This window comes from Diceros bicornis, chromosome 8 (genome assembly GCF_020826845.1).
Source record: "Diceros bicornis minor isolate mBicDic1 chromosome 8, mDicBic1.mat.cur, whole genome shotgun sequence".
Lineage (NCBI taxonomy): Eukaryota > Metazoa > Chordata > Mammalia > Perissodactyla > Rhinocerotidae > Diceros > Diceros bicornis.
This window is the reverse complement of record NC_080747.1, coordinates 85461209-85605387: the sequence shown is the minus strand read 5'-3', so window position 1 is coordinate 85605387 and position 144179 is coordinate 85461209. Positions and strand designations below refer to the sequence as shown.

Below are 144179 nucleotides of genomic sequence, written 5' to 3'. Positions count from 1 at the left end.
TCATGTTCACCACCCAAATACTAATTACCACCCATCACCACACACATGCGGAATTATCCCTTTCACCCTCCTCCCTCCCCGCTTCCCCTCTGGTAACCACCAATCCAATCTCTCTTTGTGTTTGTTTATTGTTGTTATTATCTACTACTTAATGAAGGAAATCATATGGTATTTGACCTCCTCCCTCTGACTTATTTCACTTTGCATAATACCCTCAATGTCCACCCATGTTGTCACAAATGGCTGGATTTCATCATTTCTTATGGCTGAGTAGTATTCCATTGTGTATATATACCACAGCTTCTTTATCCATTCGTCCCTTGATGGGCACTTACGTTGCTACCAAGTCTTGGCTATTGTGAATAATGCTGCAATGAACACATTCTTCTCAGGGAATTGAACCAGGAGCAGCGCAGACAGGAGCAGGGGCGGGGCCTGAAGGCCCAAGGCTTTGCAAGCGCGCCGGCTGTGGGGCCTCCACCCACTAAGGGGGACTGAGGGCTAGAGGTTGGGGGGGGCTCCTCCCATCCAGAGGCCGCTCCTCACCCCACCCCCACCTCCACCTGTGGTATTCGCATCCCTAGCGGGGCCCCAGGGGTTCTGGGAGGAGGTCGAGGCTCCTGGATTAATTCAGGGTGCGCACCGTCCTGTAGGACCCTGGCGCCCCGGCGCGCAGAGCCTGCCCAGAGGACACGTCAGCCCCGCCCCGCCAGGCTGCTCTGGGCAGAGCCGGGCCTCCACCCCCAAGCCGCCTGCCCCGAACCCTCGGGTCTCTGGGTGGGGACCCCACGCAGGCGGACGGTCCGAGGCCCCCCAGCCCCAGGAAAGCCGAGGGCGTGGGAGACCCGGGTGGGGACGCGGTCGGTGGGGAGTGGGGGTCCCCGCGGGAGGCGCCCACAGCCTTCGACCCTGCGCCGCCCCTCGCGTCGGCTGCTCCCCTGTAACCGCCCCTACCCGGGCAGGTCGCCCACCCTGCCCAGGAGCCCGCTCGCCCGCCTCGCGGACTCACCTGGCGCCGCCGCAACCGAAGGCTTCCCAGCGTCGCCACAGATGACGGTGTCCGGCTACAGCTGAAGCCAGGACCCAAGGAGGGCGGGTGCGAGGGGCGGGGCCGGCGTGCACGTGCTCGCGGGGCGGGGCCTGATGGGCACGTGGTCTGGGGGTGAGGCAGGGCCAGGGCCTGGAGCCGCCGCCGGGTGCGCGCGTGCTGGCGTGCTACGTGCACTCCTGACCCCGGGGGTGTGGCTGCCTAGCTAGTCTCCACCACCAACCACGTTTCCCACGTTGGAGGTGTGTCTGTTCCTTTGCATTTACCTTGCATTCTCTTGAGTCGTGGGCAATGCTCAGGCTTTCTCCTAGCTGTAGCTGCTTCTCATTGCCCCCAGCTCCCTCAACCATATATGTAGATAATATCTTTTCATCCTCAATGCCATTATTTCCTTTGAGAAACCTTGTACATCTCCTCGTTGACTCTTGATAGTGATATTTGTTTATGGTCAAATGCCACTTCTATTTAATCTGTCCTAGCACCTAGTGCAGTATTATCTGGTTGGCTCTGAGTTGGGGAAAAGCCTGATGTTTTAATTTTATTTTTCTTTTTAATTATCTGTATTTTATATCTCTTAGTCAACGGATTATGTAAGAAAATTAAAGATAGTTGTTGAGAACAATGCAAGTGAAAGTCATAAAGATGATTATCAAGTGTGCTTAATTAGTGGCAGAGCAAATAGTAATAGGAAATGAGAAAGCCATCAGGTTTGAATCTAACAGACCTGAGTCTGAAAATTATATCTACTATTTAACAGCTCTTTATGATATTTTTTATATGAGTTTCAGATTATTCATCTGTAAAACAGAGATAATAATATCTATCTTTTTGAGTTATTAGGACATTAGGTTATATAATACGTCAAGTAGAAACACAGCTCAGCAAATATATTGATTCACTTAAAAAGTATTTATTGATTTTTAACTAATAGGCAGGATACTAACTGTGTTGCAAAACTCTCAAGGAACTCGCAGGCTATTGTAGGTAAAATATCAATCTATCTCTGCTCCTTTCTGCACTTTCACTTCTAGCTTCATTCTTAGGAGGAGAATTTGATAATATAATTGTTCAGAGTCCAGACCATAGGCTAAATCGCTTACTTTTATTTCTCTTCATGTTGCTGAATCTGTAAGCTGAGTCTCCTCTCTCTCCTTCTGTCTCTCTGTCTTTTTCATCTTTTCATTTTCTTTCACTTTTCTTCATTTCTTCTGTCCCTCCCAACTTGACTTTACTGCTTGTCCTACCATGCGCATCCAGAAATCGTATGCATTGCTTCAAATTTGTATTCTACACAACAGCAGTAAAGGAATAAAATCAAGAAGTTTAGATCCAGGCTTAATGGGAAATGCCAACTCTTCTTTAGCTTGACTATATAAAAATTACGTTCTCCAATTTTTTCAGAGTTTTGTACTATGGCACTATGTATAGCTGAATTAATAATCCAGTATCTCTGATCCTCATTTTCTGTTGTTCCATGTAGGTATTGCTTTCTTTGTAATCTGACACAGGGCCGGTGTGATGGTAGAGTATGAATCGAGACATTTTTCTAGCCGAATAACTAACATTTCACCTCAACTCTAGTCCCCCATGGTTTGGACTGAAATTTGACTGTGTCAGTTCTATTAGGAGACTTTCCAAAGCTGTACAACATCATTTGGCTCTGCTGCTCTAACACCACAGTTGTGAATGCCAACTTTAGGAGCTGGTATAAAAGTAATAGAACTTAGTCCCAAAATTATTCTAATTTGAGATGAATTCAATTCTCAGTGAATTTGTGCACAAAGATTATATTTTGCAGTGGGTGTTTAAAGAAGTAGTAAGCTCATAACTATATTTTCAGAGAGCAGATTTCAGATAGTCGCCTTGAGCTCACATGCTCCATGCCTCAAAATGTGTCACCTCAAATAAGAAGGCTAATCTGGACAACAAAGTTTGCATAAATTACACTATTCATTAACATTTTTCTAAAATCAGTGGCCCAGAAATGGTTACCATGAAATTATTGTCCTCCGTTCTATGTATTGTTGAAGAAATGTTTGCAAGTTGTGAGGATAAAGCATGGAGGCATTTGGAGTTTTGTGAAGCTGAGTAAGCTGAATGGTAAGGTGAATGGAATTGAAACAAGTGTTCTGAGGAAGAAAGCTAGTCTTTAAGCCTGGCTGGATAATCACAAAGTGATGTAAGAAACAGATGAGCTGCCCAAATAACACTTCTAGTTATTTTAATTCTATTGTTACTAAAAAATAGCTTCCTGCCCTGACTGTTACTTGGGAGTCTAGCAAATTATTAATAATATGCTTCCTCTGCCTTATGAGGATAATGATTAATATTGTTTTGACTTAGCAATAAATCTTTACATTACAGCTTTTAGAGGACCCCACTGAAATTTGGCAATTAATGGGTGCTTGGTTACACTGAGAATGAGGAAGGTGGGAGAACTAGCATACTCATGACAATGCATAAGGTTCTCTGCACAACTTGTACACAAGACTAATCTCCAAATGCTGCTAACATACTGGCCTATTTGTGTATGAAAATAGAAAATGTCTCTCCTTTCTCTATATATAAGAAATAAACTCAGGTAGGGAAAATATTTATTAAATTTATACCTTAAAATAAGTGAAACACACACACACGTACTTTGAAATTCCTCCATACAATTATGTAACACATTGCCTTTTTGTGTGGCAACCATATACAGGCTTCCCTTCAAGCCTTTAGGAATTAGCTCACTGTTACTCACTACACCACAACTGTTCTCATAATTCTTTTTGGTATCAATACCCACATAAATGATTTTTATAATTTCTGTCCCTTTAACTCCCTGCTTGTGCCTACCATAGCCACTCATTACTATAGTCATCTTCAAGATTTTTTATTTCCAATATCTACTGCTTTCTAAAACTTTATTTTAAGCATTGTCTTTCAACAACCACCACCTCTCCAATAACTTTTTATATAACGTTTACGAACTATTCTTTGACCATACTATTCACTGTCCATCAACTAACTCCTGTTCTCAATTATAGGCAATAAAAATCCGTGGACACTATTACGAGGTAGATGCCTAAAGATACAAGTAATCATATTGTTCTTCCTTGTCCGTGTATTCTCTCACAGACATAGGTGGTTATTCTCTTCCTTGTTTTCTTCTGTGAAATCTAAAATTTCTTCTCTCTCTTTTTTTTTCTTTTGTGAGGAAGATCAGCCCTGAGCTAACATCCAAAGTGATTATTAATTGGATTACTATCTACCATGTTTGTTATTGTCTATTTTTGCCCTTGCTTTTGTTCCTATTTTTTCTTCCACTGTTTTTCTGCTGTTGTGGTTTTAATTGAGCATTTTATATGATTTCATTTTCTCCCCTCTTTTAATATTTCAGTTATACTTCTTCCTTTTACTTTTTTTAGTGGTTGCCTCAGAGTTTGTAAACGTACATTTACAACTAAAACAATTCCACTTTAAATAACACCACATCCCTTCACAGGTAGTGTTAGTACCTTGTAATAAAATAGTCTTAACTTCTCTATCCTGTCCCTTATATCATTTCTGTCATTCATTTCACTTATACATAAGCATATATATAACACACACATATATATGTACATATGATATACACATAAATATAATACGGTATACATTGTTGCTATTTATTTTGAACAAACTATTATCTATTAGATCAACTAAGAATAAGAAAAAAGTTTTTTTATTTTACCTTCACTTATTCCTCCTTTAATGCTCTTCCTTACTTTCTGTAGATCTGAGTTTCTGACCTATATTATTTTCCTTCTCTCTAAAGAACTTCTTTTAACATTTCTTGCAAGACAGATTTACTGGCAAAAAATTCCCTCAATTTTCGTTTGTCTGAGAACGTCTTTATTTCTCCTTCACTTTTGAAGGATAATTTTACAGGATACAGAATTCCACGTTAGTGTTTTTTTCCTCTCAACACTTCAAATATTTTACTCTACTCTCTTCTTGGTTGCATGGTTTCTGAGTACAAGTTGGATGTACTTATTCTTGTTCCTCCATAGGCAAGGTAATTTTTTTCTCTGACTTCTTTCAGGAATATTTCTTTGTCTTGATTTTCTGTAGTTGGAAAATGATATGCCTAGGTGTAGTTTTGGGGGTTGGGATTTATTATGCTTGGTGCTTTTTGAGCTTCCTGGATCTTTGGTTTGGTGTGTAACATTAATTTGGGGAAATTGTCACTTATTATTGTTTCAAATATTCCTTCTGTTTCTTTCTCTCTTTTTTGTCTTCCTGGTATTCCCATTACTCATATGCTAGACGTTTTGTAGTTGTCTCACTGTCCTTGGATATTCTGTTCTTTTTTTGTCTTGGTTCTCTTTGCTTTTCTGTTTTGGAGTTTCTCTTGAGATATCCTCAGGCTCAGAGATTCTTTCCTGAACCTTGCCCAGGCTATTAGTAAGTCCATCAAATGCATTCTTCTTTTCTGTTACAGTGTTTTTATCTCTAACATTTATTTTTTGTTCTTTCATAGGATTTCCACCTCTCTATTTTTAGATATTGCCCACCTCTTCTTGCGTGCTGTCTACTTTATCCGTTAGAGTCCATAGCATATTAATCATAGTCACTTTAAATTCCCAGTCTGATAATTCTAACATTCTTTCCATGTCTGGTTCTGATGCTTGCTCTATATATTCAAATTTTGTTTTTTCTTTTTGGTTTGCCTTGTAATTTTTTCTTCATAGCATGACATGATGTATCAGGTAAAATGAACTGCTATAAATAGGCCTCTTGTAATGTGGTAGACTGTGGGGAAAGGAAGCATTCTCTAGTCCTGTGATTTGGTGTCAGTCTTTTAGTAAGCCTATGCCTCTGGACTGTGAACTTCACAAGTGTTTGTGAGTTTTTTCTCCCCCCTTAGGTGGGAGAGGGTGGCTAGAGTTGGGCTGGAGTTGGGTATTTTCCTTTTCTCACATGGAAGGCTAGAGCTGACTGAAGTTGGGTGTGTTCCTTCCTTAGCTCAGTTAGGCTCTGATAATACTCCAGCAGGTTAGGCTCTGGTTAACTAGTTTCCCCCAAGGGCAGACCTTGTTAAGATGAACACAATGCTCTGTTATATTTTTTTTTTTTTTTTTTTTGTGAGGAGATCAGCCCTGTGCTAACATCCGCCAATCCTCCTCTTTTTTTGCTGAGGAAGATGGCCCTGGGCTAACATCTGTGCCCATCTTCCTCCACTTCTGTTATATTTTAAATGGTTTCTTTTCTCTTCCCCTGCTGGAAGCATGAGGGAATTTTTCTCTGATATTTACTATGAAAACCTGGTTGAGGTCCTGGACATAAAATAAATCTCACAAAATTTGGGGGCTCCTCTATGACTGGGTCCCCCTGGAGTAGTTTTTTTATTATTATTATTTTACTACAAAGCTTTGGCATTAGTAATTTTACGAAAAAATAAAATGCACTAAAAATAAATGCTGTCTGGCATGATTGGTAAATGATGGCCAAAAATAGGTTCTTTTTTCCTTCAAGGCAATCAGTCAGAAAGCAGTTCTTTTCTTCTTCAAAACCATTCTAGCTCACTAGCATTCACACTAAGCTGTGGCTCTGATGATCATGTAGCAGAGCGTGAGAGCACTGAGGAGGCCAAAACTGGCAATAATAAACCACTCTTTTGTTACTGCAATGTTGATCTCCCTCATTCTGAGAGTGAGCTCTGCATCCTGAGGAAGAGGCGAGATCCCCGAGTTAGAGAAGTTCGAAGCTGGAAGTGGCTCGAGGTCAAGGGAGTTGTCGCTGGTGAGGTCACCTATGGCTGATTTTCGGTTAACTGCTTGGGTTCTGGTGAGCCTTTCCATGTCAAATGCTACGTTATCAGTACATGGCAAATTTGGCACAATTCCTAGGGCCTTCAAAATATTAAGTTTGCACGTAGGACAGGTACAATGTTCACTAAGCCAGGGATCCACCAGGATTTGTGGAAAACACGCTTGCAGGGGAGAATCCTGACAACATCATTCTGCTTACAGCTCTCTATGCAGACTGCACAATGATCCAAGTCTGGGTCTGTTTCCTTATCGCCCTTTTTTACTGTTCTGGTTGTCAATTTGCTGATGGCTCTCTTTGCTGCATCTCCAAGACGACGCTGGTTCCTGTCGCGTGCATTTGTGTACCTGAGCTTCTGGATGAAGTAGAATATGAGCCATGCTGAAGAAATAATCATCAAAACAATAAAGGATATTGGTAACAAGACTAAAGAGCCTTGGCTGAAGTCTTTGGCGGCATTGGCGTTCCAACAGCTATTGTCATTTGTACAGAGATGTTTCTCTCCAGATAACTCAAAATATCCTTACCCCTCAACTCTGTAATCACGACAGCAGTAATATCTCCGGTGCCTGGATGAGTCCTGGTGACTGGCTCCTCTTTGGATTTATTATTGTAGATGACTACAGCAACCGCATTGTGGAAAGCAGCCCGTGACATTGTCTCTTTAAATGTGCAATTTCCCCTTGGCAGCAAAGCAATCCACTGTTTGACATTAGCAGGGACAGAGAACCGTGTTTGAGGATCACATCCCAGATGATCAGCACCTCCGTGGATGGGCAGCGGCGCCAGGACCTGGCCGCGGACCTCGGCCTTGGGCCAGTCGAGCCAGTAGCGCCAGCGGTTGATGCGGAACGAGAGCGGGGCGCCGCGGCCGGGCTCCTGCACCGTCCTGTCGATGAGCGCCGTGCAGCACTCCTGGCTCGTGCCGTCCGCGCGCCGGCCACAGGCTGCAGGTCAGCAGCGAGAGCGCGGGAGCCGGGCCGGGCCGCCTGCGCCGCGCTCCCCGTCCCTCCGGCCGCAGCCGCCGCTCGCTGCCCCGGCTGTAGGGCCAGCGCTGAGGGGCGGGGCGGGCGTCCCCCCGGAGTTTTTAACTCTCGGAGCGGTCCACACTGAGCCTCCGCGGTTGCTCAGCTACAGTTCAGGGTTTCCTACCCCAGCACTGGTTCCTCCAGCAGTTTCCGCTGGAGTCCACTCTGGTAAGCCGTGACCCCTGTATGCGCCTCTGTGTCTCCAGTCTTCAGGGCAGTGGTTTGCCCTGTGTTCTCACCTCTCTTAAGGATCCTAGGAGAGTTGATTTTTCAGTCCGTTGAGGTTTTTACTTGTTGTTAGTATGGAGTAGCAACTTCCACTCTCCTTATATGCAGAATAGAAACCAGAAGTCTTGTTCTGTTTTTTTTTTTTTTTTGTAAATGACCTTATGTGACACAAAAAGCATAAAATATTTACTACCTAGTCTTTTACAGAAATCAATTGCCTACATCTGCAGAGAATACCTATTCCTGTATTTATATGCTGTGAGCTAAAGATTAAAAATTTATATTTTCAAACCAGAATAATTCCGTATAATCCAGATTCACACCACTAACTCTCTTCTCAACGTTTTTACCTGGATAATAAACAATAGTCCCTAGGACTTAAAAAATAAAACAGTTCCTTTAATTTAGTCCAGAGAGATTAGCTATTTACAGACCCTGGAGGTATGAGCAGAAAGGGGACTCTGGAAGTTGCACTGTACTTAGTGATACAGGAGTCCTACCAAGCCAGTGTGGAGAGACCACACTGAACATCCCAAGGATTTTATTGACATGCCAGAAAGGCCACATATATGTGAAAAGCTACACTTTTCTAAGAGTAAGTGTTCCTCTAGACCCACTCTAATAAAATTCAAAAAAAAGCCTAGTGAATACTGTGGGAGATCAAGATTTGGCCACCCTGAAATCTATCTCTTTACCTTGGTTGTTTTCTCTGAGGACATTTGACCTCCCCCACTAACTGCCTAAAGAATTTGACATGGTAGCTCCTTCCTGGAACAGATCTATCATGACGGCTGTAAAGATAACGTAGGGTAAATGTTACAATAGGAAAGGCACCAACAAGCATCTCTTATCAGAAGTTCTGTCTCTCTGGCCACATTCTCTGGATGACCCTGAGAAGAGTTGCCAGACAATCATTTACGTTTATAAGGGAAATCTCCATTTGTAAAGGTATCTCCCTCTCTGTTTGGAGAAGAGAGGGGGATGAGCTCATTTTTAGTGACTTATCAATGTGGAAGGTGAGGCCTTGGGCTGCATAATAAACCTTACTCTTGTTTACTGTGCTTTAGTGGTAATCTCCTGTAACTGACTCCCCCCACCCCCAAAATCCTCCTTTGTCATTGGCTGAAAATGATATTTAAGACGAGAATTTCTGCTATTGTGTTGAGAAACGCAGTGTTCCTCCTTTCTCCCATGTATACATGTTATTAAACTTGGTATTATTTTCTCCTGCTAACCTGTCTTGTTGATTATTTGGCCAGCCAGAAGAACCTTAAGGGAAAGGGCAGAGAGAGATTCTCTCTCTTCCCCTGACAATACCAAAGAGATAAGCTCAAAAATTAATTGCCTGCCAGAACAAAGCTCGATGCTTTCAGGAGGAAGATAGCAAAATTTACACCTCAACAATGCAACATCCAGGATGATGTGTACAACAAAAAATTACTAAATGCATGAAGAATCAAGTAAATGTGACCCATTATGAAGAAAAAACATAGAAAATAAAGAAATGAAAGATCCAACTATGTTCACAAAGAATGCACTTCAAAAATCAAGATACATATGGGTTGAAAGTAACAAGACTAAAAAGATATACCATGCCAATAGTGGCATAAGAAATCTGGAGGGGCTTTATTAATACCAGACAGAATAGACTTCAAGAGAAGGACTGATGCCAGAAATAAAAAGAAGCTTTTATAATGCCAAATGTTCGTAATGATAAAGAGTTTAATTGATCAAAAAGAACTATTTGTTTATGAATATAATGCCAGAGCTACAAAATATGCAACTAAAACTTGACATGGATAAAGGGAGGAATAGCCAAAGCTACACTCAGAATTGCAAATTACAACACCTTTCTCTTAACAATTCATAGAAAATTTGAACAACATAGTAAAAGTGTATAAAATCTGAATAGGACTATCAACCAAATTGCTTTCTTAACATTTGTAGATAACTGCAACCAACAACTGAAGAATACATAGTCTTTGTAAATGCACATGGAGCACTAATCCACCATATGGTGGATTATATAATGCTTTAATAATTTTCAGAAATAAAAATCTTACAGAACGTATTCTGTAGCCAAATTAGAAATAAATTGGAAGTCAATATGAGAGATAAGAAATTAATATTTTTTGGAAAATAACTTGTAAATAGCACACAGATCAAATAAGGAAAAAAAGGGAAAACAAAATTTTGTAATCTCACTGATAGGGAAATATAAGACATCAAATTTATAAGATGCAGCTGATACAGCGCTTAAAGAGAGATTCATACCATGAAATTTTATATTGGAAAATAAATGAATGGTCTGAAATTCTACTTTTAAATGCTGTTTTTAAAAGGGCAAAATAGAATTTGCTGGGAAGATGGTGGCATAGGAGGACTCTGAGTTCACTTCCTCCCACAGACACAACAAATTTACAACTACTCTTGGAACAATTACTCCTGAGAGAGAACTGAAAACTGGATAAAAAGAATCCCCACAACAAGGGACAGTGCTGCCTGAAGTGGAAGAGGGGGAAATACCTGTCTGGAGAGAAAAAGGCCACGTTCCAGCCACGGTGCTTAATGGCTGGGAGCAAACCTAAAGTACGAAGTGTTCCCTGGAGGAGTGGGGAATCTAAGTGGGAGAGCATTGCCACAATAAGCAGCTTTTGGAGTCAGCACAACAGAGACGAGTGTCATAATATCTGGCTTTGCTGGCTATTAACAGCAACAGGGAATACCCAGAAAAGCTATCGAACATAAGGGAAAGAAAAGACTGCTCTTAAAGGGCCCACACACAAATTCACCCATTTCAGATAGCAACCTAAAATCACCAGAAAGAAAGGTGCACTGTCCTTTGGCAAAAAGAGACTCACTTGATAGGCTCTGGGTGCATCTTGACAAGAGGTGAGACCTCCCTAGACTGGGACCACCTCCCCAGGGAGTGAGACACTGGCAGCAGCCATTATTGTGACCTAGTACAGGTGTGCTGACACAGACACTGGCAGATGCCATTGGAGTTCTTCCCCTGGCCTGTTAGCACAGGATTCTGCCCCACCCACTAGAGCACCAATTTAATCCAGCTCCAACAGGGCAGGTAGCCCACCCTAGGGACTGGCCCCAAACAACAGCAAGCCCTCAGGCAACTTGTGGTCCCCCACAGGCAGGCTGTGTGGGACCTCTGCAGGGGGGGAGTGAGTCCACCTCTGAGGGGCAGGGTGTGTTCGAGGGGCAGGGTATGCACAAGGGGCTGGCCTGTGTCAATGGAGTGTGTGGGGCATCTGCAGCAGGGTGAGTGGGTCTGCTTCAGTGGGTCGGAGCATGTGCATGGGGCAGGACTGTATTGATGGGGGTGTGGTCCTGTGGGCAGTGGGACTTGTCAGCTGCTACAAACTCATGCTTCTCAAAAAGCCACATAGGGGATTGGCTCCACCTTCCAATGCCTGAAACAGTTGTGTGCTGCTATGCCTGGGCCTGGCCCCACACATCTGCACTGCTGAGAGAGCTGACAATAGCCTTGCAGGCTGGAGGCCTATAGCAATTTTAAGCCCCTGAGCCTAGCAACCAGCCGTGCTGGGGGACTATTGCCTCAGAAAAACTGCAAAAGGAATGTGTTATTAGACATTGCAGCCAACTGTGTTGAGGCTCCCCATGCCTGATAAAGTGACTAAAGGGTCTATAGCAGTCACATGCAGCTGAGCACTACAACCAGCCAGCCAGGGGGACAGCCTCCCTGGGAATGTTCAGCAAGAACAACCCTGCCACAACAGAAGGACACTTGTAGCCCACACAGGGGACACTCCTGGAACATTTGGAGCTGGTGATGAGAGGGAAGCACACTGCTGGACCTCATAAGGCATCTCTTACATAAAGCCAGCTCTCCAAGATTGGGAGATATAGCTGACCCACCTAATACATAGATATAAGCACAGAAAAAGAGGCAAAATGAGGAGACAAAGGAATATGTTCCAAATAAGGGAACAGAACAAATCCTCAGAAAAAGAACTAAATGAAATAGAGATAAACAATCTACCTGATAAAGAATACAAACTAATAGTCATATGGATGCTCACTGATCTTGGGAGAAGGCTGGAAGAATTCAGTGAGAAATTCAACAAAGAATTGGAAAATATAAAAAAGAATCCATGAGAAATGAAGAATACAATACAGGAAATGAAAAATTCACTAGAGGGAATCAATAGCAGAGTAGATAAGACAGAAGAACAGATCAGTGAGCTGCATGAAAGACTAGAGGAAATTCCCCAAACTGAAAAGATAAAAGAATTAGAAAGAGTGAAGAGAGTGTAAGGGACATCTGGGACAACATCAAGTGCACTAACATCCGTGTTATAGGTGTGCTAGAAGGAGAAGAGAGAGACAAAGGGGCAGAGAATCTATGCAAAGAAATAATAGCTGAAAACTTTCACAACCTAAGGACGGAAACAGACATCTAGATAAAGGAAGCATAGAGAGCACCAAATAAGATAAACCCAAAGAGGCCCACACCAAGACACATGATAATTGGGCCGGCCCCGTGGCTTAGCGGTTAAGTGCACGCGCTCTGCTACTGGCGGCCCAGGTTCAGATCCCAGACTTGCACCGACGCACTGCTTCTCCGGCCACGCTGAGGCCACGTCCCATGTACAGCAACTAGAAGGATGTGCAACTGTGACATACAACTATCTCCTGGGGCTTTGGGGGGGAAAAAAGGAGGATGATTGGCAATAGATGTTAGCTCAGAGTTGGTCTTCCTCAGCAAAAAGAGGAGGATTAGCATGGATGTTAGCTCAGGGCTGATCTTCCTCACAAAAAAAAAAAAGACACATTATAATTAAAATGTCCAGAATTAAAGATAAAGAGAGAATCCTAAAAGCTGCAAGAGAAAGGCAACAAGTTACATACAAAGGAAACCCCATAAGGCTATCAGCTGACTTCTCAGCAGAAACCTTACAGGCTAGAAAGGAGTGGCACAATATATTTAAAGTGCTGAAAGGAAAAAACTTATAGCCAAGAATACTCTACCCAGCAAAGTTATCATTCAGAATGGAAGGAGAGATAAAGAGTTTTCCAGACAAGCAAAAACTGAAGGATTTTACAGCAATAAACCAGTCTTACAAGAAATGCTATAGGGACTTATTTAAGTGGAAAAGACAAGACCACAAATAGGAATAAGAAAATTACCAAAAAAAAAAAAAAAGCAATAAAATCACTGATAAAGGCAAATATACAGTAAAGGTGGCAGAGCAACCACCTGTGAAGCTAATATGAAGGTCAAAAGACAAAAATATTAAAATTATCTATTTCCATGATAAGAGGGTAATGGATACACATGCACAAAAAAGATGTTAAATATGATATCAAAAACATAAAATGTGGGAGGAGAGGAGGAAAAGAGTAGAGCTTTTAGCAAGAGGTCAAACTTAAGAGACCATCAACTTAATATAGGTTGTGATATATGTAGGTTATTATATATGAACCTCATGGTGATCACAAACCAGAAACCTATAATAAATACGCAAAAAAATTAAGAGAAAGGAAACTAAACATAACACTAAAGAAAGCCATCAAACCACAAGGGAAGAGAGCAAGAAAAGAAGAAATGAACAGAGAAGAACTACTAAAACACCTAGAAAAAAATAACAAAAAGTAACACTTATCAATAGCTACTTTAAATGTCAATGGACTAAATGCTCCAATAAAAATACATAGGGTGGCTGATTGGATTAAAAAAACAAGACCCATATATATGCTGCATACAAGAGACATACTTCAGACCTAAAGACACTCACAAACTGAAAGTGAAGGGATGGAAAAAGATACTCCATTTAAATGACAATGAAAAGAAAGCTGGAGTAGCAATACTTACATCAGAGAAAATAGACTTTAAAATAAAAACCGTAACAAGAGACAAAGAAGGTCATTACATAATGATCAAGGGAACAATCCAACAAGAAGTTATAACACTTGTAAATATCTACGCACCCAATGTAGGTGCACCTAAATATATAAAGCAATTATTAACAGACATAAAAGGAGAAATAGACAGTAACACAATAATAGTAGGAGACTTTAACACTTCACTTACGCCAATAGATAGATCACCCAAACAGAAGACCAATAAGGAAACATTGGCCTTAAATGACACATTAGACCAGATGGTCTTAGTAGGTGTACACAGAATGTTCCATCCAAAAACCACAGAATACACATTCTTTTTGAATGCACATAGAACATTCTCCAGGATAGATCACATATTAGGCCACAAAACAAGTCTCAATAAATTTAAGAAGATTGAAATAATACCAAGTATCTTTTCTGACCATGATGGTATGAAACTAGAAATCAACTACAGGAGGAAAATTAGAAAAGCCACAAATATGTGGAGATTAAACAAAATGCTACTGAACAAAAATTGGGTCAGTGAAGAAATCAAAGGAGAAATAAAAAATACCTGGAGACAAATGAAAATGAAAACACGACAAGCCAAAATTTATGGGATACAGCAAAAGCAATTCTAAGAAGGAAGTTTGTAGGAAAACAGACCTACATCAACAAACAAGAAAAATTTCAAATAAACAATCTAACAATGCACCTAAAGGAACTGGAAAAAGAAGAACAAACAAAGCCCAAAATGAGTAGAAGGAAGGAAATAATAAAAATCAGAGCAGAAATAAATGAAATAGAGACTAAAAAAAGAAAAGAAAAAATTAATGAAACTAAAAGCTGGTTCTTTGAAAAGATAAACAAAATTGACAAACCTTTAGCTAAACTCACCAAGAAAAAAAGAGAGAAGCCTCAAACAAACTAAGAAATGAAAGAGGGGAAATTAAAACAGACACCTCAAAATACAAAAGATTATAAGAGAATACTATGAAAATCTATATGCCAACAAATTGGATAATCTGGAAGAAATGGATAAATTCTTAGAATCATACAACCTTCCAATACTAAATCAAGAAGAAACAGAGAATTTGAATAGACCAATCTCCAGTAAGGAGATTGAAACCGTAATCAAAAACCTCACAAAAAAATAAAAACCCAGGACCAGACGGCTTCCCTAGTAGATTCACCAGAATTCTACCAGATGGTCGAAGAATACTTAATACCTATCCTTCTCAAACTCTTCCAAAAAATTGAAGAGGAGGGGAAGCTTCCTAACTCACTCAACGAGGCCAACATTACCCTGATACCAAAAACAGACAAGGACAACACAAAAAAAGAAAATTACAAGCCAACATCACTGATGAACATCGATACAAAAATCCTCAACAAAATACTAACAAATTGAATACAGCACTACGTTAAAAAGATCATACACCATGATCAAGTGGGATTTATTCTTGTGGTTCAGGAATGGTTCAACATCCACAAGTTAATCAACGTGATACACCACATTAACAAAATGAAGAGAAATCACATGATCATCTCAATAGATGCAGAGAAACCATTTGACAAGATTCAGCATCCATTTATGATACAAACTCTGAATAAAATGAGTATAGAAGGAAAGTACCTCAAAATAATAAAGGCCATATATGACAAACCCACAGCTAATATTATACTCAATGGTGAAAAACTGAAAGCAGGAACAGGACAAGAATGCCCACTTTCGCCACTCTTATTTAACATAATATTGGGAGTCCTAGCCAGAGCAATCAGGCAAGAAAAAGAAATAAAAGGGATCCAAATTGGAAAGGAAGAAGTGAAACTGTCACTATTTGCAGGTGCCATGATTTTATATATAGAAAACCCTAAGGAATACACGAAAAAACTTTTAGAAATAATAAATGAATATGGTAAAGTTGCAGGATACAAAATCAACACACAAAAATCAGTTGCATTTCTATACATTAACAATGAAGTGGCAGAAAGAGAAATTAAGAATACAATCCCATTTACAATTGCAACAAAAAGGAATAAAATACCTAGGAATAAACTTAACCAAAGTGTTGAAAGACCTCTGTGCTAAAACTATAAAACATTGTTGAAAGAAATTGAAGAAGACACAAAGAAATGGAAAGATACTCCATGCTCTTGGATTGGAAGAATTAACATAATTAAGATGTCCATTCTTTCTAAATCAATATACATATTCAATACAATCCCTATCAAAGTTCCAGTGACATATTTCATGGAAATAGAACAAAGAATCCTAAAATTTATATGGAACAACAAAAGACCCTGAAAAGCAAAAGGAATCTTGAGAAAAAAGAACAAAGCTAGAGGTATCACACTTCCTGATTTCAAAATATACTACAAAGCTGTACTAATCAAAACAGCATGGTAGTGGCACAAAAACAGACACGCAGATCAATGGAACAGAATTGAGAGGCCAGAAATAAACCCACACATCTATGGACAGCTAATTTTTGACAAGGGAGCCAAGAACACACAACGGAGAAAGGAAAGTGTCTTTGATAAACGGTGTCGGGGAAACTGAACAGCCACATGCAAAAGAATGAAAGGAGACCATTATCTTACACCATACAAAAAAATTAACTCAAAATGGATTAAAGACTTGAATGTAAGACCTGAAACCATGAAACTTCTAGAAGAAAACATAGGCAGTATACTCTTTGACATCAGTCTTAGCAACATATTTTCAAGTACATGTCTGTCCAGGCAAGAGACACAATAGAAAAACTAAACAAATGGGACTACATCAAACTAAAAAGCTTCTGCACAGAAAAGGAAACCATCAACAAAATGAAAAGACAAAAAGACAACCTAACAATTGGGAGAAGATATTTGCAATCCATATATCTCATAAGTGGTTAATCTCCAAAATATATGAAGAACTCATACATCTCAACAACAAAAAAAAACTAACAACCAAATTAAAAAATGGGCAGAGGGTCTGAACCGACTTTTCTCCAAAGACGATATACAGATGGCCAACAGGCACATGAAAAGATGTTCAATATCACTAATCATTAGGGAAATGCAAATCAAAACTACAATGAGACATCACCCCCTCATGCCCGTCAGAATGGCTATAATAAACAAGACAAGAAATAACACGTGTTGGAGATGATGTGGAGAGAAGAGGACTCTCATACACTACTGGTGGGAATGCAAACTGGTGCAGCCACTATGGAAAACAGTATGGAAATTCCTCAAAAAATTAAGGCTAGAACTACCATACGATCCAGCTATTCTACTGCTGGGTATTTATCCAAAGATCATGAAAACACGAATGTGTAAAGATATATGCACCTCTATGTTCATTGTGGCATTATTCACAATAGCCTAGACTTGGAAACAACCTAAGTGCCCTAAGAGACAAATGGATAATGATGATGTGTTATATGTACACAATGAAATACTACTCAGCCATAAAAAAAAGATGAAATCTTGCCATTTGTGACAACATGGATAGACCTTGGGGATATTATGCTAAGTGAAATATGCCAGAGGGAGAAAGTCAAATACTATACGATCTCACTCATAAATGGAAGATAAAAACAACAACAACAAACACATAGATACAGAGATTAGATTGGTGGTTACCAGTGGGGAAAGGGGGAGGGAGGAAGGCAAAAAGGGTGACTAGGCACATGTGTGAGGTGATGGATTGTAATTAGTCTTTGGGTGGTGAACATGATGTACTCTACACAGAAATCGAAATATAATGATGTACCCCTGAAATTTATATAATGTTCTAAACCAATGTCACCTCAATAAAAAATTAAATAAATAAATAAAATAAAAGTATGAGAGTGTAAAGACATATATAGATGGATTTTTGTATTATAAGCTATATTGAAAAATTGGCAACAATCTAAATATCCATAAAGGAATGGCTGAATAAACTACAATGTAACCATACAATTGAATATTAGGCAGCCAATTAAAAAAAGACAGATCTACATATTGATTGTTAGTGTAAAAAGGAAATTGCACATCAATAGATACAGAATGATTACATTCTTGAAGATATAGATGTAGCTACTTCTCTATACAGATTTCTTGCTTATATTTAAGAAAAGGTCCTAAAAAAACTTAATTAAACTCACTTTAAGGAAGATGAAATTTGATGGGTGGGTGATAAGGAACATTCATTTGACAAGTTCAGATAATTTTTTTAGAGTAGTGGAATTTCAAATGACTCTTCTTTTGTTGTTTTCTAGCATTTTTCTGAAATAGAGAGAGAATAATTGCTGGAGCCAGGTCCTGGAGGAGCCTGGAGAGGAAGGAATCAAGGGCAAAAATGGAAGGATCCACTTCAACACGACAGACACCTGATTCTCTGGAAGTGCAGGAAAAGGGCAAGAATTGATGGGATATAGACCAGTTGGAGTGTAGGCTGTAGGGGTGTTAGAGCTGGATGGTGAGACAGCTTGCCTGATGTCCCCGGTTTCTCAATAAGGATGAGATGGGACCCAGGCTTGAGGACAGTGGTCAAGGTTTAGAATAGTCAATTAGGGAAAGAGGCAGGATGCTCACCAAGGACGAGGGAGGAAGAGTGGCCTCATGAAGTTTCTGTTATTGAGGCCTAGAAGTAGCAGCCTAACTGCAACGCAGGCTGGGAATGTGGTCTTGCTTGCTGGCCGGAAAGAGGAGAGTGGATTTTGGTGGACTGCCATCAGTCTCTGTGACACTGACTATCTTAGATTTTCTCTGTAACCTAGATTGCTTTTCCCATCCTCTCACACATCTATATTCTATTTGACACTCATCCATACTCAATTTTAACAAGTTTCTTTATTTATGAAGACATCATAGAATTATTGAAGCTGAAGAGAACCTTAGAAATATTATCATCCAATTTTCTCATTTTGTGGATGGGAAAATGGTGAATCAGAGAGATAAATGATTTTCTAGGGTAGCACAGCTTATAAATGGTGGAGTTGGACTGACCCAACCCAGTGCAGTTTCCCTGATGCCACTCATCTCTTCTATAACCATGATTAAAAGGAAAGGGGCACTATGTCTGTGATCATTACAGATAGTTGTTGCAAGATTAAAGACAAGACTTGTGCTTTGGAAATTAAACATTGTATCTATTAAACAGAAATTACTCCTGTTGAAGGGGATGGCATGATATAAATATATATTGCAATTAATTTTATATGAAATGCATAAAATAAGTGAGCACAGATAAGTAATTTGAATTCATATATATATTTGCAATACCAGGAGCGTCTCCGACTCCTAAAATTTGCACCACATTCAAGAACTGCAAAACTCTATCCAAGGCTATGCCATGCCTCGGGAAGGATTACAGTGCCCTCTGCAGCTTCAGCAGAAATAAACACAGTTTGGGAGGGGTGGGAAATAATGAAAAACTCAACATGGAAGTGCATGTAATTAACACACCTCAGAAATTCACTTTACCTTCTTGAATTGAATGAAGATATTTATGTAAAGATCACATTTTAAACAAAGTACACTACAGCATGTATAGCAGGTACCTATTTACGTAATAATATATGCAATATAGAAAAAGATACATATATGTGCATATCTACAGATTAACTTGAGGATAACACTCTAGGAAATGGCACAGTTGCCTTTGGAGAGACAAACTGGCACCCAGGGGATCAGATGTGGGAAGATCTATTTTTCCTTGTGCTTCTTATTATACTACTTAAATTTTTTATCACTTGCATGTATTAATCTTTCAGGTAAGAAAAAGGTTAATAAAAATTTTAATTACCATTTAGAACAATGGTATGCATACAAATTTTAAGCCTCCCTCTCCAGAAGTTCCATAACTTAAGTTCTTTAATCTGTTAAAAACAAGACAAGAGGCCCAAAATGGAATCGCTTATGCTAAGCACCATGTCACCAAACCAAGACTTAACTTACTAACGGTTTCAGCCCTTCCAGAAATGGAATCTTAAACCAATCAGGGATCACCTAATCAGCAGTAGTTTGGTAATCTGCCTGATAGACCCTTGCCATCCTCTAAAAGAAAGTAACTTTTCAATAACTAATTTGCTATTTTGTCTAGTATAACTTCCTTGTCCCCACTCCCTTCTGCCTGTAGAAGTCTTTCGTCGTGTACAGCTCCTTGGGGCTCCTGTCTGTCTGCTACATTGGATGCTGCCGAACTCAAATCTGTTCTTGCTCAAATAAACTCTTAAAAATTTTAATTATGCCTCAGTTTATCTTTCGACAGTTCTAGCGTTAGATGAGGGAACTGAGGGAGACCCCTGAAGGCCCCCAAGAGCAACGAGCAAACAGGCGGGTACCTCTTCAGTCCCTTGAGTTCACTGCTTTCTTGCTGCCTCTGGAGGTGGCTGTTAAGTCCCTCTGGGATCCTAGCTCTGAGGCTTTTGCATAATGAGTTTTCAAATTTTATTTGAGCATTTGTTTTTCCAGACTGGGTCTGAAAACTGCCTGGATTCATATTGGGTCTGACTTAAAAACTGGACTGGGTCTGGGGTTGGACCGGGTCTAACCTAAGCTGGACTGGGTCCAGTGTGAGGCCTTGGGTGAATAAAATTTTGTTTTAAGGCTGAGCAAGTAGGTTAACCTCACCAAAAATAATCTCAAATTACAGTCGCCACAGTGGAGCACTTTTAACCTAGCTAAGCTTATCCATTTAGGAGGTGCCCTAGAGAAAAAGGGGTCTCAGCCAAGCACTCACCATAAAGAGAAGAGGGAAAATTATTTTTGCTCCTCTACAGCGTCTGGTGACCAGGATGAGACCTGCTGGGATACCCTACTCACTCCAGAGCCTGCAGACAGGATCTGGGGAAACTGGCAGAAGCTGGCAAGGGGTGAGAATTCTTATCGAAGTCAGCTCTCCCAGATCTCTACATGTGGTGCCTGGTCAAGAGAGGAAGGTAAAATTTCACATTTTTCCTTCTCTTCCAAATTCAGATTGACAGGAAAAAACATCTGTAAGAATTAGATCTTTGAATTTTGACTCATGAATTTGTTTTCAGGTACCCATTGGTTGTTGATCTTTTCCCTCCTAGGGATGTCTATCGTCTTCTTGTCTCCTTTTGTGTCCTAAGAACTTGGCTTGGCAACCATCAGGTTGGGGGCCCCAAAAATAAGGCAAGACAGAAATGTTGGTTGCACCCCATTTGTGACTAGATATGGCTGGGCAGAAATATGGGTTGTACTCCAATTGGGGCTGGGGTCCTACCCACTGTTGCCAGCTCCCAGGGGAATTATTTAATTATTTCTTTCTTTTCATTCTCTTTGAGAGTGGCTCTGGATCTTGGGAGGGTAGTATCTTTTGTAACCTCTTTGGGGATGCCTCTTGTGTCCATGGAGTTGTTCAATACTGCCAGGAATATTTACTGTTTGACCTGGCTGAAATCTGACAAGATATTCAAAAGGATTTTTAAAGTAACTCTATGGTCAAAAGTTGGCTAAGTCAGAAGCTTATATTCAGAGCCTGATAGAAAAAAAATTTTTAGGCCTACTCCCCTAAGCAAGAATGAAGCTATATACCCAGAGGGAAAGAAAAACATTCTGAAAGTTTTGTGGAAGGATTTGCTAAAACATTCCAAAGACACACAGCTCTAACTCTAGAACAATAGGAATCTTTTGATTTCCATCTTAGTTGAAGATCTTCTCCCTGATATAGAGAAGCGAACTGAGGATAATGTGGTTGGTGGGTGGGGCAGCTCCTTGATATTATTCTGGTTGCAATTTAATTCTTTGAGAAATTAAAAACAATTATACTTGTCTTACAAATTGAGTCTTTACAAGAATGGGAGTGTGGGTCTAGACACAACTCAAAGCCCATCTATCCTTTTAACAATCCCAAAACCTCTCTATTCATCTCGAAAGGCTTGCAGATATTGTAAAGGATCTGGACTTAGAAAACAAAAGTCTTTCCAGGTGGAGCTTGCATTCCTTCCCTGTGCCTTTTGAGGTGTAAGTGCTCTACCTAGTCTTCTCCAGGAACCAAGATCATTCTTATCAGAAGGAAAAGAAAAGAAAAGGTTATTTTGAAAACTAGGCTTATGAAAAATCTTAAAAATCTCTTCCACAGATATTGGTAAAAAGCTTTAGCCATCTGAGCAGTTAACTTATTCCATCTGCCAGAAACACAACTTGAATGTAACTCTTCTTTTAAAAAATAGTGACTCTTGGGCCAGCCCCATGGCTTAGCGGTTAAGTGCTCGCTCTCTGCTGCTGGGGCCCGGGTTCTCATACCGGGCGCGCACCGATGCGCCACTTCTCCAGCCATGCTGAGGCCGCCTCCCACATACAGCAACTAGAAGGCTGTGCAACTATGACGTACAACTATCTACTGGGGCTTTGGGGGGAAAAAAAAAGGAGGAGGATTGGCAATAGATGTTAGCACAGAGCCAGTTTTCCTCAGCAAAAAGAGGAGGATTAGCATGGATGTTAGCTCAGGACTGATCTTCCTCACAAAAAAATAAATAAAATAAAAAATAGTGAATCTTGCATTACAATACCTGTGTCATGCCTAAAATTTTAAAATAAAAGCTATAAGATCTCTGTTTGCATCTGTTTGTGTGTTTATGTGCATCTATGTATGTGATGTTTTAAATGTGTAATTTTTTCCTACCTCCAGATGGTATTGCCAAAATTAATTTGTAAAGACCTCTATTTAATTGGCTTAAAGACAAACAGGAGTTTATATAAATCAGGTATACTCTCAAAAATATAGAAACTAACCCAAATTTTTTTCAAGTTCATATGATATAGAATAATCTCCAGTAAATAAAAGTTAGTTTAAGTTTTTTGCTTTAATTAAAACAGGCATGTCTTGTGAGTTATCAGCATTAAATATAAAACTTTTATTCTACCTAGGTTTACTAAAAGTCCAATAAGTTCATGTTACCTCTGTTACAGAACTTGTCAGCAAGAAAGATATCTTAAGATGATGATTAGCTGTTTAATATCTTGTGAAATTTTCATGACTAATCTAAACATAATTGTTAAGAACAAGTGAATTAAATAGATGTAAGTAAGATAAAAGTTTATAAGTGAAATTTTCAACAATAATTATGCTTTATGGTATATCTATTTAAAAATAGTTTCCAAAATCTTTTTGGTAACTTGAAAACCTTAAAGTTATACTGAAATAAGTTAAACAGTGGGTATTAATTGAATGTCTAGATCATTTACAAATAAAATAAAAAACTGAAACATTAATTACTGAACATAGGATTATCCACTTTTGGCTTCCCTTTACAGAAGAACTACAGATATTTGGGTCTATTAGCAATCTTGTTTTGTGCCATATTCAAAAAATTATTATGAGGAAGAATAGACTCCTAGAAATTATAAAATGTATTTGTATATTTGCCAATCCACAGCATGCTAGTGTAACAGGCCACAATTGCTCACTTCTTAGTTATCACTAGGAATAAAAGACTCTAAGGGTTAACAATTCTAACCAATATATGTAATTAAAACTATTTAGAAATAATACTGAAAGAAAACAATGTGTATGAAAAGTAAGTAAGGAAAGTAAAATGACTGATGGTTCCAGAATGAGAAAGAGGAAAAAGCATAGGACAAAATCTGAATGGATATCAAAAGTTGTAGGTTTGTGGAATAGGAATCTTGGGAAAGGAACTTTATGTGTTTGGAATGGATTTATTTAGGTTTTTAAACAATGAATTTTAATATCAAAACTACACTGGTGCAAAATGAGAATTTGATTTCTCTCTGTTAAAAGGACAAAAGTTTCTTAGACTATGGTCTGCTCTTGATAAGATATTGTGAAAGTTTCTTTTTTGTTTTTTGGGTTTATTTTACCTTTTGGGTAAATCTAACTGGAAAGCTGGAAAGCAAAGATTTTGCGTCTTACCAAAATGATATACTTTGCTTCACATTGTCTTTATTAGGTCTTTGATTACTTAAGAAAACCCAGTCCTCTCAATATTATGAAAGCTAAGTTTTGTTTACAACTATGTAACCTTCTGTATTAGCCTTTAAAATTTTCTATTGTCACTTTGGTTAAATGGGTAATGGGGTGTTATTTCATAATGGTCTGTGATCTTTTTTAGTCAAATCTTCAAATTTCTAGATGTTTTGACAACATCAAAATCTAAGTGGAATCTTTTTCAACTCAAAGTAACTTTGAGATTTCCCAGATGGCCCCTGGAAAATCTCAAAAGATCTGCCTTTCAGCTTGTAAAAGAGAGATGTTAAACTAATCAGGTTTATTTGGTATGTTAAATTACATGGGAAGCATTGTAAAATAAGTGATGATAAACCCTCTTAGATTATATTTGTATGGTGCGTGTTATTAATGTGTTCTAGAAATCATATGAAATTACTAAAAATCTGATATGTCCTTGTATAATGTTATCAATTGTAATTCCACTTATTGTCTTAAAATGTTGTATGTCACAGAAATAACCAAATTTCCTTGTCAATTCCATTATCATGAAATCTCACCAGATCTTTAACCATGGGGATTTTTAAATCTTTTGTCATTTACAGACAGTTATTATTTTACTCTGATGCTTTTGCAAAAGGAAGATTCATGGAAAGGACCCTACCTACCCTTGGCCCATGACAGTGCTGCCAAATTACAAGGTGTCAAAACTTGAGTGCATATTTCACAACTGAAGAAGGCTCCACCTGACATCTGGTGAAGATCTGTGCAAATGCTGGAGACTCCAAAATCAAATTGACCAGGAAGAGAAGTAGCCACCATCAAGGTAGACAGCTTCCTCCCAAGATGTCCTATCAAGAACATTTCTTTCCATTCCTCCTTCCCTCTCTGACCATCCTTTTCCTAATTCTTGCACCACGAATGTCTTTATTATTTTTGTTGTTGTTCACTTTTTGTCTTGCTCTGGCCTGGAAGAATAATGCCATTGTTCACATATCTCAGGCTATTGCAAAGGAGGATAATCCAACCTCCAAATGACTGTTGGATTTGCCACAGCAATGATGATCCTGCCCATCACAAATTTGTCCCTGATTCCCAATGCCTCCATTTCTCTGGACAATCTCACCCCTTCCCTATCATACCAGACTCCCTAAACCTGGGGGTCCATTTTCCTGCCTCCAGTTAACAACTCTAAATCCAGGGAACCTTGCATCTAGACTCTGTACAAAGAAAGGGACACAAGACAAAGGTAACCAGAATAAAACCGCCCATGTGGTCTACAGACCCTTAAATTTTACTGGCCTCCATGGCTGTAAACTTTCTAGTCCTGAGCCACAGACACAAATGGGAATTGCCAGAAGGCATTCATGATTTAAAGTTCCCTTCCTTCAGCGGATCCCTACTCCCCTGGCTAGGAGTAAGTGCAAATGAGGCTATGATCAGGAACCTCTCCTAAACTCTTGAAGATATTGCAATGCGATCTACATCGGATGCTGATTGATTCAAATGGATTTTTGCTCAAATAAACTCTTAAAATTTTTAATATGCCTCAGTTTATCTTTTAACAATCGTCTTTGCCTTCTCTGACCACTCAATTTATATTAAAACATAGCTTCCTTAACTCTCTCTGTATTATCTTATTAGATACAGCCTAGTATCTCCACAATTTAGTCATGAAAAAGTTGTCTATACTAGCTCACAGCTGATTAACCAAAACAAAACAAACAAAACAAAATCAAACTCATAGAAGCAGACAACAATTGGTGGTTATCAGAGGGGAAGGGGGTGGGAGGAGTGCAAAATGGATAAAGGGGGTCAATTATGTGGTGATGAATGGAAACTACACTTTTGGTGGTGAGCACACTGTAGTATGTACAGATGTGATTGTACACCTGAAATCTATACAATATTATAAACCAATGTTACCTCAATAAAAAAAAATAAGAGTGGTGAGAGTGGGCATCCTTGTCTTGTTCCTTTTCTTAGACAGGTATCTTTCAGTTTTTCACCATTGAGTATGATGTTAGCTGTGGGTTTGTCATATATGGTCTTTATTATGTTGAGGTACTTTCCTTCTATACCCATTTTATTCAGAGTTTTTATCATAAATGGATGCTGAATCTTGTCAAATGCTTTCTCTGCACCTGTTGAGATGATCAAAGATTTTTATCCTTTAATTTGTTAATGTGGTGTATCACATTGACTGATCTGCAGATGTTGAACCATCCCTGCATCCCTGGAATAAATCCCACTTGATCAAGTTGCATGATCTTTTAATTTATTGCATTCAGTTTGCTAATATTTTGGTAAGAATTTTTGCATTTATGTTCATCAGAGATATTGGCCTGTAATTTTCTTTTTCTTTCTTTCTTCCTTCCTTCCTTCCTTCCTTTCTTTCTTTTTGCTGAGGAAGATTCACCTAGAGCCTACATCTGTGCCAATCTTCCTCTATTTTGCACGTGGGTCACTGCCACAGCATGGCTGAGTAGTGGTGTAGGTCCACACCCAGGATCTGAACCCACAAACCCTAGGCCATCAAAGTGGAGAATGTGAACTTAACCACTACCCCACCAGGCCAGCCACAATGTAATTTTCTTTTTTTTGTGTTGTCCCTGTCTGGTTTTGGCATCAGGACAATGCTGGCCTCATAGAATGAGTTAGGAAGCTTCCCCTCCTCTTCAACTTTTGGAAGAGTTTGAGAAGGATGGGCATTAAATCTTCTATGAATGTTTGGTAGAATTCACCAGTGAAGCCATCTGGTCCTGGACTTTTACTTTTGGTGAACTTTTTTATTACTGTTTCAATCTCCTTACTAGTTTCCTGTCTACTCAGATTTTCTATTTTTTCATGGTTCAATCACAGAAGGTTGTATGATTCTAAGAATTTATCCGTTTCTTCTAGATTTTCTAATTTGTTGGTGTACAGCTGTTTGTCGTAGTCTCCTATGATCCTTTCTATTTCTGTGGTATCTATTATTACTTCTCTTTTATTTCTGTTTTCACATATTTGAGTCTTCTCTCTTTTTTTCTTAGTGAGTCTAGCTAAAGGTTTGTCAGTTTTCTTTATATTTTCAAAGAACCAGCCCTTATTTTCATTGCTCTTTTTTTTTTTTTTTTTTAGTCTCTATTTCATTTATTTCCCTGTGATTGTTATTATTTCTTTCCTTCTACTGATTTTGGACTTCCTTTGTTCTTTTTCTACTTCCTTTAGGTGTAGGGTTAGATTGATCATTTGAGATTTTCGTGTGTCTTGAGGTGGGCCTACATTGCTATGAACTTCCCTCTCAGTACTGCTTTTGCTGCATCCCATAGATTTGGTATGTCTTATTTTCATTTTCATTTGTCTCTCTGTATTTATTTCTCCTTTGATTTCTTCATTGACCTAATAGTTGTTCAGTAGGATGTTGTTTGATCTCCATGTATTTGTGATTTTTCCAATCTTCTTCTTGTAGTTGATTTCTAGTTTCATACTATTGTGGTTGGAAAAGCTTATGGCTTGGTATTATTTCAATCTTTTTAAATTTATTGAGACTTGTTTTGTGTCCCAACATATGCTTTATCCTTGAGAATGTTCCATGTACACTTGAGAAGAATGTGTATTCTGCTGCTTTTGGGTGAAATGTTCTGTATATATTCTTAAGTTCTTCTGGTTGAATGTGTCATTTAAGGCCACTGTTTCCAGACTCTCTGTCTGGATGACCCATTCATTGATGTTAGTGGGGTATTCAAATCCCCTACTGTTATTATATTGCTTTCAATCTCTCCCTTTCATTCTGCTAATAGTTGCTTTATATATTTTGGTGCTCCTAATTTGAGCACAAAAGTATTGATAAATGTTATATCTTCTTAAAGGATTGTCTCCTTTATCATTATAATATCCATCTTTCTCTCTTGTTACCTTTTCTAGCTTGAAGTCTATTTTGTCTGATAGAAGTATGGCTACAACTGCTTTGTTTTGGTTGCCATTTGCTTGGAATATCATCTTCCGTCTCTTCATTTTGAGCCTATGTTTGTCGGTAGAGCTGAGATGGGTCTCCTGGAGGCATCATATTGTTGGGCCTTATTTTTTAATCCATCCAGCCTCTCTTTGTCTTTTGATTGTGAGTTCAATCCATTTACATTTAGGGTGATTATTGTTACATGATGACTTACTATTGCCATTTTATCTTTTCTGTTCTGGCTATTCTATATTTCCATTGTTTCTTTTAGCTCGTGTTTCTGTCTACCATTTTAGTTTGGGTGTTTTCTGTGATGTATTTCTCAGTTTCCTCTTTTTTTTATGTTTCGTGTCTCTGCTCTAGATTTTTGTTTTGCATTTACCATGAGGTTGTATACAGTGTCTCATAGATAAAATAATCTTTATTTCTGCTGATAGCATCTTATCTTCATTTGCCTACATAGGTTCCACCCTTTTTCTCCTCCCCTTTTATGTTTTTGTTGTCTCAAATTATCCCTTTCTATGTTGTGAGTTCATTACCATATTGAAGTAGCTTTAGTTATTTTTAATGGTTTTTTTCTCCTTTAACTTTTTTGCTACAGTTAAGTGTTTAACCCCCTATTCTGTAATAGCTTTGCAATTTTCTGGTTCTGTCTATTTATCACCTTACTCAAAGTTTTGTATACCTTTGCCTTTTCAATTCTGGTAGAAGATCTTTCAACATTTCTTGTAAGGCAGGTCTAGTGGTGGTGAACTCCTTCAGTTTTCATTTGTCTGGGAAAGCCTTTATTTCTTCTTCCTATCTGAAGGATAATTTTGCTGGATAGAGTATTCATTGGCTGGAAGTTTTTATCTTTCAAGATTTTGAATATATCATTCCTTCTCTCCTAGCCTGTAGAGTTTTTGCTGAGAAATATGCTGATAGCCTATTGGGGGTTCCTTTGTAGGTTACTGTCTTTTCCCTGGGTGCCTTTAAAATTCTTCTTTTGTCCCTGTCTTCTGACAGTGTTAACATAATATGTCTTGGAGAAGGTCTTTTTGTGTTGAGATAATTAAGTGTTCTATTAGCTTCACATACCTGTATATCCAGTTCCTTCCCCAGGTTTGGGAAGTTTTCAGCTATTATTTCTATAAATAGGCTCTCTGCTCTCTTCTCTCTCTCTTCTCCTTCTGGGATACCTATTATTGTTATGTTGCTTTTTCTAACGGAATTGGATATTTCTCATAGAATTTCTTCATTTTTTTAAAATCTTAGTTCTCTCTCCTCTTCTACCTGCATCATTTCTAAGTTTCCATCTTTGAGTTTGCTAAGTTTCTCTTCCATATGGTCTGCTCTATTTCCAATGTTTCCTACTGTCTTATTCATCTCATTTTTTGAGTTCTTCTGCTCCAGAATTTCTGTTTGGTTCTTTTTTAGAATTTCAATCTCTTTGATGAAGTACTCCTTCTGTTTATTAATTTTATTGCTGAGCTCATTGAACTGTCTTTCTGAGCTTTCCTGTAGCTCATTGAGTTTCTTTATGATAGCTATTTAGAATTCTCTATTGGCTAGATTGCAATTTTCCATAACTTCACGTTTGGTTTCTGAAGAATTGTCATTTTCTTTTTGTAATAACATGTTCCCATAATTTTTCATGGTGCTTGATGAGTTGTTCCACTGCTGGTGCATCTGTAGTAGCAAATACCTTTCTTATTTAGGTAAAGCTTTGTTTACTTTGATTCTGAGCTGCTTCTGGTTGTATTTGAGAGCCAGTGCTTTCCACTCTCCACTGCCTCTGTCAGTGGTGTTCTTGGTGCCCTCATTGTGCTGCTTGTGACTCTGAGGTTGCTGGTGCCTTGCAGCTGCTGGTGTCACTGTAGTCTCAGTCCTCACCACTGAGGTCCCCAGGCTGGTGAGTCCCTCTGCTGCTTCCAGTGTCACCTGGGTCATGGGTTCCCCTACTGCAGTGGGAGGAGAGAGAGGGTGGGGCAGGAGCTGGGGTCATGGGCACCTCTGCCACATCCAAGGTTGTTTGGTCCAGAGGTGCTACTGCCACAGGTGAGGGGGCCAGGGTTGCAGGCACTGCTCTAGCTGGGGGGATTGGGGTCACAGGCTCTACTGCCATTGCTACCTGGCTCTTTGCAGCCTCAGGTGCTGCTGTGACTAGGGGGGCTGGAGTTGCTTGTGCTGCCTCTGCTGCTCTTCCTGGGTTTTCTGGGGGTGCTATCACCACCACTGCTGGGGGTTCTGAGCTTGCAGGCATCATCCTCACTTCCGAGCAGGCTCGGGTCACAGGTGCCACTACCATGCATATGTCTATTTTCTAAGTCAGTCCTCCCCTCCAAAGGAAACTGTGTTCCGTGTATCTTTCCCACATGACATCAATAAGTATTTATTGAATTATTGAATAAGCAATTCTTTAAATTGAATTTTTACCATACTCCAAGAATCTTTCGGGGCCGGCCCTGTGGCATAGCGGTTAAGTGCACGCACTCCACTGCTGGCGGCCCGGGTTCAGATCCCTGGCGTGCACCGATGCACCACTTGTCAGGCCATGCTGTGGCAGCGTCCCATATAAGGTAGAGGAAGATGCGCATAGATGTTAGCCCAGGGCCAGTCTTCCTCAGCAAAAAGAGGAAGGTTGGCATGGATGTTAGCTCAGAGCTGATCCTCCTCACAAAAAAAAAAAAAATCTTTCTAGGTGCAGGGAATAAGGAGTAAACAAAAACTATGTCTCTAACTTCACTGAGATGACACTCTAGTGGGAGGAGATAGATAATATACACACAAATTAATACACAGATATTATGTCTGAAAGTCATAATATTTTAAAAGGAGAGTAAAGAAACAGAGGTAGCAGGCAAGAGAGTTGCTATTTTATACAGAGTTCTGAGAAGGTGACATCTGAGTAGATCCCAGAATTGAATGGAAGAAGAAAAACATGGATAGCTTAGGTAAGGGCCTAACAGGCAAAGAACAGCCAGTGCAAAGACTTTAATTAAGAGGGAGTCTGTGAGACCAGCCCCGATGGCCTAGTCATTAAATATCAGCGCACTCTGCTTCAGGAGCCCGGGTTCATTTCCCAGGCATGGAACAACACCACTCGTCTGTCAGTGGCTGAGGCTCACATAAATAAAGAGGAAGATTGACTATAGATGTTAGCTTGGGGCGAATCTTCCTCAGCAAAAAAAAAAAAAAAAAAATAGAGACAGACAGAGAGCATGTCTAATATTCAAGAAACTGCCCAGAGGCCAGTGTGGCTCAAATGGAGAGAGCAAAAGGTAGAGTAGGGGTAAGGCCAGAGGGTAACAAGAGGCAGGGTCCTGTAAAGCTGGGGAGACAGTGAGACTGTGGGTTTATTCTGAGAAGAATCGAGATGAGTGGCCATGGGGGTCTTGAGAGAGGATTAACGTGACCTAACTTACATTGTTAAAGGATCGCTCAAATTGCTGTGTTGAGAATAGACTGGTAGTAGGTGTGGGCAAAGGTAGAAACATAGAGATGAGTTCAGTGAGAGATGATGCTGTTTTGGATCAGATGAACAGCAGAATTTGTGATAACTGGTCATATTCTAGAATATTCTCAAGGTAGCTCCAACAGAATTCTCAGGCACATTGAATGTCACCTTTGAGAGAAAGAAGTCAAGCACCAGGACTCCATCGTTTGTGGCCTAGGTAACTGGAAGAGTGGACTTGCCATCAACTGAGATGTGGAAAACTGTGGATTGAGCAGGTTTTGACGGGAAGATGAATTTGGTATCAGATATTTTAAGTTTGCAGTATCTATTAGATATCCAAAATGGGAGAAACTAAGATATGTGTTTGCTGATGAGAATGGCTTAATTAATCTGGGGAAATGTCAATGCAAGACAGAGAAGAGTACGCAGGAAGGGGTAGGATCCGGTGCACAGGTGGGGAGATTGTCAGAGTGGAAGATGGTTGTTCATCTCATTACAAACTGGAAGACGAAGGAAATGGGCACAGACAAGGAGGTGGGTAAACACGTTGACAGGAGTCAGTGCCAAGTTTCTTCAGCTGCTTCTACTTTCATAGTGAAATAGAAAGGAAAATCTTGTTTGAAGGAATTAGTGAATCCCTTTTTACTCCCTTTCTTAAAATCTTGCATAGGCTTCTCTTCACTATTAGAATAACATCCAAACATTTCATCATAGCCCAGAAGGCCCCACAGAACCTGGCCCCACCTACCTCTCTCCATTGCCCAAAATGCTTTAGCTGCAGCAGCCTTCCTTCTGTGCCTCAGACACGTGGCAAACATATGAGCCTTGGGTTCTTTGACTTACTTGTCCCTCTGTCTGGTAAGCCCACTCTCCTAACTCCCAAGTCTGGCTAATTCTTATCATATAGGTCTCACCTCAAAGTGCCCCTCTCTCAGCCTTTCTTGAACACCCCATCTAAAGTGGCGCCTCCTCTCATTGTAAGTTATTTTACTTACATGTTTATTCTGTATTGTCTGCCTCTTCCCACAAGAATGTGTTTCATAAGAAACTAGCACCCCCACCCCCACCTTATCACTCTCTCCTCTGATCTGGCTTTACTCCCCTTCTCACCACCACCTAATAGCAGTAGAGATAGAGACAGAGATAGAGATAGAGATAGGAATAGAGAGAGAGATTTGTGCACTATCCATCCCCTCATAGCTCTATGAGAGCAGCTGCTTTTCTATTCCAGTCATTGCGTGCCTCCTGAGCCTAAAACCACATCTGGCACATGGTAGGTGCTCAGTGAATACTTCTTGATGAACACAATTGGAAAATTAAATGAAAAAATGCATGTAGAGCATATAACAGAGGGCCTAGCACATAGTAAATCTTCAGTAAATGTTAGCTGCTATGATGACAACATAGACGACCATGGCAACAACCATGAGCACAGCAGTGGAAGGCTGACCCTCCTCTGTGCTCGTGAACCAATCCCTTTTGTGTTGTCAGAGACTTTCTTTCATTAATTACATGTCCCTTCTTCCTCTCCACAAGCTCCTCCCCTACAGCTAAATATGTGCGATGTTTGCCTACTATTTTTAAAACATCAGTTAAAACACATTTTTCTTAACTCCATATTTTATTAGATACAGCCAAGTATTTTCAGAGTTTAGCCACAAAAACCGTAGTCTATACTAGCTCACAGCTTATTAACCAAAACACACCTTGAACGAGCAAACTCATCTCATTTATTGTTTTTTTTCTATTAACTAGTTTCTTTAAGTTGAATGAAACTACTTATTTGCATGGTTAAAAAATTGACGATTATAAAATAGCATACAGCAGTCCCCCCTTATCTGTGAGGGATATGTTCCAATACCCCTAGTGGATGCCTGAAATCGCGGATAGTACCAAACCCTATATATGCTATGATTTTTCCTATACCTACAAACGTACGATAAAGTTTAATTTACAAATTAGGCAAGGAAGAGATTAACAACAATAATTAATAATAAAATAGAACAATTATAACAATATACTGTAATAAAAGTTACTATTGATCTCAGCCACCTCAGCATATGATTTTTTTTCTTTTCTTACTAAGTAAAAAACTTTCACTTTTTCACTTAAAGGAAGCACTTTATGGCTTCTCTTTGGCATATCCGAATTGTCAGCATCACTGCTCTTGTGCTTTTTTGCTGTTATTAAGTACAATAAGGGTGACTTGAACACCAGCACTGCAATACCAACAGTCGATCTGATAACCGAGATTGCTAATGTGACTAATAGGCGGTAGTGGATACAGTGTGGATCCGCTGGACAAAGGAATGATTCACGTCCAGGCCAGGACAGAGCAGGACGGCTCGAGATTTCATCACGACACTCAGAGTGGCATACAATTTAAAACTCATGAATTATTTTCCATTTAATATTTTCAGTTTGCTGGTGACCTCAGGTAACTGAGATCACAGAAAGCAAAACCACAGAAAAGGGGGGACTACTGTACAATGAAAGGTTGATCCATTATCTAACTCAGTCCTTCCTCACCAAAGAAACTAGGCATATTCCGTGTATCTTTCCAGAAATCATGTATGCATATCGAGACATACAAATATCCTTTGAAAATATCAAATAGGACCATACCGTGCGTACAGTTCTGCACCTTAGCTTTCTTTCAGCTAACGAAACATCTGGGATGGCTTTCTAAAGTACACATAAAGAGCTATATCATTCTTCTTACTGGCTACATAGTGTTTCATTGTATTGATAAAATGCCATCCACTTAGTCCCATGTTTATTGGCATTTAATGTGTTTTCAGTCATTTGCTACTGTAAACAACGCTGCAACTAACGGCCTTATATACACATCCTTGCACAGTCATTCAAATATATCTATAAATAAATTCTTAGAATTGCTGGCATAAAGGATACACTTGCCTTTCATTTTTTATTGATATTATAAAATTACCTTCCAAAATAGTTTTATTAAATCAATAGACTTTTTTACTCCTCTAAATAATGAACAATTATTTAGTAACTGCAGGTCATGTTTTTGGTAAGGGAAAGGAGATAATTCTTGATGCTTCTTAAATCAACTAAGAAAAGGACTGAAAAAAAAATGAAATTTCCTACAGAAAATGTTAATACTTTACTGTGATACATATTTAAAACAAAGGAAAATCAAGCACTATTTCTGGGACGGAATTTAGAATCACTTTCCCACTTCTGCTAATAAAAGTTTCAGCTCATTACTAAGTGAATTTTTGCACTCTTCAATAATTCTTTTCCTAAGTCAACATTTTAGGAACTCAGAGCTAATGAAAACAGGAGTTTAAAGAAAAAGAAAGAAAGAGGAAAAACCTAAAACTCAGAGTTTCTAAGGAGCACAAGATTCTTATGTTTCTGGGCTGGATAGTGACTTTCAACTCTTGTCGTCGGAGGTTTTTTTAATTAAAAAAAAAAAGTATCATTGTTTAAAGGTCGTAATTCTGTTTTGTTAGTGAAAACAAATTCTCTGCCCTTTTCCTACAGCTTGCAAACTCTTTAAGGGTAGGGTGAAGGATAGTATTTGTAAATGGCTGTCTGCCCGTCAGCGGCTTTTAGCAGATGACAGCAATTTCTGCTATTACCAGGATAGCCGCTCTCTGCGACCCCTATCCCGCTCTCCTCCAGACCCTTTAAACCCCGCTCCACCCGTTATCCATGCACGCGCCGCCGGCCTCGCGCCCCCTGCGCCGCGACGCAGGCGGAACGGCCCATGACGTCACGAAACCGCGGCCCAATCAGACGCGGCGTTGGGGAAATTTTAAACTTTAAGGCGGGGAGGCCCGGCGCTCCGCAGCAGCTGCAGCGCGGCGTCTGGACCGCTCCGCCTTCGGCGGGCAGGACGGCCGGCAGGATGGCGGAGGAGACGGCCGTCGCCGTCTGTGTGCGCGTGCGGCCTCTCAACAGCAGGTAGGCGGGCCGAGCCGGCCGGGTCCCCGCGGCGGGCCCGAGCTTAGGAGGGGCTCCTCGCCGCCCGTTGCCCGCCGGCCGCCTGGTCTCTCGGCCGTTCGCAGCCTCTGCACGGTTTCCTTCTCGGTCAAGTGACGGGGAGGGGTCGGAGGGTCCCGCTGTGGGATTCGCTTGACTCCGCTGTGACTCGGTCCCCGCGCACCCCGCGGCCCTGCCCCCGCCCGCCGCCGCGGCGGGCCTGTGGGAAAGAGCTTCCGGCGCGCCCCTCGGCTGTCTCCCCGTCTGCCGTGTCCTTGAGAGCCGGGCGAGTCTGTCTTGTTGCCCTGGGTTCGGAAGGCGCTCAAGACTTCGCTCAGTCGACGACTGAATTCAGCATTCGGAATGTTGGATGGCTACTTTTATCAACATTAAGTTTTCTTTTCTTTTTTTGGTAGAGTGTAGGCACTACCATCGTTGCCCTGTGGAAGGGGAAGAAATGAAGGCTTTTGCTTGTCTAGTCTCTGCCCCTCCCCCAGAACACTAAGACGTTTTTGTGTTTGAGAAATATGTGTTAAATGTTAGAGTGTTTAATAAACGAGAATATCAAGGTGAGGAATTCCCTGTTTTTTAGGAGCTCATTATCTAATGCATTAGAAGACAGCTACATAAAGAAACCATTACAGTACATTGTGACAAGTGCTATGACAGGCAGGTGGAGAGTGTTTGCTGGAGGGGTTGTTAGCCCTTCAGTGAGATGACAGTGTGGGAGAGGGGCAGGGCTGGTATCAGGAAACTCCTGACACTTTTCAGGAATGAAAGAATCGTTAAGTTACTTGTTGGAAAGGTAAGCCAGGGTATTCCGGGCACGGACAGATTGAATCTGTTATCTTGGGGGAGCCTTCAGATAGTTGATTTGTGTAGAGTTAGGGTGTATATAGTAAGTTAGACAAAGATAAGATTGAAGAGAGAAATAAACGTGATCCGAGTCTCATGTGCCATATTAAGGATTTCAGATGGTTTTGGAAGATGTTAAGCAGGAAGGACCTAAATGGAGTTGCATTTGAATGTCTCTCTTCAGTGGCCAGTGCTGGGTAGGGGGATGGGAGTGGAGAGCTTCCCAAGGAAAGGCCCATGACAGGGCAGGAGGTTACTGAAGCCCCACTTAAAAGCGCCGGCCCCTCAAAGGGGGACTTTCCACATTGGTCTTATATATAGTATAGGTCATTACCATCTTTTGAAATATTCTTCAGAAGATAAAATCTTTTAAATTGTTTTTCATGTAATATGACTTCAAAAGCAGTTATACTAAAATGCACTGTTTTTATTCTTTTAGAGAAGAAGCTCTTGGAGAATATACACAGGTTTACTGGAAAACTGACAATAATGCTATTTACCAAGTTGATGGAAGTAAATCCTTCAATTTTGGTAAGCTTATGATAGCATCCAAAGTTAACGTTTTATCCTTTTCCTATTAAGAGTACAAAAGGCTTATCAATAATACTGCATTTGTCATTAAAGATCAGACTAAGCCTTCTGTAAACTACTTCAATGAAAATTTTAAAAAATTGTTCATCAGGTATGATAAGTAAGATAATAAATTGATATTTAAAACACAGTTATAGTCATAGTGCCTTATGATTGAAACTAACATTTTTCCTCTTATTCGTTAGTGGCCTAAGACTCCGTAAGCCCAAAATATGTTGCTTAATGTCAAGTCATCTTTAAGATCCTTCAGTTTGGTATATTCTTTCCACAATTATTTTCAAGAAAATTCTTTACAGAATAAAGAGTGAAGATATTCCTTCTTTGCTTGAATACAGCAGGGACCTACCGCCACTTTCGTGGAGCTTATCATATGGTGGGAAGAAAGGTTTTCAACAACTAATTACACTCGTGGTGACATAGCTTTGTGAGAGTTTATAGCAGGGGATCTAACTAGCCTAGGTGTCTGAAATGGTACCACTTACCCTGGGGTCTGCAGGATGAGTGAGAGCCAGCTAGGAGAAAGGGACTTGGAGGCCCTCAAGGTTGGCTAGGCTGATTTGTGTGTTGATTTAACACATATATATAGTGCTGACAAGGTGCCAGACGCTGTTCTAAGCACTTCGTATATATTAACTCATTTAATCTTCCTAACAAGCCTGTGCGCTAGGTACCTTCCCATTTTAATGAAGAACTGATACGCAAGTCACACAGCCAGCAGATGGAGGAGTCAGATCTGTGTTCCAGCCACACTACCATGCTGCCACTTAGGCACCATAGAGCACAGTGAGGTCCTCTCAGCAACCTTAGGAGTACAAGTGCTTAGGTTGTCGAGTTAGTGTTACACTAGAAAGCCAGCATGTAAGGCTTTGGAGCAAAGATGTATAGAATAGAAAATGATTCCTGGTAAAGGACTATTTGATAGTATCAGCATAATTTTTAAAAAGGTAGGACGATATGGGCCAGAGATTAGAAAACCAAGAACAAGGGACACACAGGCATTCAGACTCAAGTACTACAGGTTCTCAGTGGCCGTGCGTGCTCACAAAGGATTTGGACTCACCCACCTGTCTGAAGCAGCTGGCATTGAGATCTGAATCATCCTGCCATCCCTCCTTGCTATGAAATCAGGATCCCAGCAGCCTTCAGATGGCACTTTAGTTTTCCACGTGGTTCCACCTACAAGGGCAGATATGTGATCGTGGTGCAAGCAGTGTGATCACTGAATTTCTCAAGACGGTCGGTACATTTCCCTCCTGATTTACAAATCGATTCTTGTGAGCTTTCTAATGTGAGGCCACCACTGAGAAAGTGGCCCATTGCTGCACTAACAAAAGCAGAGACCAATCCTGGACTAGTGGATTCATCAGTGCAAATGCTACCCTAAACCCAGCCTTCAGCAGCCAGCCAACTGGCTGTTTTCTGTAACACCTCAGCTTCGTTCGGTACTTTTCTTCCAAATGTCTGCATTTCCTGGTTTAGTTTGAGCCAGCCCTTCTTGCTAGATGTGTTATAAACACTAAAATTTTTCAAAGAATTGTAATAATTCACATTTCCTAAGTATTAACCATATGTTCACAGAAACTTTATAAGGAAGATAATATGTATTCATTTTACAGGTTAGGGAATTGAGGCACAGAGACATCAACCACCTTGCCCAAAGTCACACAGCTTATACGTACTTGCAGAACCAGGATTTGCAGACAGTCTGATTCCAGACCCCCACATTCAGCCACTATGCCTTACTGCCTCTTGAAAGCACATAAGATAGCTGACTTGTGTATTTTTGTGTGAGGACCAACACGTTTTACCTTATAGAGAAGTGTATTTTCAGAGGACAAATTGAAGAAAATATTGTGACTTAAATATTTTATCATACCATATCCTGACAATTTTATTTCTTTGGGCAACTACTAATTCAGAATGACAACATAGTTGATTTGTTTGGTTTAACTTTCTTCTTTTTTTTAGATCGTGTCTTTCACAGTAATGAATCTACTAAAAATGTGTATGAAGAAATAGCAGTACCAATCATAGATTCTGCCATACAAGGCTACAATGGTTTGTATTCACTGCAGAAACGTTGTAGTTAGTTTTGGGTGTCTGTTCAACAGTACTGATAGTTTTACACACTCTAGATTCATTTTTAATCTTGTGTGTGTCTGTTTTGTTTCTGCAGGTACTGTATTTGCCTATGGGCAGACTGCTTCAGGAAAAACATATACCATGATGGGTTGAAAAGATTATTTGGGAGTAATACCCAGGGCAATTCATGACATTTTCCAAAAAATTAAGAAGATAAGTAGCTAAATTTCTAGTACATACAGGTAAAAGTAGTAATCTCTGTCATGAGGAAAGGAAGTTAGGTTTACAGTTCTCTTGATTATCCACAGGAAAAGAAGAAAACCATAGCATAGATTTCACTTTTCCCCACAAAGTTACTCTATAGAGCTTAAAGTTCTTTCATTCTTTCCCTTGCATCCTGAAGCAGTAATATGCCTGCCGAAAAGTGGGCATTGAGGAACAAGAAATCTCATCACTGCCTTTGAAGAGCTGCCAGTGATCATTTAGGAGCAGGACCGTAACTAATCAGTTAAGGCTGGTTTCCAATTCGTTTTTTCGTTTCTATTTTAATGATTTTTAATGTTCTTATTTGAACATCTGTTGGTAGGGTTCTATTTTGAGCTTAGAGAGTTGGGCTGGGCACTTTCCTTTTCTAATTCTGTGATACTATACTTTTCATTATTTCTGAAACAATGCTTTTATATTTTTATGTTTATTTTTGTCAATATAGAACCACAGGGGGTTTTTTTTGTTTTGTTTTTTTGTTTGTTTTACAAAGATAACATCTCAAAGTATATTTTAATGTTTAATATGAGCACATAAGCATTCAGTATTAGGTTTTCATAATTAGATGATCTCTGATGTTTTTACATATTTTTTTCTTCTAGTTTCCTGATGGGGAATTTCTCTTACATGTGTCTTACATGGAGCTATACAATGAAACCATTACAGACTTACTCTGTGACACTCAAAAAATGAAGCCTTTACTAATTCGAGAAGACATCAATGTGAGGAACAGAGTTAACAGAGTGGTTCAACAAATAGACTGACTTAATGGGGTTATTGTTCACGAGCATTTACCTTTAATTTCCATATTTTTTAAAACGTCTCCTGTTTCTATGATTTGTTTTTTGTTTTCTTTCTTAAATGTTTATAGAGATCATCTTTTAAGCAATATGTATCGTTTTTAAATATTGACAGCTGTAATATTTTTGTGTAAATGTCTACAAACAACAAGATGAAGTATCAGGTTAGAATCTGTCGTGCTTTGATATAGGAAATAAATTGTAAATATCATAGGTTTACTTGTTATTTTTATATGGAGTAATAGTCCCCGTTTTCCACTTTTGACTTCCACAAATGAATGCTATAGTAGTTTGCACCTTCTTTTTGAGATGCAAACTTCTAAGTGACTTCTATTTCTCTGCTCTTCCCATCATTAACCTTGTTTCAGAGGAATGTGTATGTGGCTGATCTCACAGAAGAAGTTGTTTATACACCAGAAATGGCTTTGAAGTGGATCACAAAAGGAGAAAGTAAGACTTTTTGCTATATTTCTTCAAAACACTTGTAAAAACTATTCAATTGAATGTATTTAGGCTTCAGATCACACTTTTCACTTTTAAGCTAAAATAAAAGTTAATGTTTTTCTTTGGATTTTAATATATGCAGCTGAAATATCACTCATTTTTACAGAGAACAGACATTATGGAATTACAAAAATGAATCAAAGAAGCAGTCGTTCTCATACCATTTTTAGGATGATAGGTAATATTCTCTCTACTTGGTCTTTCCAATTAAGAATACACTAATTTTTCTACAAGTTGCCTTTTCTGTCTAGATTTTGGAAAGCAGAGAGAAAGGTGAACCCTCTAATTGTGAAGGATCTGTCAAGGTGTCCCATTTGGTGAGTGTTGATGAACCATGATGATGTACTCTATGGGCCAAAGCAAAGTTTAATTCAGCTGCTGGATGTTTGGTTTCATAAGAACTGTTAACTGAACTAAATAGGCAAAAACATCTATAAATCGGTAGTTTATTCTCATCAGTAGCGTGAGGTTACTAGTTAAAATGCAAGAAGAATTCAGGGGATCTTTCTTCCTGTTATGTTATTGCTGCCATCTCCTAAAATTTAGATGTAAGAACTGTAGGAGTTGAGACCTTTCCTAACCAGTAATGAAAGAGGGTTTGGGGTTTGTTTTTTAATTCATATTTTAAAGTTAAAGTAATTTTGGAATATGGGGATTTTTTTTTTAATTTATTTAGTCTCAGTCAATAGAGTTGAGACTTGTGAGATCAACAAAAACCTAGATGGGATGGTTAAAAAATAAATCACATGTTCAAGTTCATTTTTAAGTACAATAAGAAAATACGTTTTAGATGATAAACACAATCTTTTAGACTGTAAATCCCTTGAAGAGAAGAGTGATATCTCATAAGTCTTTGTAGCCCCAACACATCGTATGTAGTTTATATTCAATACCTGTTTGTTGAATAAGTGAATATAAGCATTATGTAAACATTCCTTCTTTCCACATAAGTAAACCTCTTATTTCCTTCTTGCTGCACTGTATCAATTTTCTCTTTTTTTTTGTGCTTCCTTCCTATTCCTTACCATTATTGCTTTATTCTCTGTCTTCAAGGCCTGAATTCTTTAGCTTGATGTGGGATATGATTTAAGATTATTCTGTTTGATTTGAAAACTTCAGGGGAAAAAAGTAATAAATCTACAATATGTTTATTCACTTTTAGATTTTGAAAAAGCAGAGTCTTAATTAAATATCTAATTCTAGTTCATCTCACACAGTATAAAATTTATTTTAATAGACTAGTGTTGCTTTAATTTAACCATGAAAAACCCCACAAAACCTAACTTCTGTTTTGTTTTTCAAACATGACCTGTGATATTTCACTGTAATTTTAACTTTTCTCTTAATAATTTAGCTTTAATACTCTTGACATATTCAGTGATATATTTGGTGACTTCTCTCATGTTCTTTGATGCTCTATCACCTAGGGACCTTAGCTACCCTCCAGCCTCCCACTCACTCTAAGTATCTTCTTGGAGAGAAGTCTCCCCAGAGAGTCATTTTCTGGCTCTTTGGAAGAGGCCTTTGTTTGAGTGTCTCCTGGCCTTTCTGGGAGGATAATGTTCAGGTTCTCTTAGCTCTGCTCCTTCCCTGTTCCCTTCTGTGACTTCTTTTCCCTACCCTCCTAACAAAAATACAGGAGTGTTCTGTGGCCTTTCTTACTTCCCATGCTTGCCCTCTGACATTGTGTTAGCATTTTTCTTTTGATGACAGCCCAATATTTATTTTATATATTTTATCTAGAGTCCCTGAGTTCTAATTCACATCTTCCTAAAGATTATTATAGCTGTGTGTCCCACTGTTATCTCAAACTTTAGTGTGTCTAAAACCAAGTTATTTCTTCATACTGTGGTGCATATTCCTTTTTTCCAGTAGTACCAGCGTTATCCTGGTCGCCTAGGCTGGAAACCCAAGTCAGTTTTGCCTCATCTTTTTCTGCCTTCCCTTTTGTCCCATCATCACTGTTTCTAATTGATTCCACCCTTTAGCAGTCCGCTGGTGTCATACTCAAGTCCTCATCTCTCTTGAATTACTGTATCATTCCGCTGGACCTGGCCTCCATGACCTGGTTTTCCTTTCTCAGTCCGTTATGCAGATTTCTAATGTCACTACGCATCTGTTATGTCACTTCCTTGACAAGATCTGGCCACTCTTAACCAGTCTGTCTTGATGTCCTTCTGCTCCACGTGAGCTCCTCTCTTAAAGGGAGATTGGGCTTCTTGGTGTCTTTGAACACTCATGCTTGTTCCCGTCTTTATACCTTAGTTCATGCTGCCTTCACCACCACTTCACCCCTTTATTATGTATCTAGGTCATCTCTGGTGGATACTGTACAAGAGAGGTCAGATTTCTTTGCACGTTTTAAAGAAAGAAGTGTCTGAGAGAGGACTATAAAGCAGAAGTGTATAATGACCTGCTTATCCCTGGAAGTCGCCACAGAGAGAAATAATTTAAATCTCTGACTTCCTTTTAATGCATTAAGAATGATTACTGAGCCTTTGCCCTGTTCTGAGCACAGTACTGAGCTCTGAGATGAAAGGAATAGAGAAGACATCCCTCCATAATTATTGTCTCCACTGCAGCCTCCCCAGCCCAAGCCACTGTCTTCTCCACTCAGATTCCTGCACCAGCCTCCTGACTGGGCTCCCGCTGCCACTCTTGCCCCTCTCCAATCCATTCTCCACCCGGGGGCCACAGGTGGCCCTTCAGAAAGTTAAATCAAGACATGTCACTCTCTTGTTAAAGCCGTCTAATGGCTTCATTGCATTTAGAAAATCCAGTTCTTACCTTTGCCTAATGTGAGCCCTTTCTACTTCTCTTACCCTGTCTTGTCCCATCTCCGCTTCACCAACTTTGCCACGCTGCCCTTTCTCTTTCTTGAACACGCCAAGCTCTTTTCTGCTTTGTGGCTGGGTGTGCTGGCTGTTCTTTAATGGGGAGTCTGGGTCCCTTGGTCTTTGCGTGGCTGGCTCCCTCTTCTCTGTCACTGCAGATCTTAGCTAAGTGGGAAGCCTTCCCCTGCCACCCAGTCCAAAGAACCTACTCTGTCCTTTCCTCTTCCCTCCTCCAGCACTGTTTAAATTGTCTGTATTACCCTCATGGTGATATGTTGCTTATTTGTCTTTTTCTCTGCTCTCACTGACTTCCTTCCCCCATCCCACCCCATGCAGAATGTGAGCTCTCTGAGCACAGGGTCCTTGTTTGTCTGGCTCACTGCCATGTCCCAGCACCTAACATGCTGCCTGGAACATGACAGGCAGTCACTTGTTTCAGCAATATTTGTGAAATGAAAGAGAGGCCCATGCTTTTAAAGATGCTACGGTGTAGTCAGAGACATAAACGACTACCTCAACACAGTAAGTGCTGTAAGAATAAGTCATATCTGTAAAGACCTCTGGGTACACAGTTGAAAGAGCAGTTCATTCAAGGTGTGGGGAAGAAAGGATCAAGTTGGCAAAGCTGCACTGAGAAGGTAACATGTGCCTTTTGGTCCTGAATAGAGAGTAGGGGCGGACTAGAACGTCAGAACTAGCTAAACAAAGGGAATGGCAAAGTGTAGCAGTGTATGAGGTGTGGAGGGCATAGTCAGGAGCTCAGCCAGAGTTAAGAGTAAGAGATGGCCAGGAATAAGGCTAGAGCAACACAAGTGCCAGATTGTGGAGAATCGTGTTCACCATGGTACGATTTTGAACTTGGTGTAGGAAAGTGAAACTATTCTGGCAACATTATAGAGGAGGCATTATAAAGAAGGAACAAGGTGTAGAGGTCAGTTTGACTGAGACAAGGGAAGGCCTAAACAGTTGGGTGAGAGACAAGGAAACACGGGGTATTCAGATAAGCCATGGGTTAAAAATATTCCTTCGGTAGTTTGGATTTTATTATTTCAAGTTACCCTTCCTAAAGGTTTATTTTCCTCTCTTACAGAATTTGGTTGATCTTGCAGGCAGTGAAAGAGCTGCTCAAACAGGCGCTGAAGGTAATGAAAACTCGTGAAATATGTTGGTCTGAATGTCCTCCTGTTCTTTTACAGAATACAAATGCCACCAGGCATTTTAGAAACTAATAAAGTGATGGTGATAATTTTGTGACAAAAGTCTTTAACATAAAGAGCAGCTTCCTTATCTGGCTAGTTATCTACTTTGGGCTGCTGTAGCATCAGTTAAAAAACTAAAACTCTGTAGTTGATGGGTTTATAGCTGGAAAGCTTCCCAGAGTACCATGAACAACGTTATCAGTAAGGAGATTCAGAAAGGTCGCAGGGTACAAAATTAATATACAGACATGAATAACTCATAATACAACAACCAGTTGGAATATTTAATGTAGAAAAAGACCTCATTTACAATAATGACTTAAAAGATGTAATACCTAGAAAGAAACTCAACAAAAATTGCACAAGACCAAAATAAAAAAAACTTTAAAACAAACCTGAAGGACACACCAAACACTTAAACAAATGGAAAAGCATACTTAGATGGGAAGGTTCAGAACCATAGAGATGTCAAGCCTGTCTCTGTGTTAATTTCCTGACATAGAGACACTCAGCTGAGTGTGGCTTGTACCTACCAAACCAGTGGATCCTCAAACCTGTGAATGGGAAAAAAAAATGCCTGTTGTTTTAAGCTGGCTTGTTAAGCAGCAATATTACAGCCATAGCTGAATAACGTGAGATAACTTTCAGCATGATTCTTGCAGTATTTTTTGTGTGCAGGGTAGATTGAACAACTGCATGTCTCTCAGCAGGTGCTGGGTGAATGCATTCTGATACATCCATACAGTGGGATTCCATGCTGTAAAAAAGAATGAAAAAGACCAGTGTTTACTGATAAGATATGTTGCCAAGTGAGAAAATCACAGTGCAAGATAGTGTGTATAGGGGCTGGCCTGATGGCAAAGCAGTTAAGTTCCCCCGCTCTGCTTCGGCGGCCGGGGGTTCGCAGGTTCCGATCCCAGCGAGGACCTATGCACCACTTACCAAGCCATGCTGTGGCAGCGTCCCATATAAAGTAGAGGAAGATGGGCATGGATGTTAGTCCAGGGCCAATCTTCCTCAGCAAAAAGAGGAGGATTGGCATCAGTTGTTAGCTCAGGGCTAATCTTCCTCACACACACACACACACACACAAATAGTGGGTATACCGACAGATAGAACGGTTTGGTGGTTACCAGGGGCTAGTGGGGTGGGGGTTGGGCACGAGGGGTGGAGGGATGCACTTATATGGTGACTGACAATAATGTACGACAAAAATTTCCCAATAAAAAAAAATAGTGTGTATAGTATGCTACTATTTGTTTAAAAAGGAAAGGAAAAAAGTTAATATATATGAACTTGTATTTCTAAAAATCTCCAGAAGAATAATAAAAGTGGTTTCCTGGTAGAGGGACAGGAACTGGTTGAAAGGAGCATAAAAGTGAGAGAAAGCTTTTTCTGTGTGCTTTTGTTTGAGCCATGTAAGCATATTAACAGTTTAAAAATAAGAACTTTTTTGGTTGTGAGCCTCTAGGAACTAATTTGGTTGCAAGTCATTAGTTGCCTATATTTGGAGGTTTGGAAAAATAGATTTGAACTGAGGAGTTCGTGGGGCTCTTTTAGGACACAGCTTCCCCTCATTCTTATTCTTTTCTTAGTTATCTTTTTCTTGCTGTTTCTTGGGCGAGAACCTTTCTAATTCATGTCATAGGTGGGAGGGAGAGGGAGAAAGCGACTGCTACCAGTGGTAGTAAAGGTGGGTGCAGATCTAATCTGAAGCCCAGACTGTAGCATCTGACCCTTCAGTTTCTAATTTCTCTCATAACCTACTGATAAGTAAGTTCACCATCTAGTACAGGGGACAATTTTAGTTTTCTTATTTATTTAATAAATGCAGGTGTGCGACTCAAGGAAGGCTGTAATATAAATTGTAGCTTATTTTTTTGGGACAAGTGATCAAGAAACTTAGTGACGGACAAGTTGGGTAAGTTTATCCCATTGTACATTTACCTCTTAATGCTAATGTTTTTCATTAGGTTGAAAATTATGATATTTCACTCAAATAAATGTACTGATTTCTCCCACATGTTCAAAAGCTTCTGTGATTCCGTGAGCATGCGTTGCTTCTTATACGTATGACTGTGACCTACTAAATTTACTTTCTATTTTAAATATTTTTTAGTTAGTAGTTTTGCTCTGCCTCATGTAACCTGTAAAGAATCAATTTTTTAAACTAGTTAATTTAAGGTTCTGCATTAAAAACCAACCACTTTTGTTATATAAAAAGTTTTACTCTTTTTTTTCCCAAACTCATTTCTCACTAAGTGGTTTCATAAATTATCGAGATAGCAAATTAACACGAATTCTCCAGAATTCCTTGGGAGGAAATGCAAAAACGCGTATTATCTGCACAATTACTCCAGTGTCTTTGGATGAAAGCCTGACTACTCTCCAGGTGAGTTTGATTTTTATCTCAACTTAATATGGGGGGAAATTATCTTTCAGAAGAAAAAGTTACCTACTAAAATTAGGTATAGTTTTTTTTTAATCGACATAACGTACCTGTTAAAATAAAATTGGTGTGTTGTCTACTAAGGAGCATTCTTAATTTTCCCAAACTTCAGTCATTCATATCCCACCTACACAATTTTGTTCTTCAATATTTTACTGAAATTGACTTGATTTTTTTCTTTAAATAACTCACTTTTTAAATTTAATTTATTATAAAAGGAAACTTTATATCTGTCCCATAAATGAAAAACTGGTTATCACTTGCAGCAAACAGAAGGTGACCCAAAAAACGGGTGTGTGTGTATTTATAACAAAATAAGTTTAAATTCCTGCTAGCGAATTGTTGTCTGCCTTTGCTCTGAGCCTAAGGCCTGCATTTTCTGTTTTTTAAAAAAGGAAAAGTGAGGAATGTCAATAGAATATCTATCTCAGTGAAAGATTCAGTGTTATTTAATGGTCACCCTCATGTACCCACTTAAAGTTACTTCTGGGGGCCGGCCTGGTTGCATAGTGGTTAAGTTCGCGTGCTCCACTTCGGTGGCCTAGGGTTGGCAGGTTCAAATTCCCGGCACAGACCGACATACCACTCATCAAGCCATGCTGTGGCGGCATCCCACATACAAAAAAATAGAGGAAGTTGGGCACAGATGTTAGCCCAGGGCCAATCTTCTTCAGCAAAAAAAGGAAGAGGATTGGCAACAGATGTTAGCTCAGGGCCAAGCTTCCTAACAAAAAAAAAAAAAAAAAGTTACTTCTGACACTCACACTCGAAGAAACATTGCTTTAAGTAGGTATTGAGCACTGGATCAAGAGAAACAAAGACAGAAGATAGAGTCCCTGGCTTCACAGAATTTATAGTCTTACAGGGAAAATAAGACCTGTCTTCCAGCATGATTGCCTTGGATTAAGAGTTAACTGGCTAATAAGTAGGACAGAGTTCAAAGGAAGGAGAGAGGCTTTTGACTGGAAGCAAAGCTTCAGAGTAGAGGGAACGTTTGCACTGCACTTTGAGGAGTAGATGGGATTCCAGTGAGCCAGTGTTTGTAGGTTCTCTGTCGGCATCTGTCTTCAAGATATTTCTTTGACTCTCCTGAAGACTAGCAGCTAGGGTAAGTTACGGGCATTGTCACAGGGACATAGAATGCTCTGTGTTCACAAGCATTCGGCCACCTGGGAAGAGTATTGATTTTTCTTTACAAAATCTAATTATGAGAAACCTAAATATTAATTAAATTAATTTTTTAGTGTCAAACACTTAACACAGTTGTATTTTTTCCCAGTTTGCCAGCACTGCTAATATATGAAGAATACTCCTTATGTTAATGACGTATCAAGTGATGAAGCTCTCCTGAAAAGATATAGAAAAGAAATAATGGATCTTAAAAAACAATTAGAGGAGGTATGTATGAACCATGTATTTCAGTAAAGAATAGAGACAGATCTAGAATTGAGATCTACCCAGATCTACCCAAGATCTGCCCAGAGGCTCAGATTGAAATCATCAATATCTGAGTTCCACAACCTAAATTTAAAACAAATAGTTTTTAACTAAGGAGAAATCAATTCATAAAAATTTTAGTTTCCTGTAAACTGAAAGGTTTGGTTTCTTGAAATTATTTTAGATTTTGTTTTTTATTTCCAAACGACAAAATTTGAGATTTTCAAATGGGCCAAGTAGAGATACTTTTTTTTAGAGATACTTTTTAAAAATTGTCACAAATACATAGAGAATTAGGTTAGAAAGAGAGACCATCAATAGTTTTTAAAACTACTTTGTTTCATTTTAATTATCTTGAATTCTTCTTCTAGCCCTAAGATAGCAATCTAATAAGATAGCATAATTGCTTGTCATTGTAATTTATTTGTTTTAACCATCATAGTCCCCTATTCTGTAAAAATCTTACATTTTAGTGATCTTTTTAAAAAGGAGCTAAAATATCAAATGGCGGTCTTATGAGAACATCTCTTCCTTTGCTATAGGTATTCAAGTCTCTGCTTTATGACTTCTCTGCCTATTATTTTTATATTTTCAGTCAATTAATAGAATTACTTTAGCAACATTGATATAATCTTATAGAGGGCATATAGAATAGTGACATGAGAAGTAATGTATATTTTACTTTATTATAAGTTTGAGAAATTATTGATTATGGTAACTGCATATTGGTGTTCTGTAGGTAGGACATATTTTATTTCAATAAAATTAAAATTCTCATAGCTCACATACAAATTTATATTCTTTTAAACTAGACTTTCAAGGTTTTAAAACCTAGCAACATTTATTATTAGCATACCCTATAGTACATTCTTTAGGTTTCTTTAGAGACTTGGGCCCAGGCAATGGAAAAAGACCAATTGGCCCAACTTTTGGAAGAAAAAGATTTGCTTCAAAAAGTGCAGATTGAGAAAATTCAAAACTTAACACGGATGCTGGTGACCTCTTCTTCCCTCACATCACAACAGGAATTAAAGGTAAAATTTAAAAGATGACAGTTTAAACTTTATATGTAGGGAATAGAATTGGTATTCCTATATGCTTATTATGTAGTTATGCATTTCTTATCCTTTGATACAGTATATTCAAGAAAACTAGAATTTTTTGTGTATTTGCCTATACATCAACAACACCTAAGAGGTTCATTAAAATAGTGATCCCTGATTCCCATGTGTAGAGATCCTGATTTAAGAAGTCTGGAATATAATCAAGAAATCTATTTGCAATATGCTTCTTAAGAAATTCTAATGAAATTGATTAGGTGATTGGGAACCACAGGTGTCTAGAGTATGGGGTAAAATTTTCTATTTAAAGAAACAGAAATATTAATCTCAGGAAAATTAATCTAGATTATAAATCAACATAGTGGTCAATATTCTGGCTTCCAGTTTGTGTGCTTTTGTTTTTACTAGAGTAGGAGTTTATTTATCCAGCAGATGTTTTTGGGACTGATGGTGTCATGGTTAAGAGAATGGCCTCTGGAGGTGGACTGCTTGGATTTGAGTCCCAGTCCTGTCAATTCCTAACTCTCCACCTTGGGCAATTTCTTCAATACTCTTTGCTGCAGTTTCCTTATCTGTGAGATAGCTTGATCCCCACCTCATAGGATTGTTGTGAGAATTAAGTGAAGTGATATATAGAATGTGCTTAACACTATACTCTCCATACAGCAAATCCTCAGTAAGTGTATGCTATTGAGATTATTAATAGACATTATGTTCAAGTCACCGCACTGGGTAAACAGAAGACGCTCAAGAACTATCTGTCAATTCAGTGCTGAGGAGGAAATAGCCCAGTGGAAGGTATAGGGAAGAGTATTTCAGGAAGACGTCTACATGTACAAAAGCTTGGAGTTGTGAAAAAACCTAATATATTTCTTGGAATTAAGATATTCTAGTGGTAGGGGCATTTAAACCACACTGTAGGATTTTAACATTGCATTATGCTAAGGACATGGAAAAGCCTTGTATGTGACATGATCGGAATTGCATTTTAGAAAGATGTGGCTACTGTGCACATCAGATTGATTGGGCCTCCACAAGGCTTGTGGCTCTGGAGATGGAAAAATTGGATAAATTGGAGAGCTGTGTGGGAGGTAGACTCAACAGAACTTTGTGATTGTTCGGACATGGGGGGCAGGGAAAGGGAGAAGGAGGTATGCACAATGACTTGCACGCGTTACTAGGGTAGCTGGTAGCAGTATTTGTTGAGTTACGGAACACTGAATGAAGAGCAGTGGAGCTGCTCAGTGTTTTATGTGGGACGGCTCTAGTTTAAAGTGTCAGGCAGTTGAAAACAGAAATATATGAAAATCAAGTGAAAGATCTGAGATGGAGATATCAATTTGGGCATTACCTACTGCAAATCCAAATTAAAGTCTTGACAATGGATGAGCTTGCTCTGGGAGCATGTTGAGAATGAAAAAAACAGAGAGCCACAGACAGAATCCCCCAAAACAACTTTTTAGGTAAAAGCAGAAAAGAAGAACCCCTAAAGGAGCCCAGGTTTAGCTCTAGAGTTAAGAAGGAAACCAGGTGACTGTGGTAGACTAAAGGAAGAGAATATTTCATAGAGGTGTCACATTCTGTGTCAGTGGTGTCACATTTCTGCTGAGAAGTTAAGACAAATATAGGCTAAAATTCTTTGGATTTAGAAACAAGAAGCTCGTTTGCAAAAGCAATTTGAGTTATGCATTGGAAATGAAAGCCACCTTGCAGTGGGTTGAGATGGCCCAAAGGAAGAGGATCTTGAATACAGTAGAAGGGTCTGGCCTTAGATAGAAGGAGAAACACTTCTTCATTGTAACAAGGACAGGGGAAAGGGTAGGCATCAGTGCAAGTACTGCTTGTGTAAGTGTAGGCTTGTATTTTCTTTATGAAATAGGAGGTTTAATTTTTCTGCTGTGGTGGCAGGAGATGGTAGACACACAGTTTGTAGGCATGCTAAGAGTTTGAAATAGTCTGTCCTTTGTAGGGAATGGAAAAGAAAACCGACAAGGGGGAGAGGAATCTTGCCGGCCAGCCTTGAGGACCCGGGTGATGTTGGCAGCCAGTCTTCTAGCTATCCACACGGTGTTCAGGAGACTCATAAAGGCTCACATGGCAGTGTGATTCATCTGAGTGTACACTGTGATAGGATAGGTGTGGGGAACACAGAATGGGTCAAATAATTTGAGGCTGTTGACCCAAAAATGTGGTTGAAGTGATGACCTATAGAATCTAAGGTAATGGGATGAGAATGCAGAGGGAGCTAGCAGGAAGACAGCAGTGAATCAAGGGAATAGAGGTCCCTCTTAAGCTGACCAGCTATAATGGGATTAACTGAATCAATGGAGTGGAAGGATAGCAACTGTAGTAAAAGCAGGAGGTCTAGGTTTATGAGTTTCAGATAATGGCAAGGTCCAGTGGCTTTGGGAGCGAATGGAGTTGAGCTGAAGGTCGTTGGAATCAAGGATTATATATGGATGGGCTTTTGCAGGGCAGGCTGTGGAAAGGGCTGGCCATTTCAAGCAGAAGCAGTACATTCTGGGGACAAGAGATGATCCTGAGAGGCAGTGCGGTGGAATAGGTGGTGGATAAGCTCTGAAGTTACAAGCATGGGCTCAGCCACCAGTTGGCTGTATGACTGTATACAAGTCATGTAAACTTTTTGGGCACCCAGACATCTATAAAGGGGATGTGGTAATAGAGGATTGTTGAGAGGAACAAATAAGATGAGATAATGTGTGTACTAGTAAAGGGACAAGAGAAGAATGTAGCTGTAAAATATGGGAAAACACAAACACTTCGGAGGTGGGCAGAGGAAGAGAAACCAGCAAAGCCAAGTGAGTGGTGAGGACGCCTAGCTGGGTGGGATAAGAACTAGAGACAGAGGGTCCCTAGAGGGATGAGGAAGAAGTAGATAGATGAGGAAGAAGACAATGTAGAAACTAAAAGAAAATGTTGGCTAGAGAGAAGGAAGGAATCAAGAGGTTTTTTTTTTTTTTTTTGTGAGGAAGATCAGCCCTGAGCTAACATCCTATGCCAACCCTCCTCTTTTTGCTGAGGAAGACTGGCCCTGGGCTAACATCCGTGCCCATCTTCCTCTACTTTCTATGGGACACCACCACAGCATGGCTTGACAAGTGGTGCGTCGGTGTACGCCCAGGATCCAAGCCCCAGGCCACTACAGCAGAGTGCGTGCACTTAACTGCTACACCTCTGGGCCGGCCCCAAGAGTTTGTTTTGAAATTTAAATAATAGTTTCATCAAATTTATTGAGGAGTTAAACACTCATCTGAAAAGCTTGAGTATGTTTTCTTGTCTCAGGATGTCCTTAGACTGATAAGATATTAAACTAGGCTTAATAAGAATTCTACCAAGTCAAAGGTTTTTAAAAATGGAAGCTAGTTCCCTTGTTGTATGATGTTTGAGCCTAGATGTGTGTGAGGTAATTTTGATTTCTTCCTCTTGAGGCTAAAAAAAAAGGAAGAGTCGCTTGGTGCGTTGGCAAAATTAACAAAATGAAGGACTCAAACGATGTAAATGAATTTAATATGCCAGCGAATATAACAACAAAGATACATAAGGTTGCTCTGACTTTAGGAGGAGAAATTGATGAATGTGAGTGCTTTTTCAACTGCTTTTAATTATAAAAGTATCCCTATAAAGAGAGACTTTATTTATAACTCAATGTGATAAACACAGTTAAATAAAATGTATGTATTTTAGATGTGATTATGGTGGAGATAATGATAAAAATAAGTAATTTTAAGAAAGTGAACATTCATGAAGTTTTCTATTGTTTTGAAATCTCTTAAGAATGATGCACTGTAGTTGAAACACATGAGACAGATATTTTTGTTTGTTTTTGTTCTAATCACTACCAATTAAATTAGTATCCATATAATGTCTGTCTTAAACTTTGCTAATCTTGAAAGAGTGGCCTTTACACAGGAATCTGTTGCAAAATTTGTCGCCAATATTATAAGTATTTTTTATGGGCATTTAAAAATCTTCTTATAATGATTAAATCTCAAATTTAGAATTTGTCGTGTGTGTGTGTGTGTGTGTGTGTGTGTGTGTGTGTGTGTGTGAGGAAAATCAGCCCTACCTAAAATGCATGCCAGTCCTCCTCTTTTTGCTGAGGAAGACTGGCCCTGGGTTAACATCTGTGCCCATCTTCCTCCACTTTATATGAGACGCCGCCACAGCATGGCCTGACAAGCGGTGCATCAGTGCGTGCCCGGGATCCAACCCGGGCTGCCAGCAGCCGAGCACGTGCACTTAACTGCTATGCCACGGGGCTGGCCCCATAGAATTTGTCCTTTTTACCTATACAGTCATGCATCAATTAACGACAGGGACATGTTCTGAGAAATGCGTCTTTAGGCGATTTTGTCATTGTGTGAACATCGTGGAGTGTACTTACACAAACCTAGATGGTATAGATGTGTATACTACACACCTATGTGGTACTAATCTTAGGGGACCCCTGTCGTATATGCGGTACGTCCTTGACTGAAACATTGTTATGCCACGCATGACTGTATTGTATTAAGGATCCTATGTTTTATCACTAATTCTAACCAGTGATCTTAATTCACACAATAATATAAATGATCACATCTGTTAATGTATTCTTGGCATTCATGCTGTGAGCACATATTAGCCGATTTGAGCTTATTACCTATGATCAGAATTTTTTTAATAATCTTTAATTCAGGTTTTAGGAAACTTAATAACATGCTTATGGATAAATTTCTTTTTCCCCTAATTGTAGCTCTCTGTTCAGAGTCTGATGTTTTCAGTAGCACTCTTGATACATTAACTGAGATAGAGTGGAATCCAGCAACAAAGCTGCTAAGTCAGGTAACTTAAATGTATTTTATAGAACATTATCCTTTACTCCTTTTCAAATTCCTTTGTTGTTGGTATTTACTATTGTAACACATTACTAGCTCTGACTTAATTTCAGTAATAGTTGTGGTTCTAATTAAGGCTTCCCCCACTTCTTACACTCCCCACTGGTAACTGGCATCCAGAGAGAAGCTAAACATTTCATAAGTATGGTAGTAGGTAGACCTTTGCTTCTAGTGCTTTACCAGCAGGTCTTAGTATCTATGATTTTTTTCTCTAAGTTTCTGTTTTGCCTTGGGCAATCCTTTGAGAGTAAAAAACGGGCTGATTTTAAAAGTGTCAAAATTCTCAGGCATCTAGTAGAATGATACATCAGGGAGGGGTAATATTGCTAAATAATACTGAAAAATAAAAGTAAATAAAATTATATATAGTCTTATCAAGACTAAGAAATAAGGAATACTGTAGTGAATACTTTAGTAAGTTTAGATTCCATGTTTACTTTCTAGGCTGCTAATGTTCAAAGAAATATAATAGTTTTATAAATGTATTAAAGAAAATTTCATTTTAATTTTGAAATAAAATTGCAGTGATTCTTGGGAATTATTATTATCGTTAGCTAACCATTATAATTAGTTATAATTAATTATTATAGATAAAGTGCTTTTGTGTCCCTAAAATATACTCTAGAAAGTTTGTTGTTTTTTGAAAATCCCTGGTGTTAGTTTTGTTTGTTTTTTTTTTAGTTTATCTCTTTCTCTTAATAGTACAGAAAGCAGAAACAGGCCTCTCCTGAGTATGGTGAAACCTGGCAGCCATTAGAGATTTAGAGGTCAATAAATAATAGCTCTGTTTCACTTCCTAAATTCAGAGCCATCTGAGAAATTAAACAGGAGTCAGACAGGTGGAGAATTAAATTATTGGCTTTATTACCAAGGAGCTTAAGGGTCTGTGGTCAAATGGACTTCCCATTATGTGCCCTACTCCTGCTCCCGGCTGAATTTTTCCAGTCAGGCACAGGCAGAGCATTTGTTTATTAGATTTTTTTTTTTTATTCTACCTCTTTCAAAATAGTCTTCCTCTCTTCTAAGTTAGCTAGTTTACCAAAATGCAGACCTTCTATTATACTCTGGATCAAGCTAGAGCATTGGGAAGATATTGAAGAACGGAATGACGTAAACCACCAAATGATTCAAGGTTAAATTAATTATTTGACTAATCCAAATTTTAGTTAGGGGAAAAAGAACATATGATCTGAATCTTCTCTGACTTGAAATCTGGTTTTGTTTATAATAGGAAAACTTAGAAAGTGAGTTGAATTCACTTCTTGCTAACTATAATAATCTGGTATTAGACTATTGAACAACTAAGAGGAGAGAATGAAGAAATGGAATCGAAATTAAAAGAAAAGAATGATTTAGATGAATTTGAGGCTCTAGAAAGAAAAACAGAAAAAGATCAAGAGGTAAGAGATATGGAAACATGAAACTAAACTAAAACCACACTTTTAAAAGAAGTATTCTCTTAGAGATGTTTATTTCTAAGGTTGATATATTGAAGACCCAGTCATTTTCCATTTGTACACATAATTGAGAGAATTTAAGAAATGATTCATTAATGTTGTTTTAAAAATAGTTAAATCATATTTATTTCACTTGTGCTTATGTACAAGAGGAAGAGGGAATTAAAAACATCTTTGAGAAGGTTTGGTGAATCTGCCTGTTGATGGATTTGTCTTGAAGAAATTATTTCCTGATAATTTATATATTATCAATATTTAATTTATTAAGTATACCAGAAATTCTGCCTAGAGCATAGCTATTTCCTACTGAGACCAATATGAATTTTAATATCTAGCTGAATATTTTATGTATAGATACTACATATTAATGGATTTCATTTTCTTTGGAAAGTATGTACCTAAATAGTTAGAACATTATTGGAATAGCTAGGGAAGCTGATTTTTCACATTTCTTTTTACATATAAGAGTTATTGTGAAAATTAGTATAACTAATACTAAGTAGTTTTAATGGAATTTTTAGAAATGAAACAGATTACTTAAATTTTCTAAGTGTATAATGTTAGGTAGGCTACATGGTAAGAGAAGCTAATCCAAACACCATCAGACTTTGGAGACTCAGAAATTGTCCAAAAGATTTGAGAAATTTCTTAGTGCAGAAACCTAGAGTTTATAGACACTATGAAATTATTCAGAATTTTTTAATGCATATGCATTTTTCTGGAACAAGAATCCATAGCTGTTATCACACTTGTGAGGTGATCCATGATTGCCTCCAAAATTAAGAGCCAGTGTTTGGTGTAGTTAGAATATGAGTTAATTTGCAGTTACTTCTCAGATTTCTATATGAATAGCCCAAAGGGACACAATCCTTTTTCCTCAGTATCATTGTTTAGTTTCTCACCCTTTTCCTTTTTCAAAGGAAAAAAGAATTCTGTGCCAAAACTATTATTTCCATTCTACCTACAAATTAATTAATCCTACATTTCATAGGTATTATTTCCTAAGAGGCAAAAGTCTAAGTTCTCCACAGGGTTTTGTTTACCTTGTTTTAAAATTGACAAAATGCAAAATGTCATGATAAAAGCAGTGGACTTCAGTCAGTAGAACTGGGTTATATTGAGAGGAGGTGTCCCGAGTTGTGGTTACGAGCAGGTTCTCTGGAGCCAGACTACCTGGAGTAAAGCCCCAGTCTTGCCGTTTCCTAGCTCACCGCAGACTTGAGCCCGGCGAACATGGTTGACAAGGCCTTGAGCAAGTCACTGACTCTCTCAGGGCATCCTTCCTGTGTACCTCCACGCTTAAGGTCAGATCAAGTGCTTGCCAAGGCCCCTTCTAATTCCAAAATTTCATCTAAGTTTTTGTGTATTTCTTATTAGAAATAATATGACATAAAATTAACTTTGGGCCTAAGTGTGTAATTTCTCTAATTTTTTCTTACATCATTTATATATTCAGTTAATAGTAAAAACTAAAACTCATTGAATTGAATCACACACAAAAAGATTACACAATAACACAGAATATATGACTTGAATCTTGCATCTGGATTTTTTTTTTTTAAACCACAGTCAAAGGGGAAAATGATCCTGTTCTCTTCAGTTTTATTTGGACACAAATTGAAATTATAGATTCTGTAAGGTAACCTAAAAGATTGAGTAATAAAAACTTACTCTTTTCAAAGACAGTTTTACAATATCCATTCCATTTTGAACTGAAAGTATAAGTTTATGTGTAAGCGGTAAAATAGGTTCCAAAACATACATTTTGGGGAAAAGTTTAAGCAAAAAAGAGTAAAAGTCAAATTATGGCTTTAGGACATGTGTCGTTGCCCTGGTTTGCCTAAGGGTTTTGTCAAAAATCACCAAAGCTGTGGATAATTCTCAAGTGGGAATATCATAGTATAGGATGTTTTAAATAGTAGTTTTAGAGAGAAATAAACAAGGTCAGTATCCTCACGCTCAGGGAACAAGAGAAATTTCAGTCCTCTACCCAGTCTCACTTGATTCATTGAATTTTATGATTTTCACAACTTGGAGATTTTTGTCTTAGGAAGTCAAATATTTCATTTCATCTGCTGAAAATTACAGTGAAATCTGCAGTGTTTTCTTATGCAGCAACAGATTACCTTTGGACCATATCGTACACTTCCTTCTTATGCTCAGCATCTTGAACAAGTCATCAGGAGGTTAGGTCAGCAGAGACTCAGGTCTCTGCAAAAGTTGCTTCATCTTTTTCTGTTTATGAGAACCGATACTTGAAATGAAGTGCTATTTCAAATGGGATGTGGGAGAATTTTTCCTTCTAAATGTTTATTTTCTAAATATTTTCCAAAATTAAGATTGCATATTTAGTTCTTCCTTATTGGTAAATGTGCTTTTCTTACACAAAAATTAGAAACAGGCAAAGTTAGTTTTCTCGCACAAAAGTTAGAAACAGAGAAGAAAAGGTAAAAGATGGAGCCAGTTTAAATTACAACCAATACAAATGTCTAAAACTTTGCTGCACAATTGGGTAGCCACTAACCACATGTGGCAATCGAGCACTTGAAATGGGGCCAGTGTGAATTGACTTAAGTATGAAAAAAGAATGTAAAATTTTTTTTATATTGATTACATGAAGAAATGATAATATTTTGGATATATTAGGTTAGATAAAATATTAAAACTAATTCTACCTGTTTATTTTTTTTGTGAGGAAGATCGGCCCTGAGCTAACATCCAATGCCAATCCTCCTCTTTTTGCTGAGGAAGACTGGCCCTGGGCTATCATCTGTGCCCATCTTCCTCCACTTTATATGCGACGCCGCCACAGCATGGCCTGACAAGTGGTGTGTTGGTGCGCGCCCAGGATCCAAACCTGCGAACCCGGGGCTGCCGAAGCGGAGCGCACGCACTTAACCGCTGCACCACTGGGCCAGCCCCTACCTGTTTAGTCTTTAATGTGGCTACTAGAAAATTTTCAATTCCAAATTTGGCTCACATTATATTTGTATTGGATGATACTGCCCTAAAATAGGAATGTCATCACTAGTCTGAAATCTAAAACTAGTTAGGACGGAAACATCCAGAATGTAAGTCCTTTACATTCTACTAGAATTTGCTTTTACTCTTTAAGGACTCATCTGATTATGAAGATTACTTAAGTCTAAGGAAAAATATGTTTCTCTTGGGTAAATTGTAGTTTACTTGTTTTGAACACAAAAATTTCTGGTACTGAGATATTTAATGCTTCAGACATTTTGATAGAAAGGAAACTTTAATGGAAATACTTATATCTTTAAGTATTCTTTATACTTTTAAACAGTTGACCAATATAAAGCAATAACATCATCTTTCCAATATTTCCTATAGAATAAACCAACTAGGTAATAGTTGATAATCCCGTATGTACCTCTGTAACTTTGGTGAACGGTAATGATATTGTAAAGGTACCACATGAAACTACCCTAATCCAAACCTACATTCCAGATCACAGCTCATTAAAAAATATGCCAGTGTAAAGCTAGATGGATCATTTATGGGAAGAAAAAGAATCTTAAAGGATAACTACATTTCTGCACTTAACTTACCCAAAACAAAAATCTGTTCCAAGAATGTCTTCTAAAAGTTTGATTACCACTTCATCTCCTCTAAGTGATGCATACTAATTTACTTTCGACATTATTGTTGCTTTATTAACAGACGACACAGTGGTTATTTGGGTCATGCTGAGGTTTTTTTCCTGTTCGTTTTGTGGGGTTTTAGGATTTTCTGTTTGGTTAGTTGGGTTTGGTTTTGGGGGGGATGTTTTTGTATTTTTAAGTAATGGGATGCTCTATTGCAATAGCTTGAGCAGTTGATCTCTCAGTCCCTTCTTACTGTGTTGAGTGATTCGGAAGCAGAGAATGAATGCTATCTTTTTTTTTTTTTTTTTTGCTTTATTAACTATTGGTTTGCTCTGTTGCCTGTTCACATGCTCTTACAGATGCAACTAATTCATGAAATTTCCAACTTAAAGAATTTAGTCAAGCATGCAGAAGTGTATAATCAAGATCTTGAGGAGAGCATTTATGTTGGTATTTCTGTTGATAGGGAACTAGAACTATAAAATATACATCATATGGAATTGAACATGATTTCAGAAAATAGGAGTTATGTTTTTAAATACCAACTTTTGAATTTTACTATCTAAACTATTAAATGTAAATTCTTTTTAATCGCTTAGAATTTAGATCTGATTAAATTGTTTCATTCTCCTTTGACTCTTTTAGAATGAACTAAGTTCAAAAGTAGAGCTGCTTAGAGAAAAGGAAGACCAGATTAAAAAGCTACAGAAATACATAGACTCTCAAAAATCAGAAAATATGAAAATGGACTTGTCATACTCATCAGTAAAAATCAGGTTTATTTTGTTGTGTAATCATCTTGGCATTTATAGTATACCATCATCATTATCATAGAAAATGTTTACATTGAGCTTACTGTATGCCAGGAATGGTTGTAATTGTTTTACATATAGTATTTTGTTTAATCCTATTGATAACTTTATGAGAAAGGGACTATTAGTATCATTGCCATTTTGCAGATAAAGAATCATTCATAGAGAGCTGAGGACATCATTCTTTGGATGTAAGTAAGTTAGGGGTGAGCTTCCGTTAAAAACCAGTAATTGAAAAAGATTTTTAATTTTTTTCAATTGTTTTATATAAATGTATGGAGAAGTGTGTAGTGAGTTCTTCAGGTGTGCCCTTGTGTTGGTGTTGATAAATAACTAGAACTATAAAGCATATATCACATGTAATTGAGCATGATTTTATAAATTTCATAAATTTACTTAATAAATATTAACACATTCTCATTATATTTTAAGTAACTGTTTTAACAGTTTGGTGAGTATTTTTCAGAAACTAGCTGTAGATGATTTTAGTTGGTATCAGATCATGGCATTAAATAACATTGAATCTCATGGTGAAATTGTTAATTTTTTTATTTGCTTTCAATCCACCTGATTACTTCAAGAAAGTATCAGTTTGATTCTAGGTATTTTTTTGGTTTTTTTTGTCTATGTGTTTTTGTTTGTTTGCTTGTTTGTTTTGGTGAGGAAAATTGGCCCTGAGCTAACATCTGTTGCCAGTCTTCCTCTTTTTTTTTTTTTTGCTTGAGGAAGATTGGCACTGAGTTAACATCCATGCCCATCTTCCTCTATTTTGTATGTGGGACGCCTCCACAGCATGGCTTGACGCGCAATGTGTAAGTCCGCGCCGGAACCTGAACCCGAGAACCCTGGGCTGCCGAAGCAAAGCACACGAACTTAACCACTATGCCACCGGGCCAACCCGATTCTAGTTTTTAACACCCCTTTTAAAAATGCAACGGTTTCTAGCTAGAATTTTTTTAATCTTAGTTTCTATTGTTCTTTTGTTTTCATTTGAGCTTTTCAGAGTGATTTTTGTTACTTTCTATTAATGACAAATGATTCTTTTTAAAAGTGTTGTTACTGTTTGGAGGCCCTGGGAAGAAGGGCACTTGCATATAATCCTGGAGTGTCTACTGATAGAGTGGCAAGCAGAATTGCCCACTTTTTAAAAATTGTTATTTCTTTCTCTTCATTCATTCATTCATTCATTCATGCGTTAAAGTTTTTCCAAGGACGTATGGTTGAATTCATGTCAGCTAAAGTCATGTTAAAATGCCACTTCTCTTTGAAATGAGATAGTGGATCTTTTTATGTATTTATCAGTAGTTTATATTTTCTCTTCTGTGAGTTGCCTATTCATATCTCTTCTTTTTCTATTGCATTGTTTCTTTTTTTGTCAATTTGTGATATAATATTCTTAATTTTAACTATTAATTGCTCATCTGTCATGTTTTGGAGAGAATAATTTAAATATGTAGGAAACTTTAACAGGCTAGCTGAACAACAATTGTGTTAACCTTTTTTAAACAATGACAGGTTTCTTAAATTATAATACTTCTGTACAGTGCTTTTATAATTTGGAAAAAGATAACCAGAATTTTAAAAATATTTTTATTTTGGAAAATGTCATTTCTTTTCATCTATCCTAAAAACACATTTGGTAATTAGCATATTTTCACTATTTTTGATTTGTTAGGAATAACGTCTATGTATGCGTTCTCTAAAGTCTTTTCCAACTCTAAGAAAGTTAGATTTCACTAAATCCTTTTTGTTGTGTGTAGAGGAAAACACTCAAGACCTGAAACAGATGAAACAGACCCTGCTTGATGCTGAGGCTGTAGCCCTTGATGCCAAGAGAGAAGCAGCCTGTCTTAGGAGTGAAAATCTGGAGCTAAAACAGAAAATGGTCAGTGATTTTTGTTATATTTCAGTAAAGCAGTTGTAATGATCTGTACATTTTTGTGAATTTGTATTGTTTCTCTCGTAGAAAGAACTTGCAAGTGCATGCAAGCAAATGGAAAATGATATTCAGTTATACCAAAGCCAACTGGAGGCAAAGAAAAAAATACAAGTTGATCTGGAGAAAGAATTACAATCTTCTTTTAATGAAATAACAAAACTCACCTCCCTTACAGATGGCAAAGTTCCAAAAGGTATTTTATAATTTCAGACTTAGCTCTTTGCAAATCCAACTTTCTCTAGAAAAGTACCTAAAGGATTTTGCAACTACATTCCAATGATTAAAAATCCATTATTCGGGCCGGCCCGGTGGCGCAAGCGGTTAAGTGCGCGCGCTCTGCTGCGGCGGCCCGGGGTTCGCTGGTTCGGATCCCGGGCGCGCACCGACGCACTGCTTGGTAAGCCATGCTGTGGCGGCGTCCCATATAAAGTGGAGGAAGATGGACACCGATGTTAGCCCAGGGCCGTCTTCCTCAGCAAAAAAAAGAGGAGGATTGGCGGATGTTAGCTCAGGGCTGATCTCCTCACAAAAAAAAAAAATCCATTATTCTCTGATTTTTTTTAAATAGCCTAATATTAAGTTTCAGTATCATTTGGTATCAGTATTTATAAATGTTTCCATGGATTTCAAATCTTAAAGGTTTTTTTTTAATAAAGTCACCCATCTGTGTGCTTTTTTTTTTTCAATAGGTCTCTTAAGCCTCTTGTTTTTTGTTTCTTTTTTGAGGAAGATTGACCCTGTGCTAAAATCTGTTGTCAGTCTTCCTCTTTTTTCTTTTTTCTCCCCAAAGCCCCAGTACATAGTTGTGTGTCATAGTTGTAGATTTGTAGCTCTTCTGTATGGGATGCCGCCTCAGCATTGCTTGGTGAGCAGTGAGTAGGTCCGTGCCCAGGATCCGAACCAGCAAACCCTTGGCCGCCGAAGCAGAGCATACAAACAACCACTACGCCACTGGGCTGGCCCCCAAATCGTAAAGGCTTAAGAATGATTTTTCAAATAAATTGGACCTGACCTTGAAAAAGATGATTCAAGAACTATTAACAATTAGATTACCTGTTAACCTACATTGGTTCTTTCTTTAATAAATTTTATATAATCTGATTAAATAATCTAACTTTGTACGTAGTTTAGATTGTCCCAATAACTGCAAGTGGTTTTATTATTTTACCAAAAATATCCTAGATTTGCTCTGTAGTTTGGAATCGGGAAGAAAGATTACTGATCTCCAGAAAGAACTGAGTAAAGAAGTTAAAGAAAATGAAGCTTTGCGTAAAGAAGTTAATTTGCTCTCAGGATTGAAATCTTTACCTTCAGAAGTAGAAATGCTAAGGAAAATGGTAAATACGTTCTTAAGCAAATAATTCTTATTCTGAAATAAAAACCTTTGCAATAATGCCTTAAATATTTTGCCATAGTTTATTTTAAAGTAACGGTGAAGAGACTGTAAACATTTGACCCTGCTTGTTAGCAATAGAAATGAATATATTTCCTCTTCTAATTTGTTCTTATACTACTGGATGAGAAAATATACTTTCAAAGTATATTTACCAGTATCCTTGGTAATGGGATCTGCGTAGCAGCCGTTTCTCTAGTTCTCAGATGTTGTGTTTGCAGACTTCTGTGGCCCACGCTTAGTCTTCATCTCTGTTGTTGTTGTTGCTCTAGTCGTATCACTGTGTTGAATAAAGGAGAGTGAGGAGGTACAGAGGGTGGCATTGGTAAAGTTCTAGAGGTCGGTGTGAATCTTGCAGCCTAGTGAACAATTCTATAAACCCTTCTGCCAGCCTTTCCTTTCTCTACCCCTCTGAAAGATATAAAAATAACAGGAATTTGAGTACTTATTACATGATGAACATCATACTGAAGAACTTGAGCAACATTGTTTTATTTAGTAATCCTAAAAACTCTTTAAAGTACGTGCTGTTTTTTCGCCCAACACATAGTGGTGGAACTAATAGCTGAGCTACGCAGACCTGCCTCCTGCCCTAAGCCCGTGATGGCAACAACTCTGCTGTCTCACTCTGTCTCCTCTGTCTCGCCTGTAGCTCTCCTCCCTTTTTCCCACTTCCTTCTAGTTAATCTTTCCCAATGATTAAACTATTTATAAGCTGGATATGGTTAGTTTAAATTATTTAAATGTAATTTAAATTTTTAAATTTTAAATTAAAGCTTAATTATTTAAATTATTCATGGATTAAGTTTTGGGAAATCTGAGCTGCATTCAAAGGCTTTAGAAAGAAAATAATAAGCAAATTCTAAGAAAAACCATAAAATGCCTGACACACCATAAAGTTAGAAAACACTTGAGAATGATAGAAAAGGAAATAAAGACATCCTGATTAAGTGTTTCTCCTTCTCCATGAAATCCTTACTAGAACCAAAGAGATTAGAAAGCAAAACTTTGTTGGTAGTGTTAAACAGGATAATATATTGTTGTAAAGATGTGACAATAAAATTATTGCCTTTCCTCAGTCAAATCTGTGCTTAATTTCAGTGTCTTTTTTTCTTTTTTGCAGAGAAAGCTTTTTTTTCTGAAAACTGCTTCAGTAGATCATATGTTGCTAACACAGCTAAATTTTATTTCTTTTCCATAGATACATGATAAATCTGAAGAGCTCTATATAATAACATCAGAAAGAGACAAATGGTTTTCTGAATTAGTTCATAAAGAGAGTAGAATTCAAGATTTACTTGAAGAAATGGGGAAAACTAAAAATGACCTAGCAACTACCCAGCTGAATTATAAAAGAACTGATCAAGAATTCCAAGATTTTAAAAATCATCATATTGAATTTGAGCAAAAGTATGAGATGGTCCTTGAGGAGAATGCAAGAATGAGTCAGGAAATAGGAATCTCGCTAAAGAAGCTCAAAAACTTGGTTTAAGTTTGGATGCTTTGAACGTAGAGGTTGGTACAAGACACCCTCTATGGAAATGGTCTTTAGTCTTCTGGGGTCTGGCTTCCATATAGAGGCCACAGAAGGCTCTCATTCTCACAGTTACTTTTTTTTATTTTAAAGCTTTCTCACACAACCCAAGAACTTCAGCAGAAAACAACTGAGAGTCAAGAAAGGTTAAACGAAGTGCAAGAGCTGAAGCAACAATTAGAAAGTAGAAATTCTAGGCTTCAAACGGTTGAAAGGGAAAAGACGCTGATTACTGAGAAACTTCAGCAAACCTTCGGAGAAGTAAGAACCTTAACCCAAGAAAAGGATGACCTAAAACAACTCCTAGACAGCCTGCGAATTGAGAGGGACCAACTCAAACGTGACATTGAGGATACTGTAAACATGGTAAGCCTTTGACTGATTAAACTTTGAAAACTCAGAGCCTCTTTAAAAACATTACAGGAGCCATCATTTATTATTTATGATCAAGTAGTAGCTACAAAATTACCTTCATTGTTTCACGTTATTCTAATTGAAATTGTGTTCTGTTTCTCTGACAAAGAAAACATAGACACCCAAGAACAATTACTAAATGCTCTTGAGTCTTTGAAACAACACCAAGAAACAGTTAACACACTAACAATGAAAATTTCTGAGGAAACTTCCAGGAATTTGCATATAGAGGAAAACAAAGGAGAAACTAAGGATGAACTTCTGGAAAAGGTAAAGGGTGTTTCTGTTCAGCGTTTTCATATACTTGTTATATGAGCTTTCTCCTTAACCTCAAACACTTAAGTACGTAATGGTAATCTCAATCTTATTTATTATTCACAGTGAATAATAATAGTTTACAGGATTAGCCCTAATGTCTTTGAAATAACTTCAGATATAACTGCTTACAATCAACTGGAAAAGGCAAAAAATGTTAGGTCAAACTTTGAGCTGATATTTTCTGAGGCCTGGTGTATTTTAAACATGTTTAAATGCCCCTCTGAATTATAAGAATGTAAGAAAGATTGAGTGCTTATTATTAATTATGGCTAAAATATTTGTTTTGTATCAGATTTTGTATACTAGTTCAGAGTTCACTACAAAATCGATGTGTATGTTGTATTGATGTCTATTTCTGGAGCTGAGCTATACTTTTACTGTTAGATGCTGAAATCTCACCTTAATTCATTCTAGGTAGTATGGTTTGTTTTGTCCTGAGACCTGAGAATAACTGCTTCACTGGGTATTTAATTAGAGACAAGAAAGGCTAGGATGCTAACGATGACTTTTTTAAAAAGGGGGATGTATTAGTCTGCCATCACAAAATATCACAGACTGAGTCGCTTAAACAGCAGAAATTTACTTTCTCCCAGTTGTAGAGGCTGGAAGTCCAAGATTAAGGTGCTAGAAAAATCAGTTTCTGGTGAGCCCTCTCTTCCTGGCATGCAAGTGTCACCTTTCTGTGCCTTACGTGGCCTTTCTTCTGTGCATGAGCCAAGAGAAAGCCAGCTCTGGTGTCTCTTCCTCTTCTTAAATGGACACAGTCCTTTGGGATTAGGGCCTAGCCTTATGACCTTATTTAACCTTAATTGCCCTGCTTAAAGACCCTTTCTCCAAATACAGTCTCATTGGGAGTTAGAGCTTCAACATATGAATTTTGGGAGGACACAATTCAATCCATAACAGGGGATTGCCTGTAATTTTATACAATTGATTCATTTACTATACATTTCTACTTTTCAAAATGCCTTTTATGTATATTATCAGCAGAATTTTTTGTACTATTTTTCATTTTTATTATACTTAATACTATTTAATCCAGAATAATTACTACTAGGAATTTAAAACATTCATCAATAGGTGAAATAATCTTTGATACATGCATAGCTTGGAGGAGTAGTCGTTCATGTATATATAAATTTATTTTTGTTTGTTTTGTATTTTTAATTGTGGTAAAATATACATAGCGTAAAATTTACCAACTTTATCATTTTTAACAAACAGTTCAGTAGTGTTAAGTACATTCACATTGTTGTGCCACCAATCTCCAGAATTCTTTTTATCTTGCGAAACTGAAACTCTATACCTATCAAACAACTCCCCATTCTCCTCCTCCCCAGCCCCTAGCGACCACTATTCCACTTTCTGTCTCTATTAATTTGACCACTCTAGATACCTCACATGAGTGGAATCATGCAGTATTTTGTCTCTTTGTGACTGGCTTATTTCATTTAACATAATGTCCTCAAGGATCATCCATGTTGTAGCATACATCAGAAATTCTTTCCTTTTTAGGGCTGAATAATATTCCATTGTATGTATATACCACATTTTGTTTAAGCATTCACCCATCAATGGACACTTAGATTGCTTTCACCTTTTGGCTATTGGGTATAATGCTACTATGAACATGGGTGTACAAAGAGATCCTTCTTTCAATTATTTTGGACATATATCCAGAAATCAAATTTACTGGATCATATGGTAATTCTATTTTCTATTTTTTGAGGAACTGCCATACTGTTTTCCATAGTGGCTGCACCATTTTATACTCCCACCAACAGTGCACAAGGATTCCAATTTCTCCAAATCCTTACCCACACATATTATTTTATGATGTTTTCATAGTAGCTGTCTTAATAATTGTGAGTTGATATCTCATTGTGGTTTTTACTTGCATTGCCCTAATGACTAGTAATGTTGAATATCTTTTCATGTGCTTGTAGGCTATTTATATATCTTCTTTACAGAAATATCTGTTCAAGTCTTTTGCCCAATTTTTTTGTTGTTATTGAGGAAGATTGGCCCTGAGCTAACATCTGTTGCCAATCTTCCTCTTTTTGCTTGAGGAAGATTAGCCCTGAGCTAACATCTAGGCCAGTCTTCCTCTATTTTGTAAGTGGGATGTCTGCCACAGCATGGCTTGATGAGCGGTGTGTAGGTCTGCACCTGGGATCCAAACCTATGAACCCCGGGCCGCCGAGGTGGAACGTGCAAACTTAACCACTACACCACCAGGCCAGGCCCTTTTGCCCATTTTTAAATTGGTTTTTTTTTTTTTTTTGGTGAGAAGGACCAGCCCGGAGCTAACATCCAATGCCAGTCCTCCTCTTTTTTGCTGAAGAAGACTGGCCCTGGGCTAACATCCGTGCCCATCTTCCTCTACTTTATATGGGAGGCCGCCACAGCATGGCTTAACAAGCGGTGCGTCGGTGCACGCCCAAGATCCGAACAGGCGAACCCTGGGCCGCCGCAGTGGAGCGAGCGCACTTAACCGCTTACGCCACCGGGCCGGCCCCGGGGTTTTTTTTTAGAGTTCTACATTTATGCCTAAGTATTTTATTTAGTTTTTACGATTTTAAATGGGATTTTTTTTTTTTTCTTTGCTGAGGATTATTCACCCTGAGCTAACATCTGTTGCCAATCTTCCTCTTTTTTGCTTGAGGAAGGTTAGCCCTGAGCTAACATCTGTGCCAATCTTCCTCTATTTTTTTGGATGTGGGACACTGCCACGGCATGGCTGGTGAGTGGACTAGGTCCATGCCCGGGATGCGAACCCACAAACCTGGGCCGCCAAAGCAGAATGCACAGAACGTTAACCACTCAGCCATGGGGCTGGGCCCTAAATTGGGTTCTTAGTCTTTTGTTGTTGAGTTGTAGAAGTTCTTTATATAGTCTGGATATTAACCCTTTATCAGTTGTATGACTTGCAAATATTTTCACCCATTCCATAGGTTGCCTTTTCACTCTGTGAATTCACAGAGCGAATTAGGCAATTCACTCTGTCACAGAAGTTTTTAATTTTTATATAGTCCAGTTTATCTATTTTTGCTTTTGTGGTCTGTGCTTTTGGTTTCATATCCAAGAAATCATTGCCAAGACCCATGTGATGAAGTTTTTCTCCCAGGTTTTCTTCTTCTTTTTTTTTTTTTTTTTTTTGGTGAGGAAGATTCACCCCTGAGCTAACATCCATTGCCAATATTCCTCTTTTTGCAGAGGAAGATTGGCCCTGAGCTAACAGTTGTGCGCATCTTCCTCTATTTTGTGTGTGGGACACCGCCACAGCATGGCTTGATGAGCGGTGCATAGGTCCATGCCCAGGATCTGAACCAGTGAACTCTGGGCTGTCAAGGTGGAGTGCGCCAAATTAACCACTACGCCACTGGGCCAGCCCCCGAATGTTTTCTTCTAAATGTCTTGCAGTTTTAGTTCTTGTGGTTAGGTCTTTGATCCATTTTGAGGTAATTTTTTTATATGATGTAAAGTGAGGGCCCAGCTTCATTCTTCTGTGCGAGATATCCAGTTTTCCCAACACCATTTGTTGAAGAGACTGTCCTTTCCTGTTGAGTGGTCTTGACATCCTTGTCAAAGATCATTTGACCATGTATGCAGAGGTTTATATTTGGGCTCTGTATTCTATTTCCTTGGTCTGTATGTCTGTCTTTATGCCAGTACTGCACTGTTTTGATTACAATAGCTTTCTGGTAAGTTTTGAAATCAAGAAGTGTGAGACCTCAGCTCTCTTCTTTTTTGAGATTATTTTGGCTGTTTGGAGTCCCTTGAGACTCCATATGGATTTCAGGGTGGATTTTTCTCTTTCTGCAGAACGCTGTTAGGCTTGTATAGGAACTGCATTAAATGTTAGGCTTGTGTAGGAACTACCTTGAGTGTCAGGCTTGTGCGGGAACTGCCTTGAGTGTCAGGCTTGTGCGGGAACTGCCTTGAGTGTCAGGCTTGTTCAGGAGCTGCATTAAGTCTGTAGGTCGCTTTGGTGGTGTTGACATCTTACAGTATTAAGTCTTCCAGTCCATGAACCTGAGATGTCTTTCCATTTATCTGTCTTTAATTTATTTCACATACATTTTGTAGTTTTCATTGTACATGCCTTTGCCTTCTTGGTTAAGTTTATTCCCTAATATTTTATTCTTTTTGGTCCTCTTGTAAATGGATTGTTTTCCCAATTTCCTTTTTTAATTGTTTATTGTTAATGTATAGAAATGCAACTGAATTTTGTACAGTCATGTAACTTTTTAAAAGTAGACATTATATACAAATGGAAAAGTCTCCAGGATACATTATTAAATAAAAACAAATACATACTGTAGAATAATTCAGTAAGATCCAACTTATGTAAATAAATCTCTATGTACATTTACAGACTATTACTGTCTATAATGAGCTTCTTTTTTCCCATTTACCCTGGGGGACAATACTCCTGCCTTGGAACAGCTTTCTCTTCCTCTCTGCCTATGCTTCAGTCATTCTCTCCTAGAAGGCATTTTCACTTGCTCTATATCTTGTGTTCTCAGCTTGTCTATAATGTGGATCAAACATGGGCCAAAGACACTTGACCTTGATTTAAAATTTATAACTTCCACTTTTATAAGGGGAAAGTTTTTTAAATAGACTTTTGAAAATAAGATACAGCAGTCAGTAGCTGCTTTTAAACAAATGCAAAATGCAGTCACAGGGCCCCCTGAGAAGGGGCAGCAGAGGAGGAGTGAGGGAAGAGGAGAGTTACACTCACTGGGACCAGCCCGTCTGTGGTATTAAGTTCATGCTTGAATCATCTGTGTTGATAAAAGGGTCTGACTGGGAGTTCTCTGGGGCCGTTCTGTTCATCAGGGTTTCTGATAACTGCAATGGCAGGCTGCAATCAGCTTGGTCTTGTGATAGCGTGTTCCTGCTGGAATCACCCATGTGGATAAAGGAGTGTGTCTGGGCATTTCCAGAGGCCCCTGTGGTTTTCGGAGCACCAGAGGGTGGCATTAGTAGGTCTCTCATCTCCTCTTGGAGTGCCCGTTTTCAGTCCTGCTTGATGTGTCTTTCTCTGGAAGTGAGTTTCTCTAGTGTATCTCAACAGAAACTTTAAACTTTGTGATTAGTTGTCTTATTCTCATATAAAGGACACAGGTTTTTTCGTTATTTAATAATTAGAGCTATTAGATTTGCTCATAACCATGGTAGCTGAAATACTTTCTAGGCTGCGTTCAGTTTTGAACTTTGTCTCACTCTGCTTTGTTTTTGTACATATTCCCATATTTAAGAGTAAAGATGCAAGATTCTGCATTATAGTATCTGACAGGCTAGTCCCAAAGACTGTGTTCCCCGCCTTAATTTCTCATGTAGTTAGTGGTTAGCTCTGTGCTCACCATTGTCAGAAGCTCGTGCCTATTGCCAGCAGTAAGGGGGTAGGTAAGTAAAATATGGTTTGTCCATAGCCACTCTAGAAAATCGAGCAGCTACTAAAAATTATAATTTGAAGATTATGTAACAGCATGGGAAAATGCATATCATCTAATCTAAGTGGAAAAGTAAAGCTAAAAAGGATCTTATATGTATGCAAATTAATCATAATTGCAATGTTAAAAAAAAATTTCAATGGACAAAACTCTGAAATATTCCAGAATTCTAATAGTGGTTATGTAAAGTTGGTGTCATTGGATGACTTTTTTTATTCTTCTTTTTTTTCCTAATGTAAATATAGATTATTATAAAAACTTTTTCAAACATCTGTGGCTAACAGGGAGCTGAGAGTTTTTACTGGGCTAGTATAGGATTATATGCTGATACCCTAATTTCATATCCACACTTGTAACGTCAGTCTTTGTCTCCTTTTACCAAGGAGTCCATGTATTAGGTTCCCTTTGGTTAAGACTTATTTATGGATAAATGAATTTATGTAACATGCTTTTCTTAAGCAGTATATGAAAAGTATGTATTAAGAAAAGATGAATTATGCTACTATAATATGAAATATGTTTCTAAGAAAACTCTTGTGCTCTCTTCTATATAATAAAACTCTGAAAATAAAGTAGGGAGTAGGGCATAGGTTATGATTTCCAGCTTTTGAAGGAAAGAAATAAAGAGGGAGAGTTTAAGGTGGCTCACTCCTTCACAAAGTCGCGTTAACCCGTCTGACGTGAAGGTGAGTGTGGGTCGTCTGTAGCTGTCCAGGTAGCTCTTCTCAGTGCACAGGCACAAGAGCACAAACTCCAGAGCCAGAGCACTGGGCTCACAACATGACTCTACGTCTCTGAGTGACCATGGGCAAGTGACCTGTCCTCTCTGGGATTCAGTGTCTTCACCTGTCAAATGGAGATGATAATAGTAGCTACCTCATAAGGTTATAGTGAGGATTAAATGTGTCAGCATCTGAAAATAGGGCCTGGTACATAATAAGTAATGTGTGTTGGCTATTTTTATTATTATTAAAACTGTTACTAAGAAATTCTTCTCCAATGTATTTATATTTTAGATGGTGGGCATAGATAAAAAACAGAATTTGAAAGCCAAAAAAACCCAAGTGTTGACTGCAGATGTTGATAATGAGCTAGTTGAACAACAGAGAAAGATATTTTCTTTAATACAGGAGAAAAAAGAACTGCGACAAATGTTAGAGCACGTTACCGTGGAAAAGGAGCAACTGAAGACTGATCTGAGGGAGAGTATTGACATGGTGGGTTCAGCACTGTGTACTTGGCAATGTGTTTTTGTCTTTGTGTGTTTCAGGTTTTTATAACTTTATTGAGGTATCATTTACATGCAATAAGTGTATCAGAAGCAAATGTCCATCCAGTCTGATGACTTTTGACAAATGTGGCTACTTGTGTACTCTCTGCCCCAGTCAAGATACAGAACACTTCCACCCCCAACAAATTCCCTCACACCTCCACCCCATGAATCCTCATCTCACCCTCTGCCCCGCAGAGTCACTGTCCTGATGTTTTTCCACCTCAAATCACTTTGTCTCTTGCAGAACTTCACACAAATAGAACCACACAGCATGTGCTCTTCTGTGTCTCACTTCTTTCTACACTCCTTTTTATTGCTGGGTACTATTCCATTGTATGAATAGGCCACAGTTTGTGTAGCCTTTCTCCTATTGATGGAAATTTGAGTTATCTCCACTATTGGCTATTTTGAATAAATCTTCTGTAAACATTCTTATACAAATCTTTTTATGAACGTATGTTTTTTATTTCTCTAGGGTAAGTATCTAAATGGAATAGCTGGGTCATAGGGAGTTGTATATATAACTTCATGAGAATTTACTAGACTCATTTCCAAGGTAGTTGTACCATTTTAATTCTCATCAGCAAATTAAGAGAATTCTGATGGCTCCACATCCTCACCAACGCTTCATATTATTGGCGTTTTTAATTTTAGCCATTGTTTAACCTCATTGTTTTAATTTGCCTTTCCCTAATGACTAAAGATATTGAGCATCTTTTCATGTGCTTATTGTGTATCTTTCTATAAACTGTCTGTTCTCTCAGTGATGTGTTATATAGATTTCAGTGCACAGGTCTTGTACCTATTTTGTTAATTTGTTCCAAAATGTTTCTCTTTTATTTATGCTGTTGTAATTTTTTTTAATTTGATGTTTAATTGTCGTTAATGTTTGTCAGTATTTTCAAACCTACTTTAGTTTTTGTGTCTGTATTTAGGGGCAGTATAGTGTGTAATAGGTTGAAATTAATATTTTGAGAAGTTTGCTGTGGATCACAGTAGAACCTGACCTTCTGTGTAATTTTTCGTGTTTCTTGGGATTGTCTGTTTGGTCAAAAGAGCTGAATATAAATAAGAATACAGACAAAAGTCATATTCTCTCCTCAGGCTCTGGCTTGTAATGTTTTTTGGTCTTGATACTTGAGAATGTCACTGTTTAAGCATAATAACTAAGATTAGCCCAAGTCCTGCTAGCAGAGGACAGCTGCTGTTTTGAGCTTGCTCAGAATCAATGCCCAGAACCAAAGCCGTCCCAGCGTACGAAAAGTCCGTAACTGTAGTCTCACCGTCAGTCGATGAAAGCATAGACTGTCTCTTTTGGCTCAGGGGTAGAAAACGAGCAAACTTCTCATGATAGAATGCTAGATCCAGTTCTAGTTCTCATGATAGGAATGTAAGTTGAGCAATAAAGAAACAGCATAAGAAAGCCGATTCTTGGCATTTACATGATTAAAATAAAGACTCACTTTCTTTTTAAATTAGTCTTTTCCAATATAGTTTGCCACGATTTCTCCATTTTCAAGCTGAGGTAAATGCTGATTTCTACCTAATTTCTTAAATGTAAGCTAGTGTTTATTTTAATCTCAATGATTTTAACATTCTAGACCATTGAAAACCAGGAAGAGTTAAGAATTCTTGGAGGTGAGCTTAAAAAGCAACAAGAGATAGTTGCTCAAGAAAAGAACCATACCATAAAGAAAGAGGAAGAGCTTTACAGGACCTGTGAGCAACTGGCAGAAGCTGAAGAAAAGCTAAAGGAAAAGGTGAACTTTTAAAGTTATCTTCCTGGCTATATTTCCCGACTAAACTTTTTGTTTTTGATAATAAATGTTGATTCCAGTAGACCTAAATTCCGGAAATAGCACATGCCTCCCAGATGGACAAGTGTCAGTGCTAATGTTTTGGACAGTTTCAGCTCACATGAAGATCTTAACTAACGTCCTTTGCGAGGATTGTATTATCCTGGAGTCTTTAGATGAGAGAGGTCCTTGGTTCATCTGAACTCCTCATGATATCTTCACTCATCAGATATTTATTGAGGACTGTTGTGGGCCAGGCACTGTTTTGGGTGCTTAAGATCCATTAGTCGATAAAACAAAGCTCCTGCCCTGAGAGAGCTGTATTTGTCATTCTCCAAAATGTAAGATTTAGCGCTACTACCATCTCTTAGATATTTGCAATTTCCTGAATCATTTCTTTTATAGAAGTAAGGTGCTGTTGTAATATATTTGTCTAAGAGCTAAGACTCTTATAACAATTGTACTGCTCTAGTAATTCTAAAATGCACCCACTGAGATCTTTCTGTTTATTCTAAGAACAGTGCCACATGCGTTATAAATAATATATTGTTGTTTCCATTGTGCTTCTGTGGAGTGTTTTTTTCTCAATATGTGTGCTCTTAATTCTTATCCCTTTCACTATAACCTAATTGAGTTTACTAAAACCTCCTGTTTCACACTCCTCCTAAAGAGGTAAAATCAATAGCCTTATGTAAAAGTTAATGCCTCAGTGTTTGTGTGGGCCACCCCCTAAAGACCTTATTGGAAGTAAAAATAAATTATCCAAAAAATTTTTAAGAGATGAAGAACTACATTTTATTTGACAGCTACATCTGTATATTTAGTCAGTCTCTTTTCTTTTTAAATTTTTCTCATTTTCACTTTGCCTCCTTGATTAACCTAGTGACACTATATTAGTTTCTTAGAACTTCTGTGTCAAATTACCATAAACTTGGTGGCTTAAAAACAGCTGAGATTTATTCTGTCACATTTCTGGATCCTCGAAGTCCAAAATCAAGGTGTTGGAGGACCATGTTCCCTCTGAAGTCTCTAGAGAAGAGTCCTTCCTGGCCTCTTGCTGTCCTTGGCTCCCAGCTGTCCTCAGTATTCCTTGGCTTGTAGCTGCTCCACTCCCATCTCTGTCTCCAGCTTCACATGATCTTCTCTATGTCTCTGTGTGTCCTTTCCTGTCTCTTATAAGGACACTCTCATTGGATTTAGGGCCTACTCTAGTCCAGTTAGAATAGCCTCTCAATCCTTAACTAATTGCATCTGCAAAAGACCCTATTTCCAAATAAGGTCATATTTTGAGGTTCTGGGTAGACTTGAATTTTGGGTGGGACACTATTCGACCCAGTACAGACACTATGCCTAGAAAGTTACTTTACTTTTAATGCTACTTGTCTGTTTACATTGGGGTAGTAGACAGGGCTGTGATAATAATTCTTTCAGTTTAGCAAAGTGCATTTTACATAAGAATTTTAAGATAATATAGCAAAATGGTAATAATAAAAACTATATTTCTTAAGAGCCAACAACTCCAAGAAAAACAGCAACAACTTCTTAGTGTACAAGAAGAGATGAGTGGGATGCAGAAAAAGATGAATGAAATGGAGAATTTAAAGAATGAATTAAGGAACCAAGAACTAACACTGGAACATATGGAAGTGGAGAGGCTAGAGTTGGCTCAGAAACCTCGTGAAAATTATGAGGACATAAAATCCATAACCAAAGAAAGAAATGATCTGCAGGAATTACAGGAGTCATTTGAAATAGAGAGAGAGAAACTTACAGAATATGTAAGAGAAATTGAAGTTATGGCAAGTCATACCCTTTTCTTCATCTATTAAATGTTTCTTTAAAACAGCCATTTGGGAAGGGGGACGGGGTGTTAAGATGATGATGTTAAAATATTCCTTAAATTTCACATGCCAATAAAGGGTCTGGAAACAAAAGAAGAACTAAAAATTGCTCACATGCATCTAAAAGAACACCCAGAAGCTATTGACGAACTAAGAAGAAATGTTTCTGGGAAGACAGCTCAAATAATAAATATTCAGAAGGACCTAGAAAAATCCAATACTGAATGACAAGAAAAGGTTTGTCTTTTCTTCCTTTCTTTTTCCTTTGAAGGAAAGATAAGCAGTAAGTAGTTACTGAGGTATGGTTCATTCATTTATTGGATATTATTTGTTGACTGTCTACTGTGGCAGGCACAGTCCTAGGTTATAGAAGTAAAATGGCAACAAAGGGGACAAATTCTCTGTGATCATGGAGCTTACTTTGTAGTGGAAGGAGGTAACTGATAAATAAGCAACCAAGTGAATGAGATAATTTGAGATAATGGCAAATGCTACGGAGAAAATGAAACTTTGGGATAACTGGACCAACCTGTGTTAAAAGCCTACTGTGTGCCAGGCATTGAGACTATGGCTATGAGTGAGACATTGTTCTTTACCCCCTAGTAAAAAATCCTTCAATTGCAGTATGTTAAGTGCAGAAATATGACATGCAAACTTACCTGGTACCACTAATGATCATGGGAAAGGGGAATCAATCTGTACACGTAAAAAAATTGAGACATAGCATTGGAGCTCATCTGAGAATGGGACCCAGTCATTTATTGGGGTATAATCTGCTCAACTATGATTTTTTTCTCCTCTAGCATTTGGGAACTAGTATAGAAATGAAGCATGCAACTGACTGAATTAACAATTTGTTGGGAAATTGTAAGGATTAGTTCACTTTGGATATAAGCTGGAGGAAAAGAAAATTATGACAGAATATGACTAGCAGAAAAGTCATGAATAGCTTTAGTAGGAATCAAGGGAAAATGAATAAATAGGAGTTTGTAATTGTAATTGTAGTAGGCCGTGAGGGTTCAAGATCACTTTCATTGCTATGGAAAGTATCCTGATCTTTTCCCTTTAAAAACTTATGACAGTGCTCTCCAGATAGTAACTTTGGTATTTTATGAATCTCACAAGATCCAAGGGCTTCCTAATGTGGAAGAAGTCAGTGATACTCAGGAAATGATGGATGAACTGGAGCCATTGAAAGAACCATCCAAACCCAAGGATTCAGCAACACTGGCAAGCACAGAAATGGGAAGGCTCAGGTTGATTGAAAAACTTCAAGAAAGTCCTGAAGAAATAAAATCTCTAACTGAGGAAAGAGACAACCTTAAAATAATAAAAGAAGCACTTAAAGTTGATTGTGAGCAGCTGAAAGAAGACGTTAAAGAAACTTTGGCTAAAGTAAGTCATCCTTTCCTCCCATTTAATAAGAGTTTTATAAGAATCAAGTCTTTGGGAAAAGGGGCATTTGTGTTATGGTTATGTTACTACCAATTTTCTTTAAAAGTCTCTTAATTATGAAGTGATTGGAAACAGAACAATTAAAAATTGCTCATAACTACTAAGAAACTATTGAAACGGAGAGAAAATGTTTCAGAGAAGACAGGTATTTTCTTTTTTGTTGTTGTTTGTTTTGGTGAGGAAGATTGGCCCTGAGCTAACATCTTTTGCCAATCTTTTCTCTTTTTGCTTGAGGAAGATTGTCGCTGGGCTAACATCTGTGTCAATCATCCTCTATTTTGTATGTGGAATGCCTACACAGCATGGCTTGATGAACCGTGTGTAGGTCCGCACCTGGGATCCAAACCTGCGAACCCTGGGCCACAGAAGTGGAGCACGCAAACTTAACCACTATGCCACCAGGCTGGCCCCACTGTTTCCTTAAGTATTCAAAATGATTTAGAGAAAACAATGCTAAATTATAGGAAAGGATAAAGCCAAATAAACTATTTTCAACTATTTTCTTTCCTTCTTTAAACCTATTCCTCCACATCTCAAATGGTACTACCTTCTTCCTCAATGCCTCAGTCAGAAATCTGGGAATCATCCCTACTATTATCCTTTCCTTCCTGCTCACTCTGTAATCCAGGACCAAACCTTGTTGATTTTAAGGTGTGTGTGTGAAATCCTTCCGCTTTGCTCTCCACGTTGTCAACACCCTAATCTGAGCCGCTATTCTTTTTTCCCTGGCTTTCTGCAATCGCCTCCTAACTGGTCCCCCACATTCATTCTTATTCTTCTCTAATTCATTCCCCATTCTGAGCCCAAGTGATCTTTTCTCCTTAAAATCCTTTAATAGCTTATTGTTACTCTTGAAACAAAGACCAGAATCCCTCATATGGCCTGTGAGGCCCTAGACTCCAGCCTTGCTGGTTTCGGGCTTTGTTTCAGCTCCCTCTTCTCCTGCTCATCGTGCTCCCACAGCTCCAGTCTATTGCCTTCCTGATCTCATTGCTTTCACGTGTTCTGGTCTCCCTACCTGTAGTATTTCCATATTTGCCTTTACCTAACTCGTGCTCTCATCCTTCAGATCTCAATTGAAGCTTTCCACCCCGCAGGAAGCCCTTCCTAACCACTCACAGTGGGTTAGGTTTGCACTAATACCCTGAGAGAACCCAGCACCTCTGTTTGGTGTGATTTGGCTTAACATCTATCTTTCCGCCTAAAGTATAAGTCTCATAAAGACAGAGATCAATAGTAATAGTCTCATTGCTATTTTATCTCCAACCTCTAATAGGATACTGATAACACAGTGAGCCCTCAGTAAATAAGTGTTAAATATCTGAATAATGGAAGAGTGGAAAGATTGCTCTGTAAATGAGCCATTGAATCCTGACTTAATCGTTTTAGAAAGTATCCTGATTTCTTTTCCCCTAAAATAAAATAAAGTATCTTTGCATATCAATTGTATTGTTTTATGATTCTCTTAAGATCCAAGAGCCTCAAGACAAACAAGAACAGTCCTTCAATAAGAAAGAAAAAGACAATGAGATTAAGAAAATACTGAGTGAGATGGAGCAATTGAAGGAGCAACTCCAAGCCAAAGAGTCAGCACTACTAAGAACAGATATGGAAAAGCTCAGATGTTCTGAGAGACCCCAAGACAGTCATGATGACGTGAGCTCTGTAGCTAAGGAGAGAGAGAGCCAACAGCTGCTGCAAGAAGTTGTTCAGTCTGAAAGCTACCAACTCAAAGAAAACAGAGAAATCATGGCTAAAGTAAGTTTCATCCTTTTCCCCATCTATGTGGGTTTTTTAAATATTTTGCAAGCAAATATTTTTGTAAAAACTAAACCTTTGGAAAAAGGAGTTAAAGTGTAACAGTTATAGTGTTTCTATAAGTTTCTTACAATTTCCTCTAATAGTAAAGCACCTAGAAACTATAGAGGAACTTAAACTTGCTCGTTGTCACCTGGAAGAACAGGAGGAAACTATTGAAAAGCTGAGAGTGAGTCTTTCAGAGAGAGAAACTGAACTGTCGAGCTTTTAGAAGGAATCAGAAACAACCAATGATGCATTACAGAAGAAGGGAAATTGGGGGGAAGAAACAGTGGGAGAACACCCGAGGGAGGGACCAAACTGAATTACAAAGACTACCATTGACATACTAAATTGTTTTGGAGAGCATCTTGGGTTTTTTTCCTTAAAAAAAAAAAATGCGTGTGTGTGTATATATATATATATACACACACACATACACACATACATGTGTGTACATACATACATATACAAACACATATGTTTTATGTATGTGTATATTTTGGCTGTTAACTTATTTTATCACTATTTTAAGATCCAAGAGTTTCATGAGAAACAGGAACAATTTGTTAGCATCAAAGAAGTCAGTGAGACTCAGGAAAAAACAAGTGAACTAGAACAATTAAAGGAGCAACTCAAAGCCAAAGATTCATCACTACAAAGTATAGAAAGCGAGAGGCTCGTGTTGACTGAGAGACATCAGGAAAGTCAAGAAGAAATAAAAATTATAATTAAGGAAAGAGATGAACTGAAAGGGTCACAAGAGGCCCTTCAAATGGAGAGAGGCCAACTCAAAGAAAACATTAAAGAAATTGTAGGTGAAGTAAGTTTCCCTCTTCTGATGTTTTTTGGATACAAAAATAGTGTTAAGATGATGACGATGATGTTCACTGTTAAGTTTTATTAATTTTCTTCCAATCATAAAGGGATGGAAAATCAAAGAGGAACTGCAAACTACTTATATTCTTCCTAAGGAGTACCAAGAAGCTATTAGTACATGGAATATTTCAGAGAAGACAGATCAAGGAGCAAATATTCAGAGAGATTTAGAAAATTCAGAAGCTGAATTACAGGAAAAGGTAGGTCTTGTTTTGTTAAGTTGGAAAATGACATCTGATTGTTGTGTTCTTCAAATCCTGCTGGAATAAAACTATATACAGTAGACTAAAATGTAAAGTCTAAATGTAAATGTGATTACTAAATGTAAGGGTGATTACCTTAATGTAGAAACAATTTTCTTTTTCCTAAAAACCTCTGCGTAGGGCCTAACTTGTTCTATGATTTTCTCAGATTCAAGAACTTCAGGAAAAAGAACATCAGCTTCCTAAGATGGAAGCTGTCAGTGAGACACAGGAAAAAATGTGTGAAATGGAATACTTGAAGAAGCAATTTGAGGCCCAAAAGTCAACTCTGGAAAATATAGAAATGGAGAATGTAAGGTTAACTCAGAGACTCCAAGAAAACCTTGAAGAAATGAGATGTGTTACAAAAGAAAGAGATGACCTTAGGAGTGTGGAGGAGACTCTCAAAGTAGAGAGAGACCAGCTCAAGGAAAACCTCAGAGAAACCGTAACCAGAGTGAGTTACCATCTTTCCCCATCTAGTAAGTAGGACGTTGTGTCCTACAAGAACCATGGGCAGTAGGGTTGGTGGGACTGTAAAATTGATCCAACCTTCAGGAAGGTTGGAGAGGCATATTTGCTAATATCTTCCAGATATTTCACTAAGTTTATTCATGGACCCAAAAAGTCCAGTTGTAGCTTTTGTGTGTGTGTGTGTGTGTAAGGAAGATCAGCCCTGAGCTAACATCCATGCCAATCCTCCTCTTTTTGCTGAGGAGGACCAGCCCTGAGCTAACATCTATTGCCAATCCTCCTTTTTTTCCCTTTTTCTCCCCAAAGCCCCAGTAGATAGTTGTATGTCGTAGTTGCACATCCTGCTAGTTGCTGTATGTGGGACGCGGCCTCAGCACGGCCGGACAAGTGGTGCGTCGGTGTGCGCTCGGATCCGAACCCGGGCCACCAATAGCAGAGTGCATGCACTTAACCGCTAAGCCACGGGGCCAGCCCCTAGTTGTAGCTATTTATCCTGCACACATTACCACAATTGTGCAAAGATATTTGTGGAAGGATATTCATTGCAGCAAGTTGCAATAACAAAATAAAGCAAACAAAAAAATAGGAAAAATTCTAACTGCCCATTAGTAGCGGCCTAATTAAATAGTGCAGCACATTCAGACGGTAGAATCCTAGGCGCAGATAAAGGGGAAAGGGAGCACGGTGCTGATTTGGAAGCATCCTGTTAGGGATAAGGGTAAGTTGCAGAGTGGTGTATCTAGCATGTATTGACATCTAAAAGTAACTTAGAGGATGAGGACTGGGAGGCATAAGGAGGGAGGAAAATTTTTACTTCTTACCCTGTACCTTTCTACATACTGTTTAAGTTGTATTACTCTGAATGTATTATTTTTCTTTCTCTAAAATAAAGGACCTGGAAAAACAAGAGGAACTAAGAATTGCTCACATGCATCTGAAAGAGCACGAAGAAACTATTGATAAACTCAGAGAAGTTGTTTCAGAGAAGACAGATGAAATGTCAAATATGCAAATACAGTTAGAAAACACAAATACTGCCTTAAAAGCACAGGTATTTTTTTTTAATTGTTATCTGAGTGAGAGTTTGAATCAGACTTTTGTGTAATGAAACAGGATATGAATTAGCCTGAAATTGAAGACAAGTAAAGATTTGCCTACTTAATTTAGAAACTGCTATTTGGCTTTTTATCAATATCTATATCATAATTTATTGTATGATTATCTCAAGATCCAAGAACTTCAAGAGAAAGAACATCAACTTCTTAAGGCAAAAAATGATCTCAAGGAAAATACACATCAAACAGAGCAATTCAAGAAGCAATTAGAGGCCCAGAATTCAACCCTGGAAAGTATAGAAGCAGAGAAGTTCAAGTTGACTCAGAAACATCTTGAAAACCTTGAAGAAATAAAACTTGTTACTAAGGAAAGAGATGGCCTCAGAAGAGTGGAGGAAACCCTCAAAATGGAGCAAGACCAGCTCAGGGAAAGCCTGAGATAGACGAAAGCTAAAGTAAGTTACACTCATTCCCCTCCCTAGTGAGGAGACGTGGGGTTTTCTGACAGCAGCGAGCCTTCTTTGACATGAGTGGTACTGTTGGTGCGCGTGAACTGATATAACCTTTTAGGCACGTTATATGGTATTGTTCTTGAAAATTTTAAGTTCTGTAACCAGTGTTTTCTTTATAGACTTTATCCTACATGTATACTTAATCAGTTGTTAAGATAAAGAAATATATATATTTATATACACACATACACAAATACACACCGTAGGGTTGTTCATTGTAGCAATTTGTAATAAAAAATGGGAAACAATCAAAATGTCCATCAGAAGGAAACTGGGTAAACATGAGCAATATGTCAGAATACTATGCAGCACATAATAAAACAATGGAATAGATTTGCATGTCCTAATATGGAAGCCCAAAATAACCCTTAGGGGGAAAAACAACCTGTAGAATAGTACGTGTGTAATGTGTTTGCCTCTGGGAAGTCGGAGTTGGTTGTGGGGAGGTGGGGACAGGGAGGAAAAGCTTGTAACTTTCTAACAACAAAGATGTAGAGTAAGAAGTAATAGTTTTATTATTTTTACTAAGAAAATACATCATTTTCATTAAAAAAATACCAGTTAGCGTTAAGATATGTCACTGTTCTTAAAATTCTCTAATGATAAAGAATCTGGACAAACGAGAGGAACTAAGAATTGCTCACATGCATCTAAAAGAGCACCAGGAAATTATTGATCAACTCAGAGGGATTGTTTCTGAGAAGACAGATGAAATGTCAAATATGCAAGTGGATTTAGAAAATTCAAATGCTAAATTACAAGAAAAGGTATTAGGGGAAGGGAGCCTTATTTGATTGGATATCTGACTTATTTGTGCCTAAAATCCTTTGGGGATGTAAAATAGTTTAGCCACATTGGAAAACAGCTTGGCCGTGTTTACTAACACTGAATGTATACCTGCCTGTGCCCTAGCATATATGAGTATGTACCTAAGAGAAAAGAATGCATACTTCCACATAAAGTTATGTACAAGAATGTTCTCAGCAGCTCTGATCATAATAGTGAAAAACTGAAAATAACTCAAATGCCTATCAACAGGGGAATGGATACATACATTGTGATTTGTAAGTTCACAAACAGGCAAACTCATCTAGGATGATCAAGGTCAGAATAGTGGTTGGCTGTAGTAAGGGGGCACACGGGAACCCTGTGGGGTGCTAGAAATGTTCTGTATTTTAAGCGGGGTTGTAATTACATGGATGTATACATATGTCAAGAATCATTGAGCTATACACTTAATATTAGTGGGCTTATGTATATTATACCTCAAAAGACCATAAATTCTGGGGCCAGCCCAGTGGTGTAGCAGTTAAGTGCACACGCTCCGCTGTGGCGGCCCGGGGTTTGGATCCCAGGTGTGCACCGATGCACCGCCTGTCAAGCCATGCTGTAGCAGCGTCCCGTATTGGCAGATGTTAGCTCAGGGCTGATCTTCCTCACAAAAAAAAAAAAAAAAATTCTGTGTGGAATTTTGCAGAATATTAATGAGTGACATGGGAAGCCTATTGTCTTAATCAATTTAGAAACTATTCTTTATACTTTCCTTAAAAACCATCTGTATCCTAACATGTTATTTTATGATTATCTTAAGATCCAAGAACTTAAGGCAAATGAACATCAACTTTTTAAGTTAAAAGAAGATGTCAGTGAGACACAGAAAAAAATGTCTGAAATAGAGCAATTGAAGAAACAATTCAAGGCCCAAAATTTAACTCTGGATAAAACAGAAATGGAGAACTTAAATTTGGCTCAGAAACTTCATGAAAACCTTGAAGAAATGAAATCTGTAATGAAAGAAAGAGATAATCTAAGAAGAGTAGAAGAGATTCTCAAACTGGAGAGAGACCAACTCAAGGCAAACTTAGAAGAAACCATAGCTATAGTGAGTTGTGCTCTTTCTTCCTATCCAGCAAACATGTTAATACAAGAAGCTTCCTTCTCTTTTAAATAAATGATACTGTTGGTGAAAATGTAAACATTATAACCTTTTAGGGAGACAGTTTGACAATATCTTATTAAAAATTTATCAACATATACATTTGTTACAGCAATTCCACTTTTAGGAATTTATCCTACCAATATATTCACACATTTGGGCAGAAATACTGCAGCATTCTCTGCACCATTGTTTGTGGTGAACAAACTCACAAACTCAAGGAGCAATCCAAGCGTCTGCCATAAGGCACTGGCTAAGTGGAGTTTGTGTGTATAGTGGAATACTAAGCATTAGAATGGGGCACTTCTTATGTGACATTGATCCAGAAAGGTGTCCAAGTGGTCTGAAAGGAGAAGAGCAAGTGGCCCAGTTCAACAGGGAACAGGACTAGGAAGGGTGAGGCGAGAGACAGGAACTTTTGCTTTTTATCCTTCTGTACTGTTCTGATTTGTGGTGATGTGGTGGTGGTTTTTAACTATGAGCATGCATTTTTTAAGACTTTGTTCAACTAGTTCCTCATTAAGAAAAGGTAATGTGTCTTTATATTATCATATTTCTCAATTTCTTCTAATAATAAAGGATCTGGAAACACAACAAGAACTAAAAATTGCTCGTATGCGTTTGAAAGAACATCGAGAAATTATTGATAAATTCAGAGAGAGAATTTCAGGAAAGACAACTCAAATTTCAAATATTCAAAAGGATTTAAATAAATCAAAAGATGAATTACAGAAAAAGGTATGTGTTGTTTTTTTCTTTTGGGAGTAATTGTGTCCAAAATTATTTGTGGAATAAGAAAGGAGATAGAAATAGATATGTAGACGTAGATATGTGCTTGTATGTAACAAATAGACACTATTCTCCTTCCTTAAAGGAATTCTGTTTGCATTCTAACTTGTTTTGTAATTATCTCAAGATCCAAGAACTTCAGAAAAAAGAGTTTCAACTTCTTAAAATGAAAGAAAATGTCAGTAAAACTCATAAAAAAATGAATGAAATGGAACAATTGAAGAAGCAATTTGAGGCCCAAAATCTATCTATGCAAAGTGTGGAAATGGATAACTTACACTTGACTAAGAAACTTCATGAAAGCCTTGAAGAAATAATAATTGTAGCTAAGGAGAGAGATGAGCTAAGGAGGATAAAAGAGTCTCTCAAAATGGAAAGAGACCAATTCAGAGAAACCTTAAGAGAAATGATGGCTAGTGTGAGTTCAGAATCTACCCCTATCTAGTAACTATTTATAAGAATGAAGCTCTTTTGAAAAGGGAAACAATGTTTTTACTTTTTTTTTCTGGAAATTTCTACAAACAGTGAAGGATAATGGGAAAACTATTACTATAATTTTTCACACCAACAGGCAGTACAGTTTTAAAAGAAGCCAAAATGTTTTTCAGAAAATGCCATTTTAATTCTTTATTTTTAAGAAAAAGATTATTAAATCAAGCAGACTATTTTCTTTAATGAAATTTCTAAAAGAGTTTTTAAACCAAGAAGTAGCATTATTCTCAGTAGCATTATTCTCAGTGGAGACATATTTGAAGGATTAGATTTACAAAAGATTAAAAGCTCCATCTGTCTATCTCTACATGTAGATTTAGACATGGGCTCTAGTTGGTGAGGTTAGAAGGAAAAAAGACAGGATGAATATAAAAAAGGAAATTGTTCTAGTATGACTATTAACAGATATTTAGAATCATATATCTTAAAAAACCTGATTGAACCCTCTAAAAAGTAATGTAAAATTCGGACCAATAAGAAATTTTATGAAATCTATAAAAATCTTTTTCATTCTCGTATTTCAATATTGAAGAAAGAATAAAGTGGAAAACAGTATCATTTGCAGTCTCAGTAGGAACATCAGACACTTGGGAATCATCTTTATGTGGACCCTAACTAAATTTACGAAGAGATTTAATTCTTTCAACAAATATTCATTGAACAGTTAGTCATTCTTCCAGGTACTACAATGAGCAAGATAAACAAATGGGAGAAAATATTTTGTTCTGTACTCAGAAATACAGAATGTAAGTGGGGTATGAATTTTCTGGTCCAAGGTGCTGGAAAGAATATATGAATAGGGCTTGGAGCACCGTAGATAGTATAGATGGTTGTGCTAGTGTATTTAGTTGGCAGCAATGATTCTAATGCAGAGATTTGGAAGAGTAGGAACCAGAAATAAATCTAAAACCTAATTTGCAACTGTGAAGGTTACAGGAACAGATTCTATCTCCAAAAGATTTGTGGTTTTCCCACTATTTTTCCCAGTGAGTTGAGATCACTCACTAAAAGATTTAGTGATACTATTAGTCATTTTCTGACCATTTTTAACATTTTTTGTGTTACAAGTGTAATATTTAATTCCTTTATTGAAACTTGATGTAAAAGATGTAATTGAGAAAGTGTATGATTAGACATTACATGTGAATGTAGTTACAGCTGAAGCCATGTTTATTTATTTGTATCCAAGCAGGACCAACAGAACCTGAAAGAGGTATTAAAACATGAAAAAATGTTTCTATGTGATGGAAAACAGCACCTTACAGAAAGCCTGAGAGAAAAGTGCTTTAGGATAAAAGTAAATGCCCCCTGTTAAAATTACACATGAATATTGGCAGCCTTCCAAAGGCCTGTGGAATCACAGGAACCTCTGTGGAATGAATAGCTAATGGTCAATATTCTTCTAAACTTTATAATCTAGTACAAGTACGTATGTGTGTACATATTTACGTATATACACAGACAAAACAGTGGGATTTGTGATTTTAAGGCCTCACTGGAAAGGTGATATTTGAGCAAATACCTAAAAGAGGTCAAGGGTTGAGCCATGCAAGTGTGTGGTGGAGAGCAGTACAGGCAGGGAGAACAGCCAGGACAGAGCTCCTGAGGCAGAAGCTGCCTGGTGGGCTCCAGCAGCATCAACAAGGGGGAATGCTAATGAGGAACAAGGTCAGAGTTAACGGGCGGAAGCAGGCTGTGGGGCCTTAAAAGGACTTTGGGTTTTACTCTGAGCAAGATGGAGATCCACTGGAGAGTTTTGACCATGACAGAGACATGGTCTGACTTACAGTTAAAGGGATGGCTCTGATGGTTGTGTTGAGAATAGAATGAAAGCAGGGAGACTATTGGAAAGACTAGTGTCCAAATCACGCAAAGATGGTGGTGGCTCGGCCCAGAGCCGCAGCAGTGGAAGCAGCGAGAAGTGTGTGGATTCTGAACATGTGGTGAGGGTAAAGTGAACAGGATTTACTCTCACCCCTATTAGAACACAAGATCCCTAAAGACTTTTTTGTGTTGTTTATGGCTATATCACTTAGCACAGTCCTACAGAAGTCAGCATTTAACATGTATTTATTAAAAGTGCAAATGGGGGCCAGCCCGGTGGTGCAAGTGGTTAAGTGTGCGTGTTCCGCTGCAGTGGCCCGGGGTTCGCCGGTTCAGATCCTGGGCGCGCACCGACGCACTGCTTGGCAAGCCATGCTGTGGCAGCGTCCCATATAAAATGGAGGAAGATGGGCATGGATTTAGCCCAGGGCCAGTCTTTCTCAGCAAAAAAAAAAAAAAAAAAAAAAAACAGGAGGATTGGCAGATGTTAGCACAGGGCTGATCTCCTCCCACAAAAAAAAAGTACAAATGAATGACGAGACAGTGCTGCTCCATACCATAATGTGACTCCTCCTAAGACCAAAAGCAGGAATCCCCTCTCCAACATCCCAGATTAATGAACATCTGTCTAGCTTTTCCTTAAATTTTTAAAAAGAGAGCTCATTATTGTCAGAAGCCCCTTACTCTGTTGTTTAGCGCCCTGAACTAAACATGTGGTTTAGTGCCTGGCTGAACGTAAAGTGTTCCTCTTTCTGTACTCTGGCCAGCGTGTCACCTGCCTGGCCTCTGGGCAGTTGAGCTTGTTGGCTCAGACTTAATGGGTGTCTGCCCCATGCCAGGCACTGGACTGGGTGCTTCACTTTGTGAGACAGGTTTTATTCCTCCATTCATAACCAAGGAAACGGAGACCCAGGAGGAAGGTTAGTCATTGTCCAAGGTCACATAGCTCGTAAATTGGTGGAATCAGGATTTGAAACTGATATTGAACCTGAAGTGAGTTCACTCACCTGTCGTACAGCAAGCCAATCTCTGACACCAGGTGTAGGGGAAGAGAGGAGGAATTTTATTGCAAAGCACTGAGCAAGGAGAACGGGCAGCTCATGCTGTAATCCCAAACTTCCCGAAAGGCTACACGCAGGGGTTTTTAAAGGGGAGATCAAAGGAGAGAAGGCGCGGTGGTGGTGACCACAGGCATCCAGGGGAGCAACTGTGCAAGGGTCCGAGCAGACGTTCTGGGTTCGAGTCAGTTGTTATCTTTATCTGTTCTTTATCAGTGCCTTTGGACCAGGTGTCTTGGTTCCACAAAACCGGCTTTCTGCGTCATCTCGGACCCTGTGAGTGATTATATGAGGGGAGCCTGTGGCCTTGCTGGTTGGTGCCTTCCCACCAGCCTGCGTTTGGCCTTGTGTGGCTGATGACAGAGACGGGATGGCGAGATAAGAGAATCCGCAGGTGGGTGTCCTTGGTTGTCTGCCTCCGTGGTGGAGGGTGGATTCTGGTGCCAGGAAGCCAAGGAGTTGGGGTCTGGGAAGCTTCAGCTTCTTGATATTCTCTGGATGTCAGTTTCCCTGTAACAAAACTTCAAAGGACCCCTAACTAGCCGAAATGTTAGCATGAGGCCACCTGGGCTCTAACAGTTTGTAACTTCTATTTGCCCTGTGAAGTTCAGGGATACAAAGGTTTAAAAAAACTGATATTTACATATGAATGTAGCTTAGAGAAGCAGGGAAAGGGATGAGTGCTTTTGGTTTTAACCCATGTTAAATGTAGGGGTTTAATGTAGGGGAACTGATATCAGGGCCAGCATCAAAACCAAGTCTAAGTTTAAAACTTGGGTATAGAAGCATTTTTACAAATATAATTTTATTTCCTTTAAACTATAATGTCTGTATATATTTCATAGATTGTACAGATATGGATATTATCTAATATTTTACTTAATCCCCTAGAAAACTTTGTGGCAATTATTGTAGTCTTCATTTTGTAGTTGGGAGAATGGCTCCAGGATTTCCCCAGTCAGGAAGCGGGCAGGGCTAGAGCCTGAGCTCTCACTCTGATAAAAGGTGAGAAAGCTCAGATTCTAGGCAGACACTAGAAGTGTGTGGAGATGCTACACCAGGCTGACACGTAACTTGTGTGGTTCTAGTCACTTGTGTCTGCTGACTCACACCACCTGCTGTCACCAGAAGCAGCATTCAGCCTGGAGCTACAGTACATACTAGATTGAATTCATGCAGATTTCTCTTCAGACTTTCTAAGTGCTCATTCAGATCATGGATGTTCAAAAGACTAAAAGAAAATGTATCATAATGATAAAAATGGTTGTTTCTGGTTTTCTTTGTTATAGTTGTTTAAACTTTTTAAATTTCCACAATGATTATATATTATTTCTATAATCCAAAATCAACAATAACATTTTCCTTTTGTTTTTTAAACACAAAAGTCTTAATTTATGTCGGCCCTACAGAAAGTGTTAAGCATAAGTTTTGTTACAATTCCAGGGCTAGGACCACTTATTGTTAAAGTGGGATGAATTATTAAATTGAATGAATTCTCGTTTTTTTTAGGAGCTTCTGAAGAGATTCTCTTCAGAGAATGGAGAGTCATTCTGAGTGTTTAAATGGACTCTCTCTTGACTTGGAGAGGGAAATTGAAACCCAAAGAGAACTTTCAGTTAGAGTAAAAGCAAACCTCTCCCTTCCAGCTCCACAAACCCGACAGATTCAGAAACTTCTCACCGCCAACCAGAGATGCTCCATGGAGTTCCACAGAGTCGTGAAGAAACTCCAGGTATCACCTTGTTTAGTAATATCTTTGTAAATATTGCTATAGATTTCAGTTACAAACTTCAGTGCATTTAGATCCTGCTTTGAGATTGGCATATTTGCTATTTAGTGTATTTACTACTGAATTAAAGATGACGTGGGTCTGAGAATAGTGTGTGCAGGATCCTCAGTGCATCTAGGACCTGCTCATTCAACAAACCTGAGCTCTGCCTGTGGCCCCGACACTGTCAGGTGCTGGGGAGACAAAGATGAGTAACATCCCAGCTCTCCTGGTCCAGTGGGTGAGGCAGACATGTGGACAGGCGAGAGGTGCAGTGGTGGAAGTAGTGCAGGTGCACGACACACCAGAGGACAAGTTCAAGAAGACAAGACTTCTGAAGTCTTGAGGCTGTTTTGCACTGTTTGAGGCTGGGCTCAAACAGTAAAACTTAGACTTCATTTTGCAGATGAGGAGGAGCCATTGGACAGTTATTTTAAGTGGTGGCAGTAATGCAATCAGATTACTGTTTTAGTGACTTCACTACACACAAAGAGGAAATGAGTCTGCAAGGGATGATAAGCCCGGTGTCAGAGAGAAGAGACAAGAGGCAATTGTCCAGATGAGATGTTATGTTCCTACCAGGGAAGGATTCATGGGGATGGAAAGGATGAAAGAAATTTAGACTGAGTCCCAGGATTTGGGCTTAGCCAGGTTTGTGGATAGTGGTGCCATTAACTGATATAAAGAAAAACGGAAAAGGAGCAAGGCGGGTGAGACAAGAGGAGAGATCCGGTGTTTAGTTTGAGATGTTTTGAGATAGAAATACCTATAATGGAACATCCAGGAAGAGAAACCAAGTAGGCATTTAGTTGTGAATCTGAGGTTTCTCAGGAGAAAAATCAGGACCAAAGATGAAGATGTGGGATCCATCAGCATTTGGTGATAGTTAGTACAACAGGTGTGAGTGAGGCCACCCAGAAGTATAGTAGAGTGAAGATAAAAGAGAACTCTGGAAAAGATCAGTTCTCAAGAGACAGTAGCAGAAGAGAGAGCAACACAAGGGTTCAAGGTTGGAAAAGTCAGAGAGACAGGAGAGAACCAAGCAAAAGTGCCAGCGCTCAAGTCAGTGGAGGAGAGTATGTCAAAGATGAAGTGGCCGAGAGTGGCAGATGCTTCCGGCAGCCAGAACATGGAATGAAGACATCCCCTCAATTGTTGATAATAGAGCTCACTGGTGACCTTTGTCAGAGCAGTTTTAGCTGAGTGGTTAGGGAAGAGGCCAGATTATAAGAGGCTGAGGAATGGGGGAAGTTGAGGAAGTAGGGAGTGGGTATCTTCCCTACCTAGGTAGACTGCCCCTCAGGCTCTGATATTCTTCCAGAAATCCTGACAATCAGATATCAGAACTTATTCATAAGGTCCATAGAACATAGGGCATTCAAATTATTGTCACCATTAAGCCAGACATCTAAATACACGTGACAGGTAAATCTTGAGGCATGGACACCCACATTGTACCCAATCAAGGGAGGCAGGAGAGGATGTTAAAATGAATCTCAGGTGTCTAGCTGGGAAAACTAGGTAATTGGTGATGTTATTAACCAGAAGGGGGCAATAGAAAAAGGTGGATTTATAGGAAACGGGATCATGTTACGTTTTAAATGTATTGAATCTGAGGTAACTGTAGGACATCCATGAGGTATGTCCGGTAGGAAGTCAGAAATAAGAAACCAGAGATCTGGAAGTTACTCTCCCAAGACGCTGAGAGGAGAAAGTTGGGAATGGAGAGAGGCTCTTTCCTTCTTCCTCGCTAGTCAGAGGATATAGATAAACAAGACATGCCATCCTACCTCTTAGTCTCAAGGGTTTAAAACTTCCTCTAAATGTGATAAAAGTTTCATTTCCCAATTTGTTTAATGTTTTCCTGCAAGTTTGTGTTAAGCCATGTTACAAAGATAAAGGCAGAACAACATGAATCCATCAGTAAATTTGAAAAGATTTTTATTGATGAAGTGGAAAAGCAAAGTGAACTGCTAATTAAAATACAGCACCTTCAACGAGATTATGATGTACCATCCAGAGAATTAAGGGACTGCCAGTTGAGGCAGAAAATGGATCTACGTATTGAGGTATAACTTATTTAAAATGGATTTAATTAGATTTTAAGCCTTTTTATCAAGTAGAAAGGTAGCTTTTCATGTGCTTAGAGCCATTTTCATTTACGAAATTAAAAATAGCTTGCAGGGGCGGGCCCCGTGGCATAGTGGTTAAGTGCACGCGCTCCGCTACTGGTGGCCCGGGTTCGGATCCCAGGTGCGCACCAACACACGGCTTCTCTGGCCATGCTGAGACCACGTCCCACATACAGCAACTAGAAGGATGTGCAACTATGACATACAACTATCTACTGGGGCTTTGGGGAAATAAAAAAAAAGGAGGAGGATTGGCAATAGATGTTAGCTCAGAGCCCGTCTTCCTCAGCAAAAAGAGGAGGATTAGCTTGGATGTTAGCTCAGGGCTGGTCTTCCTCAGCAAAAAGAGGATGACTAGCACGGATGTTAGCTCAGGGCTGATCTTCCTCACACACACACAAAAAAATAGGTTGCAGAAGGACAGCTGGGCAGATGTACAGTGCCAAGTCAGACCAGCCTCCTCTCAGAACTCCCCAGACACAGAAACATAAACTTAACATCAGCAAGTGGAAATTCGTGGAAGCCCAGCATATTTTTCCAAATGCCTTCTAAAGCTTCCTAGATCTGTGACTGGGAGTCAGAGACATTTTTATTGTAACAACTCCACACGGAGTATCCTGCTCTCACCCAGCAGTGTGAGGGCCATCCAGTTCCCAGGACGCATGGAAGGCCTGCTGTATGCACAGAAAAGCTGCATCCAGAGGCACTTCGTATACTGTGATTATTAGTCGCAGATTCATAGTTTTGAACAGGTTTTAATGCTAATGGGCAGAACTTGTAGATGTGCCTCCATCACATAGCCTATACTGCCAAAATTTTATGATTCAAATAAGTAAAATTTTAAATTAGAATTATATTTCTAATATAATTAGAATAAATTAGAATTATATTTACTTCAAAATATTAAGAATGAGAGTTCAGTAGTAAGGTTATTTTCCCCTTTTTATGATATTTGTATGATATTTAGATAAAAACTTTCCTAATGTTAATGAGATTCACTGCTTATTTTTCACACAGGAAATTCTCAAAGATTTTTCAGAAAGTGACTTCCACAGGATGAAAACTGAATTTCAACAAGTACTACGTAATAGGAAAGAAATGACCCAGTTTTTGGAAGAGTGGTTGAATACTCATTTTGATATAGAAAAGCTTAAAAATGGCATCCAGAAAGAAAATGATAGGATTTGTGAAGTGAACAACTTTTATAATAAAAAAATAACTGTAAGTAGTAATTTTTTTGTGCTACCTGATTCTTTTTATTGTTTGCTTTAATTTTTGTACCTCATTCTTAAAAAGACTTAGAGCAACTTAATTTTAAGTATATTTTCTTTCATTTGTTTGTGTATACTATTTTTTTATTTGAAAAAAATTGACTCGGTAAAACATGTTCTTCCTCTAACACATTACGCTTCCTTAAGATAATTAAATATATCAACTTTTACTTGTAACGAAGATAACAAAATCTTGGTGTATAATAATCCATTTCCACTTGTGAAGTCTCGAATCTTCTTGCCCTCCTCCTCTGTCATTTCTCACTTAGGTAGGAATTGAGTCTTTTCGCCAAGTAGCCTCAGGCAGGGTGAGACGAGAGCCTGTTTCAGGGCTACAGGCAGCAACTGTGGTAAAGCCATGGACGGGCCTGGCCCGCTACCTAGCGAGGCCTCATGCTTCTCACCTTGGTGCTGTCGCTATTATAGGAGCTGATCTTTCAACTCTGAGGTTCAAAAATGTGGTTTGTGTCATTGTTCCCAAGGTGACCAGTCCTAGTGGACAGATTCGTAAGAACCAACATTGCTTGAGGTCAGTTTGTTAATTTGTTTTACTTTCCACTGGTCAGAAGATTCATTCTGCTTTCTGAAGTAATCCCTACCTCATACACCTGGTAAAATTGGCAGGAACCAGAAAGTTGCTTGTTATATATGCAATTGGAGCAAAGGGAACTAGATTAATATTGTAACTTCTAAGACTGGTTTTGTATTTCACATGTTTGGGTAGTTCTTTCCTGACACTTTAATTTCATCTGGAAACTATACTTAAATCACATTGAAATATAGGTAACATTTTAAAAAAATGTTTTCCTTTGGATAGTTAATCCCATTTGTAGAATACCCCAAGCTAGCAAAATCGTAAATGAGCTGTTTAAAAAAAAAAAAAACTAGTCCACAATCAGTGAAGAAAAGCATAAAACCAGTGTGTGGATAAGATAATCTCCATATAATCCAGTGTTTTCCTTATAATATTCAGGGCCCAGTTGTGGTTAGAAAGTAGGGATTTCTGCTGTGTAGACCAGCATGGATATGTGGCTTCTTCCAGCATCTGAGAGTAGGAATTGATGACTGTATGTGGTAGGAGGTCAGTAGTTCAGAGCAAGGAGGGTCCAGGGTGCCAGCAAGAACACAACTAATTAGGATCCACCTCTGATAGAACTGCCATAATGCCACAAAGAAAGATATAGGTAAGACCAAGACGGCATTCATGATGAGAGCAAAAAGTACGTCCCGTAGGGATAGGAAGTAAAAGATGATAGGAGCAATTTCAGGGTCAGTTAGCTTTTGATGTAAAAGAGGATATTGATTGACTGTTATTCCGTGCACAGAAATTTTCAGATTTTCAGATTAATTACCAAAAGTCAGTGAATTCTTTTCCCTATAACACTAAGGTTTGAAATGAAACAGGAAAGTAGATTGTTGTTAAGTTTACTGTGTATGCTGTGCTATTAGATGTCAGTTAATGTTTATATGTGACATTATATGTGTTGTCACACATGTAATGACTTTAACCTGCACAGTTCTTCAGATTCCTCTTCATATATCATACTGATCTAATAAAGTGAAGTTATCATCTTACAAATCAATGTGAATCCTCTCTAGTCCTTATTCTTTTTTATTCTCATCATCAATATCCAACATCTGAAATGTCAGGAACTGATGCAAATCACAAAGAATATTCACATTCTTTTAAAGTACTCTTCTAGAATGTTCTGAATAATGAATTTCAGCATATGCCTTGTCCTAGAATTCTAGTATTTTTCATACTTGTTTTTTATGTGTAATTCATTTTAGAAGCTATAATGGTGTCTTTACTATTCAATAGGGTATAAGGAATGAAGCAACAGAGTTTGAGGGAAGAAATGCAACCATAGTCAAAGAATAGGAACATGACCTGAAATCAGTGAAAGAGGAGAATGAAAAACTGTTTAAAAACTATCAAACTTTGAAGATCTCTCAGACATCTGCGTGCCCTTGTTAATCCTGCTACACAAGACGCTAAGAATCTTCACGTCACATCAAAAGCTACACAACTAACCACAGAGGTATGAAATTTCTTATAAGATGTTTTTCAATTTGCAGCTTCATCACAGAGCTAAAGATGCGTCTTATATAACATTTCAGAGCAAAATCACAGTATTGAATGTGTTAAGAAACGTGCATGAGGGGCTGGCCCAGTGGCATATCGGTTAAGTGCACGTGCTCTGCTTCGGCGGCCCAGGGTTCTCAGGTTCGGATCCCGGATGTGCACCAATGCACCGCTTATTTACCATGCTGTGGCAGCGTCCCATATAAGATAGAGGAAGATGGGCACAGATGTTAGCCCAGGGCCAATCTTCCTCAGCAAAAAGAGGAGGATTGGCATCAGATGTTAGCTCGGGGCTCATCTTCCTCACAAAAAAAAAAAAAAAAGAAACGTGCATGATGGGCTTGTCTTTTAAATATAGTTCTATTGTGGCTGTCACTCAACTAATTATAAAGCTAGACGTTATATAAAATCTTCGCTTTGAATTATAAAACAGAGGTAACTCATAGCTTAATTTGATTAACAGATACGTACACCGCTTAAGGTGTTATTACCATATATTGTAAGTTTCCTAAATCATGTGACACTCTATTAAATTATAATCTGTGTCTATATACAGAACTAGCTTAGAGGGAAAGAGCAATTTAGCTTTTCTCTAATTATCATCAGTGTCTTTAATATTGGTTAATGTGATCAAAATAAAAATGGAAGGGGCTAAAAATGTAATAAATTCTTATGCAAATTAACCTGTACCCAAGAATCAGTACATTATTTGAATAATCCAGTTACTTTATTAACTACCGTTTCTTGGGAATCTGTAAAGCAGACATGCTGTTTTATTTTGTTATCACACAGAATGTCTTAATGGAGAACCCAAGAGTAAATTATAACTTAACCATTTTACCAAAATAAATATTTATGATAAAACATTAACCACTAGTTTAATAATTAATTACTAGTGGAAACTAGAAGATCACTAGTATACAGTTTATTGATTTGCTGACCACTGCAGTCAGCTGTAGAGATAAAAATAGCAGAAATATGAAACCCATCTTCTAAAGCAATAAGGTAAAGAAGCAGAAGGAAATTCCATCTTCAATGACCCCAGGAAATACCCCATCAGATAATAAATCATATGCTATTAGTTTGATAATTAAGCCAAATTAGAGTAGCATAGAGTAGTTTGGTGGCGATGTAGAAATAGAGCAGTGGAACAGAGTAGAGAGTTCGGCAGTACACCCAAATGAGTATGAGAATTTAGTATACGATAGTGGTAGCAGTCAACTCAGTGGGGAAATGATGGTTTACTTAATGTTTGAATCAGAACAACCAGCTACAGTCTTGAAAAAATAAGTCTGGACTCTTACTTCATTCATTAAACAAAACTAAATTCCGGGTGGACCAAAAAGAAACAGACATTTTCCAGGAAGACCTGCATGTGTATGTATGTGAATAATCTTATAAATATGAACAAATTCAGGTATTTAAATTCATGTATTTTTGTACTTACAAAAAACTGGAAATAACCTAAACATTCATTAGTAGGTGACAGGTTAACTAGTTTATAGTACCTCCATGAAACAGGATGTATGTATCCATGAAAACAAAAGTATGAGAGATCTATGTGTTGATAATGAAAAGATCTGGAAAATATATTGTCAATTTAAAAAATGGTAGGGGGCTGGCCCCATGGCCTAGTGGTTAAGTTTGGCGTGCTCCAGTTTGGTGGCCTGGGTTCACGGTTTGGATCCTGGGCACGGACCTACCTACGCCACTCACCAGCCATGCTGTGGCAGCAACCCACATACAAAATAGAGGAAGGTTGGCACAGATGTTAGTTCAGGGCTAATCTTCCTCAGGAAAAAAAAAAAAAGCAGAACTGTATATTTGTTTTTGTTATGTGCTGTCAAGTCAGCTCCTACTCCTGGCTACCCTATGCATGAGTGATGTCCACAATGTCCCGTCCTCAACAGCCCTACTCAGCTCCTGTAGGCTCATGCCTATGGCTTCCTTTATGGAGTCAGTCGGTCTCATATTTGGTCTTGCTCTTTTCCTGCTGCCTTCTACTTTCCCCAGTATTATTGCCTTTTCCAAAGAATCCTGCCTTTTCATGATGTGCCCAAAGTAGGGCAGCCTCAGTTTTATCATTTTTGGCTCTAGCAAGAGTTCAGACTTAATTTGCTCTAGGACCCACTTGTTCATCTTTCTGGCAGCCCAGGGCATGCATAGAGCTCTGCTCCAACACCAGATTTCAAATGAATCCATTTTTTTTCCCATCAGCCCTCTTCACTCTCCAGCTTTCACACTTGTACATAATAATTGGGAGTACAAGGGTGTGGATAATCCTGGCCTTGGTCTCTAATGACCCTTCCTTACACTCAATCTCTCCTAATTCTTTCATTGCTGCCCTTCTGAGTCTCAGTCTTCTCTTGGGTTCTTGACTACAGCCTCCATTTAAATTGATGACTGAACGAAAGTAAACAAAATCTTTAACAATTTCAATGTCTTGTCTACATTAAAATTGTGTAGTGCTTCTGTAGTCATGATTTCTGTCTTCTTGATGTTCAAATGCAGTCCTGCTTTGGCACTTTCTTCTTTCTACTTATGCACTATTGTGTGTGTACTTTCTTCTTACGCGTATTGTGTGTATGACTTACTGTTTTTATAAACTATATATTCACATATGCTTAGATACATATAGAAAATTTCCACAAGGATACACTTGAAAGAGTTTAGTAGTCATTGCTTCAGAGTTGTTGGGGGTTCTGAGGTGGGAGAACTTACTCTTCATTATATGCCTTTGAATTTTTCCACATACTTGTATTTTTCAAGGTAAAAACTAGGTAATAAAAATAAAGCGAAAGATATGTTACATGTATTACTCTAAAGAGTCAATTAACAAATGTACTTTCTGTAAGTAGTGTTAATTTAAAATGTCAGTGCCTGTTTAATATGCTTAGCACTATGCTAACTAGTAAATAAAATAAGCACTAAACCTTATGTAAAATTTGGGCATTTTTTTGTCCAAAAATCATCAGCTTGCTTCTAAGTGAAAAAAATAATACCTGTGTAAATCGAGTGCCATTTGGCTTCTCTTCTTTTCTGTCCTTTGTTAATGCAATCTGAAAAGTTAATACCCATATATGACCATCTTTGTCTTAAACTTGTATACTGTGATTCTGTCTTCACAGCAGACCTTATATATGTGTGTGTTTTTAATAGACAATTCAAGAGCTGGAAACTGCACTCCATGAAGCTAGAGAAAGTGCCATGCACAAGGAAGACAAGATTATAGAGATGCAGAGAGAACTAGAGATGTCTAATGACGTCATAGCAAAACTTTAGTCACAAGTTAATGAATCAAATAAATGCCTGGAAAAAACAAAAGAAATGATCCAAGTGCTTCAGGTAACAACAAATTCAGTTCATAAAGAAAAGGGTTTTTTCTTTTACTGTTGAACTTGACAGATAATTTGGGACTCTAATCTTTTACTTTCATGTCTGAAGTTCAATACTCAGGCTTTAAAAAAGCAAGTGGGAGGCGAGAATTCTACCACTGAACTCATGCCTGTTAGAATGGCTGTAATCACCAAGACAAAAAACAACAAATGTTGGAGAGGATGTGGAGAAACAGGAACCCTCATACACAGCTGGTGGGAATGCAAATTGGTGCAGCCTCTATGGAAAACGGTATGGAGATTCCTCAAAGAATTAAAAATAGAGATGCCCTATGATCCAGCCATCCCACTACTGGGAATCTATCCAATGCACCTGAAATCAACAATCCAAAGGGGCTTATGCACCCCTATGTTCATTGCACATTATTCACCATAGCCAAGAAGTGGAAGCAACCTAAGTGTCCCTCGACTGACAATTGGATTAGGAAAATGTGGTATATATATACAATGGAATACTACTCAGCCATAAAAAAAAGACAAAATCGTCCCATTTGCAACAACATGGATGGGCCTGGAGCGTATTATGTTAAGTGAAATAAGCCAGAAAGAGAAAGACAAACACTGTATGATCTCACTCATATGTGGAATATAAACCAACACATGGACAGAGAAAACTGGACTGTGGTTACCAGGGGCAGTGGGGGTGGGGGGTGGGCACAAGGGGTGAAGGGAGTCATATATATGGTGATGGACAAACAAAAATGTACAACCCAAAATTTCACAATGTTAGAAACCATTAAAACATCAATAAAAAAAAAAAAAAAAAAGCAAGTGGTAACTTGAAAATGAAACGCAGGAGTATCTTTTCATGCAAAATAATGATTATTTTTATTTTCCTAGAAAATTATTTTTAAAAAACAAATATTCTTTACAGTTTAAAATATATTTCTTTTTATTTTTCAAAAAAATGCTTCTTATCTAAATATTTAACACTCTGTTAGATAAGTACATTTTAAAATTCTTTTTTTTTTTTGCTACTTAATCCCCTGTTATTGAGTCCTACCTATAGCCTGTGGGCTGAATCTGACCTGTTCTCTCTAGGAAGAACGTAGTTTAAATGTTTGTAGCTTGAGTGCCATTACACAAGTCTTGCCCTCCTTCATCACATCCTTCCTCCCTCTGGTTTTAGCCCCAGCCACTTCTCACTCTTCTGCTACTTGGGTCAGACCCTAATAGGCCTTTCAGTTCACTGTTCCTGCTCCAGTGTCTCTTCATTCCAAAATTAGGAACAAGTCAAGAATGTCTGTTCTTTTCATTATTTAACATTGTTCTAAAAATTCTAGTTCATTCAAGGAGGCATGAAACAGAGAGGCAAGAGGAAATAATCTTAATTGACAATTAAAAATTGTTGGTAAAGCTAAAAACCAAGAAAATCAACTGTAAAGCTTTAGCATCTTTGAGAATAAAGTAATTTTTTAATATTTCAAATAATTAAATCACATTTTTATTCTTTCAACAAATATTTGTTGAGTACCTGCTATGTGTTGATCATTGCTCTAGATGCCATGTGTACTGCAGTGGGGAAAAAAAAGCCTCCTTCAAGAGGCTTACATTCTGGTTCAGGAAGTCAGAAAATAAACAAGTATATATGTGTGTCAAATGGTGAAAAGTTCAATGGAAAAAAATTAAGCTAGACAGGGGTATATAGGTGCTGGGTGAGAGTGGGGGTGTGAGAGTAGGAATGTGATTTTGCAAGGGGAGTTGAGGAGAGCCGCACTGTTAGGATGATGAAGTGATGCGGTGAGCTGTCTGGGAGGGAAGGGCCTCCTAGGCAAAGAAAGTAGCAAGTGCAAAGGCCCCGACACACAAGTAGCTGAGACATGTTCAAAGAGACAGCAAGAAAGCCAGCATCGCCTGAGCAGCGTGGGCAAGGGATAGAGGGAAAAATAGCTGAGAAGTAGCAGATAGCCAAATCATAAAGTGTCTTGTAAGCTGTTGTAAGTACTTTGGGTTTTATTCTGGGTGAGATGAGAAGTCATCAGACGATTTTGGCAAAAGGATATGGTCTGAATTAATTTTTTAAAGGCTGCCCTTTGAAAATCGAATCCAGGAGGGTGTGTTTGTTAGTGATGTGCCAGCTGCTACAACCAAGGCAACCAAAAATGCAATGGCTGCATTCCGCATGATCACTCAGAGGCCCACGTTTCTGCCGTCTTGTTTCTCCACCACTCCCTGGGCGCTGCTTCATCTGCCTGGTTAAAGCCCAGTTGTAAGCTCTCCGTGCGCGGGCCACAGAAAAGGGACGAGGTGAGGAGGCTGAAAATGGTCTTAAAATCTCTGCTCTTAAAGGCTCTGGCCCAGAAGTGGCACATGTCTCTTCCTCTCATATTTCTTTTTTTTGCAAAATATTTAGATTTCATTAATCAAAGAGAAAGCCAAACACGTACCTCTCATATTTCTTAGAGTCAGAGATGATTGCAAAGTTTTTGGCCTGAGCAGCCGAAAGGATAGACTTGCCGTTTATGGAAATGAGAAAGACTGCCAGAAGAGCAAGTTTGAACCGGGAAAGCAGAATGAGGGTTCAGTTTTGGACATGTTGAATTTGAAATGCCTACTGAGGACACCCAGTAGGCCATTGGATATATGAGTCTGAGCGAGGTCTAGACTTGAGGCATAACTTTGGGGAATCATCAGCATACAAAAATCATGAGACTGGATGAGGGCATAAGCATCATGGAGAAGAGATGTGGAGTAACCAAAAGATACTGAGATGGAGCAGCCAGTGAGTGAAAGAGAAAGGAGAGGTGGCGGGCAAGAGAGAATGGTTCCAGTTTCTTCATACAAGTGAAGGCAGTGTTTCAAGAAAGAGGAAGTGAGCAACAAATTTCTCCACACTCAGTATAGATTGAGACAGGTATCTACAGAGAGATAAATATCTTTCCTGCGTACTATAAGTAGCCATTTAGATAATATAATAGGGCATGCCATTGTACAGCACCCATGGGAAAAGAAAGCAAAATACACGGTATCCATAAAATCTTTATACAGTTTGAATTTTTAAGAATTTGTTTCTGTATGTTATATAAATATTCTATAAAATGCAACAGAGTGTATTTAACTCAAGACTTGGCAGAATAAAATGCAAAGATATTAACTTTTAACCTATTCACCACTATTTTAATTCGCCTGGATCTAGTTGCCCAATATAATGTAGGGTTTATTAAATGAATATAGAAGAAAGTAATTTGAACAAATGAATCATTAACAATTTTGTTTAAAGCTTAATACATTTCCTCTGTTGTATCTTTACAAATTATTTATATCAAGTAACAGTGAATTTGTTGACAATTTAAACCACGCTAGAACTTTAGGGACATCCTGCACAATAGGAAAAAAAGACCTTATTTATAATGGGCACAAAATCTAAAATAAAAATTCTCAAGTGACTAACCTTAACAAAAAATGAGGCAACATATATGAAAAGAACATCAAAACTCTAAAAGGAAATATAGGAGAGCCTGTGTTTAAAATAAGAAACATGCCATTTCCTAGGTGGTAACCTAAATACTGTACAACCATCAGTTTTTCCCAAATTAATTTCTAAAGTTAATGTAATTCAAATCAGAATCTCAAAGGAATTCTTTTTCTGGTAGAGCAAGGAAAGTTTCTCAACAGAATCCATCAAAAATATGATAAATAGATGATGTTAGCCAAGAACATATGTTTTCAGACTTTTCAGTTATTAGTAAACTGTTTCAGGCTGTCAGGATTTCCTGAGTGCAGCTTTGGTCACATGCCATAGGTTTGAAATATGGAATTCTCATTGTCTTTTGTTTCTAAGTCAGCATTTCTAATTTTGATTTCTTTTACCCAAGAATTATTTTAAAACTGTTACATATGACTAATTTATTTCACTATATTGTGGCAAAAAAATACTGTAATTTCTGCATTTTTAGAATATATTGAAATTTTATTTTGTGTGTCATAAGTGAATAAATGTTTTTAGAGTTCTTTGAACTTTTAAAACAAAATGTATACAAATAGATCAATGGAACAGAATAGAGATCCCAGAAATAAATACACACAAATATGGTCAATTGATCTTTGACAGAAGAGCAAAGGCAATTCAATGGAAAAGGATAGTCTTATCAACTAATGGTGCTGAACAACTGGACACCTTTCACAAAAATTAACTCAATTGATCATAAACCTAAATGTAAAACACAAAACTAGAAAACTCCTAGAAGATAACATAGGAGAAAATCTAGGTGACCTTGGGTTTGGCGTTGACTTTTTAGATACAATAGCAAAAGCACAATCTATGAAAGAAAAAAAATTGATAAATTGGACTTCATTTAAATTAAAAACATTTGCTTTGTGAAAGACAAGCCACAGACTGGAAGAAAAATCTTTGCAAAACACATATCTAATAAAGGACTGTTATCCAAAATATACAAAAAACTCTTAAAACTCAGTAATAAGAAAGCAAACAACCTGATTAAAAAGTAGGCAACAGATCTGAACAGACACCTCACCAAAGAAGATATACAGATGGTAAATAAGCATATGGAAAGATGCTCAATATCATGTCATTAGAAAAGTGCACATTAAAAACAATGAGATACCACTACACATTCACAGTATCTGAAAATATCATAATGGCCAAAATCCAAAACACTGACAACACAATGCCAGCAAGGAGTGGAGCCAGGAACTCTCGTTCATTGCTGGTGGGAACGCAAATGGTACAGGCACTTTGGAAGACAGTATGGCAGTTTCTTAGAAAACACACCACTCCAGCCAGTCACATGCTCAGGGAGTCCCTGATATCAGCATCTGGTCCAGAAAGCCGGGGTCTTTTACTGATGCTGTGACTGAGCAAACGGCAGGCTCCTCCGCGAATGGGTTCATCTGACCCACTCATCGACCTCCTTAGGCTGAGCTTCTCACTTTTGGAAGCTTGCACCTTTTTAGTCTTTGCTAGCCATTGTGTGTGTGCACATGTTTTTATGGGGACTGGGGGGAAAGCCTAGAGGAATAAAGAGCTCTCTGGGTCCCTATTTAAAAAATGATGGGTTTATTATTCAATATCTAATAGTAATCCATTGTATGTCTAACAGTGATAAAAGAAATGATGATTTATTCAGCAATAATAAGAAATGAGCTATCAAGCCACAAAAAGACATGGAGGAATCTTAAACGCATATTGCTAATTCTAAAAAGCCCATCTGAAAAGGCTACATACTATATGACATCCTGGAAAAGGCAAAACTAGGCAAACAGTAAAAAAATCAGTGATTGCCAAGGGTTCAGGGGGAGGGATAGGTAGGTGGAGCACAGGAGATTTTTAGGGCAGTGAAACTAATTTATATGATGCAGTGATGATGAACACATGTCATTACACATTTGTCAAAACCCAAAGAGTGTACAATACAAAGAGTAAACTCTAAACTGTGAAGTTTAGTTAACAATAATGTATTGATATTGGCTCATCATTTGTAACAAATATACCACACTAATTCAAGATGTTAATAATAGGAGAAACTAGTGGGAGAACAAGGGTATACAGGGTCTCTGCTCAATTTTTCTATAAACCTAAAATTGCTGTAAAAATTTAAACCTATTTATTAAAAAAGATGGGGCCGGCCCCGGGGCTTAGCGGTTAAGTGGGGCGCTCCGCTACTGGCAGCCCGGGTTCGGATCCCCGGCGCGCACCGACACACCGCTTCTCCGGCCATGCTGAGGCCGCGTCCCACATACAGCACCTAGAAGGACATGCAGCTATGACCTACAACTATCTACTGGGGCTTTGGGGGAAAAAAAGGAGGAGGATTGGCAATAAATGTTAGCTCAGAGCCAGTCTTCCTCAGCAAAAAGAGGAGGATTAGCACGGATGTTAGCTCAGGGCTGATCTTCCTCACACACACAAAAAAGATGTATATATATGTTTGTATTATATATGAATAATAGTTTTCTCTGAGTGGAAAGTAGGTGCATCTCTATCACTAGATTGAACTGTCCTTGAGCACAGAATATCCCCACGAATGTTATATGAGATTTTGTGCGTTGAGTTCAGTTCTTCTTTGATATTTATATTGCTGTTCATCTCTCATCTCATTTTCCTGATTTACCTTTGTCTACCCATTTCATTATTTTCGACGTTTCTGTTTCATTTTGCTTAGGTATATTGTTTTTTTTAATTGGGAAAAAATTGTTTTAAGAAATAAAAGTCATAGGTTTTCTAATTCACATTAGCTTCCAATAGCTTAAATATACTTCACATCAAATATCTATTTGTTATTCATTTTAGGTTTAAAATTTGTGCCTTTCCTGCTTTTCATATATTTGGAGTTTGCTGCTTTAAAATGTTCCTACCAGATCAAGGCAGTTAACAAGTCTTTGAAACTGCTCTAAAATTACTTTATTTTTCTTTTCTCTAAAAAATTTAGGAGAAAGTTGCTTTAGGAGCTAAGCCCTATAAAGAAGAAATTGAAGATCTCAAAACAAAACTGGTGAAAATAGACCTAGAGAAGATGAGAAATGCCAAGGAGTTGGAGAAAGAGTATGTCTTTGTCTCAACTGAATATGTCTTTAATAGCTTAAATTTCCCTTCTAAACTGTCTAAATTTCTTTGTATTAGTTAACTTTTTAAAATATGTTAAGATATTGTTATTGCTTTTTGTAAAATAAATACAAACATCTGCAGATTTTAAATTTATTAAATTCTCATTACGTATGCAAAGGTTTTAAAAACAAGCACAATTCTGATCAATTACTAACATACGATGTCTTTGCGTGCTTCTTGCTCAATCATATATAAACAGCTTAAAAATGGCCTTTTTATGTTTGAAAGTGAATATTAAGAATGTGTATGTGTTTTTAGCAGTTTGACTAAGGTTTCTGTTGGTTCTCTTAATTTCATTTGTTCTTCCTGTTTTGTTTTTGTATAAACATCGTGTTTCCTTTTAAATTGTAGTACTTAGTGCCTGGGAGCATATCCTCTTTTTATTGATTTGTTACATACAGTACTGTATATAGTAGCCTGCCTGAAGTTCTTTGTGGTACAGCATAATGAAAAGAACATTAGGGGCTGGCCCGGTGGCGTAGTGGTTAAGTTCGCGCACTCTGCTTCAGTGGTCCGGACTTCACTGGTTCCGATCTCGGGCATGGACCTACACACTGCTCATCAAGCCACGCTGTGGCGGCGTCCCACATACAAAATAGAGGAAGATGGGCACGGATGTTAGCTCAGGCCCGATCTTTTTCCTCAAGCAAAAAGATGTCAACTCAGGGCAACAGATGTCAGCTCAGGGCTGATGTTCCTCACCAAAAAAAAAAAAGGACATTAAACAGAGCATCAGGGAAACTGAATTAGAAATATAATGTTGCCACTTATTACTATGTCACCTTTTGCAAGCTGTTTAATCTCTCTGGTCCTCACATTCATAATCAATAAAAGGATAGGTTTGTATTAGAGGATTTGTTAAGATCCCCTCTGACTTCTAACACTTTTTATTCTTCCTGTAAGTGTTTAATGAATATTTAATGATGATATCTAATTTTGCCCAAAACATAGCACTCTGAATCTTCATGCATTCTCACCAGCCTTCTGTCGATAGGACTGTTGGTTTTAGTGGAGCTTATACTTATTAAATTCATCATTGTAAAAAGCAGTTTTACTTATAGGGTAGAATCAGCAGATTCTTTCAGTCTCTAAGAAAGGCAGAAGGTCTCATAATTTAGCATTACTGATTAACGCTGAAGCAAACAATTCACAAAATGTCTTTCTCTACTGGGCACAAGGAGCAGAATTTGACCTCTGACTGTGTCACCTCAGATCAGAGCTGCAGCCGGGGGTTGCTTGCCTGACAGTGTAGACAGGAAGCTGCTTTTCGCTTTTACGCTCTGGTAATTGCTGTAGCTTCAAGATGTTTCTAGGACCTCATGGTAACAACCCAGTTATTTGTTTTATGGTGCCCCTGAATGTAATTTTGCTCAATATCCAATTAATAGCTATTGGGCTTTCAGAAATTTAAAAAGAATTGGTTTCTCAATGTTAAAAAAAATTGCCCCTGCAACCAAACAGAACACTCACAATGTGGTGGTGTTACTTATAGCTTTAAAGTGCATGATACCAGGGCCGTATCCTGGGAGCTGATCTGCTGCTGCTTATGCATATTATGTCAATGTGATGTATCTTATCAGGGAATTCGGGACAGCAGTTCTGTTTATTCTTCATTAAAAGTTAGTTGCAGGCATTTTACATATTCCTGTTGTTGTTCTTAATAGAATTACTTCTACAAAAGCCGCCGTAGAACATCAAAAAGAAGTTATAAGGGTATTGAGAGAAAATCTTAGAAGAAATCAACAGGCCCAAGATACTTCAAGTAAGTAGAAAATCCTGATATTTCCAGATCCTTTCCATCTTACTTCTCAATATACTTACACATTTTGAAGACTACTCTTATATATGTGACAGTCAAGAATAAACCTAATTAATCGCTAGTTTAGAAAGAACTCTTTTTAAAATGAACACATTGGAATCATATTTGTCCTCTGACATCTCCTTAGTTTCCTGTAATCTCAACTGTTTATCCATTATAGATTGTGGAAAAATATGAATTTTACCTTTGCACTATCACACCTTTAAATATTAGCGAAGATACATACCTTCAGTACTATAAAAGTATGACTTAACTATCAGGGTAGAAGCACCCTTCCTAATAAAAATACAAGCATGTCTTAATAGATTTTAACCATGTGCACTGTAAAAATATAATCAGTACACAGTAAAAATAAGTCAATATTATCTTGTTCTTAGTACTGAAAATACAGAGTTGATGCTTACTGGCAAACTCTTTGAAAGTTATCTTAGGTACCCAGTTTTCAAATCTAACGATCAAATTTCGGCATATACATTCCTCACACTATACCTTTTCCCATATTTCTATCTCTTGTGTTTCATTTGAAAAGAGAAAATGCTGAACAGTACTTGGGGCAGCTTTGTGTAGTAGGACCAGCATTGAACTAAAGTCAGGTACAGGTCTCCAGGCTGATGGCCCTCATGTGACAGCATGTGCACTCGTGAGGACAGCCCCTGACCTTCTGGATTCTGTGTAGACTTGTGAGGGTCAAAGGTCTCTAGGCTGATGGCCCTCACGTGACGGCATGTGCACTTGTGAGGACAGCCCCTGACTGTCTGGATTCTGTGTAGACTTGTGAGGGTCAGAGGTCTCCAGGCTGATGGGCTTCACATGATGGCATGTGCACTTGTGAGGACAGCCCCTGACCGTCTGGATTCTGTGTAGACTTGTGAGGGTCAGAGGTCTCCAGGCTGATGGCCTTCACGTGACGGCATGTGCACTTGTGAGGACAGCCCCTGACTGTCTGGATTCTGTGTAGACTTGTCAGAGTCAGACTCGGAGTTGTGTGAAAGAACACTGAACATCCTAACTGCCATCAAACATAAGATGATATTTGTGTGTGTTATTGTCCACTCATGTAAAAAAAATAGAGATCATGTTAAAGATGTTGTCTAGCACATATTTAGTGTGAACGGCCCTAGTGTTATTGCAACTCAATCGCAGCTCCTACCTGGAACACTTCAAGGGATAAAAATAGAACTTTTGTTGTTACAGGAGGGTCAGGATCATTACTCTTGATTTGTAAGTGACTTTCAGGAACATATTGTACCTGAATTCAAAGTAGTTCAAAAGAAAATGGACATTGACTCTCTTCGCCACACACATTTTACCCCTCCTTTGTAAATAGTCAGTGACCCAGTGGATTATCCCACTTTATAAGCACCTCACATTTTTATGCAATTTTACCTAAAATTTACAAAACAGTTCTTTACATTACTATTACACACACAGTGTAAAATACTTAATAATATACGCTTTAATATTGTTCTACGGTTTATTTAGTTAACAAGTATGTGTTGAGTAGTGAGAGCACACTGAATGCCTGGAGGTGGACCCCACACACAATGTGTGTGGAAGAAGCCCTCCAGGTGGCCCCACTGCCGGGGAGGGTGACAGTGAGGGACAGCTCTCCCTGCTGCCATCACGGGGAGAGACCCTACTCCTGTGGAGGGCGACAGTGAGGGACAGCTCTCCCTGCTGCCATCACGGGAGAGACCCCACTGCTGTGGAAGGTGACAATGAGAGACAGCTCTCCCTGCTGCCATCACAGGAGACACCTCACTGCTGTGGAAGGTGACAGTGAGAGACAGCTCTCCCTGCTGCCATCACAGGAGACACCTCACTGCTGTGGAAGGTGACAGTGAGAGACAGCTGTCCCTGCTGCCATCACAGGAGACACCTCACTGCTGTGGAGGGTGACAGTGAGGGACAGCTCTCCCTGCTGCCATCACAGGAGACACCTCACTGCTGTGGAAGGTGACAGTGAGAGACAGCTCTCCCTGCTGCCATCACCGGAGACACCTCACTGCTGTGGAAGGCGACAGTGAGGGACAGCTCTCCCTGCTGCCATCACGGGAGAGACCCCACTGCTGTGGAAGGTGACAATGAGAGACAGCTCTCCCTGCTGCCATCACAGGAGACACCTCACTGCTGTGGAGGGTGACAGTGAGAGACAGCTCTCCCTGCTGCCATCACAGGAGACACCTCACTGCTGTAGAAGGCGACAGTGAGGGACAGCTCTCACACTGCCATCACGGGGAAAGATCCTAGCAGATTACAGTGGTAGAGTTGGTGAGTGGAGAGAAGCAGGGGGATTCTGGAGATATTTATAATCGATGCTCGAATAGGCATAGGAGGTAAGGGATGAGGAGGAAGTCAAGGATGACATCCAGGGAGCTGCTGCTTGATATGTTTTGGTTTTTATAGTGACTTATTGAACTTAGTAATGTTTCCTTCATTTTGAACTTTGGAGAGAATTAAGATTACCACCCCTCTGTGTATTTTCCTCCCACAGTGATATCAGAACATGTTGATTCTCAGCCTTCAAAGAAACCCTTAACCTGTGGGGGTGGCAGCGGCATTGTACAGAGCACAAAGGCTCTTATTTTGAAAAGTGAATATATATGGCTAGAAAAGGAAATTTCTAAGTTAAAGCAGCAAAATGAACAGCTAATACAGCAAAGGAATGAACTGTTAAGGTAAGATCTGCTTACCTGACACAGAAATTATGCTTATGGCGGTTACATGTGGGAGAGGATGATACGTACACGTACATATATATTTTTTTGCGTTTGGCAACCCTCCACACATGGGGAAAGTAATTTTTAGAGCTCATGTAATGTCTTTTTAAAAAGGATTAAGAATATGGTAGCACCATTCCAGAGGTCTACTGTGTAGCAACCCAACCTATTTTTTTTTTCCTGAGGAAGATTCTGTCTGAGCTAACATGCATGCCAGTCTTCCTCTATTTTTGGTATGATGGCCGCCAGCACAGCGCAGCATACTTGTTAACAGAGCAATGTAGGTCTGCACCCGGGAACCGAACCTGGGCTGCCAAAGTGGAGTGCGCTGAACTTAACCACTAGGCCACCGGGGCTGGCTCCATCAACTGACCTATTTTTAACTAAGCCAAGAACCAAAAAGTAAACGAAGATCTTTGAGGGAAAGCTTAAATATGCCACAAATTTACCGAAGTCAATGAGGCTGTACTCAAAGGAGAATCCCTGAGGTCCACTGTTGTAGCCTATTTACTTTTATTTTATAAATAGTTCTAAAAAATTTAATTATTTGGCTTCTACCAAAGATTAGAATCTTGTGCTAATCTCTACTAATGATGTAATAGAAGACAATTAGGCATTAAACAAATAATTATACAAATAATGAATTTTTTGTATGAATGCTATTAAACAACAACAAGAAAAAAACAAATAGGACATTATGAAAGTCTGTAACAGAGGCATCACGCCTTATCTAGGTAGGGGGAGGGGTGGTGATCAAGAAACAAATATATCAGAGTGGATCTGAAAAATGAGTAGAAGTTAGGCTCGATGAAAGGAGAAACGGCTAAGCCTTCCAGGCCGAGGGAACAGCATGTGCACAGGCTTTGAGTCAGCAAGGATAACCAGCTGGTGGAACAGAAAGACATCCAGTGTGACCAGGGCACAGAGAATGAGCAAGAGTAAGTGCACGATGAGATGCCAGAGGCAGCTGGTCCAGAGCACACAGTGTCGGTCATCCTGAGGCAGTTGGGGTGGTGTCCTAGACGTAGTGGGAGGGTTACCTCCACTGGAGGATTTTAAGCTGGGGCCTGATGGGCTGAGACAGCATCTCTGGCTGCTAGAGCAGTACAGGGGAACCCAATAGGAGACTGTTTGTCGTAGTCCAGGCAAAAGGTAATTTTGGCATGGACTGGAATGGCGTCAATGGGGATAAAAATAAGGAGGTGGATTTGAGACATAAGTATGAGGTCGTGTGAACAGGCTTGGCTGCCTGATCAAGCAAAGGGGAGCAGGGCCAGGACTGCTCCCAGGATTCTCTGGAGGAGCTGGGTAAATGCAGGCAGCATTCCTGTAGGAAACAAGGCTGTAAGTACTCCAGACGAGCACAGTGTAATACTTCTTTTAAAGTAACAAAGGTACATTAAAGATTCATCCATCCAGAAGACTAACTTATCAAATGACTGCCACAAAGTATCAGTAGATACACCACTCTGGATGACATCACTGACTCATTCGAAACCTAATGTCATACTTTTCAAGACTTCGTGATCACGGAGATTTACTATAATTATGCAATTTGCATTGACCTCATTTCATCTTCTGAGCTGTGGCAATAATCCAAACAGGAAGCCTTAGGTTGAAATTAAAATGTAAATATGATAAAATGGTAAATTATGTGTTACATTTATTTTACCACAATTAAGAAAAGAATTTTATGTAAATATGAATACATTTCTGGAATTGAGCAGTCTCACAGTCTCTTTTCTTTTTTCCCCACATTTAAGCAATAACCATCATCTTTCCAGCGAGGTCAAAACATGGAAGGAGAGAACCCTTACAAGAGAGGCTCTCAAAGAAGCGACTTGTGCGAGTTCTCCTAAGTCTCCTAAGGTGACTGGACCAGCTTCTAAGAAGAGACAACGTACACCTTCTCATTGCAAGGAACAGGATTTACAAGATCCTGTGCCAAAGGAATCACCAAAAGCTTGGTTTTCTGATAGCGGATCAGTCTTTTCCAGCACCTCATCCAGTTTGCTATTTTGATAACTCAAGTTTAGGCCTTTGCTCAGGCGGGTAAATATCCTGGTTACTTGGAGATCGGGGGTAACGGTTGGAACTAATCTGTAACATGTGGCCCCAAAGGGCAGGTGTATACAAGAGAAGACGTCGTGGAGAAGCTACAGCACACAGACCTTGTCTGCTCTCTCTGTGAGAAGCTTCTCCACAGCCCAGCCCTGAAGTGGAATCCCCTTTTACTCCAAGTGAAATCTCATTCTGCCTGCTAAACCCTCAGCTTTTCCCTTGGATACACAAGTTGCTCTCTCAAGGACATAAAGACACTACCCTATAAACAAAACTACTTTTACCTGAAAAAGACTTGCTTATCAATTCAGGCCAGTATTTCCAATAGCATCATATTCCTTTTACACAAGCCAGATCATAGACTTGTATCATTTACTTATTAATTAATTCAATCAACAGAATTTTTTGGTCTCCAACTACGTGTCGCATATTGGACCCTGATGCTACCTTGAAAAGCAAAACCAGATATGGCCCCTGCCCTCCTAGAGCTCACAGTCTAGTAGGTAAAGACAGTGATCAAGTAGTCAAAAAAAGCACAGTTCTAGAGTGCAAAAGGCTATGAGGCTTAGAATAGATTTTGTTTTAGGAATATAAGGAAGTCTTCCTTGAAGAAGCAGACTAAGAGGTTAATATGAGTTAGCTTAACAAAGGAGAGGGGAAGGCCTTTCAGGCAGATAGAACAGTGTCGGCCCAGCGTAGGAGGGATCATAACCAGGGGAAGGGTTGGAAGAAACACGTGTGGCCAGAGCACAGTGCCCACAGGCTTCTGTGGGTGAAGTCAGGGAAGCCAGAGAGAGAAGAGCCGGATGTGCAGGACTTTGTAGGTTGTATAGAGAAATTTTCACTTCATCCTGAAAGCACGCTAGAGGAGCCTTTGAAAGATGGTAAAGAACAGCAGGGGAACATAATGGAGTATAAATGTGGAAACATCACCTCAGCTGTGAGGTAACCAACAAATAACAGGAGCACGAGTTGATGACCGTTGTCTGAGCAAGAGTGACAGAGCGTGGACTGGGACAGGCGCAGTGGAGACGGAGAGAAGTGGACAGATGGGGGAGACTGGGAGTCAAGTCAGCAGTCTGGGCGCCTGATCGATGGAGCAGGGTGCTGTCAGGGGTCCCCAGCTCTACGGCGCGCTGTGCACAGAGGTGGGGGCGTTGCAGGAGAAGCTCTGTGATGCTGCGTTTCTCTTGGTCTCTCTCACCACACGGCATCTATCCTGTGCTGGTGTGCGCGGCCAGAGCCTTCTGTGTCAGTACACCTGCCTGTCAGAAATTCCCGATTACGCAGTCGGAGGGTCCAAAGCAACCAGCCTGTACACTAAGGAGGCAGCTGCCCAGTCATCTGGAGCCCGAGCAGAGGTGGCTCTCCATGAGAGCTCTGCTTGGGGACGAAGAAGGAATCAGTCCCTTCTCATCCCCTGCACGTCGAGATTAGAACAAGTCGCAGTCTGAGAATGCTCCTGGGGATACGGGAAGGCACACAACAATTTGGAAAAATTTGTGACCTATTCACCACTGAATAGTGTTTAACAAACATGTAAGGACTTCCATTACCTAGCACTTACATGGAGCTTTTGGTGTGTACACACACACACACATGCACACACATGCACACTATTTTAGAAGAGTTTGGTAAAACTGAGAAGGTTTTATAATCGCCTTTGACTTTACCTGAAAGTCCAGAAGCACATGCATGATATGAATTAATCCAACCACAATTACAAATGCTTAATTCATTTTATCAATGTTTGGATCTCTCTGGTACTGTTTTTAAGTGAAATAAATAAAAGAGTAGTGTAGAGGAATATATAAATCAAAAACTGACCAATTCAGAATTCAAGGATGTAGTCCCTAAAATATCAGTCTAAAAAAATTTTAATGTCAGTTTTTAATTTTAATTACAAAAGGTAACTTAAGATACTTGGCAAGACCAGTTATGCTAGATTTACTTTTATGAATATAATAATTCAAAAATAAATATTGTTTATAAAGAAATAGATGCAGCTGGAGTGCTTTTTAAAGGCTCAAAGAAAGTTTTCCAAAGATGACTAAATATTCTCTAAAACATAAACTATTTGTTTAGCACACCATCTTTTTTTCCCTAAAAATAGGGCAAAAGAAAATCAAACTCAATTGATTCATGTTTGATTCACTTTGAATCTCAAGTTGATGAATTCCAAATAAGACTTTATTACTTGGTTTTATGTACAACATCTCTTTTTTGTTTTGGGGGGGTTTTTTTGTGAGGAAGACTAGCCCTTAGCTAATATCAGATGCCAATCCTCCTTTTTTTTTTGCTGAGGAAGACTGGCCCTGGGCTAACATCCGTGCCCATCTTCCTCCACTTTATATGGGACGCTGCCACAGCATGGCCTGACAAGCGGTGCGTCAGTGTGTGCCTGGGATCCGAACATAGGCCCCCAGCAGTGGAGCATGCGCACTTAACCGCTACGCCACAGGGCTGGCCCCACAACATTGTTTTTTTAACAATTCATTTTATCAGAAAATGGGGAATAAATTTCTCTAACTCTGGTGAAGTGAAATACACCTTTTTAATGACTAAACCTGAGGAAGTTAATGACCACGTTGCCATTTTTCACTCTTCTCATCTCTACTGTCTTAACATCCTTCCCAATTCCAGTTGTCTTTGGTTTTTGTGTATTTTTTAGGAGATGACTTTTGTTGTTTTTTTTTTTTCCTCAGAAGAACAAGCTGCTGGAGCGGAGCGAGTGGATCCTCAGCCGGGCCCCTGGCGCACACCCTCAGGAAGAGCTGTGCCCGAGTGCAAGACTCAGTAGAATCCTCTCCCGCCACTTCCCTGGGGCCTGGCATCCCTTGTTTGAAACGACTGTATCTGTTACTTTGTTTGTCTGTCCCTGGCAATGATGTCACAGTCTAACTTAATTTAAATTCAGTTTTCACTTTGCCACTAGAGTTAGAAGACGAAGGAATAGGAAATTAATGCATTCCAGTAATTTAGAATGGTGACAGCAATACCTTCTTCCTGAATGTGGTAATACTTGAGAAGCTGAATTGCTTTATTTATTTATGTTTTGTAAAGAATAAAGTTATTGAAGGAAATTTCCAGTCTTTCCGTGTGTACATTTCATTACGGTAAAGTTATCCACATGTGACTTAGATAATACATAAACATAAAGCATCATTTAATTAACAAAATTATAAACTCCTTTTTTAATACTTTGCACATTCAGTAAATGTTTAATTAGTAGCTCCAGTCATAACTCCACGTGAGGTTAGCTAGTATTTCTCGGTGGGGTACTCAGGCTGTATGTGGTTCTCCTCTCTCCTTTGTTGACTCTGAATTTTGCTGTGAAAATACACACGCCTTCTGGATTTAAGTTGTTAAAGGATCGCAGGTGCTGGGACCTCTGCAGTTTCTAGTCTTAATCTTCCTTTGCTCTAACAACTGCAAGATGTCTTTGTCTCTTTTCTGTTGCCCACTCACCCCGTGCCCTGTACCAGCACCCTCACTTGGTTGGCTTGTTACTTGACTTTGTGCTCTATTGCACTTCACTCCCGGCTGGAGGAACCTCATCAATCATTTATTCCACCCTTTCATTTTAGACATGAGCAGCCAGCACCAGTATCTCTCAAAGTAACTTTTCCTAACCCTGGGGTCCCCACAGATATATAAAGCATCTGTGGATGGCTTCACACGGTCTGTAAAACCCCTGAAATTTTATCTTAACTTTTGTGTGTGGATTCCTTTTTCTAGGATACTAGGGTCCATGCTTTCTTTTAACATACTCTCCGAGGGGTCCGTTACCCCACAAGACGTTAAGAGCTACGGTTTTAGAGAGTATCTGATACTACTTTGATATCATATGACTTTGAAAAGCCACATAAAACAGCAAGCTGCATAAGGTTTAGAACAGAGTTAGTGATTTCAAGGCATTCTTGGCTCTTTGGTAAGAAGACTCATTCAAAGGAAGAGATTGTGATTTGCATCATAGCAAGACTTTAAAGTCTATGGGTTGGATATTTTCCCTTACCTTAACATCCTGTCGTACGGTTCACTAGGGCAAAGAGGAAGCTGTGCCTTCCTATAATCCTCTCCCCCAGGCCTGTCCCTTGGTAGTCTTGTTTCTCCTTTGCACCCAAACAAGACACTAACACAGCTGCAGGTCTGATTACGATGTCTTCTCCACTGAAGAAGAGTCATGCAAAGTAGTAGGTAAGTTCACCTGGGTGATAAAACTACTATAAGGCCATTAAAAATATAATAAGTCTTCAGATATCCAGTCTAGTAGAATGTTGTTTAACTCCTGAATTTGGGTGTCCATTTCCTTCCTCAGATTTGGGAAGTTTTCCGCCATTATTTCTTCATATAAATTTTTTGTCCCTTTCTCTTTCCTTCTGGAAGTCCCATGATGCATATATTGTCCACTTGCTGATGTCCCATAAATACTTAGGCTCTTTTCATTTCTCTTTATTCTTTTTGCTTTTTGCTTCTCTGACTGGATAAATTCAAATGACCTGTCTTCAACTTTGTTGCCTCTTTCTTCTGTTTGATCAAGTCTGCTATTGAACCTCTTTAGTGAATTTTGCAATTTAGTTATTGTATTCTTCAGCTCCAGAATTTGTTGGTTCTTTTTTGTAGTTTCCATCTATTTAATATTCTCATTTCATTCATACATCCTCTTCCTGATTTCATTTAGTTGTCTATTGGCGTTCTCTTGTAGATCATTGAGCTTCTTTATAACTATTATTTTGAATCCTTTGTCAGGTAATTCATAGATCATCGTTTCTTTGGAGTTGGTTTCTGGAGATTTAGTTTGTTCCTTTGATTGGCCCATGTTTCTCTGTTTCTTTGTGTGCCTTTTGACTTTTTGCTGAGTTTTATGCATTTGATAATCACAGCCACCTCTTCCAGTCTTTGCAGGCTGCATAACACAGGGGAAGACCTTCATCAATCAGCCCAGTTATAGATTGTAGGGGCTCTGAAATCTTTTGGGGAGTATGTGACTTCTCTAGGCTTGTGTGTGTAATTAGCCAATTAGAGAAGTTTGCCAGTTTCTTTTTCAGGTGCTCATAATCTCTTGCTCCCTCTGGTGTCTGTCTGCAGTACTGCAGGTTCTTTGGTGCTGCAACAGGAAGCCACCCCATTCTCCTTTGTTCTCATTGGCCCCCAGGCATCCAAATTATGTCAGCTCCCCATCAGCACCCCAAATCAGGGGAAACAGAAACCAGTCCCGATGGCAGCCCTCCAAAAAGCTGGCACACAAGACACACAGTCTACTCTCCTCCCTCCCGCCTGAGGATGAAGCTGTGAGTTGGGCAGCTTCTCCCAATGGTGGCAAGCCACACCAGCCTCTGTCTGGGGCACTGCAGGCCCTCTGATGCCAGACCATGCCAGTTCCATCAGCACTCAGATAAGGTGAGACAGAAACCAGTCCCTTGGGAAGCCCTCCAAAAGACAGAACTCTGGATGAATTTTCCTCTCCTCTTTCCCCTGCTCCCCACGATGGAGAAACCATGAGCAGCGGCTGAGCTGTGCTCACTTGGGGGAAGGGTGGTTGCAGGTAAAGTGAAAGGGCTCTTCTAGCCCGTTTCAGGGAGGATGTTCTGAGCTTTGCCCTCATCTAGGGTACTGCAACTTAACTGGCTTCTGAAGTTCTCACAGAGGTGTTTTGGTCCATATGTTGCTGTTAAATCGGTGTCTCTGTGGGCGAAAGAGAGCTGAGACTTTGTACTCCATCTTGCAGACGTCTCCCTCAGAATGTTACTTAACACTTATGATCTGAGTTTCAATATCATGATGAATGACTGTGAAGGAACAATGATGAAAATCAGCAAGGGAAACTTGCAAGAATGTTAAAAGCAATAATATGGTCAGACAACACTAAAATCTGAAAAGTAAAGTCGGGACCAGAGAAGACAAAATACGTTATTGTTCATAAGAAACATTTTCTTGAGAGCCTGGCAGAATTATATTCAGGAAACTTGTTGAGAGCCTGCCCTTCATACTCAGCAAATATTTAACGGCTGTCTGCTATGTGCTGATCACTGCTCTAGGCGCCGAAAGGCACTGCCTTTGTGGAACTCATGTTGTGGCTGGAAATCAGATAACTCATGCTTTTAATATGAGCTGATCAGAATGTAAGGGCGAAAAAGATACAGTCCCTAGCCATGAACAAATCTAGTCTACTGACTGTACAGAGCGGTGAGCAGATAGTTGCAACACCACGTGACTTAGGCTGTCGTAGAGTAAGCATAATTGTCGAAGATCTGCAAACGAAGGGAGGCTGAAACAGCTGCATCAAGAAAGAGGCACCTGAGTGGCCTTGATCAGGGACCTCTCATATTCATAAAACGTCTACTGAAAGTCCTCAAAAGTCAAAGGAAAGGTGGTGTTCGTAAAGCAAGGAGCACAGCAGGGTGTGATTACAGTCATTAGACCCAGATTAGAAGCTACAGTGGGGCAGTAAGGGACAGCTTTACCACAGACCTTACGTGGACACAACCAGAAACTAGGTCAGGGCTTTAAAACTCTTTCAGGACAATTTTTGCCACCCACTGTATTTGAATTTCTAAAGATCATTCACATTATTAAGCACAGATGTCACAGACACTGCGTTGCTGGTTTCCACACCGAGTCCTTCCTCCTCAGCACCCTGAGCAGGTGCGGGGTTCCCTCCACTGTACAGAGGAGACACTGAGGTGTGGACAGCTAAGTCACTTACTCACTTAGCTAGTGAGGGAAAGATATGGAACTTACCTGACTCCACAGCCTGTTCTTAACCACTGTGACTATTATGGACACACTTAGCTCCAAGAACGGAAAACCTGAAAAGTGACCTAAAGTTTATTTTTCTCACATAAGAAGTGGAGAGGGGTTAGTCTAGGGCTTTTGTCTTAAGACTGTCTTCAAGGAACCAGGTTCCTTTTCTTCTGTACTGTCCTTAATCTGTGCCTCTGACCTGACACCAAGTCACAAAATGGCTGCTATGTCCCAAGGCATCATATCCTCATTCCAGGCCGAAAAAAAAAGGGAAGGAGCAAAAGCCAAAGGCCTTTCTATCCAAGAAGGCAGCCCTCCTCAGAAATTCTAGCCCATGTTTCATTGGCCAATAGCAGCAAAGGAGGCTAGGAATTTGAAAGTTTTTTTCCACCCCTTGTTGACACAAATAATCTATAATCAATCTATAAATCAAAATTAGGGTGAGTTTACTATGAGCCAGATCTGAGGACTATTGTCCAGGGCCTGCCTTCCCTGAGGAAGAGAGGGCACCACAGAAGTGGGTGTACAGAGTGGTTATATACCATCTTGGAACAAAGAGCATACATGACAGGAATAGCTCTGTTACCACAGTCACGAGATTGCTTTGCTGGCACCGCAGGTCAGTGAACACAGCAGGTTGGTGGTCACAAGGTGAGCGGTCACAGGTGAGCACAGTAGGTCAGTAATGAATCCTTAGTTTAGGGAGAGATGCTTATCCTGAAGGAAATGCCAATGTGGGGGAGGTTGCATCCCTATCTTTAGGGGCATCATTCTTGTCTTTGGGACATGGTAAATGCTTAAAGCAGATGTACAATGCATGCTCCACGTCAGGCCCTTTTGGAAAAAACAAGGTCAGGCCAAATTAGTTTCAAACCAAATGGCTTCCTCATATACTCTAGTATAGCCTATTGCTTGTCATTTATTTATCACCCTTATAATGAAAAAGGCAGGGGAGCGTGAGTGGGGTGGGTTTTGAGTGAACTCACTTAAATAGCACACGCACAAACAACCTACACACTCCCTCTGCTCAGTTACCTGCCTGATAAAGTCCCAGGTACTACGCCTAGCGTTGAGGGCTCCCACGACCTAGTCCTTTCTTTTTCATCTTCTCTCTCTCTTCTTTTCAGCCAAACGTGGTTTTTTGCTCTTACCCAACATGTTCTTCCCTTTCAAGGCTCCACACTGCCACTGAAGCTCAACATGCTCCCCAACGCCACCCATCAGTGCAGTCAGGACGCCTGCATTCTGCCACTGAATGTGTATTAGTGCTAGAACAGACTGGGTCACAAGAGAACCGTCATTATACTTTAGCCAGAGAGAACTTTTACTTCCCTCCCTCAACAATCTTGGTCAAGGGCCAGGAGGAAAGGCTCCAGTGTCTTCAATGACCTGGGCTCCTTCCATTTTGTGGCTCTGCCATCTTCCACATGTGGTCTCTGGCTCATTCAATCTTGACCGCCCCAGAGCAGCACCATAGGCACAAACGCACGCCAGGGACTGAGGGGGCAAAGCCAAGGGAATGATTTCCAGTCCTACCTACACTGTGAGGGGCTTTTCCGCTTTTCACCTTTTACTCGGTGTTAGTTCTACCTGAGCTCCACTAGACGGCAGCACGCACACACATTAAGTATACCAACTGCAAATCCTTTTTTAAAAATTCAAGGAAACTGAACAGCAAATTCGGAAGGAACCTGAACTACAGATCCCAGCATGCATTATCAAGCACCTGCCTCGTCTGCACACGGGTCTCCGTTTGTTGCTCTCGCACTGACCTGGCGCGCGCCATCCACCTGCTGCTCTAACGTAAGATTTCCTGATATTTTTAAAATGAAACTTTAAGTGGACTGGGAAAAGGAGAGGCTTAATTTTTAGATGTTGCTTTGTTCTGCACGTTACTTATTTCAGGATTGATCTTAGCAGTTAGATCAGGATAAGGATGCGTTTTTAACAAGTTTGGAACTCTGGTATATTAGTAGGTTTTTCAAAATAGCCAAAGAAGAGAGCATTTTACAGTGTCTTAAGTGAACATTTTTCTTCCTGGCTCGTGGAGCTCGAGTTCCTGAAAATGCTCTGTGTCTCTGCTAATCAAAAATTAACATTTCGATTGCCGTGTTTAGAGTAAGAAAGCCATCATGTGAGCTTTTCACATTGGATTTACTGAGAGTGGCCTTGTTTTACCATTTCAGGACATTTGCACTCATTATCCCCCAAACTCCGTTTTAGTATGATAGCGCAGTTTATCTCACGGTAAGGCTTCGGCTCCAGAACCCGGCCCAGACAGGCAGGGCGGCAGACGGGCGCGGCGTCCCGCGCGGGCTGCTCCGGGCTCCGCGCTCGGCGTCACAGGCGCCGGGGGACAGCGCGTCGCCGCCGCGCCCAGGCCGGGGGCAGATGACGGGCCGCCCCTCCTTTCCGGAGTCTATACTGACGACAGCTCAGCTCCTCCCGTGTTTAAGGTGCAGCTCCTGTGAGAAGGGGAAACCGTGAACGCGGCGGCCGCGGCGGAGACCTCCGGCAGCCCACTCGGGGGCTCGGCCGTGGGCGCGGAGGGCGGCGCTGGGGCGGAGACGAGCGGCCGGGGAGGCCGGAAGGGCCGGCCGGAGCGCCGAGGGAGCGCGGGGCCCCGCGGGGACCGGCCTGCGGGGCTCAGCCAGGCGCCCCCATGGCCGCCCCGCTTCCTGTCCGCGCGCGCCGGCGGGGCCGGGAACGCGGCCTCGGGTCCGCCGGGGGGGTCGGGGCCTGGAGGGCAGGCGCCACCCGCCGTCCACGGGGTCTCCGGGGCCCGCGGGCAGGAGGCGGTGCGAGGTCCTGGCGGGGCTGTCTGCAGTGAGCGCGCGGGCGCCAGCCCCGGCCCCGCCCCTCACCGTCCTCGCCGCGCGCTCACTGCAGCCCCGCCTCGCCCCGGCCTCGTCTACGCCGCGGCAGCCGCGCCTCGGCCCCGCCCCGCCCGGTCGTCCTGCGGGCCCGTCTGCGCCCGCCCGGAGTCCCGGCGTCACCGCCGCGGAGTGACCCCGCTCAGCAGGCGGAGCCGGGCGGGGGCCTCAGAGGACAGCGCTCGCGGGGCGCGGGAAGAAGTCTGGCTGAAGAGGGCAGAGAGCAGTTCAGAAGGAAGGGACTGGATCGGGGAGCCCTCCGGGCAAGACTGGCTGCCTGTTCCTTGTCAGGCAGGTAACTGAGCAGGGGGTGTGTGTAGCCTGTTGGTGCGTGCGCTGTGCCGGGGCTCCCGCAACACCCACCCACTCACTTTCCCCTGCCTTTCACCTTATAAGCAGTGGAAAACAGAACTCTCAAATTCCTAGCCTCCTTTACTGCTAGCGTTGGCCAATGAAACGTGGGCTGGAATTTATGAGGTTTATCCAAAAATCTTCTTGGATAGAAAGACCTTTGGCTTTTGCGCTTTCCCTTTTTCTGTGTGTGTGCCTGGAATGCGGATATGATGCCTTGGGACATAGCAGCCATTTTGTGACTTGGTGTGAGGTGACAGGCACACAACAAGGACAGCAGGGTAAGAGAAGGAACCTGGTTCCTTGAAGACAATATCATCTGATCATCATTTGACTCCTCACCACCCCCAACCTCATCACTAGCCATTCCTCTCACCCTGCAGTCTACAGTCAGCACTGGTCAAACATGTGATGCACATCCTATTTCACTTGTCAGAGTTTCTCAGTCCTCCCTTTCAAAAATTACTGATTGTGTCTGTTAAAGTGTTACTACTGCATGCTTAAACTTGAGAAGAGGATCAGCACTGTTATGGGGAGGAATGTTCACATAGCAAAAGAGTCAGGGGACCTGAGTTTAGTTCTGGCTTTGCCGTTGACTGCCTCTCTGACCTTGAGCAGGCCAGATCAGTGTCCTCATCTGTAAAATGGAGGTATTGGACATGATTTGATTTTCCAGCTCTTTTGTTCAATGACTCTGTGAGGCCAATGGTGAAATCTTTCCAGGGGACGAGGAAAAACCATACATGATTGATAGTGCAAACCCCAACAGAAGTTTACAGGAGAGAAAGCAGGGAGGACATGTCCATGCCACAGCAGTGGTGCGAGGACAGTGGGGAGGAGCGTGGTGGGGAGGGGAGGACTCTACCTCTGCTGGATCAGCATCAGAGGCTGTTTTCTATGGGTTCTGAAGAAACCGAAAGGTGGGTCAAGTCCAATGTCTGTCTGTTACCAGGTATCACTTCAGTGGGTTGAGCCAAGTGGTCTTGATGTACAAAGCTGGTGTCTAGAGTGAGCATTCCTGGAGAATTCAGACGGTGCTGTCTTCAAGTTCTTAAAGGAGTACATTGACCCAGCCGTTCTAGATGTTATAGATGTTACTGCCGCAGGGCCAGGTGCCACAGTGTAGCCATTAAACACACGTGTCTGTAGTTCAAACCGCAGGTTCCATTATGGGTCGACTTGATGGGAAGGTCATCGTCCTGACAGCTGCTGCTCAGGGGATCGGCAGGGCAGCTGCCCTAGTAAGTTCTTACCTCGTTTGCTCACTAACTATTGAGGTATTAAATTATGCAGACAGATCTCATGGTTATTTAATTCTGCTCTACTTTTTTTATTGGCTTTTGTGCTTCTGTTGTCTTAAGTTACAGAAATAAAAGTTGCTACTCCTGATCCCAGGCAGATGAAGGAAGGTGCACCCCACATGTTTATTATGATCGCATAACTTTTTTTTTTTTTTTTTTACGTGAGGAGGATCAGCCCTGAGCTAACATCCGATGCCAGTCCTCCTCTTTTTTTGCTGAGGAAGACTGGCCCTGGGCTAACATCCATGCCCATCTTCCTCTACTTTCTATGGGACGCAGCCACAGCATGGCTTAACAAGTGGTGCGTAGGTGCGCTCCCGGAATCCGAACCGGCAAACCCCGGGCCGCTGCAGCGGAGCGCAGCACTTAACTGCTTGCACCACCCGGCCGGCCCCTATGATCTCATAACTTTTGACTCTGCAAAACTTAGTTCTGTGCCTCAGTTTCTCTTCACCGTAATAAATTTACTGCAGGGGCCCTACAGCAGTGCATAGCTGTCTGAAATCATGTCAGTTCAGAACTCCAGAGTGATAACACTGTCAGATTACCTTTACCTTCTAACAACTTCTTGCACATTGTATTCCTCACCTGAGCTAATAATGCACCTTAAATATAACAGTAGGATATGGTTTGACATTTATGAAAACACTAGTGTACTCTTAGGAGGAAAAGTGTTGAAATAACCCATTTTTCTCATTATTTGGAGTTTAATCACCTGCTCATAAATGGAATACGGGCTATCAAATCACAGAATAGTAGTATTTTGAGAAATGTTAATAACAGAATCCTAGTTTTTTAAAAAAACTATTTTATTTGATATTACTTAAAGGGACAAAGTCAGATGAGAAGCGCCATGTATGTCACGTTGTTCTAATTAATGATAAAAATAATAACGGAAGGGTGAGTGAGACTAGATAGTTTGAAATTCCACCCATTTTATAAGAAAAACAGCAGTGAAAATAAGATATAGAAAGAAAAGGCTAAATGACTTTCTATTCGTGAGAGCAGCTTAACCAAGTCAACAAAGAGTTTATTTGTGCATTGTGTCTACCAGGCTTTTGCAAGAGAAGGTGCCAAAGTCATAGCCACAGATATCAATGAGTCCACACTTCAGGAACTGGAAAAGTACCCGGGTAAGCAACTCAGCATCTTGAACTTGGGATCCAGAGTCCACGAGGTATTATAAAAAACAGTGCTGGGCTGGCTCCGTGGTGCAGCGGTTGAGTGTGTGCGCTCCACTTTGGCGGCCCGGGGTTCGCGGGTTCGGATCCCAGACATGCACCGACGCACCGCTTATCAAGCCATGCTGAGGCTGCATCCTGTATAAAGTAGAGGAAGATGGGCATGGATGTTAGCCCAGGGCCAGTCTTCCTCAGCAAAAAGAGGAGGATTGGCATTGGATGTTAACTCAGGGCTGATCTTCCTCACAAAAAAAAACAGTGCTCACATGCTGAAAGGAAATTCCTTGGCTGCTCAGCTCCACCAGCCTTCTTTTTAGAGCCTGATTCTTTGATATCGAATCTATATTCTGTGAACCTAGAGACAAAACTCTTTATACTTAAATTTATAAACAAAATTTTAAGGTGTATACTTAAAGTTTTTTTATTTATCCAACATGTTGAAGGATTCAGTACCTAGTTACAAAATTATAACTTATGATGACAACTCTCCCTGCTGTGCCCCTCCTCTCAGCGCAGTGCTGTCCAGTAGAAAAATGACGTGAGCCACACGTGTGGTTTAAATTTTCTAGTGGCTACGTTTAAAAAGTAAAAAGAAACAGGTGAAAGTTAATTTTACTAATATATCATATTTAACTCAATATATCTAAAATATTATTTTAACATACTCAATATGAAAAATTATTATTATTATTTTTTAAAGATTTTATTTATTTATTTATTTTCCCCCAAAGCCCCAGTAGACAGTTGTGTGTCATAGCTGCACATCCTTCTAGTTGCTGTGTGTGGGACGCGGCCTCAGCATGGCCGGAGAAGCGGTGCGTCAGGTACGCGCCCAGGATCCGAACCCAGGCTGCCAGCAGCGGAGTGCGCGCACTTAACCGCTAAGCCACGGGACCGGCCCGAAAAATTATTAATGGAATATTTTACATTCTTTTTTCATATTAAATCTTTGACATTCATGTGTATTGTATACTGACAGCATGTTTCAGTTTCAACTAGCTGCATTTCAGGTGCTCAACAGCCACATGTGACTGGTGGCTACCATATTGGGGACAGCTCAGCCCTAAAGTCACATATGATCAGAAACCCTAAGAGAGTACCCAAATTATTGAGCTGTGTATCAAGTCAGTGACTTTGCAAGTCAGAGGAAAGCTGTTGTACTGGAAAAGCACTAAGGGAGGGAAGTCTTTCTGAAACCTCTCTTTTCTTTGTTTGTTATCTATTCTTTCTGTATCTATGAGACAATAATAAAATGAACCATATATTTTTAAAAAACATAAAAATAATGACTGTGTCTTTCATTGAAGAATGTTTGGGATTATTTAGTAACTGGTACAGAGTGTCTCTCAGACCCCATGCCAGGTCTCTCATGTCTAGCCTTCAAGTGTTTCATCCCTTTTCCTGGCCCCTCATTTCTGCTTCTTGCAATTTAGTCCAGAAATAAGTGATGATACCCTTGACCAACAAAGTCATTTCTGATAAATAATGCAATTGACATGAAGGTAAAGCACACAAATGGGAACAGTTTCCTGTCTCACTGCCCTGCCCTTCCCCACCCCTTGCTCAGACAGGAGTCAGGGTTCCTGTGGCAGGGCCTCCACCTCTGGGGAGGAGTGGGCTACAGCGCCCCTGCTCCCAGTTATTCCTGCTGTCTCACAGGGACGCTTCTGACATAGATCATTCATGCTTCACTGTGAAGTCCTTTCTCAGACAAGACCTTTATTATTCAATTTAGAGAGTGGAGAGAAAGGGGGAGAGAGAGGTGTGTTATTGGGAGGTCAAGATGGGGAGGACTTTAAGATTTTTATTAATGAGATTCTTAAGACCCTACGAGTGGTCAACAATCCTGTGAAGCCTAAATGAACAGACACTGCACTCTTCATACTTCAGAAGCTACCTCTTCAGGCTAAACATTTTTTATGGGTATAAGTAAATAGTGTCCCTTGTTTTGTTTTTCAGGCATTCAAACTCGAGTCCTTGATGTCACAAAGAAGAAACAAATTGATCAGTTTGCCAGTGAAATTGAGAGACTTGACATTCTCTTTAATGTTGCTGGGTAATTCGTAACTTTTTAATTGCACTCTCCTTACAGAAAGTTTTCTATGTCTTTTATTAAAAGAATTTTGATGACATGGTGAGATTATTCATTGTGAATCCTAATATATTCCTTAGGAAATATAGCTGGATTTTTGACAGAATTTTTATTGCAAGTAAGATAGCCATGGAGTTGACATGGGCTTGGGGCCTAAAGGCAATTAAGGATCCTCAAGACAACTGGTACCAGTCCAAAGCTATGGATCGTCCCGAGGCTGGGAACAGGCTCACACCAGTGCACTTGTCACTGATGTTCCACTAGGATTTATAAAACAAAATGAAAAACTGTTTTCCAGGAGTGTCTTTAAAGCAAAGTATATCTACCAGAAGCCAAGTACTCAGTTTATTGAAATGCAAATGTTCCAAATTTTTTGGCCCAGCATCTGGCAAGCCTTTACACCTCCTAAGCACTGCATTTCTTATTGGGACAATTACTCCCAGCCGAAGAAGTTTCATTCTGTCCCTTTGTATACAGCACAAAGAGAATGGCTTAATTGAACTTAATAGGCAGTACCCAACTTGCTGATTTACGCAGGGAGGCCGAGAGGCTGGAGCTGGAGCGGCTCGCAGGGACAGCGAGTGCTAGTGCTCACTCCCTTCTTAGGCGTGACAGTGGAGACAGGACAGGTGAGGCTCTCACAAGACTAAGTAGACACAGTCTGACATTCCACTTTTGTTACGTGGTGTTACATTCATACTGCGGCATTGATAGAAAACTCCTAGGGCCTTCTAATTTTTTTTTTTTTTTTGTGAGGAGGACTAGCCCTGAGCTACCCTCTGATGCCAATTCTCCCCCTTTTTTCTTGAGGAAGACTGGCCCTGGGCTAACATCCATGCCTATCTTCCTCCACTTTATATGGGACGCTGCCACAGCATGGCTCGACAAGCAGTGCGGGCCCAGCATCCGAACCTGCAAACCCTGGGCCGCCGCAGCAGAGCACGCGCACTTAACTGCTTGCGCCACTGGGCCAGCCCCCTAATATATTTTTATGATTCTTCCTAACCATGTTTCAGGATGAAAAACATCTCAGTCTATCCATATAGTTTATCATGTGTTACAATGTATGGGAAATCAAATTAAAGCAACGATTTGGGTTGATCTATTTTATAAATAACCTGCTCATCTCTCATATGAGAATATACCCAGAGCCATGAAAAAATCAACTAGCAAAATTAGTTTTTGAGCATCTATTAAATTTTCAGCAAAGTAAGAGAGATAGAAATATAGCATGTGGTTCTTGCTGTCATTTGATTAAACTGGAGGTACAGTGGTACATAGGAATCACAACCAGCAATATTTTATAAGTAATTACATAATTTTGGTCCAGGAGACAGTGGAATCAATTAGGACTCCATTGTTTAGAAGGCTTCCTTGAGGAAATGTGACTTGGAAAAGCTGGAGGCTATGTTACGAGTTTTGTTTGTTCTGCTTTGTTTACTCAATCTGCCAGAACTGTACAGTAGCAACATTACTTTGCTGCCCTGAGAAGATGAGATACTTGTTTTCCCTGCAACTTTGATATCCCTTGAGAATGCTAAATCTGTGCCACCTGAGAGCGCTGTAGCTCTTGAAATAGCCGTCAAATAGGGCAGGTGTCCTCATTTGTTTGTTTTTAATGGCATTGATGTTTCCTGTGCTTTTGGTATAGAGCTGCTTATGTTTGGTGGCTCCAAACTCTTGCCTTATTCTTTTAAAAGAAGGATCCTGTTTTCAAATAACAAATTTTTTTAGCTTAAGTTGTTGAGACACTTACTTACCTAATGTACCAAGTGATACTATGTTTGAATTGTTAAAAGTCTTGGTTAGGGAAGGGGCAATAGTCTAAGTCAATAAATGACAATAAAAATGGTAAGAAAATGGAATAGAAGTCTCTTCGAATGATCATTTTCCCCATCGTTTACTCACTCTTCCAGGTTTGTCCATCATGGCACCATCCTGGACTGTGAAGAGAAAGACTGGGACTTCTCAATGAGTCTCAACGTCCGCAGCATGTACCTGATGATCAAGGCATTTCTCCCTAAAGTAAGATGACCACCATCGCTAGGATGAGCACCACATTAGTCTCCAGGTCTGCATCTTGGGCATGTGAAAGAATCCCCACGTGTGTTGAGGAGTAATAATAGTTAACATAGTGACTAACATGTAGTGAACGTGAATACCAAGGCATTTGATATAAATTAACTCATCGAACCTTCCAGCACACCCATTCAAAGAATATTTATTAAGCAGTTTCTACATGCCGGCCTCCATTCTAAGTGCAAAAGACAAATCAGAGAACTAAACAAAGTCGCTTCTGTAAGGGAGGTTCCATTTTGGAGAGGTGAGGCAGGATAATATATAATCAAATAAACATGTAACGTGGGGTGGTTATAAGTGCTGTGAAGAAAAAAGAAGCTCTGTTATCAGTAAGGCCAGGACCTCACTGCTAAGATGAGATTTCCATTGAGGCCAAATGAAGTGAGGGAGCTAACCATTCAGCTGTCTGGGGAGAGGCCTCCAGGGAGAGGGACAGCAAGGAGGCCTGCGGGCCCACAACAAGCCAATGAGGTAGGTACTACTTTATCCCATCCACTGTACTGAGGGGGAAACTAGGAGGTTGGGAAACTTGCTCAAGTCACATAACTAGCAAGTGGTTAGAGCCAAGACTAGGCACACGCTCTCAAGATGGATGCACCCCACTGCTTTTCTGTACCCTGAACATCCTCCTTGCACTCCTGTCTTGCACTGAGCCACAGAGGTTCCAGAGAGCTGAGAGACTGTGTGTGCTGAAGAGAGAGTGTTCCTCCTGAGTTGGCCACTCTTGAATTCTCCAGCCTTCACACAGCTCATCAATGTTATTCACTTTATTTTACAAATAAGCATTAAGCACCTTTTTTTTTTTTTTCTGGTGAGGAAGATCAGCCCTGAGCTAACATCCGATGCCAATCCTCCTCTTTTTGCCGAGGAACATTGGCCCTGAGCTAACATCCGTGCCCATCTTCCTCTGCTTTATATGGGATGCTGCCACAGCATGGCTTTGACAAGCGGTGCGTCCGTGCACGCCCAGGATCCAAACCTGTGAACCCCGGGCCACCGAAGCGTAGCGCACGCACTTAACTGCTTGTGCCACCGGGCTGGCCCCAGGTGCCTTTTGATAGAAAGCACACACCAGGTGCCCTGGGGGAGAGGGGTATAAATATGAAACATTGACTTCAAATGAGTTTATAAGCCAGCAGTAGTGGACAGCACGGGCTCAGACAATGAAACGGGTTGACTGAGTACAGAACCAGCTCAGTTCAAGGTTGTAAGTTATACCCTAGTGAAATACAGAAGAGCCACTCTTCCTATACATCCCAGCTGGATGAGATGACTCGTGTCCTGAATGCTGCCCAACCCGGGGCAGGGGAAGAGCTTTCTAATGGCACAGCAGGGCTGATACTTTGCTCTGAACATTTAACGTAATGTCAAGAAGGACACAGATGAATGCTAAAAGGAAAGTGAGAAAAATTGACTTAGTAACAAAGGAATTTGCTTTTTTTCTGTGTGTGTGTGAGGAAGATCAGCCCTGAGCTAACATCCGTGCTAATCTTCCTCTTTTTTTTGCTGAGGAAGACGGGCTCTGAGCTGACATCTATTGCCAATCGTCCTCCTTTTTTTCCCCAAAGCCGCAGTAGATAGTTGTGTCATAGGTGCACATCCTTCCAGTTGCTGCATGTGGGACTCGGCCTCAGCATGGCCGGAGAAGCGGTGCGTCGGCGCGCACCTGGGATCCAAACCCGGGCCGCAGGTAGTGGAGCGCGCGCATTTAACCACTAAGCCACCGGGCCGGCCCAGGGATTTGCTTTTAATCTACTTGTTTAGTGTGTAGAAGCGATCTTTGCATGGGCCCACAGAATGTTGAACTAGCAAATTTCTTTAAAATATAAATCGCCTTTTTTTGCCTATTTGGAGTTCATGAAAATCGACGTTATTCAGAACCTGGGTGCGTTTTTGAAGACTGCTCCTTACCACAGGATTTGGGGAGAAGCCGAGGCTATGGTAAAAGGGGAAAGCTTGGGTCACAGTGGGTAAGACATGTGAGACCCCTGTGTGAGACCAGCCTCCTTCACGTCTGGAGTGCTGTACAAGCATCAGGGAGGGACGTGGTGGGCACAGTGGGTAAGACGTGTGAGACCCCTGTGTGAGACCAGCCTCCTTCACGTCTGGAGTGCTGTACAAGCATCAGGGAGGGACGTGGTGGGCACAGTGGGTAAGACGTGTGAGACTCCTGTGTGAGACCAGCCTCCTTACGTCTGGAGTGCTGTACAAGCATCAGGGAGGAACGCAGTTTGGGCACAGTGGAGCTGAAATTTAAACTTGTAAGTGTTAACTTTTAAAATATCAAACGCTAACTTGCAAATTAGTGAGTTTGCCTATGATTTAAAGCATCTCAACAGTAATCCATATGAGCCAATGACACTCATTTGTAAAAAAAAAGAAAAAAAAATCCCAAGAAATATTAATGACTGGGGTGGGGAATCAGGAGTCAGTGCCACTTGTTAAGGTGACCCTAACCAGCCGGATCCTGAGTTCGGACTCTGGTGTCAGAAGACCTTGGGCTCAGCCTGAGCTCTGTCCCTCACTCGCCAGGTGCCCTGGGAGATGGCACTTGGGCTCTCTCAGTGTCTGTTGCTTCTGTTTAGGGTGAGGGTGATAGATTACACAATCCCCTCCAGCCCTAATTGTCTAGGATCCTCAGTGTCCATTAACCATGACACACATATACCTGGTTAGAACTTTCCAGAGGAAGCCAGGATTTGGAGTCCAGGCAGATCTGAAAGGTCAGGTGATCAAAACATAGGAACACTTGCAGGAAATTTCTGTTCATGGATAGACATAACAGAAAACCATTCTAAGACTGAAAAATCAGTCAAAAGGTAGAGCACAAATTGAAAATACTGTAAGAAGAGGTCAGTGCAGAATCCAAGGCCCACTAGAAGAGAAGATCCATTATAGCAAGGGTCCGGGGAGGTCTTGGATATTTGGGGGTTTTTCCTCCTTTGCTGTATCTTAGAAGAGTCCCTAGCAGACAGAGGTGCTTAGCAAACATTGGTTGAATGAATAAATGAATCTAGGTTGTCAGTCCAGGGGGGATCAGGCATGGAATCACTGAAGACCCAAGTAGCCAAGGTCTGCAAGTTTAGGAGCTGAGTTCTGATCGAGGGGAACAGAAGAGCTGGGTCAAGAGTAGGCCTGACTAGAGGGAATCTTTAGAGACCTTTGTAGCCCCGCCTGCATTTCTGGGAGATCAGTCTTGTGGCATTACTATGTACAGGCACTGCACTTTACAGTTTGTATTGGCCACAGAGGGCTGCTGCATGGCAGCCATGAGGAGCGTCACACGGAGACAGCAGGTTCTGAGCTGATGGGAAGGCAGCATGGAGGGAGGCGAGGACCTGGGCTCGCGCATCAGCCGACAGACCTGCTGAGTGGGTGGTGCCAGTGTTGGGGCAGCACCAGCATCTCTAGGTGCGAAATTCTACAGCTTGCCTGAGAGATCATTGCATTTCAGGAGATTGGAGACTGAACTTACTTAATAGCCCATTTTTATGTATTAAGGTGGGCTATATGTATTATATATGTATTAAAAATGGGTTGTATGTGTCAATTATATCTCAACAAAACTGGAAAAATAAATTAAAATGGGTTATTTGCTAAAATGGATAAGAAAGAATAATTTTAAGGCTAGTTTTCAACACCATTATACTTTACTAATTTTCCAGGTCTTTTTTATGAGGACCCCATTTCATTATGATTCTCTTTATTATACAGACAAACAAGTTGAGTTAAATATTTTATCCCCTCCATCTTCCTTGGCTTGGTCGTGTCACCTCAGCCTCTCCCGGTGTCCTTCAGTGCATCCAGCACTATGCCATAGGATGCTTCAGACTCTTTGCTTTTATTTTTTTTATTTATTTTTTTTTTGTGAGGAAGATCAGCACTGAGCTAACATCCATGCCAATGCCAATACTCCTCTTTTTGCTGAGGAAGACTGGCCCTGAGCCAACATCCATTGCCAATCCTCCTCCTTTTTTTCCCCAAAGCCCCAGTAGGTAGTTGTATGTCATAGCTGCACATCCTTCTAGTTGCTGCATGTGGGACGCTGCCTCAGCATGGCCCGACAAGCGGTGCGTTGGTGTGCGCCCGGGATCCAAACCCAGGCCACCAGCAGCGGAGTGTGCGCACTTAACTGCTAAGCCACAGGGCCGGCCCCAAGACTCTTTGCTTTTAGTACAGTTAGTAGCTAAGTATTGAAACAGAAAGTAAGAAGAAGACCATAAAGAGACATACAATCTTGGCAAGCTCGTCCCTGATCCATCCGATCATTCACCTTCTCCATTCCTGCAAGTCTTTGTCTGAAAGTGCTGGAGAAACTCACCCCAATGGAAGGGATTTTTTTCTCTGGACCCTTTACACTGCCTGTCGAGACCCCACCATTTTAGAAACTTTTCTTCACTTGATTTTCATGACAGAGCATGTCCTGGTTTTCCTCCTTCTGTTCTCGAGTTGGTATTCTTCCATTTCCTCCTGGCAGTGATTTTTGACTCTTCTCCACTCTCTGTGTCCACCATCTCCCCTTGCTCTTTATAGTCGTCCTCCCAGCCTCTGACTTCCATGAGAAGTTAGTGCCCAGTAGGCAGGAATTCTCTCAACCTCCTGCTTCTTCCCCCCAAATATTCATGAGTACCCGTGCCCTTGCATGTACATATATTATCTTGAAAACATATCTTGGGGAAGAGGGAGAATCCCCCTCCACCCTTTCCCTTAAGGTTCTCATGGCTGGCTAAATAATTAAAAGACAGGTTAGGGGCCGGCCCGGTGGCGCAAGTGGTTAAGTGTGCGCGCTCCGCTGCGGCAGCCCGGGGTTCACCGGTTCGGATCCTGGGAGCACACTGACGCACCGCTTGGCAAGCCATGCTGTGGTGGTGTCCCATATAAAATGGAGGAAGATGGGCATGGATGTTAGCTCAGGGCCAATCTTCCTCCAAAAAAAAAAAAAAAGGTTAGCAGGAGAAAATAAGACCAAGTTTAGTAACATGTATACATGGGAGAAACCAGGGAAACTGAGTTTCTCGAAAAAATGGCAGAGATTCTCATCTTAAGTACTATCTTCAGCCAAAGACAAAGGAGCATGTTGGGGGTGGGGGGCGTCAGTTATGGGAGATTACCAGAAAAGCACAGTCAACAAGAGTAAGGTTATTATGCAGATTTAAAGCCTCACCTTCCACGTTGATAAGTTTCTAGAGATGAGGTCATACCCCCTCTTCCTAGTACAGAGAGGGAGATACCTTTACAAATGGAGATTTCCCTTATAAATGTAAATGTTTGTCTGGCTACTCTTTTCAGGGCCACCTAGAGAATGAGGCTGGGGAGAGACAGAATTTTTGATAAGAGTGGCTTGGTGGCTTTCCTCTTGTAACATCTATTTTACATTAGATTACAGCCATCATATGGTAGTAACTCCTTCCTGAAACAGGTCTTCTATGTGAAATTCTTTAGGCAGTTTGGGGGAGGTCAGATGTCCGTCAGAGAAAATAATTAAGGTAAAGAGATATATTTCAGGGCCGGCCCTGTGGCTTAGCGGTTAAGTGCGCATGCTCCGTTGCTGGCGGCCCTGGTTTCGGATCCCGGGCGCACACCGACGCACCGCTTCTCTGGCCATGCTGAGGCCGCATTCCACATGCAGCAACTAGAAGGATGTGCAGCTATGACATACAACTATCTACTGGGGCTTTGGGGGAAAAAAATTAATTAATTAATTAATTAATTTAAAAAAAGAGAGAGAGATTTCAGGGTGGCCAATTTTGATCTCCCACACATACATACTTGTTATAATTAATAAAGTATAAGTTCATTTGAAAATATTTTTTAATTCATAGCAGCTTTTTTCATTATACATTTCTTTAGGTCTGGGGCAGGGCCCAGCAATCTGCACTTTAAACTAGCACCTCAGGAGATTTTGATGCATCAAAACATGTTGACTGCCTACTGTGTGCCCTGTCTAGGAGGACAAAACAGCCACAGACCTCCTCTCTCACAGTTCACACTGCAGTGGGGGAATTCCGAAGGAGGTGTTTCTAGGACACACTGCTCTAGATGGGGAGGCACGCCCTCACTGCATGTAACCACACCAAGTCCCGCCCTCTGCATCTCCGCTTTTACCACTCCTTTCCCAAATCACTGCTTCAGCTTCTAGTCGTTTCCGCCACGGGTGCCAGAGTAATCTGTAATCCCCCGATGGAAACATACCTCTCCTCCTCTGCACTAGACCCTTCATTGTCACCACATGGCCCTCAGGGGAAAGACAAATTCCTAAGTTTAGCCCCTGTTGGCCTCTGCAGCCTCTTCACCCCAGGCCCTACATTCCAGCCAGACCCATCCTTTCCCCCCAGTTCCAGGATAGAGCCTTTATACCTATGGTTCTCTCTCCCTACAAAACTCTTCTCTTTTATTTTTCTGGCTGATATTACTGCCAGATAAGAGTGAGAACCCCAAAAATGGGGTTCTCCTACCCAATGTGCATTAAAAAAGCCAATTATTACAGCATCAGATTTGGGAAAAGAAAACAGCTTTCTTGCTAGATCAATCTGCAAGGAGACAGGAGGCATGTGCTCTCAGATCTGTCTCCCGGATCCAGGGCTTGGGGCAAAATTTATGGGACAAAGGTCAAGGTGATCTGAAGCGTGGAGATAGATGATTGGAGGTGAGGAGAAGTGAGGTAATTGATCATCTGCACAAGCTTTATGCCTCTTCATGTTCACAAATGGCAGCATTACCATGATCTGAGGGTGGGGTTTTCAGTCCTTTGATGTCAAAAAGGTCACTTAATGGACATTTGCACAGGCCCAGTTGATGGGTTGGTGGTCTCAACTGGCCTGAACTGGACAAGGGGGTCTCTCAGTTCCTGAAAAACAACTCTTAATTACTCTGTTTATAAGATCAGGTCGGTTGAGCTGGTCCTAGAGGGCCTGAGGTTACACTAACTCTCTAGTTTTGAAAAATTGACCCACATATTCCCTCCTCAGGAGCCCTCCTCTGAGTGTCTGGCGGTGGATTGGTCCCTTCCCACCACCCACCACCGCTTCTCTGCGAAGGTCCTTGCTGTCTCTGAACGCTGGTTATGTCAGCCACTCCAATCAGACTGGCAGCTCTCTATAGGCAGAGACTGTGTCACTTATCTTTGAATCTCCTGGACCTACACAGAACCCAACCACCGTAGGTATTCAACAAACAATGTGTTCACTGGCGGAAGAGTTTTCCAGCCTCAGGAACACACAGTAAATGTGAACATTCATTTGCGTTCCATCAGCTCAGAGCTCATTCTTGGCCTTGCTGATGCTCTTGTGATGGGAAGGCGTAATCCCCTGGGAAATGTTCCTGCAGCGAGTATGCACCACATCAGTCCCCAGCAGTGATGGGAGGCTGTGAAGACTGCTTGATGTTAACAGCTAATAAGATGGTTCCACAAACCCAAAGTAAATGCAAATCTTTTAAAGAGGTAGTATTTTTAGCCTGTAGAGTGACTTTTTTTTTTTTTGTATTTGCTTTGTTTTGGCAGATGCTTGCTCAGAAATCTGGCAACATCATCAATATGTCCTCTGTTGCCTCCAGCATCAAAGGTGGGTCTGTCTTCCTCTGGGGTCATGATGCACATGTTCACACACCTTCACCAGCTAAGAGTTTTGAGAACAAGCAGAGCAGAGATGATAAAACTCACACATAACTTCGAAAGTGCTTTTTTAAAATTAGTATTAAGTTCCTTAACTACCAGTCCTTTCACCTTAGATGTTGTTGGGGAAGAGGGAGAATTCCCCCGCTCTGCCCTTTCCCTTAAGGTTCTTATGGCTGGCCGAATAATTAAAAGACAGGTTAGCAGGAGAAAATAATACCAAGTTTAATAACATGTATACATGTGAGAAACTCAGAAATGAGCAACTCGTCCCTCTGTCTAAGCTGCTTGCTTAAGTATTGTAGCTAAAGGCGTGGAAGGTGTTGGAGGGGTAGTGGTTTGGGATTTCAGAGGGGAAGAAGACAATTCACAGGGAGATAGAAATGCAAACATTTGTCTGACAACTCTTTTCAGGGCCACCTATAAAGAATGTGGCCAGAGAGAGACAGAAATTTTGATAAAATGGTCTTGGTGCCTTTCCTCCCTTTCCTATCGCAGCATCTTATTTTACATTAGACCACAGCCATCATATGGTACTGGCTCCTTCCTGAAACAGATCTTCTATGTGAAATTCTTTGGGCAGTTTGGGAGGAGAAATTCAAAAGTTCTTCCTGAGTCTTCTGAGTCTTTATTGTCTTCAGCTTGAAATAATCTGCATGCCAGAGTGGTGCATCTTGGGGTGGCCTGCCCTGAGCACCATCAGTGTGAACCAGTCATAAAATTAAATAAAAGTTTGTTTGCTTTGCTGTCCCTTTCATTCTTTCTAATGGATATGGAGATGAAGATCAAACTGGGAGAAGGAAACATTTATTCATTTAATTAATCAAAAAGATGTATTGGGGACCAGCTGTGTGGCATAGTGGTTAAGTTCATGTGCTCTGCTTTGGCGGCCCTGGGTTTGCAGGTTTGAATCCTGGGCACAGATGGACACACCACTGTGCATGCTGTGGCAGCATCCCATGTACAAAATAGAGGAAGATGGGCACAGATGTTGGCTCAGAGCCAGTCTTTCTCAGCAAAAAGAGGAGGATTGGCAATAGATGTTAGCTCAGGGTCAATCTTCCTCACCAAAAGAAAAAGATGTATTGAAGAACCAGTGTGTGCCTCTGCCCCAAAAGAATTCACAGTCCAAAAGGGGGAAAGAGTCAGGCAAATGCACGTCTTCCACAGTGTGATAATATCATAACAGAGCTTCGTAGGAAGTGCTGTCACAATGCAGGAAGAAACTCTGCGGTGGGCTTGGGGAGTGCTTCACAAAGACAGTTGGTCTGGGCCCTAAACCAGAAGCCAGGTTGAAGGGCCAGGATTGCAGTGCAAAATGGAGATAAAGGCACAGTCTGGCACACATGGATTTGCCAGTTTAAAATGCAGTAGCTACTGCTGAGAGAACATTCCTTCTTTTTGCAAGGATACACACGTTAAGCCTGCACAAGACAGGAATACAAAGAAATGCCCAAGCCTCTTGGTTTTTTTTTTGTGCTTTGCTTTGCCCTAGTTTTCTTTTGGAATCTGCCTAAGGGTTCTCCCAGTTGATGATGAAAAACTAAGACCCCTGCTGTCATTTAAGTGCAGCAGCTCAACACCTAAGCCTCAGTTGAGTTGTGCCAATAATGATATTATTTTCCCAGATTCAGAAACTAGCTCTATTAAGGGAGAAAACCTGATATCAATTTTTAAAAAGGATTAGGTGGAGGAAGCATGACACTGGTTACTGGGGACAGTTATCTGTGTTCCCTTTCTAATGGGGGCTATGTTTTTTATTCCTTCAATTGTCAAACCTTCCCTTCATCCTCAGGAGTTGTGAACAGATGTGTGTACAGCACAACCAAAGCAGCCGTGATTGGCCTCACCAAGTCCGTGGCTGCAGACTTCATCCAGCAGGGGATCAGGTGCAACTGTGTGTGTCCAGGTGAGTTGGGCTCCTCTGGGCTGTGAACTTGTCCTTCCTGACTTCCCAGGTGCCACTGGGAGATCTACATGAGCTTGCTCACCACCTGTTATATTGTGTCCTGTCATTGGGAAAAGTTCAAAAGAAAGAGTCTAGGCTTGTTACGGTAAGTTGGGAGAGAGATCCTAAGTTATCAGGAATGAGCCACAGAGGCAAACAGTTTAAAGGCTCCTCATGTGCGTGGGGGCAATTCTAAACTGTGTGGTTAAGAGACATAATTCGCCAGGGCTTGCTGTTTTGGAAGCAGACCAGGGATGACCTTGTCAAGGGAAAGATGAAAATTAGACCGTGTTCCCAGGACAGCAGAAGAAAGTAAGAGGAGCCTCCCAGGACACAGGGGCTCTGCCAGGTAAATCGCCTGGCTTGGCCCAGGAATCAAAAGGAGGGATTAGCGAGTCAGCAAACTATGGCCTGCAGGCCAAATCCGGCCCACCACCTGTTTGTAAATACAGTTTTATTGGAACACATCCACACCCAGTTTGCTTCTATATTGGCAATGACTGCTTTCATGCTACAACGGCAGAGTTGAGACCAAATGGTTCTCAAAGCCAAAAATATTTACTGTTTGGCTCTTTACCAAAAAAGCGTGCTGACCTCTCATAAAAGAAAGGAGAAAAGCAGAACTTATTATTAGTAGAAAGGACATTCAATATGTCTAAAGTAAAGCTTCCAATAACTTATTTCTTAGGAATAACTTCTCATTTTCTTTCTTTTTTTTTTTTTTGTGAGGAAGATCAGGCCTGAGCTAACACCTATGCTAATCCTCCTCTTTTTGCTGAGGAAGACCGGCACTGAGCTAACATCTATTGCCAATCCTCCTCTTTTTCTCACCTTTTTCTCCCCAAAGCCCCAGTAGATAGTTGTATGTCATAGTTGCACATCCTGTTAGTTGCTGTATGTGGGACGCGGCCTCAGCATGGCCGGACAAGCGGTGCATCAGTGCTCACCTGGGATCCGAACCTGGGCTGCCAGTAGTAGAGCGCGTGCACCCAACCGCTAAGCCACGGGGCCAGCCCCCCTCATTTTCTTAATATCAGTGGGTGTGTCTATTAAATAGAGATGCCCTTTCACCTGGCTCCACTGACCAAAGTGAGCACAGGTACCTAAGAAGAATTATTAACTTCCTCTCTGAGAAGAAATGATATTGCACATCCAGGATCAAGGTTTCTCTCAGTGGTTCACAACTGGTTCTGGGGTTGTGGAGGGAAAGCATTTCAAAATTACCTGTGGGACCTTTCAGAACCTGAAGGGCATGCTAGGATTTGGGGAAGGAGTTGGTGGGGAGTAGTCTGGACAGTCCCACTGGAGACTCTGATGTAACCCAGCCTGGTCTCCCCTCAGGTGGAAAACCACTGATTTATTGGTTAAACAGGGAAAACAACTAAATACCTTTTGTTGACACAAAATAACCAATAACCATTATATAGATAAGAGAGATAAGGTGAGATTTACTTGAGCCAGGGTGAGGACTAGCCCAGGAAGGCAGTGTCCACAAAGGAAGAAAGTGTTCCAGAGAAGCCTAGTCTTCACTAGAGCTTTATACCTTTTTAGAACAAAGAACACACATAAAACATGCCCAGGATACATGTTCAAAGTTTCAGAGAGGTACTCAGTTGCAGATTAGCAGGTCAACATGACCCTGAAGTTGGGAAAGAGAACTTATCTTCAGGAGCACTGATAGGGCTTACCGACTTACCATACTGGTGGATACTGGTGGGCGTAGGAGGGGAAGTATGCATCCTTACGTTCAAAGAGTGCATTCTTTTACTTTGAGATAATGCTTAATGCACTCTTGAATGGTTAAGGCAGATGTTTGATAGGCCATAAGTCAGGCTTTTTTAGTTCAAGCCAATCAGTTTTAAACCAAAATAGCTACCCCATATACCTCAATATGCGAAAATTTTTTGTCACCTTCAAGCTACAGCATTCCCATTATTGAGGTGTTGTGTATAGTTTTCGTTGGATTAAAAAGATAAACATCGGTAACACTAAGAAAAAGGAGAATACAGGAGAGACGGTTTCACTGGATTTTAACATACAAACTGGTGACACCTGAGTCTTGCTGTTCTTGGTGCCATGTACTCCGTAGAATAAATGGCACAATGTTTTGGAAAATGTGATTGTTTTAGTAACTAGACTTGTCAGAAGATTGGAAAATATGTCATCAGATTCTCTGGAACAAGGAACTAGCTGTGACTCACTGAGCCAGTCCCAGAAGGAAACGTGATGAAGAATGAGTGTGTCTGGGATGGTGCTGAGGGCTGTAGAGTCACGGCTTGTCAACACGACTTGTGTGGACAGTAGCATGGTGTGTCAGCCTGTGCCATCGACACAGCAGAGGCAGATGACAGTGGAATGAAACAGAAGGCATAGGCTTGCTCCACAGCTTTCATTTAACAGCCATTCATACCGGCCACATGTAAGATGTGCCGCTCATGTGCCTCAGTGGGAGGAAGCTGTAAAAGCTGTAGGGATTTAGAGGAGAGTGTTAGAGAAGCTTCAGGTGCCTTGAGCACACTGCTGGTGAAATGTTGGACTTTAAGGAGGCTGTTGATGAGGGAAATGAGGAAAATGTTATCTGAAACTGGATACAAGGGGATGTTTGTTATGTGGTTTCAGAAATTTTATCAACACTATTGGCTGCAGTAACGTGGAAGGTAGAAAACTGTTTCTAATGAACCAGGAGATGTAGCAAAGGCAATTTCCACTCAGACGAGAGTGCTGCCCCTCAGAGTAAAATGAGAGAGGAGAGAAAAGCTAAAGAAAGGGCTGTTAAACAGAAAGGAGCCAGAACATGCAGATTTTGAAGCTTCCCAGCCTCCCCTGAGACATGGCAAATGGTGATAAAATTAATGGTGAAATGGTTTCCGAGCAAACATCAAATCTATGGCACTCTCAGGAGCATGGTCTAAAGATGGAGCTGAGGGCTGACTGCAAAATCATTTTTTATGACCTCACAAGGACTATGTGGTCTCCTGGAGTACTGTCAGCCAGAAAAAGGCCCTCTGTAGAGAATTTACAGATTACATAAGTTAACAAAAAAGTCTGGGGAACTTGCTCTGTAGGATCGTGAACTAAGCGGGATTTAAAAAATTTTAGTGTCATTCTTATTTTTCTCTTTTTAAAGTAAAATATTATAAATTATATTTTTTGATGAGAAACATGAAACAGTGTTAAAATAGGAATTTGAAGCCTATGAAAATAGGAAAGATAATGAGGAAAATTTAGAGCCGAGGACTGTGACAGGCATGGAGTTGTCCCTGAGGATTCAGAGTGACTTGACAGCAAAGAATGGTTTTGAGATCATGAAGAAAACCTGGGTCCTTGTACTGGTGAAGAACTTGTATGGTTTTATCTACCCCTCAGGGCTGTTGTGAGGATCACTGAGATAATAACTGTGAAAGTACCTATAGTCCATAAAGCATCATGTCAATGTGACGGGACTACAATGCTGGGGATTCACCCCGAGTTCCTGCCTCGTGTCACAGAGAATTACAGTCTGTGCTTTTAAAAATCACAGAAATGTTAGTAAAGAAGTTGTAAGCCTATTTAATAAAAGGGCAGGCAGGGAGAGGTGAAAATGTCATTGTAAGTCATGGAGAGGATTTCTCTGATCACTGTATCCTACAGAAAGGAAGTTTAATTGTCAATTTCTTTTTCAGTCTAAGTAAGTAACCAAGCTGAATGTCCCCCTTTGATTTAGGTACAGTTGATACCCCATCTCTGCAAGAAAGAATACAAGCCAGACCAAACCCTGAAGAGGTATGTCTGCTATTTTAAATGTGTTTAAATCTTCTGGTTAAAAAAACGCCCTCTTCCTTGCCTAGAATAGACAAACGCGTAGAGACAGAAAGTAGAAGGGTGGGTGCCAGGAGCCGGGAGAGGGGGACTGGGGAGTTAGTGTTTCGTGGGTAGAGAGTTCCAGTTTTGCAAGATGAAAAGAGTTCTGGAGATTGATTGCACAACAATGTGAATGTACTTAACACTACTGAACTGTACACACTTAAAAATGGTTATGATGATAAATTTTATATTATGTGTATTTTACCACATTTTCAAAAAAATTTAAAAAACCTCTTCTTTAATATTAATTTTCTGACCTGTCACAGTGTCTGCAGGCTTTAGTGTCACACAAATATTTGAGCAGCTTGGGCGTCACCATAGTCCTGCTTGGCCCACAATTAACGATAGTAATGATATTCTCATGTATTACGTGTCATGTGTGAGTAATCAAGGCAGCAAGCCAGTGGTGCCTCTGTAGATTCCTCTTGCCTTTGACCTCCTGAAGGAGTTGCAGGTGAGTTCACACCTCAGCTCGCATCACTGATGTCTGGTTTGGTTTCTGGTCACAGGCACTGAGCGATTTCCTAAAGAGACAGAAGACGGGAAGATTTGCAACCGCAGAAGAAATAGCCCTGCTCTGCGTGTATCTGGCTTCTGATGAAGTAAGCGCTGTTCTTCCCAGGGAGGTCATTATCCTCAATCACATTGGGCCACAACTTGCTCAGCAAAATAATGTCATTTTAGAGAGTTACGGCATATATATGTTAAGATGCTGCATTTACAAGCTAGGGATAAGTGCTGATTAATTTGCTCAAAGAAGGGCCACTGTGATTTGAGCCAACAAGTCTTCCTCACTCAACTTTACATGTCAGTAAAACTTCTAGCAAATAAAATGGAGGATTGAAAAAAATTAAATTGTTCAATTTTATGAGAGATAGTTGCTTTCAAAAATTACAATTGGGGAAACCTTTAAATGTAATTAAATAAATGTAATTAAATCATTACATTTAATCAACAATCAACCAAATGAAGTATTTGTTTTTTTATTTATTTGATTTAATCAAAGAAGTGAACCTCCAAAATCATGAGGGCTTCTGGTGAAATGTGGAGAGTTAACCAGATTTAATTGTGTCCAGGTGACACAGAATTGGCATCTGGTGTTCTTAGTTTTACTGGCAGCTTGTTTAGAAGAATCCCACTGGCTCTTTTTTCCTATGAATTCTTACTGTTTGTCATCTTATATGGAAATTCCTAATTCTTTCTCTTTCCACGTTGCATCTATTTAGTGATCAGTTTCTTCCTGAATGGCTATTGTATATTTTTAAATGGCGTACAACTGCAAAAGCAGAAACTATATTTATAAGGAATAGAGCACAAGAACATCTCCCTGTGTTATGTCTTGGAATATTACATGCCCTGGGAACCTAATGTATTGTGTCACTGATCAGTCGGCTCCTCTCTACAGGAACCTGGTGCACACCGGGTGGCTGGTGAATGTGACAGATACAGGGGTTGAAATGTCTTAATGACAGAGCGGTTACTACTTGTCAGAACTATTAACAACAGCTGTTAATAGCTGGGGAAATTGCTAGATAAATGACTAATGGAGCAAGTCCACTGGCTTTTGTGATTTCTCTGAATCCATATCTCCAGAAGAGCTCATTTGATTTGCCAGTACTGCTGATAAGCTAAATTGTCCTTGTTTAGCCAGAGCTTAGGTTACCAAATATTTGGAAATGTTCTGGCTTGAAATGTGCAACAGAAGGAACTTTGGCCTTTTAGAGGAGCCCAGAGGAGTCCATACGTAAGACCGAGAACTTGCCTTTTAAAACAACTGGGGGGAATTGGGGTTGTTTCTTGGTAAACTGATT

At 39.9% G+C, this 144179-nt stretch overlaps 2 protein-coding genes and 1 pseudogene across 4 annotated transcripts in view; 2 read left to right on the top strand and 1 right to left on the bottom strand.

The window, feature by feature from the left end:
- Positions 1 to 6461: 6461 nt before the first annotated feature.
- On the bottom strand, positions 6462 to 29735 carry LOC131409274 (E3 ubiquitin-protein ligase RNF130-like; annotated as a pseudogene).
- A 5354-nt stretch (positions 29736 to 35089) lies between these two features.
- Positions 35090 to 112531, top strand: CENPE (centromere protein E). The gene is given in 55 exon segments (XM_058546355.1): positions 35090 to 35178; positions 36491 to 36582; positions 38611 to 38700; positions 38819 to 38935; positions 39589 to 39710; positions 40157 to 40238; positions 40399 to 40470; positions 40527 to 40609; positions 44217 to 44268; positions 46160 to 46201; positions 46204 to 46246; positions 46588 to 46717; positions 48054 to 48066; positions 48069 to 48172; positions 49087 to 49245; positions 52722 to 52869; positions 54029 to 54117; positions 55402 to 55464; positions 55466 to 55570; positions 59592 to 59678; positions 59878 to 59997; positions 61807 to 61929; positions 62011 to 62176; positions 63166 to 63320; positions 64578 to 64830; positions 64833 to 64891; positions 65004 to 65280; positions 65434 to 65594; positions 72121 to 72321; positions 73979 to 74137; positions 75682 to 75972; positions 76093 to 76251; positions 77107 to 77409; positions 78940 to 79227; positions 79802 to 80089; positions 80193 to 80345; positions 80557 to 80844; positions 81754 to 81912; positions 82090 to 82371; positions 83037 to 83195; positions 84020 to 84310; positions 84944 to 85102; positions 85281 to 85571; positions 86838 to 86942; positions 90037 to 90060; positions 90062 to 90259; positions 92167 to 92364; positions 93445 to 93648; positions 95521 to 95664; positions 95666 to 95740; positions 98944 to 99129; positions 105569 to 105681; positions 107409 to 107506; positions 110058 to 110241; positions 112047 to 112531. Coding segments are annotated over 55 exon segments (8322 nt in total). The 5' UTR covers positions 35090 to 35122; the 3' UTR covers positions 112306 to 112531.
- Positions 112532 to 120818: 8287 nt separating this feature from the next.
- BDH2 (3-hydroxybutyrate dehydrogenase 2) overlaps positions 120819 to 144179 on the top strand; it is a 24626-nt gene continuing 1265 nt past the window's right edge. Inside the window, exons 1-9 of one of the 3 annotated variants that reach the window (XM_058547599.1) lie at positions 120819 to 120891; positions 123462 to 123553; positions 124668 to 124746; positions 126754 to 126850; positions 128803 to 128911; positions 136467 to 136527; positions 138373 to 138486; positions 142229 to 142287; positions 142878 to 142970. In XM_058547599.1, the coding sequence (XP_058403582.1) occupies positions 123482 to 123553; positions 124668 to 124746; positions 126754 to 126850; positions 128803 to 128911; positions 136467 to 136527; positions 138373 to 138486; positions 142229 to 142287; positions 142878 to 142970 (684 nt within the window). In that variant the 5' untranslated portion in view covers positions 120819 to 120891; positions 123462 to 123481. Of the gene's footprint in view, positions 120892 to 121461; positions 121545 to 122114; positions 122257 to 123461; positions 123554 to 124667; positions 124747 to 126753; positions 126851 to 128802; positions 128912 to 136466; positions 136528 to 138372; positions 138487 to 142228; positions 142288 to 142877; positions 142971 to 144179 lie in introns of those variants that run through there. The other 2 variants (XM_058547598.1, XM_058547600.1) reach the window with 2 other exon arrangements.